At 44.0% G+C, this 144179-nt stretch overlaps 20 non-coding genes across 20 annotated transcripts; 2 read left to right on the top strand and 18 right to left on the bottom strand.

Annotated features, from left to right (window-relative positions):
- Nucleotides 1–1127: 1127 nt before the first annotated feature.
- TRNAS-UGA (transfer RNA serine (anticodon UGA)) lies at nt 1128–1209 on the bottom strand. The gene has a single exon. It is a non-coding gene; the product is annotated as a tRNA-Ser (tRNA).
- Nucleotides 1210–24801: 23592 nt separating this feature from the next.
- Nucleotides 24802–24883, bottom strand: TRNAS-UGA (transfer RNA serine (anticodon UGA)). The gene has a single exon. It is a non-coding gene; the product is annotated as a tRNA-Ser (tRNA).
- A 3475-nt stretch (nt 24884–28358) lies between these two features.
- Nucleotides 28359–28440, bottom strand: TRNAS-UGA (transfer RNA serine (anticodon UGA)). Its single transcript has one exon. It is a non-coding gene; the product is annotated as a tRNA-Ser (tRNA).
- A 17873-nt stretch (nt 28441–46313) lies between these two features.
- On the bottom strand, nt 46314–46395 carry TRNAS-CGA (transfer RNA serine (anticodon CGA)). The gene has a single exon. It is a non-coding gene; the product is annotated as a tRNA-Ser (tRNA).
- Nucleotides 46396–54838: 8443 nt separating this feature from the next.
- TRNAS-UGA (transfer RNA serine (anticodon CGA)) lies at nt 54839–54920 on the top strand. The gene has a single exon. It is a non-coding gene; the product is annotated as a tRNA-Ser (tRNA).
- Nucleotides 54921–55260: 340 nt separating this feature from the next.
- TRNAS-UGA (transfer RNA serine (anticodon UGA)) lies at nt 55261–55342 on the bottom strand. The gene has a single exon. It is a non-coding gene; the product is annotated as a tRNA-Ser (tRNA).
- Nucleotides 55343–57972: 2630 nt separating this feature from the next.
- Nucleotides 57973–58054, bottom strand: TRNAS-CGA (transfer RNA serine (anticodon CGA)). Its single transcript has one exon. It is a non-coding gene; the product is annotated as a tRNA-Ser (tRNA).
- A 75-nt stretch (nt 58055–58129) lies between these two features.
- TRNAS-CGA (transfer RNA serine (anticodon CGA)) lies at nt 58130–58211 on the bottom strand. Its single transcript has one exon. It is a non-coding gene; the product is annotated as a tRNA-Ser (tRNA).
- Nucleotides 58212–64706: 6495 nt separating this feature from the next.
- TRNAS-UGA (transfer RNA serine (anticodon UGA)) lies at nt 64707–64788 on the bottom strand. Its single transcript has one exon. It is a non-coding gene; the product is annotated as a tRNA-Ser (tRNA).
- Nucleotides 64789–69279: 4491 nt separating this feature from the next.
- Nucleotides 69280–69361, bottom strand: TRNAS-CGA (transfer RNA serine (anticodon CGA)). Its single transcript has one exon. It is a non-coding gene; the product is annotated as a tRNA-Ser (tRNA).
- Nucleotides 69362–72873: 3512 nt separating this feature from the next.
- Nucleotides 72874–72955, bottom strand: TRNAS-UGA (transfer RNA serine (anticodon UGA)). Its single transcript has one exon. It is a non-coding gene; the product is annotated as a tRNA-Ser (tRNA).
- A 6461-nt stretch (nt 72956–79416) lies between these two features.
- Nucleotides 79417–79498, bottom strand: TRNAS-CGA (transfer RNA serine (anticodon CGA)). The gene has a single exon. It is a non-coding gene; the product is annotated as a tRNA-Ser (tRNA).
- A 2845-nt stretch (nt 79499–82343) lies between these two features.
- On the bottom strand, nt 82344–82425 carry TRNAS-UGA (transfer RNA serine (anticodon UGA)). Its single transcript has one exon. It is a non-coding gene; the product is annotated as a tRNA-Ser (tRNA).
- A 4566-nt stretch (nt 82426–86991) lies between these two features.
- Nucleotides 86992–87073, bottom strand: TRNAS-UGA (transfer RNA serine (anticodon UGA)). The gene has a single exon. It is a non-coding gene; the product is annotated as a tRNA-Ser (tRNA).
- Nucleotides 87074–89226: 2153 nt separating this feature from the next.
- TRNAS-CGA (transfer RNA serine (anticodon CGA)) lies at nt 89227–89308 on the bottom strand. The gene has a single exon. It is a non-coding gene; the product is annotated as a tRNA-Ser (tRNA).
- Nucleotides 89309–93117: 3809 nt separating this feature from the next.
- Nucleotides 93118–93199, bottom strand: TRNAS-UGA (transfer RNA serine (anticodon CGA)). The gene has a single exon. It is a non-coding gene; the product is annotated as a tRNA-Ser (tRNA).
- A 19536-nt stretch (nt 93200–112735) lies between these two features.
- TRNAS-CGA (transfer RNA serine (anticodon CGA)) lies at nt 112736–112817 on the bottom strand. Its single transcript has one exon. It is a non-coding gene; the product is annotated as a tRNA-Ser (tRNA).
- A 2113-nt stretch (nt 112818–114930) lies between these two features.
- TRNAS-UGA (transfer RNA serine (anticodon UGA)) lies at nt 114931–115012 on the bottom strand. Its single transcript has one exon. It is a non-coding gene; the product is annotated as a tRNA-Ser (tRNA).
- Nucleotides 115013–116010: 998 nt separating this feature from the next.
- On the bottom strand, nt 116011–116092 carry TRNAS-CGA (transfer RNA serine (anticodon CGA)). The gene has a single exon. It is a non-coding gene; the product is annotated as a tRNA-Ser (tRNA).
- A 26341-nt stretch (nt 116093–142433) lies between these two features.
- Nucleotides 142434–142515, top strand: TRNAS-CGA (transfer RNA serine (anticodon CGA)). The gene has a single exon. It is a non-coding gene; the product is annotated as a tRNA-Ser (tRNA).
- Nucleotides 142516–144179: the final 1664 nt, after the last annotated feature.

Here is a 144179-nt window from a genome sequence, read left to right as displayed (position 1 = left end):
GCAGTTTCAAGCAATAACCGGCAAGTTTTCGGGTCATGGCAAGCAAGAACTGCCAAGTACACAGGAGCCAATGAAACTGCTCATCGATCTCACGTGACATAGTTCATAGGTTTCATTTCACAGAGGTTTATCAGGTCGTAAGATCACACACATTTGTTTAAATTACCAAGAAATATATTAATAATATGGAAGATTATTCTGTTAAAACAATTCCGACAGCAGACACCGTAGGTAGGTATTTAAAACAATTATACAAAGTTGAAGTTAGTCTTGTCCGCCTTTGTGGTGCAGTGGTTAGGCCCGGGTTCGATTCCCGGCTCTGCCACGAAATTTGAAACGTGGTACGAGGGCTGGAACGGGGTCCACTCAGCCTCGGGAGGTCAGTTGAGTAGAGGTGGGTTCGATTCCCACCTCAGCCATCCTCGAAGTGGTTTTCCGTGGTTTTCTACTTCCCTTCCAGGCACCTAACTTAAGGCCGCTTCCTTCCCCCTTCCTTGTCTATCCCTTCCAATCTTCCCATCCCGCCGCAAGGCCCCTGTTCAACATAGCAGGTGAGGCAGCCTGGGCGAGGCACTGGTCATCATCCCCAGTTGTATCCCTGACCCAGAGTCTTAAGCTCCAGGACACTGCCCTTGAGGTGGTAGAGGTGGGATCCCTCGCTGAGTCCGAGGGAAAACCGACCCTGGAGGGTAAACAGATAAATAATAATAAGAAGTAAGTTTTACTTTCAACACAAGAGAAAAGCCATTTTGAGAAAGCAAACGTTGTGTTGCACGTTGGGTCGTTTTCCACCACAAGTAAAATTAATAGGTACGGTAACATTTTTCTGAACCGTGTTAATTTGTTGTTATGCACATTTTATTTACTTGAACATCTGGGGGTGAAAATTCATTATACCGAAATTTCCTTCTCTTGCCAACTACGCCTCATTTTCATTTCTGTTCGTGAACACCGATTTAGACTGCAGAACGTATTTCCATTCAGTTTATAAGTTCTGTTTTCTAGTTTTTTTCTTACTGTATTCGCTGAGACCGATATTTACTTGAAAATGTTAAGGGATGCTCCCGACATGTCATGACTAATCATATACAATACATTACAAGCAGAAAGTTAGGAGTAAAAACCTCCGCTGCGGACAGGATTCGAACCTGTGCGGGTAGAACCCATTGGATTTCAAGTCCAACTCCTTAACCACTCGGACACCGCAGCACACATTCATGTGAGGAGAACCATATCGTCATCCATACAGTTGCTGGTGACGCTGGAAGATCATTAAGTAAAAAAGGGGTGAATAGAGGAGTTGCGATGAAAGTGTATAGATCCTTCTGAACTTAAAGGGCGCTTCTCATTTGCGGAATAAGTTGAATGTGAACACACGCGTACAAAACATTTACGTGCTCTCAGGCTCTAATATCTCAGATGCAATCTACTAACCTATAAACGGCTACAAGCACAACGACGTTTTGCGTTTAAGCGATTGACGAGATAAGGCACATGAGGAAAAGATTACCAGTTCTTATGGAAACGGTGTGTTTTGGATTACTAGAAAATTCATTATTATGCTAGTGAGGGGAAGGACCCGGCAGATAACCTAGATAACCTTCTAAGAGTAGGTAGGCCTATGCGATATTTCAATCCATTTGCAATATTGCACAACTTAGTAAGTGACGAATGACATTTGAAAAGTACTGATATAGACTACGGTACTAATAATATTATTGTTCAATTCTCCTTATAACAACTTATTCCACGTTTCTTGACTGCAACTCACATTTACGTCCGATTTTTCACCGACTCTGTTAGGGTTTCCGGATTTTTTGATAGTGACAGGATTTTTTTAAGATAATTTGTGGCTTAGTTTCCCGCTTCCCGCATTCTTCCTCTATATCGTGTCAAATTTTCTACATAGGCTATTAACGTTCTGCAGTTTTAATTGGGCACAACATAATTATACTCGTATATAGCTACTTCCATAGAATAGGCTACTGTAATCGATTTGTACGTGAAAATTTCCTGGACTAGGTCAACACCTCTAGTGTTGACTAGGTACGGGTAATCGAATAGGTTTTCTCTTTCTCTATGATGAATCCACTGCCTGCTCGATCTGCATCCGTTGGCTGCTTATACTGCCTGCTCATTACAACATTTTAACACGGCACAAAATGAAACACTCCGGTTACAAATACCCACAGCAGATGGCAGCACCAACCGGCTCCAGACTTGTCGGAATGAAATAGCGGGAAGTAGGGGAGTACTGTACTTGTTTCCAATGAAAATGGTGTACTGCTGCATGCCTTTCTGCAAATCAAGGAAAGGGAAACCAGAATGCCATGGTATTTCTTTCCAGGACACGGGCCTTTTCAGGAGATCCAGTTGAACCCATGTTTAGTTCTATAAGAATGGGAGGAGGTTGCAATGACATGACTGACTCCAGGGCTGCTCAGAATTCCATAAAGAGAATTCTGAAATCCGTTATTTTAATGTTCACCGATGGTGCTAACGTTATCCACAAAAAAATTCAAAATTTTCTGCCTCAGTATCCTCTCCCGGACTTGACGAAACAAAACTAGTGATGCCGCTGAGTATGTACTTGATTTATTGGAAGATGTTCGTGAGCCCTCTAAGTCAGTATGTGTCACTTTTTGTTTTTTGTTTTTTGCTATTTGCTTTACGTCGCACCGACACAGGTATGTCTTACGGCGACGACGTGATAGGAAAGGCCTAGGAATTGGAAGGAAGCGGCCGTGGCATTTGCCTGGTGTGAAAATGGGAAACCAGGAAAACCATCTTCAGGGCTGCCGACAGTGGAGCTCGAACCAACTATCTCCCGATTACTGGATACTGGCCGCACTTAAGCGACTGCAGCTATCAAGCTCGGTGTGTGTCACTTTAGAAACTGCTTCCCAGGCATTAGTGTGTGGTTATTTAGTGCGTGTAATCGAAGAAAAAACAGAATGCAGCACGCGTTTGAATAACGTTTCCACCTCAGTTAATGCATCCCCATTGATGAACTGCGCTATCACCAGCAACGATTTATTGGCCTAATTATGGGGCTACAGAAATTTGTTGAGGCGGCTCTACCGTACTGCAAGAAATCTCCAAGTCTGCTCCAGACTATAAAAAACTATGTTCTACCCTCTTTGTGCCAGTGTAATATTTTAAAGCGTTTTGGTAACAATAAGCACCAGGAACTTGTGTCAGAAACTGTGGTGGCCAGATTCGTAAACCTCTACTTAGTAATGTAGGGAAGTATCATACAAACAAATTTTCCAGGTTTTCTTGTTCGTCGAAACCTCTTTCTCGAAAAGTCCTGAAGCAACCACTCTCTAGAGCACCACTTTGTGCGTACAATTCTTTAATTTTTATGTTACTTTCAGATTTAAAATTTTGCTTGTATGCTTATCTAGCTGTATTCACGCGATAGGTGGGTATGTCTGGTGCTGCCATCTAACGGCAGATTGTTTGTAAGTCGTGTTACACGTTTGAATATGGAATGAGGAGGCAGTATAAGCAGCCATCGGATGCAGATCGAGCAGGCAGTGGATGAATCACAGACTGTCAGTCATCAGGAACAGGTGATCCACTCCGTCTAATGAAATCAGATTTGCAAGTGTGTGTAATTTCCAAAGTGGACTGCAACGATTTCTTCAGTTTATAGAACGTATGGACCGATGTAAAAGTCCTGAGTCTTCTGAAAAATACGACCATCAATCAACCTAAGGTAAAGGAAACTGCATAATTTGTATCTCTGTGTATTAAGCGCATTTGACACTTTTGTAAATTTTCATTAACTTGGAAAAATTTAGTAGTCTAACATTGAAATTCCGTGGTAAGTGTATATAACTTAGTCTAGTAATTTAATTTTCATAAAAAATTAGCATTGTACCGTATTTTATAACACAACCAACCATCTTTTAGTCCAAGTGTATTAGGTTACGGATGAGGAATTTCAAATATGGTACTACAAAGTGTCTGTTTCTCTAATTCTTGGCAAAAAATTAATGAATTTCCATACCTTTTTAATAAAAAATATCTGGCAGCCCTAGACACAGTAGTCCAGCCACTTGGCTCCCAATTGGAGTATTCCGGGTTCGAATTCCGGCGACTTCCGATGTAATTTTCTGTAGGACCAATATGTAGTGATACCGGTAGTGATTGCCTTTGCTGGCAGGACCTATTGTTTACAGTGCACTATTTCTTCTGGTATGGGCTAGAGTAATTTTGTTACTTTCATTGGTCTGTCTCTGTCTTATACTTGGCTTTGACAATATGAAAGCAACTGAGGTATGAGTGGTGCTAGTAATGCCATTCCTTCTGCAGCCAGTCCCTGCTATGAATGGTGTGAAAATGTTGCTCATAGGGTCGGTTGGTCCATGCATTTCAGTGGGCTTGGCAGACTGATGTGTAATAGCAACTTCTGGCTCGGTGAGGAAAGCAACGGGAAACTACCTCACTCCTCTTCCCTAGTACGCTTCTTCAGTGATGCCTAGCCCATCTATATCAGCTGATGGTGAAGGCGTTGAGGATCTAACCAGCCTTAGGGCTGAAGACTGAACATACATGCACACACCGGTAGTGATTAAAATCCAGCCTAAATTGAGCTCATATAAACATAGCAAAATGGCGCATTAAATAAATAAATAGTCCGCCTCTGTGATGTATTGGTTAGGGTGATTAGGTGCCACCCCCGGAGGCCCGGGTTCGATTCCCGGCTCTGCCACGAAATTTGAAAAGTGGTACGAGGGCTGGAACGAGGTCCACTCAGCCTCGGGAGGTCAACTGTGTAGAGGTGGGTTCGACTCCCACCTCAGGCATCTTCGAAGTGGTTTTCCGTGGTTTCCCACTCCTCCTCCAGGCAAATGCCGGGATGGTACCTCACTTAAGGCCCCTGTTCAGTGTAGCAGGTGAGGCCACCTAGGGAAGGTGCTGGTTCTTCTCCCCAGTTGTATCTCCTCAACCCAAAGTCTCACGCTTCAGGACAGCGCCATTGAGGCGGTAGAGGAGGGATCCTCCGCAGATTAGCTGTCACCCCCGAGGCCAAATTTCGTGGGGTGGCAGCTAACCACTACACCACAGAAGCGGACACATTATTATTATTATTATTATTATTATTATTATTATTATTATTATTATTATTATTATTATTATTATTGATTCCTTATGCCCAACTTATTAGCACTTTTTTGTTTTTCTTCTTCTCTTTCAAAATCTCTTCATCCTTTCGCTCTGGTCTTTTTACGTTGTTCAGTCCATCCTGTGTTTAGTTGGGTGGGCTCTACAGAAAATTACTGTTTGTGAATTAAGGTTCTGGGCCGACCTCTCTGGCACAAGTAAGTGGAAACAATGCCAGGGCTCAGCCAAGCACTTCGTGGATGCCAACCCACGTTCCCAAGTTTAGAGCCCATGGGTCCCCTTTTAGTAGCCTCTTACGACAGGCAGGGAATACCGTGGGTGTTATTCTACCGCCCGCATACACAGGAGGTTGCGGTCTAGAAAGCCAAGAATAACGGCCGAGAGGATTTGTCATGCCGAACTCACGACACTTCGTAATCTGCAGGCCTTCGGGCTGAGCAACGGTCACTTGCAGTTCATGGACCTTCGGGGGCTGTTACGCCATGGGGTATGGTTTGGTTTTGCGCCTACCCCATTTTGGGAAACACTCCCAACCTACCCGGTTGATGATGTCTACAATAATTATAAATTACAGACTCCCTGTTACAGGGTCTGCTTCAATCATTTTATTCATAAAACAACACTGCCTACAAACAATCTTCAGCAACATGACAACATCTGTTCTCTACATCAATGAGTGTCCGGCTCCATGGCTAAATGGTTAACGTGCTGGCCTTTGGCCACAGGGGTCCCGGGTTCGATTCCCGGCAGAGTGGGGAATTTTAACCACCACTGGTTAATTTCTCTGGCACGGGGTCTGGGTGTATGTGTTGTCTTCATCATAATTTCATCCTCATCATGACGCGCAGGTCGCCTACGGGAGTCAAATCGAAAGACCTGCACCTGGCGAGCTGAACATGTTCTCGGACACTCCCGGCACTAAAAGCCATACGTCATTTCATTTCATTTCATCGTGGAGTAAAAATCAAAACAGTTAAGTTAGGTACCAAAGTCACCACACACATTATAAACCGCAAAATGGTGTAAGTCATGGGTGTTCAGCTCGTTGCTCTAGGGAGCAGGCACTACTCGTGACGGCTTGCTATCGAGGCAGAACGGAGTCCCAGACGGGTTTCATGCATACAGTGGTGATACAGTGACCATAAAGTATTCGTTTATGCATATTCATATTCAATCAATCACTACAATCAATCACTACTGATCTGCATTTAGGGCAGTCGCCGCGGTGGCAGATTCCCTATCTGTTGTTTTCCTAGCCTTCCTTTAAATGATCGCAAAGAAATTGGAAAATTATTGAACATTTCCCTTGGTAAGTTATTCCAATCCCTAACTTCCCTTCCTATAAACGAATATTTGCCCCAATTTGTCCTCTTGAATTCCAACTTTATCTTCATATTGTGATCTTTCCTACTTTTAAGACACCACTCAAACTTATTCGTCTACTGATGTCCTCCCATGCCATCTCTCCACTGACACTTAATCGAGCAGCTCGTCTCCTTTCTCCCAAATCTTCCAAGCCCAAACTTTGCAACATTTTTGTCGGAAATCACCCAGAACAAATTGAGCTGCTTTTCTTTGGATTTTTTCCAGTTCATGAATCAAGTAATCCTAGTGAGGGTCCCATACACTGGAACCATACTCCAGTTGGGGTCTTACCAGAGACTTATATGCCCTCTCCTTTACATCCTTACTACAACCCCTAAATACCCTCATAACCATGTGCAGAGATCTGTACCCTTTATTAACAATCATATTTATGTGATTACCCTAGTGAAGGACTTTTCTTATATTAACACCTAGGTACTTACAAAGATCCCCAAAAGGAACTTTCACCCCATCAACGCAGTAATTGAAACTGAGAGGACTTTTCCTATTTGTGAAACTCACAACCTGACTTTTAACCCTGCTTATCATCATTGCCTACCGTCCATTTCACAACACTATTGAGGTCACCCTGCAGCTGCTCACAATCTTGTAACTTATTTATTACTCTGTACAGAATAACATCATCTGCAAACAGCCTTATCTCTGATTCCCATTCTTTACACATATCATTGATATATATAAGAAAACATAAAGGTCCATTAATATTGCCTTGAGGAATTCCCCTCTTAATTATTACAGGGTCAGATAAAGCTTCGCCTACTCTAATTCTCTATTTTCTAGAAATATAGCCACCCATTCAGTCACTCTTTTTTGTAGTCCAATTGCACTCATTTTTGCCAGTAGTCTTCCATGATCTGCCCTATCAAACGCCTTAGATAGGTCAATCGCAATACAGTCCATTTGGCCTCATGAATCCAGGATATCTGCTATAGCTTGCTGAAATCCTACAAGCTGAGCTTCAATCGAATAACCTTTCCTAAACCCAAACTGCCTTCTGTCAAGCCAGTTATTAATTTTGCAAGCATGTCTAATATAATCAGAAAGAATGCCTTCCCAAAGCTTACATACAATGCATGTCAAACTGACTGGCCTGTAATTTTCAGCTTTATGTCTATCACCCTTTCCTTTAAACACAGGGGCTACTATAGCAACTCTCCATTCATTTGGTATAGCTCTTTCAACCAAACAATAATCAAATAAGTATTTCAGATATGGTACTATATCCCAACTCATTGCCTTTAGTATATCCCCAGAAATCTTATCAATTCCAGCTGCTTTTCTAGTTTTCAACTTTTGTATCTTACTGTAAATGTCATTGTTATCATAGGTAAATTTTAATATTTTAGTATTACTCACATCCCCTATCTGGACATTATCCTGGTAAGCAACAATCTTTACATACTGCTGACTGAATACTTCTGCCTTTTGAAGATCCTCATATACACACTCCCCTTGTTCATTAATGATTCCTGGAATGTCCTTCTTTGAACCTGTTTCTGCCTTAAAGTACCTATACATACCCTTCCACTTTTCACTAAAATTTGTATGACCACCAATTATGCTTGCCATCATGTTATCCTTAGCTGACTTCTTTGCTAGATTCAATTTTCTAGAAAGTTCCTTCAATTTCTCCTTACTTCCATAACCACTTCTAACTCTATTTCTTTCCAGTCTGCACCTCCTTCTTAGTCTTTTTACTTTTTTGTTCAAATATAGTGGATCCTTACCATTCCTTACCACCTTTGAAGGAACAAACCTATTTTCACATTCCTCAACAATTGCTTTAAACCCATCCCAGAGTCTGTTTACATTTTTATTTACCATTTTCCAGCGATCATAGTTACTTTTTAAAAACTCCCTCATGCCTGTTTTATCAGCCATATGGTACTGCCTAATAGTCCTAATTTTAATACCTTCCTTTCTTTCACATTTATTTTTAACTACAGCAAAAACAGCTTCGTGATCACTAATATCATGTATTACTTCGGTTTCTCTATAGAGCTCATCTGGTTTTATCTTCTTCTTCTTATTATTTGGAGTATGGCCCATGTGGAACCAGTAGGATAGATATTATGGAGCATACGAGTAGGACAGGAAGAGAACATTATTCGCATTATATATTTCTGGAATAATTGTATTGTCATTGTACTGGGGTACACCCTCTCCGACCAGTTAAACATTGGCGGTATGTACAGGAATCCAGCCTATCAGTAAAGAGTTCTGGAAGCTTCCCCTCAAAATACTGTAAAAGCTGGGCGCTTTAGGGTCCTATTGTCTGAATTGCTCCAGTTATTGTGAGTGCGACGTGTCCATAAGGAGGCAGGTGCGCGGGCGGCGTTCGGAAGGCCATCAACTCAAGGTAATGGCAGAATTTTCATAAATATGTGATAGCTCCCGCGGATAGCTTGAGGGGAAGGTTTCAACCTATTTTAATTATGTAAAGCTCTAAATTTGGTGGTTTAAATGTAGAATTTTCGGCTAGTCTGAGCACTCTATTTTATTCCCTACTGGTAAATATGTAATGTAAGGGGGGCAAAGAGTGATTACCTTCTGTCGGTTTCCATTCAACTTGGCATGGGGTGACTATAGTTTTCAAAACCTCTAAATTCCTTTAATCACATTTGGCTTTAATATTTCTTTTTTAGTCACCCCGCTGTAGAATAGGCTTAGCCTCTGTTCCATTGGGCCATAAGCCTACTTACGGCTTTATTTATTTCTATAAGAAGGGCAAATGTTTCCCCTCCTACCCGTTTGTTGATGGCCAGTTTTAAATTCAACCTTTTCTTTTTACACTAAGGCCACTTAGGATGGGCAATTATGCCCCAATAAATTTATTGCTGTGTGTAAAATTGTTTCTGGTGTGAATTTCCCTTGAGAAACAGAAAGTTATAAACTGTTGAGCAATAGATAAGCCCTCCTCGGGGCTACTTCGTGTAAACACTTTAATTGAGGACAATCGATGGATTGTCAGGTGTAACTTAGTGCGCAATAAGAAATTTCTGCCTCTGCGAGGCTGGACTAAAGTACCTTTTGGAGCTCAGACTCCTGTGTCGTATAAAAGATCAGAGCAAAACATGTTCTTTGTAAAATACTGTTCCTATCAAGAGCAGTGATGCTCTTTTCTATGTAAATCAACCAAGCTGTTAACAACCGTAAATGTTGTACTGATTTTCTCACATTAATCAATCAGTCACTACTGATCTGCATTTAGGGCAGTCGCCCAGGTGGTAGATTACCTATCTGTTGTTTTCCTAGCCTTTTCTTAAATTATTGCAAAGAAATAGGAAATTTATTGAATATTTCCCTTGGTAAATTATTCCAATCCCTAACTTCCCTTCCTATAAACGAATATTTGCCCCAATTTGTCCTCTTGAATTCCAAATTTATCTTCATATTGTGATCTCTCCTACTTTTAAAGACACCACTCAAACTTATTCGTCTACTGATGTCATTCCACGCCCTCTCCACTGACAGCTCGGAACATACCACTTAATCGAACAGCTCGTCTCCTTTCTCCCAAGTCTTCCCAGCCCAAACTTTGCAACATTTCTGTAATGCTACTCTTTTGTCGGAAATCACCCAGAACAAATCCAGCTGCTTTTCTTTGGATTTTTTCCAGTTCTTGAATCAAGTAATGCTGGTGAGGGTCCCATATATTGGAACCATACTCTAGTTGGGGTCTTACCAGAGATTTATATACCCTCTCCTTTACATCCTTACTTGTCATTGTCATTGCTAGAGCTGACGAGCTCATTAATATGCTGTTATTCATTCAGATTTTCCATTTATCAATTTTAAATTAGAGAAAAAAGGAAATAAATAACATTTCAAAATTTGTTGTGTTAAGTTTTTCTCTAGTTAATTCCTTGTGCATCCATTCAAACTAGGTGCTTCTTAATCCTCTGTGAGCCACGGAAACCCCCGTAACAGTCATTAGGTTTACAAACCACAGTATTAGGGCACTTATGTCAAGAAAATACAATTTATGTAATTTGTTTGCATACCGGTATTATTCTAAAGCAGTGGTTTTCAACCTTTGTGGGCCTGCGCCCCCTTTGCAGCTGTAAATTATTTTTCGCCCCCTAATGAATAATTGTTTTACAAAATTTCTACTTTTCTGTTAGGGTTAATATCTCAGAAAAGTTTTATAATGCTTTTATTATTATTAAGAGTACATAATATTAATATTACATATATTAAGTGATAATTATAACGCAGTCACTTTACAAAGAAAGTCATGGATAACTCAAATATTAATACAAGAGAATAAAACCAATGGCAATACAGTATATATATTACGGAAGATTTTACATTCACTGTAATTATTTCAAACTACATCATTTGATTTGATTTTGTAAGAACATATTTAATGGTCAGTGAGAGGGCTGGCACTGTTTTTCTTTCACAACCGTTTTAATGCTTGGTTCTAACTGTGATAGTGCACACTTCAGATCACTTTCAGCATCTGGCCCAGCTCGTTATTTAGATTTGATGTAAGCCAGCGTAGAAAACTCAGATTTACAAAGATATGTTGATTGAAACTTCATAACACAATTTGAAAATATAGTAGAAATGTTAAAATTATGTCCTGTACATTTGTCATACATTCCTATCTATCAGTTAATTTATTACTTTATTTTCATTGTTTGTCATTTTATTACATTACAGTACTTAAACACGTAGAAAAAAGTTTATGTAAAATATTATAAAAATGCAATAATTTTATTAACTTATACTTCATGACAAAAATTCTTGTATTTTTATATTTTTTAATAAATTACATTACATAATTCATAAACACGATTTCCTTGTCTCAACGTTACTATAAAGTACAATAATCTTAGGAAAAACTTTTATCTACGTGTGCGATTTAGTGGTGATGAAGATAAGTTTTTGTAGTAAATTCTTTTCTTTGTCACAACTTTTTACTGTTTAACAAGTTCGTGTGTGCTTTTTATTGCTCACCACGCCTCCCCTGAAAGTCTCCAACGCCTCCCAGGTTGAGAACCGTTGTTCTGAAGGAACATACATTCCAAAATATTTTTTATTGGTGACTATGAAAGCAGTCAATCTTCACCCCCATCTCTACAAGAAGGGAGCACCCACCGATTGCAGCAATTACCGCACTCTGGCCTAGATACCGCACAAGGTCCTTCTTCACATCGTCAAGGAGCGGCTCAAGAATTTCCTGCTTCCACAGATCGCAGAGGAACAGCGAGGCTTTGTCCCAGGGAAGGGCACGAGCGATCAGACCTTGAATATTCTTCAGATGATCGAAACAGCCAGATAATTCAATTTTACGATGTTTCTGTGCTTCGTCGACTTTATGAAAGCCTTCGAGAAAGTGAGATAGATTGAACTCCGAGATATACTGCGAGACATGGGAAATCCAGAATACCTCATCAATCTAGTCAAGGCATTTCACGGCAACAACAGGTCACATGTTTGCGTCAACGATGCTCTCTCAGGACCATTCAGAACCGAGGCTGGAGTCATACAAGGGTGAATCCTATCACCCTCTGCTCTATAACCAGTAGCGTAGCCAGGATCGGCCGACGGGGGAGGGCGGTTATTGTTACAGAATGATGATAGAACACAATTGAAGGTGCTTGTGTGATGCGCGAATTCATGACTTGTCATAATAAAGACACTAGGGGTGCAAATTATAGCTAATTTTGATTATTTTATTTATTAACGATATCTTGGAGGGGCGTGGGGCAAGCAATTGGGCAGTGCCGGTAATTAATGGGGTGGAGGTCCCAGGATTGATTTTTGCTGATGATGTGATTTTGATGACTCTAACCTCAGGAGGGATGCAGAAGGCTTTAAATGCAGTGTCGGATTTTGCGAAGAAATGGGCCTTGAAAATTAATGGGAATAAATCTAAAATGCTAATAGCCCAAACACACAAAGGAAGAAGGGATGACGGGAAATGGGTTGTGCAGGGAGAAAGGTTGGAACTGGTAAGCAAGTTAGAATATCTAGGAGTCATTCTTAATAGTAAAGGCTCCTGGAATGATCATATTAGGAAGGCGAGGAGCAGAGGGTGGGCCGCCCTAGTCTCAGTAAAAACTTGCTAGCGAAATATCCGGGTATCAATTATAAAACCCTGAGGTTAGTTCTAAGATCGGTGATTTTCGGGAGGGTTTTGTATGGCGCGGAAGTATGGGGGTTGGATGACAAAGGAGTTGAATTAAGTCGAATTATTAGTAATTTCGGTAAGATGGTGATGGGGCTCCCGACGTGCACAGCCAATGCAGGGGTGGGATTAATGTGTGGGGAGGATTTGGAATCTGAGTGTGTGAAAAGAATAGTTAGATATTGGATGAATTCGAAAAGACAGGAAGGAGGGAGGGTATAACAGGCTGCGTACGAACAACAACGGAATAGTATGTATAAGGGATGCTGGCTAGATAAAATATATCAATCAATACTGATCTGCATTTAGGGCAGTCGCCCAGGTGGCAGATTCCCTATCTGTTGCTTTCCTAGCCTTATCCGAAATGATTTCAAAGAAATTGGAAATTTATTGAACATCTCCCTTGGTAAGTTATTCCAATCCCTAACTCCCCTTCCTATAAATGAATATTTGCCCCAGTTTGTCCTCTTGAATTCCAACTTTATCTTCATATTGTGATCTTTCCTACTTTTATAGACGCCATTCAAAACTATTCGTCTACTAATGTCATTCCACGCCATCTCTCCGCTGACAGCTCGGAACATACCACTTAGTCGAGCAGCTCTTCTTCTTTCTCTCAATTCTTCCCAACCCAAACATTGCAACATTTTTGTAACGCTACTCTTTTGTCGGAAATCACCCAGAACAAATTAAGGGATACTTGGAGATGATAGGCCTGGGGTACATGTGGGAAGAGGTGTGGACGAAGACAGAAGCTAGAGGGATGAAGGTACTGGTAAGGAGGATTATAGATTTGGGTAGCCAGAAATTATTGGCCGAAAGTAGATTAAGAAGTTCCCTTAGTGTTTTAATAAAGTTGAGGAAGTAACGGGGTAATTATTAGATACGTTGATAGGTTGAGAAGGAGAGGGTTGGTATGGTGGTTGTTGGGACTACATGAAAATAGGGGGTGGCTAAAGGGTAGAGATAAGTTAGTATGTATACTTTGTGGGGCGGAGAACGATGATTTTCATTTATTACGTAAGTGTGAAGAAACAAGTAAGATTAGAAATAGTTTACTGAGTGCCAAACATCGAAAAATTTTAGGTAAAGGGGACGAGCAGGGTATTATAAGATGGATTATTAAGGAATGGGAAACGGAGGAGAACTGAACAGGTATTTATGTGCGGTAAAAAATTCCTGTGTGAAAAAATGGAGGAGGAAGGGGCATATGACGATAAGTCAGGATGAAGGGAGAAGTGGTTAAGAGTATGAGGATATTCAGTCGATGGAGTTTGTTGGAACATTTAGAAGCTAGTGAAGTGTGGGTGATGTGGTTATAGTGAAGTAGTTTGAATTCGAGCCTGGGGGCTAAGTAAGACCAAGTGATAACAAAGGTCGTTGAGGTGGCGAGGTAGTTGAGTGAGTAAATCTTATGGTATCTTGGAAATGCAGATGCCTTAACGTTGCGATACGGAGGATTGTACGCAATTGTTGTCATTTGGTTTACTTGAATCCAAAGGAATTAGGTCATGGAACAAATAATGCGGAGTAAGCAGTAGTGATTACAAGAGCATGAGCCGAATCTGTTGTCACGCACAGTCAGCGGTTCTTGTAGCATAATCTGTTGTGAAGGTCATGTGGAGTGTACAGTCATGTGGTGAATGCAAGGTCAGGGTAGGGATAGATTGGTTGTTTTGAGGTAGATTTTTGTTTATTATTATTATTATTAATATTGGTACTTGGTTGTATACGTTAGGGGATGTGCTTTTTTTCTCACTATTCACGCATGGTAGGAGCTGGTAAGGAATGATGGGCAAGGGGGAGTAGGACATACCCGCAAGAAGACGGGGTGGGACGGGCCACTCCAAATAAGTAAAAGAAGAGAGAAATGTGAGAGGCGGGATATGGGAGGAGAGCGGCTCCAGTTTCACGTGGCAGGCCGCAATGGACTGGTGAGAGAAACGCATTGTCATCTGGTAGGATTGTTGGGGTCTTCCTTAGGGCCCTACAGATAGGGCCGGTCGTGTCATCATCGGGAGGGCGGCCTTCTTCTCACCAGGGGTGATGACACGGCCGGACAGTAGTAGTTACCAATATTATTTCTTGCTTTATTTTATTATCCTTTATTGTTCATTTTATTTTGTGTCTTAATATTAAGTGGAGACGATGGGCGTGGCATGAGGGACTAAGGATGACTGCCGTGGTGATTCTACCTTGGGAGTGTCACGTTTCCGGAGTATCCAATGAACCTCATGGCAGGCCCAGGGAATCCGGTATTTCTTTTCTTTTGATGTGAGTTGTCCATGTGAACATGTATCGGGGCAAATTCGCCTGTTATATTCAATAAATATCTATTGTCCCCATTTTTACCATCAAGGTAACTTGCCCCAGACTAGTCAGGCGATCCCAGGTGTGCTCAGTCCGAAATATGATTATAATAATGCCCTGAAATACATACACCCTGGATCTTGATGGGGAACATATAACTAAATACGGACACGGTGAGGTCAATTAAAACTACAAATAAAGCAAGGCGAATCATGAGGTCAGTTTTGGAGGGAAATCTGTTTATTAAAAATAAAAAAGATAAATATTTTAAAAAATAGAAAAAAGTATCAAATGATCCAGATTTACATGAGTCACATTGTTTTTTTCTTTCCAGCTGGATAAAGTCCATCTTGAGAATAAGAACATGTTACAGATTTATAATGTATGCCGACACACATACTTAATATATCAAATCAAATTTTTAAGTTTTTTAAATTTTGTTTATTAATTTTAACACATGGACTTGCGTGCTCGCACCACGCTCCTGGCTTTACTTTTTGCTAACACCTTTAACTGTAGATGAGTACGTTCCCCATTTCTGCACACTTGACATTGCAGTGGAGTCCCTAACCTTAAGTAAAGACGTGATCTAATGCGCAAAAAGGGGGGGGGGGACAAAACTTACCTAACTGTACAATATATAACACGCTGAGTGTTAAAACATCCTGTGCATAAAATATACATCTCGAGTCATGAGCAATCTCATGAGAACAGCAAACAATGTGGATTGGAACTACACAAAATCAAAATCATATAGATGGCAAAATATACATTCAAAGAAACAAAACATGATATCATATTTTCCAGGGTTCAACAAGGAAAGCATGCGGCATTCACGCAACTCGCATCCATTCAAATCCTCAACGAAAATAAAAGGAAACATAATTAGACGTTATGCAACACTTCCTGTTCAACACAGGTTCCGGAAAAATAATTACCTGATACAAAATCAATTAAAAAGTGACAGAGTAGGCTTTACCTTTCAACACCTATTTCAACGTTGTAACCTGGAAGAGATGACATGTCACAAATATTCCTCAGCGCGGTTATATCATAAAAGAAAATCCGGAACAAACGTCGCAATATAAAAATCTCGTCAACTGCCACAACAGTAGAGACATGGACAGAAACAATAAAATCACGAATAAAACTCTCCTCGGTAGACAAACATATCACCCTCGCCAACACACGGCGGAATGGCTCAAAGTGGAGATCGACGTCTCCCAAAATAAAGCAGCAATAGCAAAATTACAGGGTCCAACCCTTTACACACGCTGCTCAACAGTCTACCCGAGGGAAGTCACGCAATCAAGAAAATGCAGGCCATTCAGATGAGGAACGCGTCCTCTTACTCAAATCACACAAAATAATATCTCATGTCCTAAAGTAGCGTAAAACTGAAGAAATATGAAGGACGTCGTCTAACATTCGCTCGCATGAAAGAAACACGACCGTGTTCGTCACAAATCAAAGCACTCGCGCACAAAGTAAACATGAAAAATGAAGTGGCCAACTCTGTAATAAATATGTTAAACTGAAACTAAGAAATTGCCACATTGACAATCGATCATGTCTGAACATCGGAAAGTTACTGAAATATCTCAATCCCACATCGCGAGAAACTCATATGGATAATAATAATAACAACACATTTTACAGAAATTTTATTCTAATATTCGGAACCCGTGAATCAATTACTAATTTACAACCTAGATATACAAAATAGTCGTGAAAATGACGCTAACAACTTCGTGGATCCACACTCCACCGTCTTACACACTCTCATTCACTCATCATGCAATAAATCCCAAAACGTGACGGCATGTTTCCGTACAATTTGAGCTCCCATTAATAATACATTAATCTGGTCCTTCCTGACTTTAATTTGAATCCTTATTTACAATTACAATTAAGCCTCGAGACGTACACAGCGTATCAAACATCAAAGCAAACAAATAAAAAATATATACGAGGCTAAAATAAGAAACTGACTCGTAAAGAAAAGACGCTAACCACTCAGCTAAATAAATCAGAATAAAATGTAAGACAGCAAGCTGCGACCTCATGCAAATGGTCCACATTTATGTTACAATTTATATTTACATTAAGGAGCTTCCTATCATTTACTTTAAATGGGACGTAGTCCTTCCAAACCAAGCTACATCTACAGAAATTAAATATCAAACTAACCTATCCCCTTTTGCAACATTAAGCACGTTCACACTCACAGAATTACATTAAAAACTCTGTACTCATCTGTTATGTTGGCTCATGGCCGCTCGTCCTCAGGAGACAGCCGATTCCATCTTGCTTTTTACCCCGCCATATCGATGATAATGCTGCCTTCAGAAAAGACTTGGATCAGTCCTTTTGTCTCCATCGAGGGATAGAAAGGTGATGCCGTATTTTCCGTTGCTGCTTCTGCTTCAGGATGTCGTCGTCTAAAACATCCCCTCGTTCACGATGTAGAAATTAGGTCAAGATCAACCGGCCAGTTTCAAGAATACTACTGCCGGGGGTAAATTCCACCGACCGTGAAACCAGTTCCCATTCATTCGCGGAACCGCTTCTCTTATCTACTCCCGTAACTAGGTCAAACATTTCCCATATTATAAACAGCTGAACTGAAAATGGTAAAGTTTATGTCCTCGGAAAACGATTTAAACAGGCAGGCTACTATGCCCTTTGAAATAATTAAATGGAACTGTTCTCTCCCTTTGGTAATAGTAAGTTAAATGCCATTCTCCCAGTATTAGAAAACTTGAGTATATCAAATGTAGACTGAGCGTCTTCCAACCAAATCTTACGAGTCCCCACACGATCGCTCGCGTAAATAAAAAACTTCTTCTTACGATGTTACCTGCACAGAATCTCGCCGAATAATAGGGTAACTAACTGACGTGGTCATCTTTTTTATTAACTCGTCCTCGAAGACGCCGTCGTATCATCGATTGGGGCCATCTTTTCCCTAGACTAATGCCTAGCCATATCGACGGTGGCTCTATCGTTTCATTGGCTCGACGCATCACGTACCTGACGCTTACTTCAAACATTTCTTATAAGCGACCCTAGCCTCACGCCCGGGCATCCGAAATGTTGTCCGTTGGAATTCTATTGTTCCCTTGTTCGGCTTTATGTGCGTCATGTCGAAATTCCACCTTCCAAACTTAGCTGGTGAGCAAACAAATCCGAGCTCCAAGCTCCCTGCAGAAATTGCGACATGTGCTGCTGAATGTAGATGTTTCCTGCCAGTTACTAGCACTTAATAAAATGAAATATTCTCTGTACATTCGAATAAAGGGCTCACTCTCTATCATAATAAAGACACTGTTACAAGTGAATTATATTGATATTCAGATTGCAGTACAATACAAAATCTTACATGAAAATACTGAACAAGAACAATACGTTCAAGGACAACAGTATTATGGAAAGTTCAGTTTACAATCTAACATACAACTTTCGTGGCTTCTTAGAAAATAGATTCAAGAGATCTACAATTATGTTTCTGAATGTTTACTTAGTTTATGATTAGTTTCTGTTTATTTTATTTTTGTAAAATTTCCATGGGGGTGTGTAACCCCCAGTAACACCCCTCTGGCTACCTACTCAAAGCACATTATGAGGGAGGTGCTGGAAGACTGGGAAGGGGGCAATCGAGTAGGAGGAAAGACGATCAGCAACCTGAGGTATTTATGTACGTAGGCTGATGAGCAAAGACTGAGACTGATTTTTTCCTGTAGCTTCCATGATTGTTTCCTATTTGTGACATAAATATTTGAAAAGAGCGGATTTTTATCTATAATGCCCGTAGGCGGCAGCACTCTCGTTTCGCTAGGTTGGTAGTAATGCTCTATTGTGTAGACGCTACGTGCATTTCGCATACCAGACAATGGAGGTGACAGCATGCACTTCCCTCTCATACTACTGTTACTACACGTCAGTATTGCCTACACTGAGGGAGCACATTGCAAATAAACGACCAGAACTTTCTTGGACTGGGTGGCGACTTCATCATGACAATGCATGGCCTCACGTGGGATTCGAACCCACTATCTCCCGGATGTAAGCTCACAGCTGCGCGCTCCTAACCACACGGCCAACTCGCCCGGTACGCGAATTATTACTATAAAGCATGGTGTTCATTACAAGTTAACAACAGTTATCACAATCAAAGATAAAATTCTACCATGTAATGTCATATCGCGATACTCTTAAGTTACAGAATAATCCCGATGCTGAAACATGCATCACCCCAAACAAATGTTCAGAAGGAACCAACAACACTTTGATCCGAGGGATCTTACGTTACGTCCTGAAGGAACACAACCGCGAAATGCAGGAAAACATTAATTCATTATGCATTTAGAAGAAATGCCAAACACTGAAGTCAAAGAAAAGTGATAAGTTACTTGAAAATATTCTTACTAAACCAATTTTCCGGTTATAAACGATCATGTCGTTAAGTTTGTTGAATTACAAGAGCACACTATAACACAAATGAAAGAAATCTTTCCAATTTTCTATAACTACGACTACCATTACAAATCTGTCTACCTACACTTGTCCCATTAAGCTAAACTAAAAGTGATCGGTAGATCAACGTCTCACCTGATATAAAGTGAAATAACGAAAAATGAAAATAAAATATGTATATTAATAGCTGACGAATCGAAACCTCATACGTAGTGTAAATCCTACATAAATGAACTAAGTGTCAGTAATCGGCACTATCATAAGATACCGGATATCCGAACAAATAAATCTAAAAGTAAAGAAAAAAGTGAATAGAAACGAAAGTTCGTCGAACTTGAACACGCGCGGCTAAGCAGTAATGATCAGTCTCCATTAGCTACGCTTTCACGTGGGACAACCCTCATATTCATGCCACTACTGATGCAACGCTGTTATGGGATCACTTTCTGGCTAGTAAGAATTATGCCGAAATATGGCCTGAATAATACCTGCTAACACTCTTCACATACTTATCCACTACTGCAAACATTAACATCGTTCAAGTCGATTCGCAAAAATGACTAACCTATGACTTGACTAATCCTGTCGTTGAGCCTACGTAGTGTCTACACATCCTTAAATTATATAATACACGCCGCATCCTAAACCTATCGTTGAGCCAACGTTAGGTTGTCTACACATCAATAACACTGTCAGGCGAAATCGAAACTTTAATCACAATCCCGAATATTTAAATCTAATCCTCGTTGAAACTCTAACACAATGAAATGAAACTCGCCACAGAATCAATCAATCAATACTGATCTGCATTTAGGGCAGTCGCCCAGGTGGCAGATTCCCTATCTGTTGCTTTCCTAGCCTTTTCCGAAATGATTTCAAAGAAATTGGAAATTTATTGAACATCTCCCTTGGTAAGTTATTCCAATCCCTAACTCCCCTTCCTATAAATGAATATTTGCCCCAGTTTGTCCTCTTGAATTCCAACTTTATCTTCATATTGTGATCTTTCCTATTTTTATAAACGCCACTCAAACTTATTCGTCTACTAATGTCATTCCACGCCATCTCTCCGCTGACAGCTCGAAACATACCACTTAGTCGAGCAGCTTTTCTTCTTTCTCTCAGTTCTCCCCAACCCAAACTTTGCAACATTTTTGTAACGCTACTCTTTTGTCGGAAATCACCCAGAACAAATCGAGCTGCTTTTCTTTGGATTTTTTCCAGTTCTTGAATCAGGTAATCCTGGTGAGGGTCCCATACACTGGAACCATACTCTAGTTGGGGTCTTACCAGAGACTTATATGCACTCTCCTTTACATCCTTACTACAACCCCTAAACACCCTCATAACCATGTGCAGAGATCGGTACCCTTTATTTACAATCCCATTTATGTGATTACCCCAGTGAAGATCTTTCCTTATATTAACACCTAGATACTTACAATGATCCCCAAAAGGAACTTTCACCCCATCAACGCAGTAATGAACTGGAATCTGGAAATATAACTGTGTCCATTTCTTACGATAAAGCGTGAAATAGAAATTTAAACATGTCCGAATAGTTTAATCCATTCTTCAATACAATCTCAGCACATGAAGCGAAGTTCGGTAAATAAAATCAAACTCAACTTTCGTCTGATTTTACGCAATATCGCTGAAAACAGTAATCACCACCATCACGATATTCACGGTATAACTGAAGCGTGAGGCTCCAAACGGCCTATCATCTCAACGTTCCAAACATGTATCAGCGTGAACTGTCCAGTGAAGTAACTTTCTAACAATCTACTCAAGCTAAACTCTCATTCTAAAAAGTCCATTTTTCACACCCGCAATGTTTCTAGTCAGCGATAATCTCGTCTTGTAAAAATACAGAATAGAATTCGATTTACAATAATCAAGTATTACCTTGATCGTGTGTCAGAATGTACTGTGTTCGTGAGGTCGGCTATCAAAAGAATGCACTTTGTTAGTACCACATAGACTCGTCACTGGGACTTAATTGCCAAAACCTATGTTCTCATATAAAATAGTAATCATGGGAGAACATCAACTTGTAATTGAAAATAGGCATTACAAATCATGGGAGAACATCAACTTGTAATTGAAAATAGGGGTTACAACGCACTCACTTGGCTTTGACCACCATTAAATTTGTCAACTGTTCTGGATTGTTTACAGGACATCGTCATCTTACACAGCCTGTCTCAGAAATATTACATCTTAACATACACCCTGTCATACAAATTCTTCTCCGTCGTAAAACAGGGCTTCTTATCCTCAGCCTCCTATTCATCATACATCACTCATAAAATACAGGCTTACTCTGCCTTTAACATTTTCCTAACTATTCTCATATTATTTCATTTCCGTTACAATCCATTTCTTCCTGTTTGAAATTTTTGTCAAATACAAGTAATCCCATGACCAACAACTTAATAAGAATCTCACAGTTAACTTCTTTACGTTTTTCTGACCTCATGAGCAAAATAGCATACCGCGGTTTTCTGTATCACAAATACACGGTGTCACAAAATTTCAGTTTTCAAAAATAACTGCCGACTTTATCAGACTTCACTGGATTTCGGTATAAATCGCAAATCTCGCTTGACGTTACTGCTGTATACCAAATTTTTTCATCTCAAATTTATCCTGACGTTATTATTATTATTATTATTGGATAATTTGATATTTGACTTTATCACGCCCACAACGGCTATTTATCGTTATCATCATCGTAACTTTATCGGTCCGAACGTTATTTCATTGATTTTCATTACAATATTCAAAACTTCACCTATTACATTTTTCTAAATAAATTTAAACGCATTTTTAAGTCTCACACACTGACATGAATAATAGACACTTCGCCTCGACATGGCAATACACTTAGTTGTTACACACAACACATATTAATTTAATGGGAAAAGTATACACATTTCTAACTACAAAATATGATATTCAAATTAGGCAGACCTTGTAACTGCGTCGTAGCCATCGGACTATCCTAGCTACATTTTTGCCAGCTCTCCTCACTTAGCCATTTATGGTCGAGGAAAACATCATTCTCTTGTTATATGACTTATGCTTACACAGATTCTACACTTTAATTGATCTAACACACGTAAATAACAAATTATTCTAGATATATACAATATGTACAACCGTCTCGTTTCGTGCCGAGCACTCAACTGCTTATGGGAGCTTCCAATTCTCCTTTCGCCAGGTGGTTAAAAGATATGAAATCGAAGCTAATCTCGGCCAGTCTACAGCTCTCCTAACGATTACCAAAATACACAGTAATTCACGAAAGCTATCTATGAATTCGCTGTTCCCATTTGAGAAGTTTAGGAATTCTCTAGTGATTCAATTAACACTTTTATTTTGCCATTTTTACCACTTGGTAAAATAGTCTATCTCGAGCCAACTAACTCAATAAATATCCCAAGTCCAGTGAAGGAACAGTTGCTGTTACCCAACGCAGGTTCATCCTCGCGAACGATTACAAAGTGAGTGTGACTACTGTCCGGAGGTGGGGATATTTATAGCTTTTCTAGTGACGCTATACTTGTCATGATGTATTGTGGTGTAATCATACAATTTGATAACCACTGGACCGATTTCTTTGAGACTCACCCTAAAAATTCCACGTAATTTCCAAGTCATGATGGTATTGTTTACTGATTTTTCCCGTGCCTTTAACGGGCGTAATTAATTAATTTTGTGTAGGTGATTTCGCACACAGTTTGATTGCGTGGCTTTGACACGTGTTTCTACTCTGCAGGTATGGATGCCAATTTTTCTCCAGGCCTAATTAAACACATTTCCACCCTGTGGACTTTAGCTTCATTAAATATTTCTTAAAATTCTTAATTATGTATGTCTTGGTTAATGATAATGCCGAAATCTCTCGCAATGAAGGTTTATTATATGGAAGTTAATTATTTATTACCCGAGGTCAGCCGAAGTGTTCCGACCCCGTTCTCATGCCACGAAATTTGGGATAAGCTTGCAATAAAGAATTATGTTTGCACTCATAGTTGCATCCAACGGCCGTAGCCATGTTGAAACACCGGATCCCGTGAGATCTCCGAAGTTAAGCAACATTGGGCGTGTTCGAGAAGTGGATGTGTTGCCACGCGCTGTTGGTGGGGGTAAGGGAATGGAGGAGCGGAAAGGAACTGGCCACCCTACCGTACGTAAACTCCGGCTCAGGTACACCTCTGGGGAGGTTCGGACCTGCCTTCGGACAGAACACACCCTTACCTTACCATTGTTGCATCTTGTAGTTGCAATTTTCTGGTTGCAATATTTAGCAGGGTAATTGTGGGTTCAATACCTCGGCCACTTTCATATTGTCAAAGCCAAGGGGGACATTGTGACAGATCAGTGGTAGTAACAAATTTATTCTAATCCGTACCAGAAGACATAGTGCACTGTAAACACTACATCTCGCCAGCAAAGGCATCATCAACCTGAGGTATGCAAACGATACCCTCATCATAGCATCGAGTGCCAGGGAGGGGGAGATTATCATGGACCGGCTCACAAGGGCCAAAGGGGAGTGTGGAATGGAGATCAACATTGGCTGCGGTTATAATCGTTGACCGGACAATCAACAACTTACCACACCTGAGACAAATAGGAGGCTTTGGGGGTGGTGAGCAGATATGTTTATCTCGGTGTCCGAATAACGAGCAATGGGGGCTGCACGAATGAGGTCAGGAAAGCTATACCTACTCTTTTACTCATCTCTTCCTACTTGTCAAAAAAGTTCAATTTCTTGCTGAACACCAGTGCCAATTGTGAGTCTAGCTACTACTATATAAAGGACTTTGCGCGCAAGTTATTTTCTTGCTTGAGGTTTTACGTCGCACCGACACAGGTAGGTCTTATGGCGACGATTGGATAGGAAAGATCTAGGAGTTGGAAGGAAGTCTCCGTGGCCTTAATTAAGATATAGCCCCAGCATTTACCTGGTGTGAAAATGGGAAACCATCTTCAGGGCTGCCGGCAGTGGAATTCGAACACACTATCTCCCGGATGCAAGCTCACAGTCACGCGCCGCTAACCGCACGGCCAACTCGCCCGGTTCCCGTAAAGTTTAAAGTCATACCTAATTTGATGATGGAAGAAGCGGGCCAGTTTATTTCCGAGGGATCCACTAACTAACTGATTATGTTACATTCTGTCAGCCCAAATCAGAAGAAAACACAAACTAGCACGTGCGTCATATTCATAAACAGACGATCAAGCGCTGCAGTGATTTAGTGATCTGCTCCATAAGCGAATTACTAAATTGATTCATACGCTAAAGTTTGAATGTTCCAACCCACTTGCAAACAATTGAAAATTTCCGCTGCGGACAGGATTCGAACCTGTGCGGGTAGAACCCATTGGATTTCAAGTCCAACTCCTTAACCACTCGGACACCGCAGCACACAGCGTTGTACTTATGCAGTGTGATAGATTAATGCATGTATACATACATTATAGACTGTTATGCCTTTCAGCGTTCAGTCTGCAAGCCTCTGTGAATTTACTAAACGTCACCACAATCCCCTATTTACAACTAGTGCTGTGGCCTCATTTAGTTCTATACCTCTTATCTTTAAATCGTTAGAAACTGATTCTAACCATTGTCGTCTTGGTCTCCCTCTACTTCTCTTACCCTCCATAACAGAGTCCATTATTCTTCTAGGTAACCTATCCTCCTTCATTCGCCTCACATGACCACACCATCGAAGCCGGTTTATGCGTACAGCTTCATCCATCGAGTTCATTCCTACATTAGCCTTTATTTCCTCATTCCGAGTACCCTCCTGCCATTGTTCCCACCGTTTTGTACCAGCAATCATTCTTGCTACTTTCATGTCTGTTACTTCTAACTTATGAATAAGATATCCTTAGTCCACCCAGCATTCGCTCCCGTAAAGGAAAGTTGGTATGAATACAGACCGATGTAAAGATAGTTTCGTCTGGGAGCTGACTTCCTTCTTACAGAATACTGTTGATCGCAACTGCGAGCTCGCTGCATTAGCTTTACTACACCTTGATTCAATCTCACCTACTAGATTACCATCCTGGGAGAACACACAACCTAAATGCTTGAAATTATCGACGTGTTCTAGCTTTGTATCAGCAATCTGACATTCAATTCTGTTGAATTTCTTACCTGCTGAGATCAATTTAGTCTTCGAAAGGCGAATTTTCATACCATACTCATTGCACCTATTTTCAAGTTTCAAGATATTAGACCGCAGGCTTTCGGTACAATCTGCCATTAAGACCAAGTCGTTAGCATAGACCAGACTGCTTACTACATTTCCACCTAACTGAATCCCTCCTTGCCACTTTACTCCTTTCAGCAGATGATCCATGTAAACAACGAACAGCAAAGGTGAAAGATTACAGCCTTGTCTAACCCTTGTAAAACCTGAACTGTCAATTCTCACTGAAGCCCAATTGTCAACATAAGTGCCTTTGATTGATTTTAATAATCTACCGTTAATTCCATAGTTCCGCTTGTATGGCGAACATCTTTTCCCTCGGTACCCTGTCATATGCTTTCTCTAGACCATACTTACTTAATCTGTTTTCCCTCCAGGTTTGGCTTTTTCCTCGGACTCAGCGAGGGATCCCACCTCTACCGTCTCAAGGGCAGTGTCCTGGAGCGTGAGACTTTGGGTTGAGGATACAACTGGGGAGAATGACCAGTACCTCGCCCAGGCGGCCTCACCTGCTATGCTGAACAGGGACCTGGGCGGGGGATGGGGAGCTTGGAAGGGGTAGACAAGGAAGAGGGAAGGAAGCGGCTGTCGCTTTAAGTTAGGTACCATCCCGACATTTGCCTGGAGGAGAAGTGGGAAACCACTTCTAGGATGGCTGAGGTGGGAATCGAACCAACCTCTACTCATTTGACCTCCCGCCTTTGGCCACAGGGGTCCCGGGTTCGATTCACGGCAGGGTAGGGAATTTTGACCATCGTTGTTTAATTTCTCTGGCACGGGGGCAGGGTGTATGCGTCGTCTTCATCATCATTTCACCCTCATTATGACGCGCAGGTCGCCTAAGGGAATCAAATTGAAAGACCTGTACCTGGTGAGCCGAACATGTTCTCGGACACTCGAATAAGAAACTGAATAAGATAGGATAGGGGTCACGCCTAAGGACGCCTGGTTCTGTAAATGCTTTTTTGTTTTTTGTTTTGTTTTGCTATTTGCTTTACGTCGCACCGACACAGATACTGTAGGTCTTATGGCGCCGATGGGATAGGAAAGGTCTAGGAGTGGGAAGGAAAGGGCCGTGGCCTTAATTAATGTACAGCCCCAGCATTTGCCTGGTGTCAAAATTGGGTTCTGTAAATGAACAACTTGTCGAGATCTGAGGAACAGTTTCCTATGTTTGAGAGATGCAATTTTGGGCCAGAAGAAGAAGAAAACTGAGTAGGCCTACGCACAAGAAAATACAGACTATTTTAGGAATCGTTAACATCAAGAGGGTAGACATCCATCGTACCGACTGGAACAGTTATACGCAGCACAAGAAGCCACCTTTGGTAATTTAATTAACACAATGCACACCAAAAATAAATAATACTGTGAGCGCGTGGGTTCAACAGTATAGCATTTCCTTTTCTTCTGATCGCAACATGTTAACGCACTCCATTGTCGAGATCTAACAAGGAGATGAAAGCAGATTTGCGTATCCCAACTGTTCGATCTCAAATAAACAAATGAAATGGCGTATGGCTTTCAGTGCCGGGAGTGTCCGAGAACAAGTTCGGCTCACCAGGTGCAGGTCTTTTGATTTGACACACGTAGGCGGCCTGCGCGTCGTGATGGGGATGAAATGATGAAGACGACACACACCCAGCCCCCGTGCCAGAGAAAATAACCAATGATTGTTAAAATTTCCAACCCTGCCGGAAATCGAACCCGGGACCCCTGTGACCAAAGGCCAGCACGCTAAACATTTAGCCGTGGAGCCGGACTTATCCAAATTAATTAGCGATGGCGGGGTTCACACCCAAAACAGATAATTTTTTCCCCCGACAGTGCAGGTAACAGTGATTTTCCGACTCATCAGTACTCCTTGGAAGAGGATGAGTAAAAGAATATAGTTTTCACTCTGGGCCTCACATCTACTTGTCGATAACACACATACAAAGAAAGTGTCAATTCTTTGCTGAATATCAGCGCCACTTGTGAGTCTAGGTACTACGCGCTCTTACCTTCTTCTTCATCTGTTAACCCTCCAGGGTCGGTTTTTCCCTCGGACACAGCGAGGGATCCCACCTCTACCGCCTCAAGGGCACTGAACAGGGGCCTTGCGGAGGGATGGGAAGATTGGAAGGGACAGGCAAGGAAGAGGGAAGGAAGTGGCCGTGGCATTGAGTTAGGTACCATCCCGGCATTTGCCTGGAGAAGTGGGAAACCACAGAAAACCACTTCCAGGAAGGCTGAGGTGGGAATCAAACCCACCTCTAGTCAGTTGAACTCCCGAGGCTGAATGGACCCCGTTCCAATTCCAACCCTCATACCACTTTTCAAATTTCGTGGCAGAGTCGGGATTCGAACCCGGACCTCCAGGGGTGGCAGCTAATCACGCTAAGCACCACACCGCAGAGGCGGACCGCGCACTTACCACCTACTTTAAAGCTTTCACCGTGAAGTTTAAAGTCATATCTAATTTGATGACGGATGAAGCGGGCCAGTTTATTTCCGAGGGATCCACTAACTGATTATGTTACACCAAATCAGAAGAAAACACTAACTAGCACGTGCGTCACATTCATAAACAGACGACCAAGAGCTGCATTGATTTGCTGATCTGCTCCATCATCTAATTACTGACTTGTTCCATATGCTAATGTGTGAATGTTCCGACCCTCTTTCAAACAAGTTAAAATTTCCGCTGCGGACAGGACTCGAACCTGTGCGGGTAGAACCCATTGGATTTCAAGTCCAACTCCTTAACCACTCGGACACCGCAGCACATAACGTTGTGTATCAAGTCAATCAGTATTGATCTGCATTTAGGGCAGTCGCCCAGGTGGCAGATTCCCTATCTCTTGCTTTCCTAGCCTTTTCCTAAATGATTTCAAAGAAATTGGAAATTTATTGAACGTCTCCCTTGGTAAGTTATTCCAATCCCTAACTCCCCTTCCTATAAATGAATATTTGCCCCAGTTTGTCCTCTTGAATTCCAACTTTATCTTCATATTGTGATCTTTCCTATTTTTATAAACGCCACTCAAACTTATTTGTCTACTAATGTCATTCCACTCCATCTCTCCGCTGACAGCTCGAAACATACCACTTAGTCGAGCAGCTTTTCTTCTTTCTCTCAGTTCTCCCCAACCCAAACTTTGCAACATTTTTGTAACGCTACTCTTTTGTCGGAAATCACCCAGAACAAATCGAGCTGCTTTTCTTTGGATTTTTTCCAGTTCTTGAATCAGGTAATCCTGGTGAGGGTCTCATACACTGGAACCATACTCTAGTTGGGGTCTTACCAGAGACTTATATGCCCTCTCCTTTACATCCTTACTACAACCCCTAAACACCCTCATAACCATGTGCAGAGATCTGTACCCTTTATTTACAATCCCATTTATGTGATTACCCCAATGAAGATCTTTCCTTATATTAACATCTAGATACTTACAATGATCCCCAAAAGGAACTTTCACCCCCATCAACGCAGTAATTAAAACTGAGAGAACTTTTCCTATTTGTGAAACTCACAACCTGACTTTTAACCCCGTTTATCAACATACCATTGCCTGCTGTCCATCTCACAACATTTTCGAGGTCACGTTGCAGTTGCTCACAATCTTGTAACTTATTTATCACTCTATAGAGGATAACATCATCCGCAAAAAGCCTTACCTCCGATTCCACTCCTTTACTCATATCATTTATATATATATAAGAAAACATAAAGGTCCGATAATACTGCCTTGAGGAATTCCCCTCTTAATTATTACAGGGTCCGATAAAGCTTCACCTACTCTAATTCTCTGAGATCTATTTTCTATGCAGTGTGATCGATTATTGCAACATATATTATTACTAGTATTATTGTTAATATTAGATGACGCGTGCTTCTCCGCAACATTCCTTATAAATAGGTCAGAAAACTCGTCTTGTCTTGAAATGTTTGTCGCAAACATATTGTTTTTGCTGCCCTTTTCAATAGTTTTATGAACATTTAATACCGGTAATGTAGTTTATAACACTTCATTCCATGTTATATTCTTTGTGCTTCGACCATTCGTCCGTATCTGGATCTTAATATTTTCAAACGATCTTGCTCGAGATAGTGCAAGAAACAATTGACCGTGAGTGAATACCGGTTCGGGTAGGTAGATTACCCACGTTTTCAAGAGTTAATCCCTGCGCTTTATTAATGGTCATACAGAAGGCTAGTCGCCTAGGTACCTTCCCGTCTGTACGTGCGTAGACTGTTTTGTCTTAACAGCATGTAAGTTATTAGGAAAGTTCTGCCATCTGTTGAGTATTTTCAGAAGCTTGGGAAGGTTAGATAATCAAAGAGTATCTAGTCGAGAATAGTTCCTTCCATTATCAAACGAAGTGCATACTCTCTGGCTTCACAGGTAGCAATCAAACATGGCTGCATGCGATATCTATATATATAAAATAAGAGTTTTGTCTGTACATTGCTCAGAATTTGAAAAGAATGATATTTCTGTATCGGTCATGTCCATAGTAACAAAAAAATGTACTTTTTACTTTTCCGTCATGCTTTCTGTCTGTCTGTCTGTCTGTCTGTCTGTCTGTCTGTCTGTCTGTCTGTCTGTCTGTCTGTCTGTCTGTCTGTCTGTCTGTCTGTCTGTCTGTCTGTCTGTCTGTCTGTCTGTCTGTCTGTCTGTCTGTCTGTCTGTACACGCATCACGAGAAAACGGCTGAAGTTAATTTAATGAAAATCGGTATGTAAAGTCGGGGGATGAGCCGCTACAATCTAGGCTATAAATCATTTTATTCACGCTGAGTGAAATGGTAGTTTAGGGGAAGGCCTTAAATTTAATTATCGAATATTTATATTATGAGTAGTCCTATCGATAAATCTATATAACTAAAGTTATATAGAATTCAATTTCCTATCATTTATGTCTTATACATTTTTACCGTACCGGCTCTGATAACACAGATATTAATGAATTTGTATTTTTGTTGCTAAGTCCATATCAACGCCGAGCCACGAGAAAATGGGTAAACAGAATTTAATGAAAACCGCTATATAGAGTCGGGGAATAAGAAACTACAGTCTAAGCTGTAAATAATTTCATTTTCCCGAGATGAAATGGTAGTTTAGGGGAAGGCGCCTGAAATTTAATTTTTAAATACCGGTACCTATCTTACTGGTGCTATCGAAAAGTACGGTACTTTATAACAAAAGTTATAGACAATACAATTTCCGATCATTTATGTTTCATTCAGTTTTACTATACCGACTATGATAAGAGTGGTATTTCAGAAGGCCTACAATATCCAAAGCGCATAACACTGATCAACAATAACTTTACATTGACCATTGTTTGTTGTGATGTTCTTCGTGCCGCTCAGCTCCGATAGATGGGATTACTACTGCGTACCGAGTATAACAGCCTGACTGAACATTGGCGGGAAATAGCTAGGGAGTTGGAAAACTTTCTCCTTTAGCATGCTATTCCTCTGGTTCATACATTTTCTGATACTGCAGGTACGTAACACACTGGTTCATCATAGCATTCGAGTTATTCAATCCCTACTCTGAGGCACTGATTGGAATGAGTAGTGTGCATATTTAATGGAATAATGCCAGAGGAGTGTTCATGGCAGTCTGCGAGCTGGTTGTTCCAGCTCTGGAACTTTGGACTGTTAGATCGGCACCGTAGTACTGTTCGTTGAAAATGAGAAAGTGTGCGGTTTTTCTTTTGATCGAGTATTTTATATGATAACATTGCTTTCGATCGCTACATTCCTACTGACGTTTTTGCAATCACCTATGTTGAATTCAGTTAGTAAAACCAAATGCTTTAATACACCAATACCGGACAGCTCTATCTCAACAGCATTGAGTCGAGTGCGAACAGCGATGGTGATGACATCTAGCGTGTTGGTGTGAACTGCATACTCGTCTATGCTAAAGTTGAAAGGAATGCACTACACTCAATGGAAATATTTTTGTTAAAATATTTTAATAATCATAATAATTAAGAATGAAATTTTAAAATATGAAATGCCTCTTTCACAAACCTCCAAACGAGCCGTGCCTTTCGCTATGTCTTGAAAATTAAAAGCAGCATTTGTTTGAGGATCCACCCATCCTCTGGGGGAAATATTTAACAACTACCTACTCTCTCCAGTTTTTCTAGCCTGGCGAAGGACTTTGTATGGACTTAGCCTAGTTTTGCGGCCGGATGCATTTCCTACCACCAATCGTATGTGGAGGGATATATATTCACTACCTCGTGTTTCTGTAGTTGTTTCTCGTGTGACATGTTGTATATATTTGAAGATGCGTGTGAATACGAACACAAACCCGTAGCCCCTGATCTACAGGAATTAACAGACGCGAATAAATTCTCCGACTCAGTCGGGAATCGTACCAGGGTCCTCTGAACCGAAGGTCAGTACGCTGACCTTTCCGTGGTGGTGATTATTTTTTAAGAGGAAGTACAACTGGCCAGCCATCCTCTATTAACACTAATCAGAAGGGAAATGGAAGAGATCCAACACTCCGAAAAATGAAGGTATCATAAAAACGGGTGCACGAAGCGCTAACCATTCAGCCAAAGCGCCAGAGCGGGCAGATAACTTAACAATGTCCACGATTTATTACAATTTGGGGAAAGAGAAGCTGTAATTAAGAAACAGGAGTCTGATCCATTATTTTGACTTCTTCTTATTCTTCTACTTCTGCTTCGATACGGCCGATCTTCCCGAATGCTACAGGAGAACTCAGCTCACGCTGCTCTCTCGTTTTCGCTGTACTTTGAATTTTCTGTTGTACCTCTGAAGACAGAAATACATAATATGTTTAACACATTGGGGTTACGGTGAGTGAACTAGGATGTTCTTGACAAAGAAGAAGTGTTCAGAATTTCCTAAAGTCTCTTTCACAAATTTATGCATTAAGAATTACCATACACACGTATTAATTAGTTGGACTGGTGCTCAAGCCTATGCCTGTAATACACTGAAATAATTGTCTTGCCCGCTTCTGTGGTGTAGTGGTTCATGTCATTAGCTAATACCCCCGGAGGCCCGGGTTCGATACCCGGCTCTGCCACGAAAATGAAAAGTGGTACGAGGGCTGGAACAGGGTCCTCTCAGCCTCGGGAGGTCAACAGAATAGAGGGGGGGTTCGATTCCCACCTCAGCCATCCTGGAAGTGGCCATCCTTCTCCAGGCAAATGCCGGGATGGTAGCCAACTTAAGGCCACGGCCGCTTCCTTCCCTCTTCCTTGTCTATCGCTTCCAATCTCCTTATGCCCCCGCAAAGCCCCTGTTCAGCATAGCAGGTGACACCACCTGGGCGAGGTACTGGTCATCCTCCCCAGTTGTATCCCCCGACCCAAAGTCTGAAGCTCCAGGACACTGCCCTTGAGGCGGTAGAGGTGGGATCCATGGCTGAGTCCGAGGGAAAAACCGACCCTGGAGGGTAAAAAGGGTAAAAAGAAGAAGAATTTTCTTACGCCGGGCTGAGTGGCTCAGACGGTTGATGCGATGGCCTTCTGGTCCAAATTTGGCAGGTTCGATCCTGGCTCAGTCCGGTGGTATTTGAAGGTGCTCAAATACGTCAGCCTCGTGCAGGTAGATTTACTGGCATGTAAAAGAATTCCTGCGGGACTATATTCCGGCACCTCTGCGTCTCCAAAAACCGTAAAAGTACTTACCGGGACGTAAAGAAAATTATTATTATTATTTTCCTACAGTAAAAAAAAATGACTGGATTCGAAACTCATGGCCTTCAATTTTCAATTTCAAGACTACCGCGATAACCATTACGCTACAGGCCCACAAGTTTTCGACTGTGAAATTTATAGTACTGTACAATGTGGACCCTCAAGTTTGAGTATACTAGAGTTCCATATATGTTAATATTATTGCCTTTACGTCCCACTAACATTTCAGTAGAGTATTTGATTGATTTTCTTAATATAAGGGTCATAGAATGTAACCTCAACAAAGATGCGAGGTCAATCAATACTCAATCAATACTGATCTGCATTTAGGGCAGTCGCCCAGGTGGCAGATTCCCTATTTGTTGTTTTCCTAGCCTTTTCCGAAATGATTTCAAAGAAATTGGAAATTTATTGAACAACTCCCTTGGTAAGTTATTCCAGTCCCTAACTCCCCTTCCTATAAATGAATATTTGCCCCAGTTTGTCCTCTTGAATTCCAACTTTATCTTCATATTGTGATCTTTCCTACTTTTATAGACGCCATTCAAACCTATTCGTCTACTAATGTCATTCCACGCCATCTCTCCACTGACAGCTTGGAACATACCACTTAGTCGAGCAGCTTTTCTTCTTTCTCTCAATTCTTCCCAACCCAAACATTGCAACATTTTTGTAACGCTACTCTTTTGTCGGAAATCACCCAGAACAAATCGAGCTGCTTTTCTTTGGATTTTTTCCAGTTCTTGAATCAGGTAATCCTGGTGAGGGTCCCATACACTGGAACCATACTCTAGTTGGGGTCTTACCAGAGACTTATATGCACTCTCCTTTACATCCTTACTACAACCCCTAAACACCCTCATAACCATGTGCAGAGATCGGTACCCTTTATTTACAATCCCATTTATGTGATTACCCCAGTGAAGATCTTTCCTTATATTAACACCTAGATACTTACAATGATCCCCGAAAGGAACTTTCACCCCATCAACGCAGTAATTAAAACTGAGAGGACTTTTCCTATTTGTAAAACTCACAACCTGACTTTTAGCCCCGTTTATCAACATACCATTGCCTGCTGTCCATCTCACAATATTTTCGAGGTCACGTTGCAGTTGCTCACAATCTTGTAACTTATTTATCACTCTATAGAGAATTACATCATCCGCAAAAAGCCTTACCTCCGATTCCACTCCTTTACTCATATCATTTATATATATAAGAAAACATAAAGGTCCGATAACACTGCCCTGAGGAACTCCCCTCTCAACTATTACAGGGTCAGACAAATATAGCAACCCATTCAGTCACTCTTTTGTCTAGTCCAATTGCACTCATTTTTGCCAGTAGTCTCCCATGATCCACCCTATCAAATGCTTTAGACATGTCAATCGCGATACAGTCCATTTGACCTCCAGAATCCAAGATATCTGCTATATCTTGCTGGAATCCTACAAGTTGAGCTTCAGTGGAATAACCTTTCCTAAAACCGAATTGCCTTCTATCGAACCAGTTATTAATTTCACAAACATGTCTAATATAATCAGAAAGAATGCCTTCCCAAAGCTTACATACAATGCATGTCAAACTTACTGGCCTGTAATTTTCAGCTTTATGTCTATCACCCTTTCCTTTATACACAGGGGCTACTATAGCAACTCTCCATTCATCTGGTATAGCTCCTTCGGCCAAACAATAATCAAATAAGTACTTCAGATATGGTACTATATCCCAACCCATTGTCTTTAGTATATCCCCAGAAATCTGATCAATTCCAGCCGCTTTTCTAGTTTTCAACTTTTGTATCTTATTGTAAATGTCATTGTTATCATACGCAAATTTTATTACTTCTTTGGCCTTAGTCTCTTCCTCTATCTTGACATTATCCTTGTAACCAACAATCTTTACATACTGCTGACTGAATACTTCTGCCTTTTGAAGATCCTCACATACACACTCCCCTTGTTCATTAATGATTCCTGGAATGTCCTTCTTGGAACCTGTTTCTGCCTTAAAATACCTATACATACCCTTCCATTTTTCACTAAAATTTGTATGACTGCCAATTATGCTTGCCATCATGTTATCCTTAGCTGCCTTCTTTGCTAGATTCAATTTTCTAGTAAGTTCCTTCAATTTCTCCTTACTTCCACAGCCATTTCTAACTCTATTTCTTTCCAGTCTGCACCTCCTTCTTAGTCTCTTTATTTCTCTATTATAATAAGGTGGGTCTTTACCATTCCTTACCACCCTTAAAGGTACAAACCCGTTTTCGCATTCCTCAACAATTTCTTTAAACCCATCCCAGAGTTTGTTTACATTTTTATTTACCGTTTTCCACCGATCATAGTTACTTTTTAGAAACTGCCTCATACCTGCTTTATCAGCCATATGGTACTGCCTAACAGTCCTACTTTTAAGACCTTCCTTTCTATCACATTTATTTTTAACTACCACAAAAACAGCTTCATGATCACTAATACCATCTATTACTTCAGTTTCCCTATAGAGCTCATCTGGTTTTATCAGCACGACATCCAGGATATTTTTCCCTCTGGTTGGTTCCATCACTTTCTGAATCAGCTGTCCTTCCCATATTAACTTATTTGCCATTTGTTGGTCATGCTTCCTGTCGTTCGCATTTCCTTCCCAATTGACATCTGGCAAATTCAGATCTCCCGCTACAATCACATTTCTTTCCATGTCGTTTCCCACATAGCTGACTATCCTATCAAATAATTCCGAATCCGCATCAGTGCTACCCTTTCCCGATCTGTACACTCCAAATATATCAAGTTGCCTGTTATCTTTAGAAATGAGCCTTACACCTAGAATTTCATGTGTCTCATCTTTAACTTTCTCGTAGCTTACAAATTCTTCTTTCACCAGAATGAAAACTCCCCCTCCCACTTTTCCTATCCTATCTCTACGATACACACTCCAGTGCCGTGAGAAAATTTCTGCATCCATTATATCATTTCTCAGCCATGATTCAACTCCTATTACAATATCTGGTAAATATATATCTATTAAATTACTTAATTCTATTCCATTCTTTACAATACTTCTACAGTTCAACACTAACAATTTTATGTCATCCCTACTTGATTTCCAGTTTCCTGCTCCCTTATCACCGCTCCCTAGGCCATCCCGTTTCCCTGAATGTACCTCCCTATTACCCTTCCAAACAAATTTCCTAACTTATACGTACCACTGCGGTTTAAATGAAGGCCATCCGAGCGCAGATCCCTTTCTCCTACCCACCCATTAGGATCTAGAAATTTCACTCCCAGTTTCCCACATACCCACTCCATAGTCTCATTTAAATCCCCAATCACCCTCCAGTCAGTATCCCTCCTACACAGTATTCCACTAATAACAATCTCCGCTTTCTTAAACTTCACCCGTGCTGCATTTACCAGATCCCACACATCTCCAACTATGTTGGTACTTATATCAGCTTGCCTTACGTTGTTGGTACCAACGTGAAACACTACCACCTTCTCCTTCCCCTCCTCCCTCTCTTCTACTTTCCTCAACATCTGCCTCAACCTAATTCCTGGATAACATTCTACCCTGGTTCCCTTTCCTCCACACACTTTCCCCACGTGTCTAACGATGGAATCCCCCATGACCAGAGCCTCAACCCTACCCACCTCATTTGATCCCCTCCCCTCCTGGTCAGCCCTATCTTTCCTGATAGCTGCAGAAGCTACTTCCTCCTCCCTTTTCTCCTTCCCATGACCCTGTTCCACCTGTCTTTTCCTATCCTCTACTCTACATTTCCCTTTCCTACCTTTTCCCTTCCTCATTACTTTTTTAATAGTTGCTGTCCTTATCAGTTCCCAGGCCCATTAGCTTGTGGGTAATTTGTTCAGCGCATAACACTTTTCTTGGAATATAACTGCAATGTAAGATTATTTAATGACAAACACTGATACATTATAAACAACACGGCAGTGCGCCAAGAATCATACAGATGACAATATGTTATTGAAGAGTTGGTCACACCAAGCCATGTAGGTAGCAGCACTATCGAGTTTCTCACTGAAAACAGCAAGCTGTCCGGTATTATCATATTAAAGTATTTGGTAAAACCACCAAGTCAGTCTTTCTGAGAATCCCGTAGCGAAGCACGGGTACATCAGCTAGTCAGAATATTAATGCAAGTGTTAGTTGCGTAACAACCTGCTAAGTACAGAATGTATTGCGGGTTAGGGTAAGTCTTCGCCTGCAATTATTGGAGTAATCATTTAATGATTTGATTTTTAGATTACTCAAAGTTGACTGAACTTAGATACCTCATGATTCACCGCAAGGTAATTCCAGAGAGAATAACACAGTAAAGAAAGTAAAGAAAGTAAAGAAACACGTATTCCTTTGATTTCGTAAAATCCAATGGAGAGGGGGTGAAGGATTTGAAAAATTATTTGAATTAATTGTATGAGGATACATGCATCTAATAAAAATATAAGTTGTGACGGACGTGAAAATTGGTATTTGGATCTCCTTTAAAAACAAAGAAAAACGCATTGGGGGGGGGGGGGGGAAGTCATCTTGGGGGCGGGGGTGGAAAGGGGTTGATTTCCTTTCATGAGGTCACATATCTCAAAAACTGAAGTTGTTACAGTCGTGATAATTGCTAATTAGAAGATCCTTTACTAATAGAGAACGAGTATTTTTCCGGAAATTTCACTTAATGGGGGGGGGGGTGAAAAAAGTTAATTCCATTTTATGGGGTAACTTATATCTCAAAACTGAAGGCAACAGACGTGAACATTGGTGTTTGGAATACCCTATAAGCATAAAGAAACACGCCTTCTTTCTTACTTGGGAAGGGGGGGGGGGGTCGAATCAACTTAACGGCGGAGGGGTGGAAAAAGAGTTGAGACCAATTATTGATTTTACTGTTCATAATGTACAATTTTTAATCTTTCCTGGGTTCGTTTTCAAGAGCCATCTTTTCCTTTGGAGAACTTAAAGTTAGAATACAGTAGATTCTCCTGACACATAAATAAAAATGTAAACACATTTGAAATAAACGATAGGAATGATATTGACCGTGCAATTGTTCACCTCTGTAATAAAATAAATAATGCACGAAAGTACATCATTCGTATCGCCAGAAATCCCGCGCACCTGCCTACGCGCGACAATGGTGCTGATCACATTGTCAGCAATGACAAGGCAGCAGATGTAATTCACCAACAAGTAGCGGTCTTGAATCTTGCTGCGGAATTCAGATCATCAATATTATTATTATTATTATTATTATTATTATTATTATTATTATTATTAATAATAATAATAATAATTTTCAATTTAGTACAACGTTATTCCATAGAAGATAATTGGTTAGACAACTTCAGGATGAGTTTTCCGACATTTAAGTGCATATGTCTGCGACTTGAACCACACAAGTTTTTCGTGTCTGCCGAGGAGAAAAATGCGATAGCTTTGCACAAACTAGCTTCATGTGTTGAATATAGAATTGTTGCAAATCAGTTTCCGTCGAACAGCTTGTGTATTTCCTCTTCATGTATTATTTCCAATAACGTTATACTGTCCTCCGACGTCCACAGATTTCTGCTAATATTACACATGGTAAAATATAAAGAGCAGCAAGCTGAAATCAACTGAACGGGAACGAAATCACAGGAAGGACATGATAAACAAACTACAAAGGCGCATCCGTAGCATTTTCAAATAGATTTCAATACGTTCCTCATTTCCATGATATTATATCCGTATTGAGTACGATTCGATCCCACTTTCTGGTAGGATCGACTTTGAGACTCAATACGAACTGAGTCCCCGTTTCCATGAAGTTTTCGATACGGAAAGCATATTCAAATCGATTTGAATTCCCCATGGAAGTATAGCAGATGCATAGGACTCCACTTTAACAAAAACGTAAAATTAAGCTATTTCACTCAATTGTAACTAAAGTATTGAAGGTACAGAAATTGATTGCGAAGGTGTCAAAACGCGTGTTTTGGAGAGTTCTATCAAATTGAATTTTTCTTGCAGTCAGTTATTATCCGATGTTCATTTTAAATATTCCAGAAACTCATTAATCTCGTTGGTGTTACCTCAAGAACACTAGAGCAAAATTTAAATTCCGAGGAGAGTTGTCTGAATCATTTGAAATACGGACTGGACTTCGACAGGGGGATGGTCTCTCACCAATACTGTTTAACTGTGCATTGGAGAAAGTCGTGCGAGAATGGTCTAAGAAATGTCAGCCAAACATCAAGATTGGCAAAAATATCAAACTAAATTGTCTAGCATTTGCAGATGAGCTTGCGATACTTGCAAGTAGTGTGGAAGAGGCTAAACTCCAAATTGAATAATTAGAACGAATCGAAGAAAAAAATAGTCACAAATCTCCTTTGAAAAGACGGAAATGATGTTATTCTTCAAAGTGGGAACATCATCTATCACACTGACTAATAACAAACAAATTAAGGTTGTTAATAAATTTAAATATCTTGGAGAGATTATAACTTGGAACTTAAAAGAGAAATTATCAGTTGAAAATAAAATTACCAAATTAAAACAAGCACAAAACATTACTTGGCCAACCTACAAGAAAATATCTCTCTCGATAAATGCAAAATGTTAACACTCCAACTCCGTTATTAAGCCTGAAGCAACCTATGCTAGTGAAACCTTACTCAATTTGAATACAAAATCAACTACAGATAAATTACAGAAAATAGATAGATGAATCATTAGAACAATTTTAAACAAAAAACACGAAGTAGATGGACAATGGCGATTACTACCTAATGAAGTTGTATACCAGGAGACTGAGTCTATAATAGATACAATGTGGAAAAGAAACCAAAGAACTTCAGTGAGCAAAGACATCACAGACGACAGTGTTGGACAAACAAAACACTTACGGAAGCGCTGCGACGTAGCAGAAATAGTTGTAAGGCAGTAAAGTATGTATTCTCTAAAATAAGATATTTCGTATTATTTCTTAATCAACCTGGGATTTGAGACTTTATTTGAGTAAAAACAAGTACTCTCTTCAATTTGTGACAAATATTACAGTGATATTTCGTGGATCACCAGCGTTCACGTAACCGCTTTTTTTTCTGTCACATATCACGACTACCAGAGACTAAGAAACTCAAACATGTATTAAACTACTTTTGGAAAAGTAAAACTAAAAATCACTGGTTCAAAGAAGTCCAAGAAGATTTAAATGAATTAGGCTTGACAATTCAACAAATTGAAAACAGAGAAGAGAAGAGGATCCTGAAAAATAACGACGTGAGACTTAAACTGAAGACCTATACACGCAAACAGAACAACATAACTCAAGAAGATCGGACAGCCAGGTCAGAGAGAATGAAACAATTCTGGTAACAAAAGAAGAAACATCAACCAAATTTGTAACCAATTTTTATAAGACTTGACTGTATATAGATTGATTTCAGTGCTCCAATGTGGGCGTAACATAAATAAAAAAATAGATTGATCCTTTGTTAAAACAGCATTGTGTGCCGGATTTTTGAATTTCGCAAAACTAATGTCTCCAATTTGATTTGAAAGGGGTTATGTATGATGTGACAATAGCGTTATTAGTGGTAGAGTTACTGTGTAGAGATGAGAAGAATGCAAGAATGAGGAATGTGGCCTGCAAGCACGAACTTCCTGTTTTGCCCAGACAGATTGGCTCTTATCTGCTCGTATCTGCTACACGAAAACATCGACTCACACTTTGCAGTTTGCTGGATTACAACTGACAAGAGCGAAGAGCTGCCAGTAGAAGATAATATAAAGTCACCTGGATAGTAGCGGAGTTGCTATGGTAACCATTGCGTCACTGGCACTGCTGGTGAAAACCCCTTCGCCCCGTGCCTCAGCGGGCAAGTGCATTCTTCTGATCTCCCAACAATACTGTAGTCAGCCAAAGAGTTTCCTGCTTGAGGTTGCGTTATCAAGCAGTGAATCACGTGAGTATGTCGTGCGCCATTATGCCGCCAGCACGTAAACGTCATTTAGTTGCAAATAATTAGAAAAGTGAAAAACTTTGAGTGGTGAAATATAGTAATGAACCAGGACCGAGTGGTCGTTCGGATGAAGATGTCGTGATAGTAGAGCGATCAACAAAGACGTTCGTCAAATACTTCGATAAACATCATGATGCATCCTTCGCCGTCCAACGGTTTACCTGCATCGTAACTTAGGCACGCAGGGCATTCCCTATTAATTTTTTTTTCTGATCAGATGGACAGAAGAAAATCCCCGCAACCTTTACCATCCACAGATATTCCAAGTGCGCCGCTGCTGTCCACGGACACCATCAATCAGCCCATTCCATCTAATTCTACCCTCTCCACGACAACCACCCCCTCTCCACTCGGACATTCATCCTTTTTTTTTTTTTTTTTTTTTTGCTATTTGCTTTACGTCGCACACCGACACAGATAGATCTTATTGCGACGATGGGATAAGAAAGGCCTTGGAAATGGAAGGAAGTGGCCGTGGCCTTAATTAAGGCACAGTCCCAGCATTTGCCTGGTGTGAAAATGGGAAACCACGGAAAACCATCTTCAGGGTTGCCGACAGTGGGGCTCGAACCCACTATCTCCCGATTACTGGATACTGGCCGCACTTAAGCGACTGCAGCTATCGAGCTCGGTACATTCATCCGTATCCGGCACTAGACGCCCCATCAGACTTTCCCGTTTGGTCCAACCTACTCCGTCAGGAATGCATTAATTTTTGTTCTCCAAACCTACCCCCGAGTTCCAATCCCCCACGCCATTTTCTCCACCCTAGTCAAATTGAATATGCTCCGTGAGTATATAGCGGACAACTGACGAACAACAACTGATGTCGTCATTCAGGTTCATCGGGACACCGCGGCTATTCCACACACCACTGCAATAGGAGCTCAAAAAACTTGGATCAAGTACCCTTTTTCAACTACTCCCACCTCCACCCATCAATCCCCTCCCTCTCCATCACGCTACCACCTTCTCAGCTGTGTAATACGAGGTGTTGATCCCTCTATTACAGAAGAAACATAATCTCCGAACTTCACGCGGGAGGAATTCCAGTCAAGAAGGCATTCAGAATCAAGAACTCCACGGGTCCCACCAGTATGGTGAGAATTCTTCTGCCAACGCCCGAAGATGTCGACCGTGTCTTGGCCAGCGGAGTCTACCCCACATCCACAAGCCAATCGGTGTGAGCGCTGTCTCATCTACAAAAAGCATACCACCATTCAGTCTACTGCCAAGACTCCTAAATGTGGACATTGCAATCAAGATCACTCTACACCCAGGTGTCCCAACACGCATCAACCTCCGTAATGTCATACTCATGGAGGTAATCACACAGGGTATTCTCGCCTCTGCCCTCGCCACCCTGAACCTCCTCAAAGTCAACCAGAACTCATAGCCCCTGTCAGAACCATTGATACACCTACATCACCTAGCCGTTCCCTTTTTCAAACACCTACAGTCGAGGATCTAATTCGTTTTGTCACCATTTCATTCCTAAAGATCAATCCCTACAACAGACCATTAGTTCAAACTCTTTTACAAATCGCAGCAAATCAAACTTTCAATCTTAATTTTCTAACCACCGATTCCGGCCTAAATTCGCACTACAACTTTACACCTTTAGAAAACCTTGTCTGAACACATTCCCACTCCCCCACCTCAAGCAAGTACACCATAGAATCGCATCCTGTGCAGTATTTCTAATCACCGAATGGACTCCCATCCTGTTAAAAGTAGGTTTGTGAGTGCAAGAGGGATATTATGTCACCCGTCACATATTTGCCCACCTGTCTTCTGAAAAGACCACCTTTCCACCAACGGAAAATTTCTAATGAGTACTGTGTTAACTTTTTAGACCTTCATACGTGACTGTAAAAGTGAAACGAGTTTATGTTAATATCCCAAGATCTGTGAAACGGTAAAATATATTTATATATCAAAGTACATGACGTCCGCCTCTGTGGTGTAGTGATTAGTGTGATTAGCTGCCAGCCCCGGAGGGCCGGGTTCGCTTCCCGGCTCTGCCACGAAGTTTGAAAAGTGGTACGAGGGCTGGAAGGGGTCCACTCAGCCTCGAGAGGTCATCTGCGTAGAGGTGGGTTCGATTCCCACCTCAGCCATTCTGGAAGTGGTTTTCCGTGGTTTCCCACTTCTCTTCCAGGCAAATGCCGGGATGGTACCTAACTTAAGGCCACGGCTGCTTTCTTCCCTCTTCCTTGTCTATCCCTTCCAATCTTCCCATCCCCCACCCAGGCCCCTGTTCAGCATAGCAGGTGAAACCGCCTGGGCAAGGTACTAGTCATCCTCCCAGTTGTATCCCCGACCCAGAGTCTGAAGCTCCAGGACACTGCCCTTGAGGCGGTAGAGGTGGGATCCCTCGCAGAGTCCGAGGGAAAACCCGACCCTGGAGGGTAAACAGATTACGATACGATACATATTACCATCAAAGAAAAAAACTTTTTTTGTAAATAATACGGAAATACAATAAAATTACAGACCCCTGATCTAAGAAGCCAAAACCCCCTCCAATCTCCTTCATCTTCACTTCATTTGCCCCCTCCTTCTTCCATCACATCTCCCCAACCCACCCTCACCTCTTGCCCAGACAGAGGGCGTAACCCTCTAGGTCCGCCCCACTCCTTCAGGGTGGGGAATAAAAACTAGAGAGTTGCAGTTATAGGGTTTTATTATACACCCAACATTAGTACAGATCTATTGATGCTCCTGATTGACAAGGCTTTCATTACCTTCTATATTGGTGTTATGGAACTTCATATTAGTGGCAAGGAAGATCTGTATTACTGCCCTTTGATTTTATTTGGAGATTTCAACTTTGAATTCAGGTGTTATCCCGCTGCACACACAGTCATTAATTAGTTACACGAGAAGCATAGTTTAACGTAGCCTAAACTAGTAAACAATTGGGGATCAGTACTCGTAACGGAACAACTCTCGATGTAGTTTTCAGCAAGATGACACCATTCGAAATGATGAACAGGGTTAGGCCTATTCTAAATGATCGTCGGGGTTTCGTGAGGTTTTTTTTTGAAAACGTGGAAAACGTACCATTTTTATTGTTGCATTAACGGTCGGACAAACTCTCAAAGTTTTGTTTTGCATCAACTGTAGTACATAAGTTATCACCAGATGGCAGTAATAGCAGTGTTTAACAAAATGGCAATTAGCGATAAGGAGAAAGCTTTTTGTACTCTTGAATTTCATCAGCAGCGATCCGTTACCAGAGTCCAGCGCCATCTTCGGACAAACTACGGGAAGGAGCCTCCTTCCGACAACTCTATTCGGAGATGGTAGGTACGCACAATTTGTGGATACAAGTTGTTTGTGCAAAGGGAAAAGCAGTGGGCGTCCCGCTGTGTCAGAAACGGATGTGAATCCTAGGGGCGTTTATCTCCGTAGTCCTAAGAAATCAATGAGGAGATGTAGCAGAGAATTGCAAGTTCCTCAAACCACAGTATGGCGTGTTTTACGAATGCGTCTAAAGGTAAAACCATATCGCCTACAATTGCGTCAAGAACTCCCACAACGATGGATGGGACGGAAGGTGATCTGATGCTCTTACCCTTTCCACCATGTTCACCAGATCTTACACCGTGCGATTTCTTCCTGTGGGGATACGTTAACGATCAGGTATTTGTTCCTCCTCTACCGGTGGATATTCAGGAAGTGAAGCAGCGTATCCAAGCCGCCTTCGAAAGCATCACCGCTGCCATGTTGACTCGTGTGTGGGAAGAGATGGACTATCAAGTAGATGTGTGTAGAGTGACACAAGGCGCACATATCGAACATTTGTATTGTACGTCAAAATAACTTTATGAGTTGCAGTACACAATACAGCAAGATTCATATTCCTGCGTCAATTGCACTGTGAGTTATGAATTTTTGTAACCCCGACAAACATTTAGAATAACCCTGCATTATACTTTAGCACTCAATGAAAAGAAAACACATGTTGCGGATGTATCAATCACGAGTACGGCAGCCGGTGCAACCTTTGACGTTTATAGACATCATTAGTGAGAAGTTCGAGAAGCAAGCTAAATTGTTTGAAAATAAAGAAACTCAAACACATCTGACAAAAGATGTATTTATTTTTAACTTAAATCTTTCTTTCTTTCTTTCTTTCTTTCTTTCTTTCTTTCTTTCTTTTTTCTTTCCGTTCACCCTCCAGAATTGGTTTTTCCCTCGGCCTCAGCGAGGGATTCATCTCCACCGCCTCAAGGGCAGTGTCCTGGAGCGTGAGACTTGGGGTTGGGGATACAACTGAGGAGAAGGACCAATACCTTGCTCAGGCGGCTTCACCTGCTATGCCTAACAGGGGCCTTGTGGGGAGGATGGAAAGGTCGGACGGAATAGGCAAGGAAGAGGGAAGAAAGTGGCAGTGACCTTAAGTTAGGTACCATCCCGGCATTTGCCTGGAAGAGAAGTGAGAAACCACGGAAAACCACGTTGAGGTTGGCTGAGGTGGGAATTGACCCACCCCTTCAACTCAGTTGACATCTCGAGGCTAAGTGGACCACTTTGCAAAGCCGGGAATCGAAACCGAGCCTCCGCGGCGTGGCAGCTAATCGCACTATCCACAAACCACAGAGACGGACAAGTCTTATTCTTGCTGGCATAAATTTATCTCATCTGTGCTTGTATGATTATGAACTGCATGGTTCTCTATTTATTCTTGTGTTAAGTTTTTGTTCTTTCATTTGGCAGCCCTAGAGATAATTTTCCGTGGTTTCCCATTTTCACTGCAGGTAAATGCTGGAGATGTTCGTTAATTAATGCCACAGACGCTTCCTTACCACTCCTAGCTCTTTCCTATCCCATCGTCGCCATAAGACCTATCTGTGTCGGTGAGACGTAGGGCAAATTGTAAACGAGATGTAAAGAACTTTTTGAAACAAATTAAAATGTTCGCTACGGACAGGATTCGAACCTGTGCGGGTAGAACCCATTGGATTTCGAGTCCAACTCCTTAACCACTCGGACACCGCAGCACGCAGCAGTTAGTACTGCAATGAGACTTTGTTCTAGCAAATTGTCAAAAGAAGAAAGGCTTTTGCTCATCCTTACTTCGAACATATCGCTATGCACACTTGTAACATTTAAAATGACTGATCACTGAAAGTTGTTTGCTTTTATTAAATCAATCAATCAATCAATCAATCAATCAATCAATCAATCAATCAATCAATCAATCAATCAATCAATCAATCAATCAATCAATCAATCAATCAATCAATCAATCAATCAATCAATCAATCAATCAATCAATCAATCAATCAATCAATCAATCTTCCTTTCTTATAATCTGTTTAATCTCCAGTGTTGGTTTTTCTTCTGACTCGGCGAGTGATCACACCTCTACCGCCTGAAGAGCAGTGTCCTGGAGCGTGATACTATGGGTCGTGGATACAACTGGGGAAGAGGACCAGTACCTCGTCCAGGCGGCCTCACCTGCTGTGCTGAACAGGGGCTTGTGGGGGGATGGGAAGATTGGATGGGATAGACGAGGAAGAGGGAAGGAAGCGGCCGTGGCCTGTAGTTAGGAACCATCCGGCATTTGCTTGGAGGAGGAGTGGGAAACCACTTCGAGGATGGCTGAGGTGGAAATCGAACCCACCTCTACTCAGTTGACCTCCAGACGCTGAGTGGACCTCGTTCCAGCCCTCGTACAACTTTTCAAATTTTTGTGGCAGATCCGGGAATAGAATTCGGGCCTCCAGGGGTAGCAGCTTATCATGCCAACCACTACACCACAGAGACGGACAACGATTCCCTTCCTTCATATTTAATTAAGTTGTTTATGCCTTCGTAACTTTAGACGAATCGAAATTTCCGCTGCGGATAGGACTGAACCTGCTCGGGTAGAACCCATTGGATTTCAAGTTCATCTCCTTAACCACTCGGACACCGCAGTAAACAGATTGCCTTGAATGAAAATCCACAGCCTGTTTCCAGTCGTTCGACCCGGTCAGGGATGGAATGAATTGAAGCCCCCATCTAGCGGCGAGGATAGGAACTTTGCCGGCTGCCGAAGCCTGTCGCACTCTTCTGGGACAACGATTAATGACTGACAGATGAAATGAAATGATATTGGAGAGTGTTGCTGGAATGAAATGGTGACAGGGAAAACCGGAGTACACGGACAAAAACCTGTCCCGCTTCCTCTTTGTCCAGCCCAAATCTCACATGGAGTGACCGGGATTTGAACCACGGAACCCAGCGGTGAGAGGCTGGCGCTCTGGCGCACTGCCACCTGAGCTACGGAGGCTAGATTGTCTAGAGTCAGCCCAATTTTTTAACTTAATTTTTTTTTCTTAGCTCAAACACTATAGCGCTCTACTTCAGCAAAATCAGAAAGTTAAATTATTTCACTCAATTGTGACTAAAGTATAGAAGGTAGAGAAATTGCGAAGGTATCAACATTTTTGGAGACCTCTATCAAATGGACAAATAAAATTTTGGAAATCAGTTATTATCTGACGTTCATTTTGAATAAGTCAATAAATAGATTGATCCTTTGTTAAGAATATTGTGTGCCAGATTTTTGTATTTCGCAAAACTAAGGTCTCCACTTCGATTTGAAGTGGTTATGTATGATGTGACAATAGCGTTACAAGTGGTACAGTTAGTCAACCAACGAGTTTCCGGTTTGAGGTTATGTTGTCTAGAAATGAATCACGCGAGTATGACGCGAACACGTACACGTCCTTTGGTTGCAAATAGTAAGTTCGAAAAGTAGAAAATACTTAACGTGGTGAAATATACTGATGAACCAGAACCGAGTGGTCGTTCGGGTGAAGATGTTGTGATAGTAGAGCGATGGACACAGACGTTCGTCAAATACGTCGATAAACATCACGATGCATCCTTCGGCGACAAACGGTTTTTCTACACCGTAACTCAGGCTCGCAGGGCATTCCCTATTAAAAAAAGTGTTCTGACCGGGTGGGCAGAAGATAATCCGATAATCACCTCAGGGCGAGCCCATCGTCATCAATACCGTATTTACTCAGACTCCCGTAAAATCAATCTCCGTCATGAATCGCTATCCACCTTATTGTCCAGTCACCACTAAACCAACCACCACCACCACCACCACCACCGCCACTGACTTCAAGTCAAACAACCGCAGCAGCTTACCACCCAGCCGTAATGTCTTGTTTTGCAACTCCTGACTTCCAGGCCAGATTTCTTCCCATGTCACCTGCTCCTCTGGAGGACATCACTAAAGTTCAATTCCAATTTAAGAGGTTTTCTACACAGTCTGCTCCGGAGGAAGAACAAGTCCCACGATACTTGCTTCGGACCCGGAACTTGCACCATCGACATATATTACAAGTGCGCCGCCGCCGTCCACGGACGCCATCATTCAGCCCATTCCTGTGATTTCAACACCCCTCCCCACCACCACCCCCTCTCCACATGGACTTTCATCCGTATCCGGCACTAGATGCCCCATCAATCATTCCCGTTTGATCCAACCTACCTCATCAGCAACTCATACATTTCTACTCTCCAACCCTACCCCCGAGTTCCAATCTCCGACTCCACGCGGAAGGCATCCCAGTCAAGAACGCATTCAGAATCAAGAACTCCACGGGTCCCGCCTATATGGTAAGAATTCTTCTGCCATCGCCCGAAGATGTCGACCGTGTCTTGGCCAGCGGAGTCTCCATATATAAACATAACCGTAAAGTGGAACCATCTCGCGCTTCGCCTCCGCAAGCCATCCGGTGTCAGCGCTGCCTAATCTACAAAAATCATACCACCATTCTGTGTACCGCCAAAACTCCAAAATGTAGACATTGCAATCAGGATCACTCTAGACCCAGGTGTCCCAACACGCACCAACCCCCGTAATGCCATACCTGTGGAGGTAATCACACAGTGTATTTTCGTCGCTGCCCTCGGCACGCTGCACCTCCCCAAAATCAACCAGAACCCATAGCCCCTATTAGAAGCATTGATCCACCTATATCACCTAGCCGTTCCCTTTTTCAAACACCTACATTCGAGGAACTTATTCGTTTTTTCACCATTTCATTCCTAAATATCCACCCCTACAACAGACACTTAGTTTTCATGGCTTACACACCGCAGCAAATCAAACATTCAATCTTCATCTTCTAACCACCCATCCCGGCCTAAATTCGCACTTCAACTTCACACCATTAGAAACTCTTGTCTGAACACATTCCTACTCCCACATCTCAAGCAACTACATCATAGAATCGCAACCTCTCCAGTATTTGTAATCACCGAATTGACTTCCAAGCTGTTAAAAGTAGGCTTGTGAGTGTACCAGGGATATTATGTCACTCTTCACATATTTGCCCTCCCCCAACCCCCGTCTTCAGAAGAGACCACCTTGGCGAAGGAACCAACGGAAAATTTCTAATCAGTACTGCGTTAAACGTAAGACCTTTGTGCATGACTGTAAAAATAAAACTCTTTATGTTAATATCCCAAGTACTGTCAAACTGTAGAATGTATTTATGTATCAGAGTACATGTCAATCAAACAAAAAGGAAGGGAAGAAAAAACACTTTTTGTAAATAGTACGGAAATACAATAAAGTTGCAAATCCCTGAGGTATGAAGCCAAACGCCCTCCAATCTCCTCCTTCTTCACTTCCTTTACACCCTCCTTCCTCCATCTCATCTTCATAATCCACATCTCTTGGCCAGAGAGAGGGCGTAACACTCTAGGTGGACTGCTTCACCCCTTCAGGGTGGGGAATAAAATCCTTTGTTAGTCAGTTAAACATGTTGTGGAGCAGAGAGTTGCATTTATACGGTTTTATTGTACACCAACATTAGTACAGATCTATTGATGGTCCTGATGGACAGGACTTTCATTGCCTTCTATTTTGGAGTAATGGAACTTTTTATTAGTTGGAAGGAAGATCTGTATTACTGCGCTTTGATTTTACGTGCAGATTTCATCTTTGAGTTCAGGTGTTATCCCGCTGCACTGTCATTAATTAGCTACACGAGAAGCATCGTTTCACGTAGCCTATACTAGTAAACACTTGGGGATGAGTACTCGTAAAGGAACGACTCTCGATGTATTTTCAGCAAGATGACACTGTTGTATACAAGGAACTTATTACCGGGCGAGTTAGCCGTGCGCGTAGAGGCGCGCCGCTGTGAGCTTGCATCCGGGAGATAGTAGGTTCGAATACCACTATCGGCAGCCCTGAAGATGGTTTTCCGTGGTTTCCCATTTTCACACCAGGCAAATGCTGGGGCTGTACCTTAATTAAGGCCACGGCCGCTTCCTTCCAACTTCTAGGCCTTTCCTATCCTATCGTCGCCATAAGACCTATCTGTGTCGGTACGACGTAAAGCCGCTAGCAAAAAAAAAAAAAAAAAAAAAGGAACTTGGTTTACAGTAACACAACATAAAGTTTATTGCTTCAATAGTTTTATACAGTATTTACAAGAAATATAATGAAACTTGTCTTGAAGCTTATTGATTGCACGCAGTTAATGCTGTTATATGATAGACTGAAGGTCTGTTGCATATGTACATTTATACAAAGTAAGAGTCCTATATACACATTCAATCCTATCTTCAGTCAATACTGATCTGCATTTAGGGCAGTCGCCCAGGTGGCAGATTCCCTATCTGTTGCTTTCCTAGCCTTTTCCGAAATGATGTCAAAGAAATTGGAAATTTATTGAACACCTCCCTTGGTAAGTTATTCAAATCCCTAACTCCCCTTCCTATAAATGAATATTTGCCCCAGTTTGTCCTCTTGAATTCCAACTTTATCTTCATATTGTGATCTTTCCTACTTTTATAGACGCCATTCAAACCTATTCGTCTACTAATGTCATTCCACGCCATCTCTCCGCTGACAGCTCGGAACATACTACTTAGTCGAGCAGCTCTTCTTCTTTCTCTCAATTCTTCCCAACCCAAACATTGCAGCATTTTTGTAACGCTACTCTTTTGTCGGAAATCACCCAGAACAAATCGAGCTGCTTTTCTTTGGATTTTTTCCAGTTCTTGAATCAGGTAATCCTGGTGAGGGTCCCATACACTGGAACCATACTCTAGTTGGGGTCTTACCAGAGACTTATATGCACTCTCCTTTACATCCTTACCACAACCGCTAAACACCCTCATAACCATGTGCAGAGATCGGTACCCTTTATTTACAATCCCATTTATGTGATGACCCCAGTGAAGATCTTTCCTTATATTAACACCTAGATACTTACAATGATCCCCAAAAGGAACTTTCACCCCATCAACGCAGTAATTAAAACTGAGAGGACTTTTCCTATTTGTGAAACTCACAACCTGACTTTTAGCCCCGTTTATCAACATACCATTGCCTGCTGTCCATCTCACAATATTTTCGAGGTCACGTTGCAGTTGCTCACAATCTTGTAACTTGTTTATCACTCTATAGAGAATAACATCATCCGCAAAAAGCCTTACCTCCGATTCCACTCCTTTACTCATATCATTTATATATATAAGAAAACATAAAGGTCCGATAACACTGCTCTGAGGAACTCCCCTCTCAACTATTACAGGGTCAGACAAAGCTTCACCTACTCTAACTCTCTGAGATCTATTTTCTAGAAATATAGCAACCCATTCAGTCACTCTTTTGTCTAGTCCAATTGCACTCATTTTTGCCAGTAGTCTCCCATGATCCACCATATCAAATGCTTTAGACATGTCAATCGCGATACAGTCCATTTGACCTCCAGAATCCAAGATATCTGCTATATCTTGCTGGAATCCTACAAGTTGAGCTTCAGTGGAATAACCTTTCCTAAAACCGAATTGCCTTCTATCGAACCAGTTATTAATTTCACAAACATGTCTAATATAATCAGAAAGAATGCCTTCCCAAAGCTTACATACAATGCATGTCAAACTTACTGGCCTGTAATTTTCAGCTTTATGTCTATCACCCTTTCCTTTATACACAGGGGCTACTATAGCAACTCTCCATTCATCTGGTATAGCTCCTTCGGCCAAACAATAATCAAATAAGTACTTCAGATATGGTACTATATCCCAACCCATTGTCTTTAGTATATCCCCAGAAATCTGATCAATTCCAGCCGCTTTTCTAGTTTTCAACTTTTGTATCTTATTGTAAATGTCATTGTTATCATACGTAAATTTTATTACTTGTTTGGCCTTAGTCTCTTCCTCTATCTCGACATTATTCTTGTAACCAACAATCTTTACATACTGCTGACTGAATACTTCTGCCTTTTGAAGATCCTCACATACACACTCCCCTTGTTCATTAATTATTCCTGGAATGTCCTTCTTGGAACCTGTTTCTGCCTTAAAATACCTATACATACCCTTCCATTTTTCACTAAAATTTGTATGACTGCCAATTATGCTTGCCATCATGTTATCCTTAGCTGCCTTCTTTGTTAGATTCAATTTTCTAGTAAGTTCCTTCAATTTCTCCTTACTGCCACAGCCATTTCTAAATCTATTTCTTTCCAGTCTGCACCTCCTTCTTAGTCTCTTTATTTCTCTATTATAATAAGGTGGGTCTTTACCATTCCTTACCACCCTTAAAGGTACAAACCTGTTTTCGCATTCCTCAACAATTTCTTTAAACCTATCCCAGAGTCTGTTTACATTTTTATTTACCGTTTTCCACCGATCATAGTTACTTTTTAGAAAATGCCTCATACCTGCAAGAGATAGTCTGTTCCACTGGGAAATGTCCTTGGATAGTCGAAAACTATCTGCTGAGTAATAACCAGTGTAACTCGTAGAGAGAGTTCGTATTAACAGGAAGCTAGTATTAGGCTTAGACATGCAAGGAACTTGCATTAATATTCTTAATTAGCAGAATGCTAAGATTGACGTCGGAACACTGGTGAGGACTTGAGGGAGTAGCAGAATGCTTGCCTCGGGGCTCGACGTGGCTACGGGGATCAGGGAAAGTGAGGCAATGTCCAGAGGTGAGACCTCACCGCCAGAAATCAGTCCACCTGTTCAAACATATTTTAAAGAGGATGCCTCCCTGTCTGACTTGCGGTGTGGTCTGGTCGTTGGACACTGGGGTAGTCCTGGAGAGGCGAGGAAAGTTGCTCCTTATATAGCGCTGGCTGACGTCACAGTCGAGCATGCCAGACGCAGTGCAGTCACCTCGTAGGCTCTGGAAACATCGGTGATTCGGCGGGCTGCGGAGCTTGTAGGCGCGGCGCTTCAGGTGCGGAGGTTACACACAACAGAGACCATTCGAAATGATGTATTATTCGTTAATCCTTAGCACTCACAGAGCGACACTTATATCGGTACTCAAACAAAATAAATCTGATGAAACCATCCATGTATAAACATCATTAGTGATGAGTTCGAGAAGCAAGCTAAATCGTTTGAAAAGAAAGAAACACAAATACATCTGATAAAACATGCATTTATTTTTATATCTTTCTTTTTTCTCCTTTCAGTTTACCCTCCAGACTTAGTTTTTCCCTCGGACTCAGCGAGGTATTCCACTTCTACCCCCTCTAGAACAGTGTCCTGGGACGTGAGACTTGGGGTCGGGGGGTTGAAACTTGGAAGGAGGACCAGCCTCACCTGCTATGTTGAACAGGGGCCTTTTGTGGGTTTGAGAAGCGGGTAATATGCCGCAGACTGAGGTAACTATGACAACGCAGCGTACTTCATAGTTACTGCTTTTGCCGCTCAAATGTCAGACTTCAACACTCGTGGACCCAACTATAGGTCCTCGTCCTCTTCGTCCTGCACACCATGGATTCTTCTACTCCCCCTGTGTCCTATTCTTCTTCTTCTTCTTCTTCTTCTTCTTCCTCTTCCTCCTCATCTATCTAATTACTCCTAGATCATGTTTGGATACTCAACTGGTGGTTGAAGTCTGGGCATTATACTCTCTAATTCGATCTGGATGATTAATTCTAATTGGTGTGCCAAAGTGTTACATAAGCTTCACACCTTCTGGACTTGTCTCAATGGACACATCTACATAAGATGGAGCTCCAGACTCTGCGTCTGGGGATACAATTGGGGAGGGTGACCAGTACCTCACCCAGGCGGCCTCACCTGCTATGCTGACCAGAGGCCTTGTGGGGGGGATGGGAAGTTTGGAAAGGATAGACAAGGAAGAGGGAAGGAAACGGCCGTGGCCTTAAGTTAGGTACCATCCCGGCATTTGCGTGGAGAAGAAGTGGGAAACCACGGAAAACAACTTCTAGGATATCTGAGGATGGAATCGAACACCCCTCTACTCAGCTGACCTCCCGAGGCTGTGTGGATCCCGTTCCAGCCCTCGTACCACTTTTCAAATTACGTGGCAAAGCCGGGAATCGAACCCGGGCCTCCGGTGGTACCAGTTTCATCAACGCCCGTTTTTAAATGGAAATAAAGGCTGTTCTGTGCTTGAGTAATGTCTTACTGCTGATAAATGAGCGTGCTGTGGTGTCCGAGTGGTTAAGGAGTTGGACTTGAAATCCAATGGGTTCTACCCGCACAGGTTCGAATCCTGTCCGCAGCGAATATTTTAATTTGTTTAAAATTAGCTTGTAGGGACCTTCACTCCTAACACGAACTGCAAAGGTTAGGCCTACGTGATGTGGTGTCTCAGTGGTTAAAGAGTTAGCCTTGAAATTGAATTGTTTCTACCCGCAGAGGTACTAAATACCTCCAAATTCCGTTCTTCGAGCGTTCTGTAAATGACAGTATCCAACGACAATGGTGCAAACTGAAGAAACTCCAACAGAGTTCTTCAAGCGGAACAAATGCTGGAGTGATTTCCTGGCCCGCTCCTGTAACGAATATCTCACAAGATCCATCCAGTGGGTCCTCCAAGCTTATTTCCAGCAAATTAAAACTTCCGCTGCGGACAGGATTCGAACCTGTGCGGGTAGAACCCATTGGATTTCAAGTCCAACTCCTTAACCACTCGGACACCGCAGCACGCAGAGGTATGATGTGGCGTCTAGTACATCGTACAATGCCAACTTAACCTTCACTTCAGTTGTACTGTTATCAGCTTGCTATTTCACTGACGTGGAGGAACGTCACTGAATGGCTTACGGATGTGGGCACGCCCCCTCTCTCCATCTGCGCTGTTACGAGGACGAACTGGCAGTGTGTTGCAGCTTCAGACAAATTTGATAAGGAATACGGGGTAGAAGTCCGTCTGTTATCCAGGGAAATGAAAGAGAGGTAACATTTGTCTAGACTTGGAAGTGGGGAAACCATGGCGGATCATTACAACGACGGTAGATGGTTCAATTCAGAATCGATGGACTTACACGAGTTATCATTTCAAGTATTAATCTGATTTAAGCCTGTGGAACGTACATTTGTTTGATGAGTAATTTAGGAGCCGCCTGTCTGGTGTAGTTGTTAGTGCGATTATCTACTTCCTGCGTAGGGGCGGGGGGTCGATTCCCGGCTCTGTCACGAAATTTGAAAAGTGGTACGTGGGCTGGAACGGTGTCCACTCAGCCTTGAGATGTCAACTAAATGTTGGGGGTTCGATTCCCACCTCAGTCATCCTCGAAGTGGTTTTCTGTGGTTCCCCATTTCTTCTCCAGGAAAACGCCGGGAGGTACTTAAAACCACGCCACGTCCTTTCTCATTCCAATTTCCCATCCTGCAAAAGCCTACTGTTCAGCATAGGAAGTGAGGCCACATGAGTGAGGTACTGGCCCTCTGTACCAATTGTATCCACGACCAAATATCTTACTCTCCAGGAGTCTGCCCTTGAAGCGGTGGAGGTAGTATCCCTCGCTGAGTCCGGCCGAGAAATCCTGAAGGGTAAGTGACTATGATGATGCTTGTTGTTTAAATGGGCCTAACATCGAAGGTCATCGGCCCTAGGAAGGTAAATTGATTAATTATATAAACATCAACAAGATGATGAGCAAAGTCACTGTAGGAAGTTTTTTCCCCTTGGACTCAGAGAATGATTCAATTCTACCGCCTCAAGGGCAGTGACCTAGAGCGCAAGACTTTGGGTCGGGGTGATGAAACTGGAAGGAGGACCAGTACCTCGCCTAGGTGACCTCGCCTAGGAAACCTCACTTGCTATGCTGAACAGGGGCCTTGGTGCGGGATGGTAAGATTGGAAGGGATAGACAAGGAAGAGGGAAGGAAGCGGCCGTGGCCTTAAGTTAGGTACCATCCCGGCATTTGCCTAGAGGAGAAGTGGAAAACCACGGAAAACCAGTTCTAGGATCGCTGAGGTGAGAATCGAACCCAACTCTACTCAGTTGACCTCCCGAGCTGAGTGGACCCCGTTCCAGCCCTCGCACCACTTTTCAAATTTCGTGGCAGAGCAGGGAATCGAACCCGGACCTCCGTGGGTGGCCGCTAATCATACTAACCACTACACCACAGAGGCGGACTGAATTTAATTTATTGACGATTTAAATAAATGATTTCTTTTCTTAATTGTTTGTTTTACATCGCACCGACGTAGCAGCTCTTATGGTGACGATGGGATAGGAGTGGGAATGAATCTACCGTGTCCTTTATTGAGGTACAACCACAGGATTTGCCTGGTGTGAAAATGGGAAACCACGGGAGACCATCTACAGGTCTGCTGACAGTGGGATTCGAACACACTATCTCGCGGATGCAAGGTCAGTAACCGCACGCCAACTCGCCCGGTGTAATGTACTTCCAATGGACGCTTCATATTCATAATTCTGACGTTGTTTGCTGGTGGCGATTGGATATTGCCTCGTGCGATGATGATAATGCGGTAGGGAGAGGGTTGGCACGTAGCCTGCACCTGTCGAATAACATCAAGAAGACTGCCTAAGCCATCCGACGGACGAGTCACTATCAACAGAGTCGTATGACCTCACCCCATATGAACACCGCGGAAAGGTCTGGAATTGAATCCAGGTCCAAACTCACGGTACTACGGCTCTGATTGGCCTTGGCCTACTGAGGGACAGCTGCCCAGCCCGAAGACCTGCAAATTATGAAGTAAGGTGGGGTAGCACGACGGATCTTCTCGGCGGCCATTCTTCGCTTTCTAGATCGGGGCCGACATCTCACCGCCAAACAGTTCTCCAATTGTTAACACTTCGGCTGAGTACACCTCGAATCACACCCCAGATCTTGGTAAAAACCCTAACCTCAAACAAAGTATTATTACCGCACTTTCTTTGGTGGGCTCTGAATCTTTACCTCTGTCGAAATTCGCTCAGATAGCGTCAAAAACTTCACAATTTTTAGCTATATATTTCCCGCCTGTTCTATCACTCAAACCTGGGTACTTTATGTTTTATATACATTTCTGTGCTCCCCCGACATCCACACACACTTCTAATACTCAATCGCCGCTATCGTTTCCTGGCTTGCTCTGGCAGCGAATATCTCACAAGATCCTTCTAGCAGCTTGTACTAGGGGCGAAGATTCCCTCCAAGCTGATTTCCAACACATTAAAACTTTCGCTGCTGGCAGAATTCGACCTCTGCGGGTAGAAACAATTGGATTTCAAGTGTAACTCCTTAACCACCGAGACGCAAGTGTGAACGTTGCAGCTCGTGCTAGGAGCGAAACTAATTAAACAAATTTAAAACAACGCTGCGGACAGGATTCGAACCTGTGCGGGTACAACCCATTGGATTTCGAGTCCAACTCTTTTACCACTCGGACACCGCAGCACGCTTTAATACTGTTAGCTGCTCGAACTTCGATTTTAAACCCCTCCAAGCTAATTTCCAACAAGTTAAAAAACTCGCTGCGGACAGGATTCGAACCTGTGCGGGTACAACCCATTGGATTTCGAGTCCAACTCCTTAACCACTCGGACACCGCAGCACACAACCACTACCATAGCAGTGAAACATTGTTCTAGCACAGAATAGCATTTATTTCCATTTAAAACGGGTGTTGATGACATTGTTTTCTATCACAGCTTGCTACTGCGCAACTGGTACTAATTCCCCATCGACAACCGGTCGTCTAGTTACGACGATCTACTTTAAAGATCACAACATAGTGTTCGTCGCCACTTCTCCGGCTTGAGTGACTTGTTCAATACCTTTTCATTCTTTCACTCCTATTCATCTCGTCTTCTTCTTCTTCTTCTTCTTCTTAATCTGTTCACCCTCCTGGATTGGTTTTTCCCTGATTCAGCGAGGGATCCCACCTCTACCGCTTCAAGGGCAGTGTCCTGGAGCTTCAGACTCTGGGTCGGGGGATACAACTGGGGAGGTTGACCACTACCTCACCAAGGCGGCCTCACGTGCTATGCTGAACAGGGCCTTGTGGGGGGGGGGATGGGGAGATAGAGAAGGAAGCGGTCATGGGCTACGTTAAGCGGAAAACCACGGAAAACCACTTCAAGGATGGCTGAGTTGGGAATCGAACCCACCTCTACTCAGTTGACCTCCCGATGCTGAGGCCCTCGTACCACGTTTCAAATTTTGTGGCAGAGCCGAGAATCGAACCCGGGACTCTGGCGGTGGCAGCTAATCACACTAACCACTACACCATAGAAGCGGACATGTCGGCTTCTATGATTTCATTATGGAAGGCGGAGAAAAAACTGGGCCACAGCTCTAGTGAAAATTTTTAGGTGGTAGTTAAGGGGGGAGATCTAGCTCAACACGGGAAAAAACAGGCCAATATTAATTCGATTGTTAAATATGCTACAAACGTTGTTGAAAAATTCTGCACATATCCCAGTATTGGCATGCTTCCTAGCAATCAGAAGCAACAGCAATAATGTCAAAATTCTAATTATAACATTTTAAATTAAATTTCCCGCCTTTTAAACATTATATATTACTGTTTCCCTTATAAGTTCCAAGTTTATAAGAATTTTCGTACTTTTCCTCTTTTAAAGAGTACCGGTATATCAAACCCCCACCTACAAAATGAACCTCAATCACTAACATAGATTGTGATTTAGATATTTTTGTCGAGTTTTTATTCCGCACACCTAAAAATACTAAAAATAAATATTTTATATAAAATCTAATATAAATCCCATTGACCTGAATGAGGTACAGATTGTAGTACAACACTATGGGAGGAAACCCTGAAAAAATCGTTATTATCCGTGAAACAGTAAGAGAGTTATAAGGGAAACAGTGATATTTTGTTTAAAAGACAGGAAATTTTATTTTTAAATGTTATAATTAGAATTTTGACATAATTGCAGTTGCTTCTGATTGCTTGGAAGCATGCCAATACTGGGATATGTGCAGAATTTTTCAACAACGTTTGTAGCATATTTAACAATCGAATGAATATTGGCCTGTTTTTTCCCGTGTTGAGCTAGGTCTCCCCCCTTAATTCACTGTCCGCCTCTGTGGTGTAGTGGTTAGCGAGGGAAAAACCACCGTGGAGGGTAAACCGATTAAGAAGAAGAAGTTAATTCAAAGAGATTTGTGGAATGAATGCTGAAAGGCATAATAATCTATAATGAAAAAAAAAAAAAAAAATACAAAATACAAAATAAAAGCAATTAGGCTTCAGTACAGTTACCCGAGAAACATTTTAATTTCTTTCTTCTTTCTCCTTCTCTTCTTTCTCCCTCTCGCGAGCTAAACTCTAATTTCATAACGTAATGTTTAGTTTTGCAGTTGGCACACCTTTTGATCTGTGGATTGTTTCGTTTATGTACTGAAGTTGTCATCACTTCAGTTGGTACCTCATCTATTGTAATCAACCTATCAACAATTTGAAAATATTTTCTCTATCTAATTAAAATCGGGGCTGTCTAAAAGTACCCAGCCTATATGTAAAGAGTTCTGGAAGCTTCCCCTTAAAGTACTATAAGAATAGGCTACTGTAGGGCCGTCTTGTCTGAATTACTCCGGTGTTAGAAGGGTGACTTGATGTGAGCCAGGGGGAAGTGGTGAGGCCTGCTTGAGGAAGGCTCAACGACTCAAGGTAATGGCAGAATTCTCATAGACATGTGATAGCTCCTGCGAATAGTTTGAGGGAAGGTTTCACCTTATTTTATTTTACGTAAATTTCTAAATCTTGTGCTTTAAATGTAGCACTTTAGGGCAAATCTGAGGACTCTGTTCTATTCCCGGCTGAGAAGAAAGTAATAAAGGGAACAAGGAGTGATTACCCTCTGCCAGTTCCCGTTCAACTTTGCATGGGGTGAGTAAAGATTTCCAAACCTCTAAATTTCGTAAACCTTGTTTGGCATTAATGATTCTCATTTAGACTTCCCGGCGTAGTATAGCATTAGTCTCTGTATCTGTGGGCCATAAACCCACTACTCCTGTGGGTGGGGGCGATAGAATAACACCTACGGTATCCCCTGCCCGTCGTAAGAGGCGACTGAAAGGGGCTCTAAACTTTGGAGCGTGGGGTGGTGACCACGAGGCCCTTAGCTGAGTCCTGGCATTGCTTCCACGTACTTGTGCCAGGTTCCTCACTTTCATCCATCCTATCCGACCTCCCTTGGTCAACTCTTGTTCTTTTCTGACTCCGACGGTATTAGGTTTGCGAGGGCTAGGGAGTATTTAATTTTCATGATCTTCGCGACCCTTATCTTCCTTTGGCCGATACCTTCATTTTTCGAAGTGTCGGACTCCTTCCATGTTCTCTCTCTGATTAGCGTTATATAGAGGATGATAGTTGTACTTCATCTTAAAAGAATAATCACCACCACCACCACCATAAACCCACTTAGGTTTTGAACAATTTCTAGAAGGGGTGCAGGTGCTACGCCTCCTTGCACTTTGTTTATGGCCGGTTATGTACAACCACTTCTTTTGTCATTAAGGCCATTTAGTATGGGCAATTATGCCCCCTATATATTTATTTCAGGGTGTAAGTTTTCCTTGTGTTAGCTCCAAATTAGGAACAGTGACTATTGTGCTATGGTTAAGCCCACATTGGGGCAACGGTGAATGAACATTTTACTTTTTAATGCGCCGTAAGGAAATGATGCCTCCGCGCGGCTAGACTATAGTATTGTGGAGCTCAGACTCCTGAGCAATGTAACTTGTGGAAGGAAATCCTGAATTATAGGATATTTATACCTGTCGAGAGCAATAACGCTCTTTTCTACCGAATCAAATAAAGTGTAAATTGTCGAAAGCTTTGTATCTGATTTTCTGGCTTCTAAGTCCCTGTTATTGTTAGAGCTAAGGAGCTCATTAATATTGCTGTACTTCCATCAGATTTTCTAATTCTCAATTTTCAAACTGAAAAAGAAGGAAAGAAGTAAACTTTAAACATTTGTTGCTTTAAGTCTGCTGTAGTTAATTCCTTGTCAGGCCGTTCAACCCCTACGCTTGTTATGCCTCTGTGAATCACGGAAACCCCGGAACACCAACATTCTTGAATTAGAGAAGGAATCAAATTGTGTTGCTGCGATTATCTCTGCATTAGAAGCCCCTGTGGGTGGGGGCGGTAGAATAACACCCACGGTATCCACTGCTTGTCGTAAAAGGCGACTAAAAGGGGCCCCAACGGCTCTGAACTTTGGAGCGTGGGTTGGCGACCACGGGGTCCTCAGCTGAGTCCTGGCATTGCTTCCACTTACTTGTGCCAGGCTCCTCACTTTCATCTATCCTATCCGACCTCTCTTGGTCAACTCTTGTTCTTTTCCGACTCCGACGCTATTAGGTTTGCGAGGGCTAGGGAGTCTTTCATTTTCACGCCCTTCGTGGACCTTGTCTTCCTTTGGCCGATATCTTCATTTTTCGAAGTGTCGGATCCCTTCCATTTTTTCGTCTGATTAGTGTTATATAGAGGATGGTTGCCTAGTTGTACTTCCTCTTAAAACAATAATCACCACCACCACCATCTGCATTAGAATCTACAGTGAAAAACTACAGGAAAGGCATAGTCATGCATTTTTAAGTTTCTTCTTCTTGAAAAGAAGGGGGGGGGGATGTTACAGTGCAGAGTGATATCATTTTGAGAAGGAAGTCGGAACTGCTTATGACTAATAGAGTACCTGAAACAGGGAAGACTTCTTCTTCTTATTATTATTATTTATATGTTTACCCTCCAGGGTTGGTTTTTCCCTCGGACTCGGCGAGGGATCCCACCTCTACCACCTCAAGGACAGTGTCCTGGAGCTTCAGAATCTGGGTCGTGGTATACAACTGGGGAGAATGACCAGTACATCGCCCAGGCAGCCTCACCTGCTATGCTGAACAGGGGCCTTGCGGGGGAATGGGACGATTGGAAGGGATAGACAAGGAAGAGGGAAGGAAGCGGCCGTGGTCTTAAGTCAGGTACCATCCCGGCATTTGCCTGGAGGAGAAGTGGGAAACCACGGAAAACCACTTCCAGGATGGCTGAGGTGGGAAACGAACCCACCTCTACTCGGTTGACCTCCCGAGGCTGAGTGGACCCCGTTGCAGCCCTCGTACCACTTTTCAAATTTCATGGCAGAGCCGGGAATCGAACCCGGGACTCCGGGGGGTGGCAGCTGATCACACTAACCACTACACCACAGAGGCGGACACAGGAAAGACATAGTCATACATTTTAAAGTTTCTTAAAGTGAAAGAGATTCTTGAAAAGAAAGGGGGGGGGGGGTGTTACTGTGCAGACTGAGTTAATTTTGAAAAGGAATTCGGAACTGCTTATGACTAAGAGAGTACCTGAAAAAGTGTCCAACTCGTTGGCTGAACGGTCAGCGTACTGGCCTTCGGTTCAGAGGGTCCCGGGTTCGATTCCCGTCTGGGTCGGGGGTTTGAACCTTAATTGGTTAATTCCAATGGCACGGGGGCTGGGTGCATGTGTTGTCTTCATCATCATTCAACCTCATCATGACGCGCAGGTCGCCTACGGGGTCAAATAGAAAGACTTGCACGTGGCGAGCCGAACCCGTTCTGGGATATCCCGGCACTAAAAGCCATACGACATTTCATTTCATTTCATACCAAAAAACGTGGGTGCCTCCCTATGAACAAATCAGCCATTTAAATAGATGAATGTAGGGAACATTTCAACATGCGAAGATGTAGAAAAAAGCATATTATATTTGCAAAATAATACAGATATCAAAATTGTAGTTTTGTAATTTTCTGACCCTCTGAACCGAAGGCCAGTACGCTGACCGTTCAGCCAACGAGTCGGGACACTTTTTCAGGCACTCTCTTAGTCATAAGCAGTTCCGAATTCCTTTTCAAAATTAAGAATCAACAGGAATCAGCAACTTAATTGCGGTGCATGCCATTCAGAATTCCTAAAGTTAACTGAATTCCAAGTCATAATGTAAACATTCTCTCTTTCTTTCGTAATCTGTTTACCCTCCAGGGTTGGTATTTCCCTCGGACACAGCGAGGGATTCCACCTTTACCCCACAGACGGCAGTGCCCTGGAGCGTGAGACTTTACGTCGGTGGTATACAACAAGGGAGTGTGACCAGTACCTCACCCAGGCGGCCTTACCTGCTATGCTGAACAGGGGCCCAGTACGGGAGTGAGAAGATTGGAATGGGTAGACAAAGGAGAGGGAAGGAAGTGCCCGTGGGCTGAAGTTAGGTAACATCCCGGCATTTACCTGGAGGAGAAGTGCAAAACAACGGAAAAGAACTTCGAGGATGGCTGAGGTAGGAATCAAACCCCCCTCTGATCAAATTATCTCCCGAGGCTGCGTGGACCCCATTCCAGCCTTCGTACCACTTTTTCAAATTTCGTGGCAGTATCTAACAACAAGTCCGCCTCTGTGGTGTAATGGTTAGCGTGATTAGCTGCCACCCCCGGAGGCTCGGGTTCGATTCCCGGCTCTGCCACGAAATCTAAAAAGTGGTACGAGGGCTGGAACGGGGTCCACTCAGCCTCGGGAGTTCAACTGAGTAGGGGTGGGTTCGATTCCCACCTCAGCCATCCTGGAAGTGGTTTTCCGTGGTTTCCCACTTCTCCTCCAGGCGAATGCCGGGATGGTACCTAACTTAAGGCCACGGCCGCTTCCTTCCCTCTTCATTGCCTATCCCTTCCAATCTTCCCATCCCTCCACAAGGCCCCTGTTCAGCATAGCAGGTGAGGCCGCCTGGGCGAGGTACTGGTCATACTCCCCAGTTGTATCCCCCGACCAAGAGTCTGAAGCTCCAGGACACTGCCCTTGAGGCGGTAGAGGTGGGATCCCTCGCTAAGTCCGAGGGAAAAACCGAACCTGGAGGGTAAACAGATGATGATGATGATGATGATGATGATGATGATGATCTAACAACAAAACAACAAATGTGCAGACTGAAGGAACCCGAACAGAGCTCTTCAAGCGGATCAACTGCTGGAGTGAATTTTCTGGCCTGCTCCAGTGACGAATATCTCACAAGATTGTTCTATCGGGTGCTCTAAGGTGATTCCAACAAATTAAAATATTCGCTGCGGACAGGATTCGAACCTGTGCGGGTAGAACCCATTGGATTTCAAGTCCAACTCCTTAACCACTCGGACACCGCAGCACACAATTCTGTGATGTGGAGCCTAGTACATCATACAATGCCAACTTAACCTTCACTTCAGTTGTACTGTTATCAGCTTGCTATTTCACTGACGTAGAGAAACGTCACTGAATTGGATTACGGATGTGGGGCCCCTCTCTCCATCTGCGCTGTTACGAGTACTAACTAACTGGCAGTGTACCGCTGCTGGAGACAAATGTGATAAGGTATACAGGGGAGAGATCCATCTGTTATCAATGGAAATGGAAGAGAGGTAACATTTGTCTAGACTTGGAAGTGGAAAACCAGACTGAACGACGGTGGATGGTGGAATTCAGAGTCAATTGATATATACGAGACATTATTTCAATAATTAGCCAAAGATTAACCTGATTTAAGCATGCGGAACGTACATTTACTTTGATGAGTAATTTAGGCCGCCTTTGTGGTGTAGTGGTTAGTGTGATTAACTGCCACCCGAGGAGGCCCGGGTTCGATTCCCGACTCTGCCATGAAATTTCAAAAGTGCTGGGATCGTACCTAACTTAAGGCCACGGCCTCTTCATTTCCGGTTCCCTGCTCATCGCTTCCAATCTCCCCAATCCCCCAAGGAACCTGTTCACCATACCAGGCTAGGCCACCTGGGCGAGGTACTGGACCTCTTCCCCAGTTCCATCCCCCCCCCCCCCGGTCCGAAAGGCACAGCCCTTGAGAGGGTAAAAGTGGGATTGCTCGCTGAGTCTGAGGGAAAAACCTATCCTGGATGGTAAGAGATTAAGGAAGAAAGATTATTTAATTACACCAAATGTTCAAATATGACAAAGACTAGGTATTGACCTCTTAATCTCGTTATTCTTTGATTGCATTTATTGAGAAAACATGTCCGCCTCTGTGTTGAACTGGTTAGTGTGATTCGATTCCCGGCTCTGCCACGACATTTGAAAAGTGGCACGAGGACTGGAATGGCGTCCACTCAGCCTCGGGAGGTCAACTGAGTAGAGGTGGGTTCGATTCCCACCTCAGCCATCCTGGAAGTGGTTTTCCGTGGTTTCCTACTTCTCCTCCAGGCAAATGCTGGTATGATACCTAACTTAAGTCCACGGAAGCTTCTTTCCCTCTTTCTTGTCTATCCCTTCCAATCTTCCCATCCCCTTGCAACGCCCCTGTTCAGCATGGCAGGAGAGGCCTCCTGGGCGAGGTAGTGGTCATCCTCCCCCGTTGTATCACCGACCCAGAGTCTGAAGCTCCAGGACACTGCCCTTGAGGCGGCAGAGGTGGGATCCCTCGCTGAGTCCGAGGAAAAAACCGACCATGGAGGGTAAACAGATAAAGAAGAAGAAGAAGAAGAAGAAGAAGAAGAAGAAGAAGAAGAAGAAGAAGAAGACATTGGGAAACGTTTCCATTCGGATACCCATGCATTCGTCATTATAAACCCTTACCTGCTGTTCCTACTGTCAGGCGCCCTGAAAATTGCTTTCTGTGGTTTCTCTTCCTCTTCGGGCCATCACCCTGTGGGTGGTGGCGTAGAATAACACCCACGATATCCCCTGCCTGTCATAAGAGGCGACTAAAAGGGGCCTCAGGGGCTCTGAAATTAGGAGCGTGGGTTGGCGACCACGGGGCCCTTAGCTAGTCCTGGCATTGTTTCCACTTACTTGTGCCAGACTCCTCACTTTCATCTATCCCGTCCGACCAGTCTTGGTCAACTCTTGTTCTTTTCCGACCCCGACGTTATTAGGTTTGCGAGGGCTAGGGAGTCTTTCATTTTCATGCCCTTCGTGGCCCTTGTCTTCCTTTGGCCGATACCTTCATTTTTCGAAGTGTCGGGCCCCTTCCATCTTTCCTCTCTGATTAGTGTTATATAGAGGATGGTTGCCTAGTTGTACTTCCTCTTAAAACAATAATCACCACCACCACCACCACCTCCTCAGGCCACGGACGCTTCCTTCCCTCTTCCTTGCCTACCCCTTTCAATCTGACCATCACTCCACAACGCCCCTATTCAGCACAGCAGGTGAGGCCGCCTGGGCGAGGCACAGATCGTCCTCCCAGTTGTAGCCCACCGACCAAACGTCTCACGCTCCAGGACACTGCCCTTGAGGCGGTAGAGGTGAGATCCCTCGCTGAGTCCGAGGGAAAAGCCGAACCTGGAGGGTAAACAGATGATGATGATGTTGACGAACTTTAAATATTGACAAGGCTGATTTCAAATATCTTTCTTTCTATTAATGTGTTTTCCCTCCAGGGTCGGTTTTCCCTCGGACTCAGGGAGGGATGCCACCTCTACCGCCTCAAGGGCAGTGTCCTGAAGCGTGAGATATTGGATCGGGTGATACAACTGGGGAGAATGGCCAGTACCTCGCCCAGGCGGCCCCACCTGCTATTCTGAACAGGGGCCTTGTGGGGGATGGGAAGATTGGAAGGGACAGACAAGGAAGAGGGAAGGAAGCGGCCGTGGCCTTATATTAGGTACCATCCCGGCATTTGCGTGGAGGAGAAGTGGGAAACCACGGAAAACCACTTTCAGGATGGCTGAGATGGAAATCGAACCCACCTCTACTCAGTTGACCTCCCGAGGCTGAGTGGACCCCGTTCCAGCCCTCGTGGCAGAGCCGGGAATCGAACCCGGGCCTCCGGGTGTGGCAGCTAATTACACTAACCACTACACCACAGAGGCTGACTAGAAATATTGTACATGTTATAAGAGGACTTGTTAAAAATGTGATTGGTGTTTAGTTGTATGTCCAAAATATATTTGGTAGTTTGTGTAAACCACTGATGAAGAGGTCAATAAAAGCCTAGAAACATGTACGGTGTATTATGTGATAATACTTAATTATATAAGTAACTTTAAGTATTGACAAGGCTGATTTCAAATATGACAGTGAATTTATTGGAATACAATATCTCATTCATGACAATAATTGATGTCGCTGCTCTGTCCTTAATATATCTAAGAAAGGAGTGTCCCGAAGTCTGAAGCATAATACTTAAGATATTTGCTAGTTGCTTTACGTCGCACCGACACAGATAGGTTTTATGGCGACGATGGGACAGGAAAGGGCTTGGAGTGGGAAGGAAGCGGCCGTGGCCTTAATTAAGGCACAGCCCCAGCATTTGCCTGGTGTGAAAATGGGAAACCATGGAAAATCATTTTCAGGGCTGCCGACAGTGGGGTTCGAACCTACTATCTCCCGAATACTGGATACTGGCCGCACTAAAGCGACTGCAGCTATCGAGCTCGGTACTTAGGTATTTGAAGCCGGTGATTATTCACACGGGCCATCCGATCTTCCGTAATGAGTCATTTCAGTAGCTGCAACTCTTCCTCCTTTCGATGAAATCATATGCATAATTTTGGTCTTATTTACTGAAAAGCTATTTTCTGTCGCCAGTGACATTAATTTGAGGAAAACCATTCGGATTTCCTCATGACTTTTTGAGGTGATAACCATCCCATCAGCCCACTTGTACATTTTTACTTCCTCGCTTTCTTACCTTTGTATTCTTCTACGACATTATGTCAAATTAAAACTCCCTCATTTTTTACTACCCGATCCTGAATTGCTCCACACAGGTTACCAATCAGGGCCCCACAGAGTGCATGCACTGGTGTATTGCGCGGCGCAAGGTTCAAAAGACGACTTGGCTAGGTCGATCACATTGCAGACCCCCACTACTCAATTTTGCGCAATAGCGCTGTCCCTCTCTTTGCTTATTCCTGTCTTGCTCGCTCCGCCTCTCTGCCCCTTCCTCACTTGCTTTACAGCACTCCACCACCCGAGCAGAGTTGAGTAGATCTTAGTCGAACTTAGCCGAGTCACCCCGAGACAAAGCGCTGTTCCGAACTGAGCCGAGTCGGACCGGTGCATTGTGCAAAGAACCTCTGCGCCTCGGTTAGCACGCGTGAGATTTTGGGCGTTTGAGAGACATTGGGTTACATCAATCTTGATAGAAGTGTATTACTACCTGATGACAAATAACTCGCATGAAGCAGAGCTTGGAGGGGTAATAATGGGAAGGAAGTTAGTGAAGGGGATAACTACTGCTGTGTTGCACACTTGAGATCTTAACCCGCAATACAGTTACAATAAATTTCAACGAGCCGGTGTGAACACTTCCGTAGCAACCATGGAAGTGCCTTCTCTCTCACTCACGCTACAGCACATGAGTTATTTTGGGCTCAGCTAAGGTTTTGTACCGTCATAGATTGATCTACCTCTACAATAACTTGATGTTAAGAACACCGAGCAAGAGGCTGCCTGGTTTGGGGGACGTAGTTATCAGCCTGCACTCGGGAGATAGGGGATACGAAACCCACTGTCGGCAGCCCAAAATATGGCTTTCCGTGGTTTATTACTTTCACACCAGGCGAATGCTGGGGCTGTACTTTTAATTAAGGCCACGCTCGCTTCTCTAATTGTCCTTGTCCTTCGCCATAAGACTTGTCAGTGTCAGTGCCTTAGTAAGGCAAACGGTTGAAAAATATGTTAAGAAGTAAATTTAAACGTTCGCTACGGACAGGAGTCGAACCTGTGCGGGTAGAACCCATTGGATTTCGAGTCCAACTCCTTAACCACTCGGACACCGCAGCGCACAGCGTTTGATGAGCTGTGAGAGATTGTTCTAGCATAGAATAGCCGTCATTTCTATTTAGGAAAGGGTGTTGATGAAACTGGTTTCTGTAATTCTGTTTCTGTGCTGCAAACTGGTTCTAATTCCCCATCCACCATCGTTCGTCTAGTTACGACGATCCAGTTTAAAGAGCATAGCATTTTCTCGTCGCCAATTCCCCGTCCTGATAAAACTTAACTTCACCGAAGACAACGAAGAAATATGCACGTGAAAAGTTCATTTTCAGCCAAATATAGCCCCAGGGGCTCTGAACTTTCGGAGCGTGGGTTGGCGACCACTGGGCCTTTAGCTGAGTCCTGGCATTGCTTTCACTTACTTGCGCCAGGCTCCTCACTTTCATCTATCCTATCCGACCTCTCTTGGTCAACTCCTGTTCTTTTCCGACCCCGACGCTATTAGGTTTGCGAGGGCTAGGGAGTCTTTCATTTTCACGCTTTTCGTGGCCCTTGTCTTCCTTTGGCCGATATCTTCATTTTTCGAAGTGTCGGATCCCTTCCTTTTTTCCCATCTGATTAATGTTATTTAGAGGATGGTTGTCTAGTTGTACTTCCTCTTAAAACAATAATCACCACCACCACCAGCCAAATATCTCGTTAGCTCCTTGACAGACTCCGCCTCAGTGGTGTAGTGGTTAGTGTGATTAGCTGCCACTCCCGGAGGCCCGGGTTCGATTCCCTGCTCTGCCACGAAATTTGAAAAGTGGTACGAGGGCTGAAACGGGTTCCACTCTGCCTCTGGAGGTCAACTGAGTAGATTCCTACCTCAGCCATCCTGAAAGTGGTTTTCCGTGGTTTCCCACTTCTTCTCCAGGCAAATGCCGGGATGGTACTTAACTTAAGGCCACGGCCGCTTCCTTCCCTCTTCCTTGTCTATCCCTTCCGATCTTCCCATCCCCCACCAAGGCCCTTGTTTATCATAGCAGGTGACACCAGTTGTGTCTCATGATCCAGGACACTGCCCTTGAGGCGATAGAGGTCGGATCCCTCGCAGAGTCCGAGGGAGAAACCAACCCTGGAGGGCAAACAGGTTAAGAAAGAAAGAAAGAAAGAAAGAAAGCTCCTTGACAGCTATGCCGTAGATTTTATTTCTTCTTGCTCAATCTGTTTACCCTCCAAGGTTGGTTTCTCCCTTGGACTAAGCCTCAAGGGCAGTGTCCTGCAGCGGGAAACTTTGGGTCGGGGATACAACTTGCGAGGAAGACCAGTACCTCTTCCAGGTGGCCTCACCTGCTATGCTGAACAGGGGCCTTGCGGAGGGATGTTTGGATAGACAAGGAAGAATGAAGGAAGCGGCCGCGGCCATAAGTTAGGTACTATCACGGCATTTGCCTGTAGGAGAAGTGGGAAACCACGGAAAACCACTTAAAGGATGGCTGAGGTAGGAATCTACTCAGTTGACCTCCCGAGGCTGAGCGGACCCCGTTCCAGCCTTCGTAACACTTTTGAAATTTCGTCGCAGAGCCGGGAACCGAACCCGTACCTCCGAGGGTAGCAGCTAATCACACTAACCACTACATCACAAAGACGGACTTTCTGCACGCTCTCTTTCATTATTTTTTGTCCCCATTTCAAACTCGGACATCGCAGCAGTAAAAGAAATGGCGTATGGCTTTTAGTGCCGGGAGTGTCCAAGGACAAGTTCGGCTCGCCAGATGCAGGTCTTTTGATTTGACATCCGAAGGCGACCTGCGCGTCGTGATGAGGATGGAATGATGATGAAGACGACACATACACCTACACCCCGAGCCAGCGAAATTAACCAATTAAGGTTAAAACTAGCAGTTTCCCGCTGGCTCCGCCCGCAATGTACAAAGTATGGTGTTGTTCGTTACTATCCTCACGGATGTATTTGCAAAGTTTCGAGTTAATGAAATAAAGCACATAATCTGCTGTGGTAATAGAATGTAATATTATGTCAACAAAACACTTGAAAATACATCACAAAAAGAAATTGAATTAAACGTTCCTTGGAACAACACTACGCGCCAAACTGTTAAAAAGTCCTTCAACGATCTTCTTCATGGAAACAAATATACTCATTACTTTTCTCAGAATCTACCAATTTAAGTAGTTATTACCTTAAAAGAAAGCGCTTGATCCACTCAGTGTTTTTAGACCAAAACAAACTCCGTGTCCGCCTCTGTGGTGTAGTGGTTAGCGTGATTAGCTGCCACCCCCGGAGGTCCGGGTTCGATTCCCGGCTCTGCCACGAAATTTGAAAAGTGGTACGAGGGCTGGAACGGGGTCCACTCAGCCTCGGGAGGTCAACTGAGTAGAGGTGGGTTCGATTCCCACCTCAGCCATCCTGGAAGTGGTTTTCCGTGGTTTCCCACTTCCCCTCCAGGCGAATGCCGGGATGGTACCTAAGTTAAGGCCACGGCCGCTTCCTTCCCTCCTCCTTGCCTATCCCTCCCAATCTTCCCATCCCTCCACAAGGCCCCTGTTCAGCATAGCAGGTGAGGCCGCCTGGGGGAGGTACTGGTCATACTCCCCAGTTGTATCCCCCGACCAAGAGTCTGAAGCTCCAGGACACTGCCCTTGCGGCGGTAGAGGTGGGATCCCTCGCTAAGTCCGGGGGAAAAACCGAACCTGGAGGGTAAACAGACGATGATGATGATGATGAACAAACTCCGTACCTCAAGTAGAACCAAAGATATGATTGCTTCAAAGGGTAAACAGATGATGATGATGATGATGAACAAACTCTGTACCTCAAGTAGAACCAAAGATATGATTGCTTCAAAGATACAAAAAATTGAAAAATCAAGTAATTTGGGGAAGGTGGAAGTTAAGTGATTTATAGTACCTGATAACAAATCTGTGCATGAATACCTTTCAGTTAAAAAAGAATGAAGGAAATCGACCTGATAGAACATGCAAATGCCGGGATGGTACCTAACTTAAGGCCACGGCCGCTTCCTTCCCTCATCCTTGCCTATCCCTTCCAATCTTCCCATCCCTCCACAAGGCCCCTGTTCAGCATAGCAGGTGAGGTCGCCTGGGCGAGGTACTGGTCATACTCCCCAGTTGTATCCCCCGACCAAGAGTCTGAAGCTCCAGGACACTGCCCTTGAGGCGCTAAGTCCGAAGGAAAAACCGAACCTGGACGGCAAACAGATGATGGTGATGATGATGATGATGATGATGAGAATGGCCGGACTGACTGACTTAAGTTTTCATAATTTTTTTAAAATATATAGATTCCCGACCCTGCCGCGAATCGAACCCGGGTCCCCTGTGACCAAAGACCAGCACGCTAACCATGTAGCCGGACATCGTAGCAGTGATCGACAGTGACTGGAGGAACTTCGCCCATCGTCCACGGACTATGATATAGCCTGCCTGCCCACCCACTTACAGTGTGATGTGTACCCACGGGTCGGATTGCCCTGCGTAGGCAACTCTCATCTAGCGGGTCCTCCAAGCCCGGAGTTATGAACCCTCCAGCCAAATTCCAACAAATTAAAAATTACGCTGCGGACAGGATTCGAACCTGTGCGGGTAGAACCCATTGGATTTCAAGTCCAACTCCTTAACCACTCGGACACCGCAGCACACAATGCTTTGATGTGGAGTCTAGTACATCATACAATGCCAACTTAACCTTCACTTCCGTTGTACTGTTATCAGCTTGCTATTTCACTGACGTAGAGAAACGTCACTGAATGGCTTACGGATGTGGGCACGCCCCCTCTCTCCATCTGCGCTGTTACGAGTACGAACTAACTGGCAGTGTACCGCTGCTGGAGACAAATTGATAAGGAATACAGGGGAGAGATCCATCTGTTATGATGATGATGATGCGTGTTGTTTAAAGGGGCCTAACATCGAAGGTCATCGGCCCCATCTGTTATCAATTGAAATGGAAGAGAGGTAACATTTGTCTAGACTTGGAAGTGGAAAACCAGACAGGCTATAACAACGACGGTGGATGGTCGAATTCAGAGTCAATTGATATATACGAGTCATCATTTCAATGATTAGCCAAAGATTAACCTGATTTAAGCATGCGGAACGTACATTTACTTTGATGAGTAATTTAGGCCGCTTTTGTGGTGTAGTGGTTAGTGTGATTAACTGCCACCCGAGGAGGCCCGGGTTCGATTCCCGACTCTGCCGTGACATTTTAAAAGTGCCGGGATGGTACCTAACTTAAGGCCACAGCCTATTCCTTTCCGGTTCCTTGCTCATCCCTTCCAATCTCCCCATCCCCACAAGGACCCTGTTCACCATAGCAGGTTAGGTCACCTGGGCGAGGTACTGGACCTCTTCCCCAGTTCCATACCCCCCCCCCCCCCAGGTCCGAAAGGCACAGCCCTTGAGAGGGTAGAAGTGGGATTGCTCGCTGAGTCTGAGGGAAAAACCTGTCCTGGAGGGTAACAGATTAAGGAAGAAAGATTATTTAATTACACCAAATGTTTAAATATGACAAAGACTAGGTATTGACCTCCTAATCTCGTTATTCTTTGATTGCATTTATTGAGAAGACATGTCCGCCTCTGTGTTGAAGTGGTTAGTGTGATTCGATTCTCGGCTCTGCCACGACATTTGAAAAGTGGCACGAGGACTGGAATGGCGTCCACTCAGCCTCGGGAGGTCAACTGAGTAGAGGTGGGTTCGATTCCCACCTCAGCCATCCTGGAAGTGGTTTTCCGTGGTTTCCTACTTCTCCTCCAGGCAAATGCTGGTATGATACCTAACTTAAGTCCACGGAAGCTTCCTTCCCTCTTTCTTGTCTATCCCTTCCAATCTTCTCATCCACCTGCAATGCCCCTGTTCAGCATGGCAGGAGAGGCCTCCTGGGCGAGGTAGTGGTCATCCTCCCCAGTAGTATCACCGACCCAGAGTCTGAAGCTCCAGGACACTGCCCTTGAGGCGGCAGAGGTGGGATCCCTCGCTGAGTCCGAGGAAAAAACCAACCATGGAGGGTAAACAGATAAAGAAGAAGAAGAAGAAGTAGAAGAAGAAAAGACATTGGGAAACGTTTCCATTCGGATACCCATGCATTCGTCATTATAAACCCTTACCTGCTGTTCCTACTGTCAGGCGCCCTGAAAATTGCTTTCTGTGGTTTCTCTTCCTCTTCGGGCCATCCCCCTGTGGGTGGTGGCGTAGAATAACACCCACGGTATCCCCTGTCTGTCATAAGAGGCGACTAAAAGGGGCCTCAGGGGCTCTGAAATTAGGAGCGTGGGTTGGCGACCACGGGGCCCTTAGCTAGTCCTGGCATTGTTTCCACTTACTTGTGCCAGACTCCTCACTTTCATCTATCCCGTCCGACCAGTCTTGGTCAACTCTTGTTCTTTTCCGACCCCGACGTTATTAGGTTTGCGAGGGCTAGGGAGTCTTTCATTTTCATGCCCTTCGTGGCCCTTGTCTTCCTTTGGCCGATACCTTCATTTTTCGAAGTGTCGGACCCCTTCCATCTTTCCTCTCTGATTAGTGTTATATAGAGGATGGTTGCCTAGCTGTACTTCCTCTTAAAACAATAATCACCACCACCACCACCACCTCCTCAGGCCACGGACGCTTCCTTCCCTCTTCCTTGCCTATCGCTTTCAATCTGCCCATCACTCCACAACGCCCCTATTCAGCACAGCAGGTGAGGCCGCCTGGGCGAGGCACAGATCCTCCTCCCAGTTGTAGCCCACCGACCAAACGTCTCACGCTCCAGGACACTGCCCTTGAGGCGGTAGAGGTGAGATCCCTCGCTGAGTCCGAGGGAAAAGCCGAACCTGGAGGGTAAACAGATGATGATGATGTTGACGAACTTTAAGTATTGACAAGGCTGATTTCAAATATCTTTCTTTCTATTAATCTGTTTTCCCTCCAGGGTCGGTTTTCCCTCGGACTCAGGGAGGGATGCCACCTCTACCGCCTCAAGGGCAGTGTCCTGGAGCGTGAGATATTGGATCGGGTGATACAACTGGGGAGAATGGGCAGTACCTCGCCCAGGCGGCCTCACCTGCTATTCTGAACAGGGGCCTTGTGGGGGATGGGAAGATTGGAAGGGACAGACAAGGAAGAGGGAAGGAAGCGGCCGTGGCCTTATATTAGGTACCATCCCGGCATTTGCGTGGAGGAGAAGTGGGAAACCACGGAAAACCACTTTCAGGATGACTGAGATGGAAATCGAACCCACCTCTACTCAGTTGACCTCCCGAGGCTGAGTGGACCCCGTTCCAGCCCTCGTGGCAGAGCCGGGAATCGAACCCGGGCCTCCGGGTGTGGCAGCTAATTACACTAACCACTACACCACAGAGGCTGTGAGACATTCCTAACTTGGTGCCTAACTTTTGAGACATATAAATCTGAATTTAATATGGAAATTATGAAAATTAACATTCATTAAATAAAATACACACTTGTTGAACCTTGTACTCACACTTACTTGTTACCTGCTTACTTACACATACATTATTTGAAGGGCGCCAGCTGTCACTCAGTACAGCAATAATAGAATGAGACTCTTGACTATCTCTAGGGTGTGGGGTAATAAGCTTACTTTTGACAACATACCATATAAGTTCTGGGAAAAGGAGATTGGCGTTCGGTTTCCCCATTAATTTTGAGGTTAAGATATTTTACTGTCAATGAAATGAAACTATGAATTCGTTTGATAGAACAATATATATTCTTTAAATAATATATCAAAAAATAGTGAGTCTTGTTGCGATAAAACAGATGAAAATATGAAATTATGACATTGCAACTGAAAGAAACTAGGCATGAATTTAAATTCTTCTTGACCGGACATTTAACAATTTATACGAAATATTTCCCTCACTGATTCACTTGACTGTACCTTCAACACTTTGAGTGTAATTACGACGTAATCCAATGATCTGGTGTTTACTGTAGATGTGTCACGCCTAACTTGGTGATACATCCTTGTGACTGCTTCTTCTCCATATCATCTGACTTCTTTGTAAGTCAATATGGTATTACCTCTTGGCAGGTCCAGGGTTGCCCTCTCTGACTCCATGGTAAGCCCTTGGGTCCGTGTCTTCAACTGAGTGAGCGACCAACCTTGTCCTCACTCTCTCAATGACCAATAATTAATGGCTCACTGAGTCTTCTCCATCTCTCGTTCACACTTATTGACTGACCGACTGAGGCATCTTGATCTAGTAGACTTCTTCACTGTACTGCATCCGTATAAGTAATGACTGACGCTACAATGTGCATCCACCTTTTATAGACGTTGGTTGACACAGCTACGTAATCTCCAGAAATAACCATGACATACTCCCACAACGCGGCAAATATTACATACAGTGGTGAAATAGCCCGCAGGCGGCTAACTCCGTGAGCGCATATCTAAATAAATACAATGCCGTAGCCATGGCGCGGCGATGACTTGGCAGAATCGCCACTAATATTGCACAATGCCCCAACGTCACATCCAATCTCTGATATATACAACAATTCTCACTGTACAGGTGTTTAATGATAATCTACACATACGTATATATGCATACATCTAAGTACAATCTTGCAAGCAACAGGCAATTGCAAAATCGAATTGAATAAAACGGATAATTACAATAATAGTAACAATATCACAGATAACATAATAATACGGACATAATAATAATAATAATAATAAGATCATTAGAAAAATTTTAGGCCCGAAACTCGTAGATGAACAGTACCGCCTTAGAGGGAAACAGGAAATCAAACAATTTTCTAACATTCACAGCGACATCAGAAAACGCAGATTAAGATTCTTTGGACATATAAAAAGGATGAACCCAGATAGACTTACCAAGCAAATAGTTGAATTTTATGAAAACCGAAGTAAAGCTAAAACGGACACAATAAAATGGATTGGCGAAATTAAAACAGATCTCAAACTGGCAGGAATTACACCTGAAGACATCCAAAGCCGGGTTATCTTCAGAACCAAAGTTCATAAGTGGCAAGTTGACCAAGAGGGAAAACCAAAGAAGAAGACCGGAACAACATGGTCTCAAGAGAGAAAAGAAGCACACAGCAAACGAATGAAGGAAGTGTGGGCACAAAGAAAGGCAAATGCCTGCCTCTAAGTACTTTGCGTAGTCCTAATGGGCTCATTCGCAATATATATATATACATATATATATATATAATAATAATAATACAGATAAAATAATAAAAATACAGATATCATCTTGTAACGGGATTTGAACCGTTACAGCTGACTAGAAATATTGTACATGTTATAAGAGGACTTGTTAAAAATGTGATTGGTGTTTAGTTGTATGTCCAAAATATATTTGGTAGTTTGTGTAAACCACTGATGAAGAGGTCAATAAAAGCCTAGAAACATGTACGGTGTATTATGTGATAATACTTAATTATATAAGTAACTTTAAGTATTGACAAGGCTGATTTCAAATATGACAGAGAATTTATTGGAATACAATATCTCATTCATGACAATAATTGATGTCGCTGCTCTGTCCTTAATATATCTAAGAAAGGAGTGTCCCGAAGTCTGAAGCATAATACTTAAGATATTTGCTAGTTGCTTTACGTCGCACCGACACAGATAGGTTTTATGGCGACGATGGGACAGGAAAGGGCTTGGAGTGGGAAGGAAGCGGCCGTGGCCTTAATTAAGGCACAGCCCCAGCATTTGCCTGGTGTGAAAATGGGAAACCGTGGAAAATCATTTTCAGGGCTGCCGACAGTGGGGTTCGAACCTACTATCTCCCGAATACTGGATACTGGCCGCACTAAAGCGACTGCAGCTATCGAGCTCGGTACTTAGGTATTTGAAGCCGGTGATTATTCACACGGGCCATCCGATCTTCCGTAATGAGTCATTTCAGTAGCTGCAAATCTTCCTCCTTTCGATGAAATCATATGCATAATTTTGGTCTTATTTACTGAAAAGCTATTTTCTGTCGCCAGTGACATTAATTTGAGGAAAACCATTCGGATTTCCTCATGACTTTTTGAGGTGATAACCATCCCATCAGCCCACTTGTACATTTTTACTTCCTCGCTTTCTTACCTTTGTATTCTTCTACGACATTATGTCAAATTAAAACCCCCTCATTTTTTACTACCCGATCCTGAATTGCTCCACACAGGTTACCAATCAGGGCGCCGCAGAGTGCATGCACTGGTGTATTGCGCGGCGCAAGGTTCAAAAGACGACTTGGCTAGGTCGATCACATTGCAGACCCCCACTACTCAATTTTGCGCAATAGCGCTGTCCCTCTCTTTGCTTATTCCTGTCTTGCTCGCTCCGCCTCTCTGCCCCTTCCTCACTTGCTTTACAGCACTCCACCACCCGAGCAGAGTTGAGTAGATCTTAGTCGAACTTAGCCGAGTCACCCCGAGACAAAGCGCTGTTCCGAACCGAGCCGAGTCGGACCGGTGCATTGTGCACAGAACCTCTGCGCCTCGGTTAGCACGCGTGATATTTTGGGCGTTTGAGAGACATTGGGTTACATCAATCTTGATAGAAGTGTATTACTACCTGATGACAAATAACTCGCATGAAGCAGAGCTTGGAGGGGTAATAATGGGAAGGAAGTTAGTGAAGGGGATAACTACTGCTGTGTTGCACACTTGAGATCTTAACCCGCAATACAGTTACAATAAATTTCAACGAGCCGGTGTGAACACTTCCGTAGCAACCATGGAAGTGCCTTCTCTCTCACTCACGCTACAGCACATGAGTTATTTTGGGCTCAGCTAAGGTTTTGTACCGTCATAGATTGATCTACCTCTAGACTAACTTGATGTTAAGAACACCGAGCAAGAGGCTGCCTGGTTTGGGGGACGTAGTTATCAGCCTGCACTCGGGAGACAGGGGATACGAAACCCACTGTGGGCAGCCCAAAATATGGCTTTCCGTGGTTTATTACTTTCACACCAGGCGAATGCTGGGGCTGTACTTTTAATTAAGGCCACGCTCGCTTCTTTACTTGTCGTTGTCCTTCGCCATAAGACTTGTCAGTGTCAGTGCCTTAGTAAGGCAAACGGTTGAAAAATATGTTAAGAAGTAAATTAAAACGTTCGCTGCGGACAGGATTCGGACCTGTGCGGATAGAACCCATTGGATTTCGAGTCCAACTCCTTAACCACTCGGACACCGCAGCGCACAACGACTGATGAGCCGTCATTTCCATTTAAGAAAGGGTGTTGATGAAACTGGTTTCTATAATAGATTGACACTGTGCAGCAAACTGGTTCTAATTCCCCATCCACCACCGTTCGTCTAGTTACGACGATCCAGTTTAAAGAGCATAGCATTTTCTCGTCGCCACTTCACCGTCATGATAAAAATGAACTTCACCGAAGACAACGAAGAAATATGCACGTGAAAAGTTCATTTTCAGCCAAATATAGCCCCAGGGGCTCTGAACTTTCGGAGCGTGGGTTGGCGACCACTGGGCCTTTAGCTGAGTCCTGGCATTGCTTTCACTTACTTGCGCCAGGCTCCTCACTTTCATCTATCCTATCCGACCTCTCTTGGTCAACTCCTGTTCTTTTCCGACCCCGACGCTATTAGGTTTGCGAGGGCCCTTCGTGGTCCTTGTCGTCCTTTGGCCGATATCTTCATTTTTCGAAGTGTCGGATCTTTTCCTTTTTTCCCCTCTGATTAATGTTATATAGAGGATGGTTGTCTACTTGTACTTCCTCTTAAAACAATAATCACCACCACCACCAGCCAAATATCTCGTTAGCTCCTTGACAGACTCCGTCTCTGTGGTGTAGTGGTTAGTGTGATTAGCTGCCACTCCCGGAGGCCCGGGTTCGATTCCCTGCTCGGCCACGAAATTTGAAAAGTGGTACGAGGGCTGTAACGGGTTCTACTCTGCCTCTGAAGGTCAACTGAGTAGATTCCTACCTCAGCCATCCTGAAAGTGGTTTTCCGTGGTTTCCCACTTCTTCTCCAGGCAAATGCCCGGATTGTACCTAACTTAAGGCCACGGTCGCTTCCTTCCCTCTTCCTTGTCTATCCCTTCCGCTCTTCCCATCCCCCACCAAGGCCCTTGTTTATCATAACAGGTGAGGTCGCCTAGGCGTGGTACTGGTCATCCTCACCAGTTGTGTCTCACGATCCAGGACACTGCCCTTGAGGCGATAGAGGTGGGATCCCTCGCAGAGTCCGAGGGAGAAACCAACCCTGGAGGGCAAACAGGTTAAGAAAGAAAGAAAGAAAGAAAGAAGGAAAGAAAGAAAGCTCCTTGACAGCTATGCCGTAGATTTTATTTCTTCTTGCTCAATCTGTTTACCCTCCAAGGTTGGTTTCTCCCTTGGACTAAGCCTCAAGGGCAGTGTCCTGCAGCGGGAAACTTTGGGTCGGTGATACAACTTGCGAGGAGGACCAGTACCTCGTCCAGGCGGCCTCACCTGCTATGCTGAACAGGGGCCTTGCGGAGGGATGTTTGGATAGACAAGGAAGAATGAAGGAAGCGGCCGCGGCCTTAAGTTAGGTACTATCACGACATTTGCCTGGAGGAGAAGTGGGAAACCACGGAAAACCACTTAAAGGATGGCTGAGGTAGGAATCTACTCAGTTGACCTCCCGAGGCTGAGGTGGACCCCGTTCCAGCCTTCGTACCACTTTTGAAATTTCGTCGCAGAGCCGGGAACCGAACCCGTACCTCCGAGGGTAGCAGCTAATCACACTAACCACTACATCACAAAGACGGACTTTCTGCACGCTCTCTTTCATTATTTTTTGTCCCCATTTCAAACTCGGACATCGCAGCAGTAAAATAAATGGCGTATGGCTTTTAGTGCCGGGAGTGTCCGAGGACAAGTTCGGCTCGCCAGATGCAGGTCTTTTGATTTGACATCCGAAGGCGACCTGCGCGTCGTGATGAGGCTGGAATGATGATGAAGACGACACATACACCCACCCCCCGGGCCAGCGAAATTAACCAATTAAGGTTTAAACTAGCAGTTTCCCGCTGGCTCGGCCCGCAGTTTATACAAAGTATGGTTTTGTTCGTTACTATCCTCACGGATGTATTTGCAAAGTTTCGAGTTAATGAAATAAAGCACATAATCTGCTGTGGTAATAGAATGTAATATTATGTCAACAAAACACTTGAAAATACATCACAAAAAGAAATTGAATTAAACGTTCCTTGGAACAACACTACGCGCCAAACTGTTAAGAAGTCCTTCAAAGATCTTTTTCATGGAAACAAATATACTCATAACTTTTCTCAGAATTTACCAATTTAAGTAGTTATTATCTTAAAAGAAAGAGCCTGATACACCGAGTGTTTTTAGACCAAAACAAACTGCGTACCTCAATTAGAACTAAAGATATGATTGCTGCAATGAGAAAAATGTTGAAGAAATGAGATGTCAAATTGAATGTGCACTCATAACTTTCCTCAGAATGAACCAATTTAAATAGTTAAGGGCTAAAATGAAAGAGCTTGGTCCGTTGAGTGTTCTTAGGCCAAAACGAACTCCGTACCTCAATTAGAACTCAATATATGATTGCTTCAAAGATACAAAAAAATTGAAAAATCAAATAATTTCAGGAAGGTGGAAGTTAAGTGATTTATAGTACCTGATAACAAATCTGTGCATGAATACCTTTCAGTTAAAAAAAAGAATGAAGGAAATCGACCTGATATAATGGCCGGACTGACTGACTTAAGTTTTCATAATTTTGTTTAATATATAGATTTCCGACCCTGCCGCGAATCGAACCCGGGTCCCCTGTGACCAAAGGCCAGCACGCTAACCATGCAGCCGGACATCGTAGCAGTGATCGACAGTGACTGGAAGAACTTCGCCCATCGTCCACGGACTATGCCTGTCTGCCTGCCTGCCTGCCTGCCTGCCTGCCTGCCCACTTACAGTGTGATGTGCACCCACGGGTCGGAATGCCCTGCGTAGGCAACTCTGATCTAGCGGGTCCTCCAAGTCCGGAGTTATGAACCCTCCAGCCAAATTCCAACAAATTAAAAATTACGCTGCGGACAGGATTCGAACCTGTGCGGGTAGAACCCATTGGATTTCAAGTCCAACTCCTTAACCACTCGGACACCGCTGCACACAATGCTGTGATGTGGAGTCTAGTACATCGTACAATGCCAACTTAACATTCACTTCAGTTGTACTGTTATCAGCTTGCTATTTCACTGACGTAGAGAAACGTCACTGAATGGCTTACGGATGTGGGCACGCCCCCTCTCTCCATCTGCGCTGTTACTAGTACGAACTAACTGGCACTGTACCGCTGCTGGAGACAAATTGATAAGGAATACAGGGGAGAGATCCATCTGTTATGATGATGATGATGCTTGTTGTTTAAAGGGGCCTAACATCGAAGGTCATCACCCCCCATCTGTTATCAATGGAAATGGAAGGGAGGTAACATTTGTCTAGACTTGGAAGTGGAAAACCAGACAGACTATAACAACGACGGTGGATAGTCGAATTCAGAGTCAATTGATATATACGAGTCATCATTTCAATGATTAGCCAAAGATTAACCTGATTTAAGCATGCGGAACGTACATTTATTTTGATGAGTAATTTAGGCCGCCTTTGTGGTGTAGTGGTTAGTGTGATTAACTGCCACCCGAGGAGGCCCGGGTTCGATTCCCGACTCTGCCATGACATTTTAAAAGTGCCGGGATGGTACCTAACTTAAGGCCACGGCCTATTCCTTTCCGGTTCCTTGCTCATCGCTTCCAGTCTCCCCATCCCCACAAGGACCCTGTTCACCATAGCAGGTTAGGCCACCTGGGCGAGGTACTGGACCTCTTCACCAGTTCCATCCCCCCCCCCCCCCGGTCCGAAAGGCACAGCCCTTGAGAGGGTAGAAGTGGGATTGCTCGCTGAGTCTGAGGGAAAAACCTATCCTGGAGGGTAACAGATTAAGCAAGAAAGATTATTTAATTACACCAAATGTTTAAATATGACAAAGACTAGGTATTGACCTCTTAATCTCGTTATTCTTTGATTGCATTTATTGAGAAGACATGTCCGCCTCTGTGTTGAAGTGGTTAGTGTGATTCGATTCTCGGCTCTGCCACGACATTTGAAAAGTGGCACGAGGACTGGAATGGCGTCCACTCAGCCTCGGGAGGTCAACTGAGTAGAGGTGGGTTCGATTCCCACCTCAGCCATCCTGGAAGTGGTTTTCCGTGGTTTCCTACTTCTCCTCCAGGCAAATGCTGGTATGATACCTAACTTAAGTCCACGGAAGCTTCTTTCCCTCTTTCTTGTCTATCCCTTCCAATCTTCCCATCCCCTTGCAACGCCCCTGTTCAGCATGGCAGGAGAGGCCTCCTGGGCGAGGTAGTGGTCATCCTCCCCCGTTGTATCACCGACCCAGAGTCTGAAGCTCCAGGACACTGCCCTTGAGGCGACAGAGGTGGGATCCCTCGCTGAGTCCGAGGAAAAAACCGACCATGGAGGGTAAACAGATAAAGAAGAAGAAGAAGAAGAAGAAGAAGACATTGGGAAACGTTTCCATTCGGATACCCATGCATTCGTCATTATAAACCCTTACCTGCTGTTCCTACTGTCAGGCGCCCTGAAAATTGCTTTCTGTGGTTTCTCTTCCTCTTCGGGCCATCCCCCTGTGGGTGGTGGCGTAGAATAACACCCACGGTATCCCCCGTCTGTCATAAGAGGCGACTAAAAGGGGCCTCAGGGGCTCTGAAATTAGGAGCGTGGGTTGGCGACCACGGGGCCCTTAGCTAGTCCTGGCATTGCTTCCACTTACTTGTGCCAGACTCCTCACTTTCATCTATCCCGTCCGACCAGTCTTGGTCAACTCTTGTTCTTTTCCGACCCCGACGTTATTAGGTTTGCGAGGGCTAGGGAGTCTTTCATTTTCATGCCCTTCGTGGCCCTTGTCTTCCTTTGGCCGATACCTTCATTTTTCGAAGTGTCGGACCCCTTCCATCTTTCCTCTCTGATTAGTGTTATATAGAGTATGGTTGCCTAGTTGTACTTCCTCTTAAAACAATAATCACCACCACCACCACCACCTCCTCAGGCCACGGACGCTTCCTTCCCTCTTCCTTGCCTATCCCTTTCAATCTGCCCATCACTCCACAACGCCCCTATTCAGCACAGCAGGTGAGGCCGCCTGGGCGAGGCACAGATCCTCCTCCCAGTTGTAGCCTACCGACCAAACGTCTCACGCTCCAGGACACTGCCCTTGAGGCGGTAGAGGTGAGATCCCTCGCTGAGTCCGAGGGAAAAGCCGAACCTGGAGGGTAAACAGATGATGATGATGTTGACGAACTTTAAATATTGACAAGGCTGATTTCAAATATCTTTCTTTCTATTAATGTGTTTTCCCTCCAGGGTCGGTTTTCCCTCGGACTCAGGGAGGGATGCCACCTCTACCGCCTCAGGGGCAGTGTCCTGAAGCGTGAGATATTGGATCGGGTGATACAACTGGGGAGAATGGCCAGTACCTCGCCCAGGCGGCCTCACCTGCTATTCTGAACAGGGGCCTTGTGGGGGATGGGAAGATTGGAAGGGACAGACAAGGAAGAGGGAAGGAAGCGGCCGTGGCCTTATATTAGGTACCATCCCGGCATTTGCGTGGAGGAGAAGTGGGAAACCACGGAAAACCACTTCCAGGATGGCTGAGGTGGGAAACGAACCCACCTCTACTCGGTTGACCTCCCGAGGCTGAGTGGACCCCGTTGCAGCCCTCGTACCACTTTTCAAATTTCATGGCAGAGCCGGGAATCGAACCCGGGACTCCGGGGGGTGGCAGCTGATCACACTAACCACTACACCACAGAGGCGGACACAGGAAAAACATAGTCATACATTTTAATGTTTCTTAAAGTGAAAGAGATTCTTGAAAAGAAAGGGGTGGGGGTGTTACTGTGCAGACTGAGTCAATTTTGAAAAAGAATTCGGAACTGCTTATGACTAAGAGAGTACCTGAAAAAGTGTCAGACTCGTTGGCTGAACGGTCAGCGTACTGGCCTTCGGTTCAGAGGGTCCCGGGTTCGATTCCCGGCTGGGTCGGGGATTTGAACCTTAATTGGTTAATTCCAATTGCACGGGGGCTGGGTGCATGTGTTGTCTTCATCATCATTCAACCTCATCATGACGCGCAGGTCACCTACGGGGGTCAAATAGAAAGACCTGCACCTGGCGAGCCGAACCCGTTCTGGGATATCCCGGCACTAAAAGCCATACGACATTTCATTTCATTTCATACCTAAAAATGTGGGTGCCTCCGTATGAACAAATTCAGCCATTTAAATAGATGAATGTAGGGAACATTTCAACATGCGAAGATGTAGAAAAAAGCATATTATATTTGCAAAATAATACAGATATCAAAATTGTAGTTTTGTAATTTTCTGACCCTCTGAACCGAAGGCCAGTACGCTGACCGTTCAGCCAACGAGTCGGGACACTTTTTCAGGTACTCTCTTAGTCATAAGCAGTTCCGAATTCCTTTTCAAAATTAAGAATCAACAGGAATCAGCAACTTAATTGCGGTGCATGCCATTCAGAACTCCTAAAGTTAACTGAATTCCAAGTCATAATGTAAACATTCTCTCTTTCTTTCGTAATCTGTTTACCCTCCAGGGTTGGTATTTCTCTCGGACACAGCGAGGGATTCCACCTTTACCCCAAAGATGGCAGTGCCCTGGAGCGTGAGACTTTACGTCGGTGGGATACAACAAGGGAGGAGGACCACTACCTCGCCCAGGCGGCCTCACCTGCTATGCTGAACAGGGGCCCAGTACGGGAGTGAGAAGATTGGAATGGGTAGACAAAGGAGAGGGAAGGAAGTGCCCGTGGGCTGAAGTTAGGTACCATCCCGGCATTTACCTGAAGGAAAAGTGCAAAACGACGGAAAAGAACTTCGAGGATGGCTGAGGTAATCGAACCCCCCTCTGATCAGATTATCTCCCGAGGCTGCGTGGACCCCATTCCAGCCTTCGTACCACTTTTTCAAATTTCGTGGCAGTATCTAACAACAAGTCCGCCTCTGTGGTGTAATGATTAGCGTGATTAGCTGCCACCCCCGGAGGCCCGGGTTCGATTCCCGGCTCTGCCACGAAATTTAAAAAGTGGTACGAGGGCTGGAACGGGGTCCACTCAGCCTCGGGAGTTCAACTGAGTAGGGGTGGGTTCGATTCCCACCTCAGCCATCCTCGAAGTGGTTTTCCGTGGTTTCCCACTTCTCCTCCAGGCGAATGCCGGCATGGTACCTAACTTAAGGCCACGGCCGCTTCCTTCCCTCTTCCTTGCCTATCCCTTCCAATCTTCCCATCCCTCCACAAGGCCCCTGTTCAGCATAGCAGGTGAGGCCGCCTGGGCGAGGTACTGGTCATACTCCCCAGTTGTATCCCCCGACCAAGAGTCTGAAGCTCCAGGACACTGCCCTTGAGGCGGTAGAGGTGGGATCCCTCGCTAAGTACGAGGGAAAAACCGAACCTGGAGGGTAAACAGATGATGATGATGATGATGATCTAACAACAAAACAACAAATGTGCAGACTGAACAGAGCTCTTCAAGCGGATCAACTGCTGGAGTGATTTTCTGGCCTGCTCCAGTGACGAATATCTCACAAGATTGTTCTATCGGGTTCTCTAAGGTGATTCTAACAAATTAAAATTTTCGCTGCGGACAGGATTCGAACCTGTGCGGGTAGAACCCATTGGATTTCAAGTCCAACTCCTTAACCACTCGGACACCGCAGCACGCAGGGCTATGCTGTGGCGTCTAGTACATCGTACATACCAACTTAACCTTCACTTTAGTTGTACTGTTATCAGCTTGCTATTTCACTGACGTAGAGAAACGTCACTGAATTGGATTACGGATGTGGGCACGCCCTCTCTCTCCATCTGCGCTGTTACGAGGACGAACTAACTGGCAGTGTACCGCTGCTGGAGACAAATGTGATAAGGAATACAGGGGGGAGATCCATCTGTTATCAATGGAAATGGAAGAGAGGTAACATTTGTCTAGACTTGGAAGTGGAAAACCAGACAGAACAACGGTGGATGATGGAATTCAGAGTCAATTGATATATACGAGTCATTATTTCAATAATTAGCCAAAGATTAACCTGATCTAAGCATGCGGAACGTACATTTACTTTGATGAGTAATTTAGGCCGCCTTTGTGATGTGGTGGTTAGTGTGATTAACTGCCACCCGAGGAGGCCCGGGTTCGATTCCCGACTCTGCCATGAAATTTCAAAAGTGCTGGGATGGTACCTAACTTAAGGCCACGGCCTCTTCATTTCCGGTTCCCTGCTCATCGCTTCCAATCTCCCCAACCCCCCAAGGACCCTGTTCACCATAGCAGGTTAGGCCACCTGAGCGAGGTACTGGACCTCTTCCCTAATTCCATCCCCACCCCCCCCCCTCCCGAATGGCACTGCACTTGAGGCGGTAGAAGTGGGATTGCTCGCTGAGTTTGAGGGGAAAAAACTATCCTGGAGGGTAACAGATTAAGAAAGAAAGATTATTTAATTACACCAAATGTTTAAATATGACAAAGACTAGGTACTGACCTCCTAGTCTCGTTCTTTTTTTGATTGCATTTATTGTAAAGACATGTCCGCCTCTGTGATGAAGTGGTTAGTGTTATTCGATTCCCGGATCAGCCACGAAATTTGACAAGTGGTACGAGGACTGGAATGGCGTCCACTCAGCCTCGGGAGGTCAACTGAGTAGAGGTAGGTTCAATTCCTACCTCAGCCATCCTGGAAGTGGTTTTCCGTGGTTTCCCACTTCTCCTCCAGGCAAATGCTGGGATGATACCTAACTTAAGTCCACGGAGGCTTCCTTCCCTCTTTCTTGTCTATCCCTTCCAATCTTCCCATCCCCCAGCAAGGCCCCTGTTCACCATGGCAGGTGAGGCCGTCTGGGCGAGGTACTGCTCATCCTCCCCAGTTGTATCCCCCGACCCAGAGTCTGAAGCTCCAGGACACTGCCCTTGAGGCGGCAGAGGTGGGATCCCTCGCTGAGTCCGAGGAAAAAACCGACCCTGGAAGGTAAAAAGATAAAGAAGAAGAAGAAGTAGAAGAAGAAGTAGAAGAAGAAAACACATTGGGAAGGTAGTTAACGTTTCCATTCGGATACCCATGTATTCGTCATTATAAACCCTTACCTGCTGTTCCTACTGTCAGGCGCCCTGAAAATTGTTTTCTGTGCTTTCTCTTCCTTTTCAGGCCATACCCCTGTGGGTGGGGGCGGTAGAATAACACCCACGGTGTCCCCTGCCTGTCGTAAGAGGCGACTAAAAGGGGCCTCAGGGGCTCTGAAATTAGGAGTGTGGGTTGGCGACCAAGGGGACCTCAGCTGAGTCCTGGCATTGTTTCCACTTACTTGTGCCAGACTCTACACTTTCATCTATCCTATCGGACCTCTCTTGGTCAACTCTTGTTCTTTTCCGACCCCGACGCTATTAGGTTTGCGAGGGCTAGGGAGTCTTTCATTTTCACGCCCTTTGTGGCCCTTGCCTTTCTTTGGCCGATACCTTCATTTCTCGAAGTGTCCGACCCCTTACATTTTTTCTCTCTGATTAGTGTTATATAGAGGATGGTTGCCCAGTTGTACTTCCCCTTAAAACAATAACCACGACCACCACCACCTGGTTTGGGTCACGTAGTTATCAGCCTGCATTCGGGAGACAGGGGATACGAAACCCACTGTCGGCAGCCCAAAATATGGCTTTCCGTGGTTTATAATTTTCACATCAGGCGAATGCTGGGGCTATACTTTTAATTAAGGCCACGCTCGCTTCTTTACTGGTCCTTGCCCTTCGCCATAAGACTTGTCAGTGTCAGTGCCTTAGTAAGGCAAACGGTTGAAAAATATCTTAAGAAGTAAATTAAAACGTTCGCTACGGACAGGATTCGAACCTGTGCGGGTAGAACCCATTGGATTTCGAGTCCAACTCCTTAACCACTCGGACACCGCAGCGCACAACGGTTGATTGAGCTGTGAGATGTTGTTCTACCATAGAATAGCCGTCATTTCCATTTAAGAAGGGGTGTTGATGAAACTGGTTTCTATAATAGATTGACACTGTGCTGTAAACTGGTTCTAATTCCCCATCCACCACCGTTCGTCTAGTTACAACGATCCAGTTTAAAGAGCATAGCATTTTCTCGTCGCCACTTCCCCGTCCTGATAAAAATTAACTCCACCGAAGACAACGAAGAAATAAGCACGTGAAAAGTTCATTTTCAGCCAAATATCTCGTTAGCTACTTGACAGAGTCCGCCTCTGTGGTGTATTGGTTAGTGTGATTGGCTGCTCCCCCTGTGGGTGGGGGTAGTAGAATAACACCCACGGTATCCCCTGCCTGTCGTAAGAGGCGACTAAATGGGGCCTCAGAGGCTCTGAACTTTGGAACGTGGGTTGGCGACCATGGGGCCCTCAGCTGAGTCCTGGCATTGCATCCACTTACTTGTGCCATGCTCCTCATTTTTCATCTATCCTATCCGACCTTTCCTGGTCAACTCTTGTTCTTTTCCGACCCCGACGGTATTAGGTTTGCGAGGGCTAGGGAGTCTTTCATTTTCACGCTTTTCGTGGCCCTTGTCTTCCTTTGGCCGATATCTTCATTTTTCGAAGTGTCGGATCCCTTCCTTTTTTCCCCTCTGATTAATGTTATATAGAGGATGGTTGTCTAGTTGTACTTCCTCTTAAAACAATAATCACCACCACCACCAGCCAAATATCTCGTTAGCTCCTTGACCGACTCCACCTCTGTGGTGTAGTGGTTAGTGTGATTAGCTGCCACCCCCGGAGGCCCGGGTTCGATTCCCCGCTCTGCCACGAAATTTGAAAAGTGGTACGAGGGCTGGAACGGGGTCCACTCAGCCTCGGGAGGTCAACTGAGTAGATTCCTACCTCAGCCATCCTGGAAGTGGTTTTCCGTGGTTTCCCACTTCTCCTCCAGGCAAATGCCGGGATGGTACCTAACTTAAGGCCACGGTCGCTTCCTTCCCTCTTCCTTGTCTATCCCTTCCGATCTTCCCATCCCCCATCAAGGCCCTTGTTTATCATAGCAGGTGAGGCCGCCTAGGCGTGGTACTGGTCATCCTCACCAGTTGTGTCTCACGATCCAGGACACTGCCCTTGAGGCGATAGAGGTGGGATCCCTCGCAGAGTCCGAGGGAGAAACCAACCCTGGAGGGTAAACAGGTTAAGAAAGAAAGAAAGAAAGAAAGAAAGAAAGCTCCTTGACAGCTATGCCGTAGATTTTATTTCTTCTTGCTCAATCTGTTTACCCTCCAAGGTTGGTTTCTCCCTTGGACTAAGCCTCAAGGGCAGTGTCCTGCAGCGGGAAACTTTGGGTCGGGGATACAACTTGCGAGGAGGACCAGTCCCTCGTCCAGGCGGCCTCACCTGCTATGCTGAACAGGGGCCTTGCGGAGGGATGTTTGGATAGACAAGGAAGAATGAAGGAAGCGGCCGCGGCCTTAAGTTAGGTACTATCACGGCATTTGCCTGGAGGAGAAGTGGGAAACCACGGAAAACCACTTAAAGGATGGCTGAGGTAGGAATCTACTCAGTTGACCTCCCGAGGCTGAGTGGACCCCGTTCCAGCCTTCGTAACACTTTTGAAATTTCGTCGCAGAGCCGGGAATCGAACCCGCGCCTCCGAAGGTAGCAGCTAATCACACTAACCACTACACCACAAAGACGGACTTTCTGCACGCTCTCTTTCATTATTTTTTGTCCCCATTTCAAACTCGGACATCGCAGCAATAAAAGAAATGGTGTATGGCTTTTAGTGCCGGGAGTGTCCAAGGACAAGTTCGGCTCGCCAGATGCAGGTCTTTTGATTTGACATCCGAAGGCGACCTGCGCGTCGTGATGAGGATGGAATGATGATGAAGACGACACATATACCTACCCCCCCGGGCCAGCGAAATTAACCAATTAAGGTTAAAACTAGCAGTTTCCCGCTGGCTCTGCCCGCAGTTTATACAAAGTATGGTTTTGTTCGTTACTATCCTCACGGATGTATTTGCAAAGTTTCGAGTTAATGAAATAAAGCACATAATCTGCTGCGGTAATAGAATGTAATATTATGTCAACAAAACACTTGAAAATACATCACAAAAAGAAATTGAATTAAACGTTCCTTGGAACAACACTACGCGCCAAACTGTTAAAAAGTCCTTCAAAGATCTTCGTCATGGAGACAAATATACTCATTACTTTTCTCAGAATCTTCCAATTTAAGTAGTTATTACCTTAAAAGTCCGCCTCTGTGGTGTAGTGGTTAGCGTGATTAGCTGCCACCCCCGGAGGCCCGGGTTCGATTCCCGGCTCTGCCACGAAATTTGAAAAGTGGCACGAGGGCTGGAACGGGGTCCACTCAGCCTCGGGAGGTCAACTGAGTAGAGGTGGGTTCGATTCCCACCTCAGCCATCTTGGAAGTGGTTTTCCGTGGTTTCCCACTTCTTCTCCAGGCAAATGCCGGGATGGTACCTAACTTAAGACCACGGCCGCTTCCTTCCCTCTTCCTTGCCTATCCCTTCCAATCTTCCCATCCCTCCACAAGGCCCCTGTTCAGCATAGCAGGTGAGGCCGCCTGGGCGAGGTACTGGTCATACTCCCCAGTTGTATCCCCCGACCAAGAGTCTGAAGCTCCAGGACACTGCCCTTGAGGCGGTAGAGGTGGGATCCCTCGCTAAGTCCGAGGGAAAAACCGAACCTGGAGGGTAAACAGATGATGATGATGATGATGCTTACCTTAAAAGAAAGCGCTTGATCCACTCAGTGTTTTTAGACCAAAGTAGAACCAAAGATATGATTGCTTCAAAGATACAAAAAATTGAAAAATCAAATAATTTGGGGAAGTTGGAAGTTAAGTGATTTATAGTACCTGATAACAAATCTGTGCATGAATACCTTTCAGTTAAGAAAAGAATGAAGGAAATCGATCTGCTAGAATGGCCGGTCTGTGGTGTAGTGGTTAGCGTGATTAGCTGCCACCCCCGGAGGCCCGGGTACGATTCCCGGCTCTGCCACGAAATTTGAAAAGTGGTACGAGGGCTGGAACGGGGTCCACTCAGCTTCGGGAGGTCAACTGAGTAGAGGTGGGTTCGATTCCCACCTCAGCCATCTTGGAAGTGGTTTCCGTGGTTTCCCACTTCTTCTCCAGGCAAATGCCGGGATGGTACCTAACTTAAGGCCACGGCCGCTTCCTTCCCTCTTCCTTGCCTATCCCTTCCAATCTTCCCATCCCTCCACAAGGCCCCTGTTCAGCATAGCAGGTGAGGCCGCCTGGGCGAGGTACTGGTCATACTCCCCAGTTGTATCCCCCGACCAAGAGTCTGAAGCTCCAGGACACTGCCCTTGAGGCGGTAGAGGTGGGATCCCTCGCTAAGTCCGAAGGAAAAACCGAACCTGGAGGGTAAACAGATGATGATGATGATGATGATGTTGATGAGAATGGCCGGACTGACTGACTTAAGTTTTCATATTTTTTTAAAATATATAGATTCCCGACCCTGCCGCGAATCGAACCCGGGTCCCCTGTGACCAAAGACCAGCACGCTAACTATGTAGCCGGACATCGTAGCAGTGATCGACAGTGACTGGAAGAACTTCGCCCATCGTCCACGGACTATGATATAGCCTGCCTGCCCACTTACAGTGTGATGTGTACCCACGGGTCGGAATGCCCTGCGTAGGCAACTCTCATCTAGCGATTCCTCCAAGCCCGGAGTTATGAACCCTCCAGCCAAATTCCAACAAATTAAAAATTCCGCTGCGGACAGGATTCGAACCTGTGCGGGTAGAACCCATTGGATTTCAAGTCCAACTCCTTAACCACTCGGACACCGCAGCACACAGACATGCGCTGCGGATTTTAGTAGATCATGCAATGCCAAATTAACCTTCACTTCAGATGTACTGTTATCAGCTTGCTTCACTGACGTGGAGGAACGTCACTGAATTGGTTTACGGACGTGGGAACGCCCCCTATTTCCATCTGCGCTGTACGAGTATGATCTAGTTGGCAGTGTATTGCAACTTCAGACAAGTTTGGTAAGGAATACGGGGGAAGAGGTCCGACTGTTATCCAAGGAAATGCCAGAGACGTAACATTTGTCTAGACATGGAAGTGGGGAATCCATGACAGAGCGTTACAACAATGGTAGATGGTGGAATTGAGAATCAGTGGACTTACACGAGTTATTCTTCTTCTTCTACTTTATCTTTTTTCCCTCCAGGTTCGGTTATTCCCTCGAAGAAAGCGAGGGATCCCACCTCTACCGCATCAAGGGCAGTGTCCTGGAGCTTCAGACTCTGGGTCGGGGGATACAACTGGTGAGGATGACGAGTACCCAGGCGGCCTCACCTGTTATGCTGCACAGTGGGGGGAGGGGATGGGAAGATTGGAAGGGAAAGGCAGGGAAGAGGGAAGTAAGCGACCGTGGCCTTAACTTAGGTACCATCCCGGCATTTGACTGGAGGAGAAGTGGGAAACTACGGAAAACCACTTCCAGGATGGATGAGGTGGGAGTCAAACCCACCTCTGTTCAGTTGATCTCCCGAGGCTAAATGCATTCCGTTCCAGCCCTCGTACCACTTTTCAAATTTCGTGGCAGAGCCAGGAATCGAACCCGGGCCTCCGGGGGTGGCATCTAATCACACTAACCACTATACCACAGAGGCGGGCCTGTAATATTCTCTACGTGGATGTATTGTTCGTCGTTATGCAGTCTTCTGTACTCCCCATCGTATTTTACGGGACCCAAGACCTTCCTCAAAGTCTACTTTTCTTTGGCCTCAAGTTTCTCCAGTTTTGTTCATTGCAATACATTCTGAAGGGTATAAGAACTCTGGACGTATGTCACTGCAGTAATGCCGCAACATTGCTTTGAAAGTTATGGACCGTTATAGTAGACGCCTTTGGTTAAATGGTGCGCCATTTCCATTTTGTTCATCTCTAACGTAAAAGCTTCTTTCTCTGTCAAATTTATTCTTATCAGTTCAGCCAGATACTTGAACTTATATATTCGTATCATTATGTCTTGTTCCACTGGGTACTCTGGGTGCCAGCTTGATATTAAAAAAAACGAGAGATCTGTAGGCCTGCCTTCCCTGCTTGTGTTTTAAAATGAGAAACCCGTTCCATGGCCGTGTTTAAGGAATTAAAAAAAATGAAAAATCATCTGCAAAGGCTAGGCACTCATCATCAAAATTTTGGCTATTTCACCCCAGCCTGACTCCGATTGGAACTCGTTGATTTTTCAGTTCTTTGCGTCACTCCCGGATGATCTTTTCAAGGACACAGTTGAAGAGTAAAGATGATAGTCCATCTCCTTGCCTAATTCCTGTCTTGATTTCAAAAGTGACCAAAATCGCTCCCCTGAACTTCACATTCGAAATAGTGTTGGGCAGTGTTTGTTGGATGATTATTCTGGTTTTGTTGTTTAGGCCAATTTCCTTTAAAATTCAGTTCAGGGTGGTACAAATTGTACCGGGCGGTACACCTCCACTCCGTTAATTTAAAATGTGCGCCTGTTGGAACTCCTCTGCTGGAGGAGGGCTGAACTTTATCTACGCTGTTAATTCTTTACTTTCTCAAAAGATGTCACCATGTGGAAAAATTTGAGTTTTTGAACTGTGTCATTTTTGATGTGTTTTTGTTTCGCTTGAAGTAAGAAGTGTGAACTTTCTCTTCTAGAGGACACTACTGAAGATCTACAATAGTGCAACCTAGTGCGGAGTCAAAGAACTATTTTGTTGGAGAAAATTTAATTTCAAGAGTTTGTTCTTTGTTAAATTTCTTTCTATCATTGTTTAAGTTGGCAATATTTACCCCTTTCTTCCCCTTGTTATGAATGTATCCAATCCCGAACTTCTTCAATTAATTTCTATCCAATCAGATGTATCTTCCCCCAACTTGAATCTGTTGCGGGGTCCTATCCAATAAAAACGTTGTGGGCGGGTGTTTTCTTTCCCCTAACGCCTAGAACCTTCCACGAGAGGTTATAAACTGCTGATTTTTGGGTCTCCGGGCCACTTCTGTTCCATCTTTCAGTGTGTTAAGTACATAGCAGGGGGCGGGAAGCGCCTCTTTCTTCTCCAGCCGTTCAACACAAGGTAATGGCCGATTAATAACTTCTTTCTTTGCTAGCTCAGCAGTTTAACTTTCGGGGCGGGTTCTAAGCGTTCTACCATGTAACCTTTTCCTAAATGTAACTACTCTTTTATATATTCTCTTTTAAAGCTTCATATTGGGATAGAGAGTGCTAACCCTCTCGAGCTCCCACTCATATTGTTGTGAGGTGAACTTAGTTTTCTCAACCTATTCTTCGATAATGTAAAACAAAGTGTTCTCTTCTTAAGTCACCTCTTTAGTATGGGATTAGCCCTTGTGTTAACGGCCTAGTGCCAAGTAGGTCTTAATCAAAGTGTACTAGGAGTGCAAGTTTGCCTCCTCCCCAAATTGTTATTTTAGAGGTCATTTAATTAACCTTCTTTTTCATTTAATAGACCTCAGTAGGTTGGGTATTTTACCCCTGTGTATATGTCCTTAGAGGACAGCTTGAAGGTGAAGTTTGGTGTGGCCTGTGATTGGCTTACACTTTGAGAGCAGATTGCGCTTTTGGAATTCAATTTTGTATGCCTCGAGGAGGCTTTACTGTGTAATTCGGAGCAAGTGCTCCAGGGTTTGATTGGGGTCTTCTGCCCCTTGGTTAAAATTTGTATATCGGAAAGTTGGGCTAGTTGCTCACGAATTGTGAACTCAGGGCTCGAAGCCCAAATTCTGTAATCTCTGTAATTGTACATTTCAAATTGTGTTTCGACTACTAAGTACCTGTTCTTTGTTATTACTTAATTTTGAAAAGAAAATATAACCTTGTTAAATTTTACAGTAACTTTGATTCCGTAGTTTGAGACTCATTCACGCCCGCACCTTCTTTCACCTCTACCTACCACCAAAACACGGTAACAAGTGGTAGCAGAGCGTGGTTGAATGGGTCTCAATTTAGCCCCTTTTGTCGGCTACACATTGTTTTGATCCGAACTCTAACCATTTTCTCAGTTGCTGGAATTTTTTGACCTTTTCAAAATTGTTTTGTCATCATGCCAGGCCCTCGCGATGTTCCCCATCTTAATTATTTGCGCAAGGAGGAGTTGATATATGAATTGACTATTAGAAATGTACAATCTGGAGGCACGGTTGCAGTAGACACTAACAAGCTTAGAGAGTCCCTAGATTTGCCCATTTCCATCCCCAATTTGGGAGAGAAAGAAATTGATGACTCTCTTTCCACGATCGTCGAGAATATTACTGGGCTAGCTTCTGTAGTTAGTTTTTTTGATGAAAATGATCCGTCTCCTAATCAAATTAAGCGTGTGCAAGGCAGGCTATATCATTTTTCGAATAGGGTTAACGATCTGTTGTCTCTAAAACTGAATGACGTTCAGAGGAAGGAAGCTAGTACGCTCCTGGAAAATATTTCCGAATTATCTAGTAAGGTCACTTTATTGTTGACTGGGGAAGTCCCTCCCAAATCTGATCAACCCTCCATTGTGAATGCAGGTAGTGAGGAAGCGCCTCCCAAGGGAGAAGTTAATAGGATAACCGTTGCTGCTCAAACTATCTCTGCCCCATTGGACAACGAGCCTGAACGCCGTGCATCGTTGAGTAACATTCGTTCGGAATTAACTTCTTTGCCATTGAAACCTTTACCTACTATGTCACCCGGGTTTAGCAGCTTGCCTCATCCATTGGCAATGTTGCTCAGAGGGATCTCTAAGTTTTCCGTTAATACCACCAGTGATGTAATTTCTTTTTTAAGATTTCTAGTTGAATTTCAGGATCATGCCCTTGTGTTTTCTCTTTCTCCATGTCAAATTTTGCAGATTATCTATCCGTATGCTATTGGTATCCTTTCTGATAAAATCGTAAGAGCCATTGCCGAGCAATCATCTATTGAGGATTTCCATGCCCATTTGCTAGCTAACTTCATCCCTGCTAGGGCTAGGTCCTCCCTTATTCAGAAGTACTATTATCGGGTACAGCGCTTGTATGAAAACTTGGCTGATTTCATACAAGACATTAAGTTTTATACCAGGGTGTTTGCTCTTCACTTCCCTGAGGATCAAATTGTACAAGCTATTGTGGAAGGGATTTCACCACCCTACAGGTCATATTTGTGTTTCGCGGCGTGCCCGCAAACTTTTTCTGAACTTGAAGCATTGGCCGTCTCAGCGGAAGGAGTTAGATACGCCGATTCTTTGCGTGTCGCGAAAGAACCCCCTCCTTCGTTTAGTAATACTCGGCCTCCACCTCGCCGACCAGTCACACCCCGTAAATGTTATGCTTGTGGGTCGCCTGACCATCTGCGCAATAAGTGTCCACTGATCAAGTCTAGTAGGGCAAATAATGGAGCTGGTTCAGCACAAGGCTGTTTTAAATGTGGGGCTTTCTCACATATCGCCAAGAATTGTCCAAACTCGAATAGCACCCCCTCCTGCTCAACTTCTGGTGCAAATTCCACCTATGCCAATAATAAAAAGTGACTAGTGGCTTCGGCTGAGTCGACTAATCCATCTTCCCGAGACTCAGCCCCGGGTAAACAGGTTGTAAATTCAGGGAACGTGCAATTTTCAAATTCATCTTTTGAATGCCCCAAAGAGTGTCTTAGGATTGCGGCGGATTCCCCCGCACCTATTCCTTTTCTTAAGATTGAGTTAAATAACGAGCCTATAACAGCTCTCTTAGATTCAGGCAGTGTTTGTTCGATTATTTCGGCTGAATGGTATTCTAAATTGAAAACGGTTTGTAAACTTCCTGACTATGTCTTTTCTCCTGTTCAATACGTTTCGGCTAATTCATCTCCATTAGAAATTCTAGGTTCCTTACTGGTCAAAATTCGTGTTTTTAAGTTTACATGGAAAGTTAAATTGTTTGTGGCCAAGCAATTGTCTAGCCCCATTATATTGGGAGCGGACTTTATTTCTCACACTGGTCTTGTGCTCGATCTCCAGTCTAGGTCGTGCACATTCAAATTTGCTTCCAATTGTAAAATACCACTATTAAAGTGTAATTCTGTGTCATGTTCTTCTATTTCGCCTACCCAGGATGAGATGTTGTTAGACCTTAGACATCTACCTGAGGAGCAGGCTAATAGTATTCGCAAACTGTGTCAGTCGTTTCCCGAGGTGTTCTCTGATACTCTTGGTGTTACTGACCTTATTGAATACAAAATTGAGGTCACGGATTCGATTCCTGTCCGTTTTCCACCTTATAGGCTATCTCCACCTAAAATGAAGGCTCTGAAAGAAATTATCGATCAGATGTTGAAGGATGGTATTATTAGGCCCTCTAAGTCGGCGTATTCATCGCCTATTTTTCTAGTCCCGAAACCCCAAGGAGGCTTCAGGCCTGTCATTGATTACAGGGCTCTCAATCGGAAGGTGGTGTTGCAATCTGTGCCCCTTCCTGACCTTCATTCTTGTTTTTCATGGTTTCGTAAGGCCAAGTTCTTCACCATCTTGGACTTGAATCAGGCCTATAATCAAATTCCCCTTGCCGAAGAGTCTAAACATCTTACAGCGTTTGCTACGGACTGGAATTTATACGAATACAACCGCGTGCCTTTCGGGCTCCCCACCGGAGCAGCTGTGCTCACTAGGCTACTACATAGGGTCTTCTCCGACATCAAATTCGAGTACTTATATCACTACTTGGACGATGTCGTCGTATTTTCAGAAACTTTTGAAGAACATCTAGATCATCTGCGAGAAGTTCTCGATCGCCTTCGTAAGGCTGGGTTAACTGTTAAGTTGTCCAAGGTCGCCTTTTCTAAGCCCTCTATGTCATTCCTAGGGCATATTGTGTCACCTGATGGTGTAGCAGTCGATCATTCTAGAACACAGGCCATCCGTGATTTTAAACCTCCCAAGGACATTAAAGGTATCGCCAGGTTCATTGGTATGGTGAATTTCTTCAGAAAGTTTATTCCTAACTTTGCTAATAGAGCGGCGCCCTTAAACCTTCTTCGTAGGAAAGGCATCAAATTTGAGTGGGGACCTTCTCAACAAGCCGCTTTTGAAGATCTGAAATTAGCTCTCTGTAATGCCCCTGTCCTTGCTATGCCTGATTTCTCAAAGAAATTCATCGTCCAAACGGACGCGTCATCGTCAGCTGTAGCTGCAGTCCTTCTTCAAGAGACTGAACTAGGGAGGCGACCCATCGCCTATGCATCTAGGACTCTATCGGCTCAAGAAGCCAAGTATTCCATCTATGAGCTCGAAGGGTTGGCAGTCTTATTTGCCTTAGAAAAGTTCCGTCTCTATCTGGAACATGTCAAATTCGACCTGGAAACAGATAATCAAGCCCTAAGCTGGGTCTTAGGTAGGCCGCGTCGTACTGGTCGTATAGCCCGTTGGGCCATTCGTATTTCTGCCTTCCAATTTGATGTCAGGCATATTAGAGGTACCGAAAATGTTGTTGCCGATGGACTCAGCCGTATGTTTTCAGACGACGTTGAGAACCATGAACAGGTCGACAGTTCATCACCCCCCGAGTCCATGCTATCTGGTGTTAATGCCATCTTAACAGATGCTCCCATGCTTTTTAGGGACATTGAGAAATACCAACGTGAAGATCCGACGCTGGCTCCGATAATGGAAACCCTTTCTTCTGGGGAACATGTTGTCCCTTATGTTCTGAGGAATGGTGTTTTATGTTGCCCTTCGAGGCATGATAAGATGATGAAAGTTGTCGTTCCAGCTGTTCTTGTGCCTATGATCTTCAAGTATTATCATGAAACCCCATTAGGAGGGCATCTGGGTATCTTTAAAACTCGTGAAAAGATTCGTGAAATGTTCATCTGGAAAGGTATGGACGGTGAAATCCGTGAACTTATAAGCTTGTAAATCTTGTTTGCTCAGTAAACCCACCATGTCCACCAAGGTAGGCCTTTTGTCTTCGCATCAAGCATCGCGCCCCATGGAACGTCTGTATATTGATTATGTAGGACCATTCCCCCAGTCAAAGGGTAATGCCAACAAGTTCATCCTTGTGTGTGAAGATGGCTTTACTAGATTTTCCTGGTTATTTCCGACTAAGCTGGCTACCGCTCAGTCTACCATTACTTGCTTAAATTCTATTTTTGCTTCTTTTGGTCCGTGCCAATATATTGTATCTGATAATGCTAAGGCTTTTACATCTAATTTATTTCGTAAATTCTGTTTTGACTTATCCATCTCTCATGTAACTACTTCGGCGTATTACCCTCAACCATCTCTGGCTGAACGGGTTAATCGTAATCTCAGGTCCGCACTGATTGCCTATCATCATGATGATCATTCCAGGTGGGACACGTCCCTGCATTGGTTAGCTTTTGCTTTGAATTCGGCGGTTCATGAATCTCACAAGTTTACTCCAGCTTCTTTGATGTTCAAGTTTGTTCCCAACTCGCCGCTCTCTAACCTCTGGTCTCTGAGTGACATTCTACCCGAGACAATAGATCCGGATAACATTAAAGATCTTTGGAAGAAGGCTAAAGCCAATCTTAAAGTGTCTCATGAAAAGGTTAGGGAAAGGTATGATCGTGGACGGAGACCCACCCCCTTGAAGGTAGGTGACCAGGTGATGGTCAAGAATTTTGTTCCCGCGGGCAAGCTTGCCCCCAGATTTCATGGGCCTTGTATCATTTTTGATTTTCTTACGCCAGTTACGTTGTTAGTAAGCAATCCAGCCACCGAGAGGATATTTAGGGTTCACCTGTCACAGGTGAAACCAGTGTAAATTTTGTGTCAACTTGCTTCATATAATTTGAAAGGAATATGAAGGTTATATTTTTTTTTGAGTTCAACTTTTAAGGCTTTCTGCCCCTTCTATAATATTTTGGTCTTATATGTAATCCTCTTGTAAAACCTTCCCCGATCCGTTAAACTGCCATTCTGTCCTTGCCTCGGCCATTACCACGCTCCCGTCTCCTGCTTCATACACACTGTGGCGTAATTTGAGTAAATGCCATGGATATCTGCACGCCGCTGACCCCTCAACCTCCTCACCAAGCCTGTGCCCTCAAAGAAACATGATGGTCCAACACAATTCTGCCGCCGAGTTTTTATGTTTCAGTGCCCCCGCAGCCGCGCAGCGCCGTGCAGCAACTGGGGAGGGGGATGGGCCCCCTCCTCTCCAGCGAGGACGACATGTGCACGGCGAGCCGGAGCTCTCCTCCCGGCCAAGGCTGATGTGCGGCGCACAACCTGCTACTTGCCCGCAGCCTGTATATGTTCACCGCGGGCGCGGCGTATTTCAACACCTCTGCTCCCCTCATAGTGCGGGCGAGCGGTATCTCAGGGTACTTGAGGGGTCCGAGCGGCCTCCTTTGGACGCAAGCTGCAACGGCCGGTCTGGCCATTCAACTTAGCCTACATCAACTACATGGACAGTCACTATAAGAGATGACTACACTTGGGAATTCAACAACAAATTTGGTGGACATTGCAAAATTTTTCATCACATTTTAAAAGCTTATCTTCAGAAATTCGCCTTCTACAAACATAAAAACCTTACGTTACCAATTACAACAAAAATTTTGGAACTGAATTAAGAATTTCTCAAATACTTCTGCAATTTATTTTAATATCAACGTCAAAACTTGGACTTTGTTTTCTAACTGACTTCATGTGAAATCCCTGGAGGAACTTTTGGGGGGGGAGGTCTGTACCGGGCGGTACACCTCCACTCCGTTAATTTAAAATGTGCGCCTGTTGGAACTCCTCTGCTGGAGGAGGGCTGAACTTTATCTACGCTGTTAATTCTTTACTTTCTCAAAAGATGTCACCATGTGGAAAAATTTGAGTTTTTGAACTGTGTCATTTTTGATGTGTTTTTGTTTCGCTTGAAGTAAGAAGTGTGAACTTTCTCTTCTAGAGGACACTACTGAAGATCTACAATAGTGCAACCTAGTGCGGAGTCAAAGAACTATTTTGTTGGAGAAAATTTAATTTCAAGAGTTTGTTCTTTGTTAAATTTCTTTCTATCATTGTTTAAGTTGGCAATATTTACCCCTTTCTTCCCCTTGTTATGAATGTATCCAATCCCGAACTTCTTCAATTAATTTCTATCCAATCAGATGTATCTTCCCCCAACTTGAATCTGTTGCGGGGTCCTATCCAATAAAAACGTTGTGGGCGGGTGTTTTCTTTCCCCTAACGCCTAGAACCTTCCACGAGAGGTTATAAACTGCTGATTTTTGGGTCTCCGGGCCACTTCTGTTCCATCTTTCAGTGTGTTAAGTACATAGCAGGGGGCGGGAAGCGCCTCTTTCTTCTCCAGCCGTTCAACACAAGGTAATGGCCGATTAATAACTTCTTTCTTTGCTAGCTCAGCAGTTTAACTTTCGGGGCGGGTTCTAAGCGTTCTACCATGTAACCTTTTCCTAAATGTAACTACTCTTTTATATATTCTCTTTTAAAGCTTCATATTGGGATAGAGAGTGCTAACCCTCTCGAGCTCCCACTCATATTGTTGTGAGGTGAACTTAGTTTTCTCAACCTATTCTTCGATAATGTAAAACAAAGTGTTCTCTTCTTAAGTCACCTCTTTAGTATGGGATTAGCCCTTGTGTTAACGGCCTAGTGCCAAGTAGGTCTTAATCAAAGTGTACTAGGAGTGCAAGTTTGCCTCCTCCCCAAATTGTTATTTTAGAGGTCATTTAATTAACCTTCTTTTTCATTTAATAGACCTCAGTAGGTTGGGTATTTTACCCCTGTGTATATGTCCTTAGAGGACAGCTTGAAGGTGAAGTTTGGTGTGGCCTGTGATTGGCTTACACTTTGAGAGCAGATTGCGCTTTTGGAATTCAATTTTGTATGCCTCGAGGAGGCTTTACTGTGTAATTCGGAGCAAGTGCTCCAGGGTTTGATTGGGGTCTTCTGCCCCTTGGTTAAAATTTGTATATCGGAAAGTTGGGCTAGTTGCTCACGAATTGTGAACTCAGGGCTCGAAGCCCAAATTCTGTAATCTCTGTAATTGTACATTTCAAATTGTGTTTCGGCTACTAAGTACCTGTTCTTTGTTATTACTTAATTTTGAAAAGAAAATATAACCTTGTTAAATTTTACAGTAACTTTGATTCCGTAGTTTGAGACTCATTCACGCCCGCACCTTCTTTCACCTCTACCTACCACCAAAACACGGTAACACAAATAATCGAGTCATATGCCTTTTTAAGTCTATGAATGTCACCACAAATTCTTTCATATATGAAAGGATAGATTTGAGGTTCAAGATTTGTTCGATGCAAGAACGCCCTTTCCTGAAACCTCCTTGATATTAATCGATTTGTGGGCCTAGTTGTTCTGCCGTCATTTGAAGTCTTTTACAGAATCTTGTATGTTATCGGCACGAGAGGGATACCACGGTAGTTATTCACGTCTGTTTCATCGCCTTTCTTATGGAGGGGGTGAATCAAAGCTGAAGTCCAGCCATTCGGAAATGTCTCTGTTTCTCATATCTCGCAGATAATTTCCGTTGGTTCATCCATACTTTTGTCATCGGCCTACTTCCATAGTTCAGCAATAATTATGGAGTCCTCACCTGGTGCCTTGAATAATATCCATGAGCTCTTCTTTTGTTGATGGTAATGAATTGGGATGAATCTGCACGTCTTCAAAAGGAAACGTGGAATTTGGAGCTTCACAATTCAAATGGGATGCAAAAATAATTCTCCAGAATCCGGTAATTGTCCGTATCATTGCGAGCCATTTTACCATTGAGGCTTCTGAATTGTAGGCTTGGAGGATTGTATTTGCTGAGATTAGTCTTAAAAGTTCTATAGAAATTTCTTGTATTGGTTTTCTGGAAGTCTTGTTCAATTTGTGCTAGTTGCATCTTATCAAACATACGTTTGACGCACGAATGGTCTTTGCAGGATGTTTTCTGGCGTTCAGGACGTTTGTCCTGTTAGTGTCATTCGTATTATAGTTCCATCTCTGCTTAGAAAGTTGATTTTGTCCTACTGCCGCAGCACATTCACTGGTCCACCATGTATGTTTCCTTGGCTTTGACAATAAAATAGTATTTTCTGTAGTAGTAATACCATCATGCGGGAATTTATTGGAGCTTATCAAATCTCTTCGTCCCCAAACAAGCATTTTCTTTGTACCATCAACATCAATACACTTCTCAAAACTGACAAATTGAAGAAACTAACGGGCATGTTGGTCAGACTAAATATCCAAATTTTAGCTGTTTAAGAAAACAGGTATACGGATGTGAATCACTACAGAACATACAAATGTAAGGCAGTAATTCCAATCTTTAACACTTCATTGCAAATTGGCACCGGGTTTGCAGTAAGAAAGAATATCATAAATCTGTTATGAGTTTCATATGTCCCTCTGAAAATAAATCAGTGCTAACAATCAACTCAGGAAACAAAGCCTATTCACTAATCAGTGCTCATGTACCTACAAATAATTACAACCAAAAGGACCCAGAAAATGGTTGAAGAAATCTGGGGCCTACTAGAAGAAACAGTAGCCCAAATTCCTGAGCATTATATACACATTTTGATGGGAGATTTCAATGCAGAAATATGCAAAGAAAATAAGTACAAAGCCATCGTAGGAGTCTACGCTGCTCTTAAAATAATCAATAAAAATGGGGAAATATGAATCAACTTCTGTGAGACCTTTGATCTGAAACTAACGTCAACTCAGTTTCTAGCACGCCCGCTGAAGAAAACAACCTGGAGTTCCCCGAACATCCGTTTAGGAGAATTTCAGATAGACCATGGCTATTACAAAGAGAAACCAAAAGGTGATCATGAATGTGAAAGTCAAGAAGGGTATCGTCGACTCCGATCCCCACCTATCTCTAATGAAAGTGAAGTTTCAACCTAGCAGATCGAAATGTAGATCACGGCGAAACCCTCGAATCAACCCAGAGATTCTGAAGCAAAACTCAAGCTCTTTCCTGGCCAGTATCTCCGAGAAAAACGCTACTAGTTGGTCAGAACTTAAGACGAACTTGTAAAAGCAGCCAAGTCCACTAACATGTCACCGAGGAAACGTAAAAATAAGAGGTGGAACGATGTCTGTGATAGGCGTTAGAACTCTGCATGAATGCAGGGTAAGACTGGAATTTGCAGAAAACCAGACAAGTGGCATGGCTTCATTAAAACCCGGAAGGAGACATGAACGATGATAAGATTCCAAAACCTTCACTATGGTCAGATCAGACTGGCAGAAATCGAGCAAGAATTCAAGAAAAACAATACTAGGAACTTTTACAGAACCTTTAAAGAAGAACTAACCAGTTGTAGGGCACCCAATGTCAGTTTAAAAAAACCGGATGGGACTTGAGAGACATACAATAGAGAGAACTGTAAATCTTCGGCAGATCATTTCAAAGACCTTCTAAATTGAGAACCTCCTACTGATCAACTCACTTTTGAAACATCAGAACCAAATCCAGATTCAGAGCCTCCCACAATAGAAGAAATTGTACAAACAATACACGAGTTAAAAAGCAACAAACCTCCAGGGGAAGATGGTTTAATTGCCAAAATGTAGAAACTAGGTGGCAGAAACCTTGTTCAGTAAATCCTTAAAATTCTTATAGATACCTGGACCAGTGAAACAATTCCTGGAAATAGGAAGTTTGCAATAATTCACCCATTAAATAAGAAAGGGGATGACTGACATAAATAACTACGTAGGTGTTTCCCTTCTAGCAGTCTCCTGAAAAATTCTTTCAAATTTCCTACTCAAGAAACTTGAAATGAAAGCGGATCGTTTGATTTGTCGTGCGCAGAACAGATTCTTAATCTCAAGACCATCCTACAAATTCGTAAAAGCAGGCAAACGGTGATTACTTTGATGGGCTTCGAAAAGGCAGACACTTTTCCGTGTATTGGAAGCATTAAAAGTAGACAGGAAAACAAGAGAATTAATCATGCAGATAGTAAGAGGCACCACTTCTAAGGTTCAATTCTTAGGGGAATTGTCTGAACTATATGATATTAAAACAGGAGTCCGACCAGGTATGGATTTCCCCTTTATTGTTTAATATTATTTTGGAAAAAAGTGATTAGGACTTGGGGAAAAAAGTTAAAGGAGTAACCTTTGGCAGATAGCGTGAAAACAAAATTAATTTACAGTGTTTAACCTTCGCTGATGACTTAGCAGTGCTGTCCAATAGTATACAGGAAGTGATTGCATCCATCGAAAAATTCCATGAAATGCACCCAGAACAGGACTCCAGATCTCATACCAGAAAACTCGCTATATGGAATGATCTCTTCGGTACCTAGATAGACAACCAATAAAAACCCAATATGGCAAGATTTTCGAAAAGTCTAAATGCAAATACCTCGGAGAAGTCATCCAATCTTCAGGAACCAATCGTGAAGTAAACAAAGAATGGATCTCTAAGCTAGAGTACAAAGAGCATACAGACTCTCTGGGAACAGATATAATACAAAAATCCATATCCCTATATGCAAAATTAAGGCATTACAACATTGCAATCAAGCCTGAAGCACTATATGCATCCGAAACACTGATCATTGTGGACAGATTATTGATTACAGATGTCGAAAAGCAAGAAAGAAAAATCTTAAGGAAAATTTTAACCAGTCTGTACAGGGGGGTGGGTCTAGATGATAAGGAAATCTTATGACCTGTACCAACACTCAGAGAAAATCTGAGACACATTTAAGAAAACACGTTTGAAACTTCACGGACATATTCTCTGAATGAGTAATCAGAGATTGACCCAAATAATTCTGAACCTCCCCCTATCAATGGAAGTAAAAACAATTGACTGCTCTAAGTTGGAAAAGATCTTCAGGAAATAGGCATCACAGATGACATTTATTAGACAAATATAAGTTCAGAAAATTAGTCGTCAATCCCCGCTTTGCAGACTATCCAAGCACTACCACCACAAAAACCTGGTCAGAAGGTGGCAAGAAAAGTCGCAGCGAGAAGATGAAGATATTTTTGGAGAAGAAAACAGCCAATGACATCAGCTGATTAAGTTCAATGGCTCTTTTTGCCGGGAATAACAAAGACATAATAATAATAATAATAATAGTAATAATACTAATAATCTACCTCAGTGGTGTAGTGGGTAGTCTGATTAGCAGCGACGCCCGGATGCCCGTGTTCGACATTTTGATAATTGAGACAAGGGGTGGAACGGTGTCCACTCGGCCTCGGGAAGTCAAATGTGTAGAGTGGGGGGGCTAGATTCCCATGTCAGCCATCCTCGAAGTGGTTCTCCGCATGTTCCCATTTCTTCTCGAGGAAAATGTCATGAGTCCACCTCTGTGGTGCAGTGGTTAGTGTGATTAGCTGGCACCCCTGGAGGCCCAGATACGATTCCCGTCTCGGCCACGAAATTTGAAACGTTGTATGAGGACTGGAACGGGATCCACTCAGCCTCGGGAAGTCAACTGAGTAGGAGGGGGCGGGTTCGATTCCCACCTCAGCCTTCCTCGAAGTGGTTTTCCGTGTTTTCCCACTTCTCCTCCAGGCAAGTACCGGGATAGTACCTAACTTAAGGCCCTAGCCGCTTCCTTCCCTCTTCAGTAGTTGTTTTTAGGATGGTTTTGCCGCCACCACCACCATCCGTCCCTGGACGAGGCCTGATCTGGTAGGCGACGTCACAGCGCGGTGCGGGCTGCTAGCTAAGAGCGCACTCTTAACCTCACATGATGTTACGCGGGCTACGTGTTGAGGCTTAATCTCACAGACCGCGGGTTCGATCCTAGGCCTAAGGGCGTTAACCTTACAGACCCAAGTTTGATATCAAAACGTGCATGCCAACGTGATTATGGCCAAGAGTACAAGCTTAATCTAACAGGTATGGATTCGATTCCAAGCTTAAACTCACAGGCCCTGGATTCGACCCTAGGCTTAAGGGCGTTAACTTTACGGACCCAAGTTTGATACCTAAGAATTACAGCTTAACCTAACTTGTAACCGTGATTATGGACAAGAATGCTAGCTTAACCTAACATGCATTCTACGCCAGGCTCAACATCACAAGGGCGTTACAGTCTCAAGTTTGAGATTCGATACCAGTCTTAACCTAATTAGACGAGATGAGAAATTGTCCAGGGTAACTTAAAGAGGCTTTGATGCCAAGATTAGTGGAAGCTGAATTTGAAATAAGATGGCGGCTACACATGGGGCTAGGGAAGTGGTGTAAGGCTTAAGGCTTAATAGATATGCTTTATTAACTGGGGCGTACTTTTGGGAAGCATCTTTGAGGCCCGACGCTAAGCGACTGCGGAGTCCAGTACGCTAGCGTGTGAACTGATGCGTAACTTGCTATTGGTTGCTAGTGTTTGGAACACTGAATTTTTGATTTTAATATTTTGTGCTTACAAACTTGAACTCTAGAGACATATAGTAGCATGCAAATCTTTTGACATTACTTAGAGATTAAAACTTTGTGTTCTGAACAAAAAGTATTCGCGCTACATATAACAGGGAATGACACCCAGGGCTCTTCCTTTTGGGCCGTTTTCTATCATGCTAAGTAATGGAAGCGTACGTCAAATTTAAAACACCCAACCTTCGAGCTACAAGAAATTTAAAATATCGCCGACCCGACTAGGAATCGATCCCGTGGCTCCTCTACTTGGGAAGCAAACAAGCATAACTATACGTTACAAGCGTGTGTGTTTAATTGAAACACCTGGCTTAAGCCCTACAAGAAATTAAAAATCAATGACCGAATTGGGATTCGATCCTGGAGCTCACTTGGACACAAGGCTGAAGTGCTATTGTTTAATTCAAAACACCTAACGTTTGAGCTGCGGGAAATTCAAAAACCCCACCCCGACTAAGATTCGAATCTGGAGCTCGCTTGGACTCGGAACTATCGAGCTTAAATGTATAAGAGGAAAAATCGATGACGAGCTTTCCTTTCACTGAAGACCAAGTGTGAGTTGTTAGTTCAAAGTACATTTAACTGAATACAGAGTGAGATTGCTGTTAAAGTGAGGTCGTGGCAGTATGTGCATTTCAGCAAAAAAATTGACTGCACGAGCAAGTTGATTAGACTTGGAAGTATTTGCTGAGACATGAAATACCAAGTTCATTGTTTTAGCATTCAGCCTAGTATGCACATATCAGCAAAAAATTGACTCCATCAGCAATTTGATTAGACTTGGAAGTATTTGCTGAGACATGAAATACCAAGTTCATTGTTTTTGCATTTAGCCTAGTATGCACATATCAACAAAAAAATATACTGCACGAGCAAGTTGATTAAACTTGGAAGTATTTGCTGAGACATGATCTTGAACAAGATAACGACAACACTTTGCACTAACAGGACTAGGGAGAGGGTGTAAGCATTAATAAATATGCTTTATTCATAGCGCGTGACACTGGAAGGCAACCTCAGGGGCTTGGAGCTGTACTTGAAACAAGATGACGGCACGGGACTATGGAGAGGGTGTCCGGTTACCCTTCACTACACCCTACCTAAAAGTGCATGCTTAGCCTTACGCTAGCCAGGCGTTAATCTAACTGGTTGCCTTCTCTTCATCCTGATTATCAATGCAGACATAACCTTAAGCTGAAAAGGCGTTAACCTAACCGGTTGCAGTAACAACATGTATCAAACCAGATCCACAGTATAGCAATATTCCACAATCTAACAATTTCTGAAGAAATATTTCATGCACACAAGTATTAAAATCCCCGTTTTACCATTAAGTGAACATTTTGAAGTAAACAGTGATACAATATTTTAATTATTGAAGTTTTGTTTTAATATTTAAGACTATGTACGTATTCAGCAGGGGCTGCCTGGACGAGGTGGTAAAGGCGGGCACGGTTCGCCCGGAAGGATGTGGGTTCGAATCCCTACCAGGAAGTCGTAAAATTTAAGGAACGAGATTTCCACTTCCGGAAGTACACATGGTCGTGAGGTTAACTCAACCTGCACCAAAAATGAGTACCAGGTTAATTCCTGGGGGCAAAGGTGGCCGTGCGCAGAACTAACCACTTTACCCCATCAAGGGCTTGGAGCTGTACTTGAAACAAGATGACGGCACGGGACTAGGGAGATGGTGTCCGGTTACCCTTCCCTACACCTTACTTAAAAGTGTAGGCTTAGCCTTACGCTAGCCAGGCGTTAACCTAACTTGTTGCCTTCCCTTCACCCTGATTAACAATGCAGACATAGCGTTTACCTTCCCCCCTCCAAGGGCCTTCATGGCCTATACGGAGATGACTTTGCTTTTATGTATGTATTCAGTTGAGTATGGCCCATTAATAAAGCCGAAAGTAGTTCTGTGTAACAATATGAAACGTAATAATTGTATTTTAAAAGACTATTGATTTCATTAGATGGAACATCCATCCTCGAATTTTAAATATAATTAAGGAATCATCAGTACGTTCGTTCGTTCGTAATCTGTTTACCCTCCAGGGTCGGTTTTTCCCTCGGACTCAGCGAGGGATCCCACCTCTACCGCCTCAAGGGCAGTGTCCTGGAGCTTCAGACTCTTGGTCGGGGATACAACTGGGGAGAATGACCAGTACCTCTCCCAGGCGGCCTCACCTGCTATGCTGAACAGGGGCCTTGTAGAGGGATGGGAATATTGGAAGGGATAGGCAAGGAAGAGGCCGTGGCCTTATGTTAGGTACCATCCCGGCATTCGCCTGGAGGAGAAGTGGGAAACCACGGAAAACCACTTCCAGGATGGCTGAGGTGAGAATCGAACCCACCTCTACTCAGTTGACCTCCCGAGGTTGAGTGAACCCCGTTCCAGCCCTCATACCACTTTTCAAATTTCGTGCCAGAGCCGGGAATCGAACCCGGGCCTCCGGGGGTGGCAGCTAATCACGCTAACCCCTACACCACAGAGGCGGACATCATCAGTACGTACAACACGAAATTGATGTCATATGAGATGGACTTGCCAGTCATGGAAGTTATTGCTGCAGCTACTTTATCCTTAATATGTCTCTAAAAGGAGTGTCCCGATGTCTGAAGCGTAATTCCTAGGTATTTGAAGTCGCTGACCATCCGCACCGGTTCTTCGGAGTTTCCGCAATGAGTCATTTCAGTAGCTGCATCCCTTCCTCCTTTGCGGAATATCATTTGGATAGTTTTTTGCCCTTACTTACTTAAAAAACAGTTTTCTCTCGTCAGTGACATTAACTCGCGGAAAACCCTGCGAGTTTTCTCTTGACTTTTTGAGGTGACAACCATATTATCAGCGCACGTGTACATTTTTACTACCTGGCTTTTTACTTTTCAGTTCTTCTAAGATATTATTTCAAGGACTTTTTTTTTTGCTATCCGATCCTGGAATGTTCCACACAGGTTACATCAACCGTGATAGAACTAGATTACTACCTGATGGGAAAAAGCCTACGTGAATATAAGAGCCTGGATAGGAAAGAAGGGGAACGAAGGTAGTGGAGGGGGTAACTACTGCTGTGCTGCTCACTTGAGATCTTAACCCGCAATACAGTGTTACAATAAATTTCGACGAGCCGATGTGAACACTTCCGTAGCAACCACGGAAGTGCCTCCACTGTCACTCACGCTGCAGCAGATGGACTCATTTTGGGCACAGCTGTTGTTTTGTACCATCATACAGTAATCTACCTCTACACTAACTTGATGTTACCAACACCGAGCAAGAGGCTGCCTGGTTCGGATCATGTAGCTATCAGCCTGCATTCGGCAGCCCTGAATATGGCTTTCCGAGGTTTCTTCTTTTCACACCAGGCGAATGCTGGGGCTGTAACTTTAATTAAGGCTACGGTCGCTTCCTTACTGTTCCTTGCCCTTCGCCACAAGACATGTCTGCGTTGATGCCACGCACTGTAAAGCAAACTGTTAAGAGTCCGTCTCTGTGGTAGTGGATAATGTGATTAGCTGCCACCCCTGGAGGCACGGGTTCGATTCCCGGCTCTGCCACGAAATTGAAAAGTGGTACGAGGACTGGAACGGGGTCGACTCAGCCTGGGGAGGTCACCTGAGTAGAGATGGGGTCGATTCCCACCTCAGACATCCTGGAAGTGGTTTTCCGCGGTGTCCCACTTCTCCTCCAGGCAAATGCCGCAATGGTACCTAACTTAAGGCCACGGCCGCTTCCTTCCCTCTTCCTTGCCTATCCTTTCCAACCTTCCCATCCCCCACCAAGGCCCCTGTTCAGCATAGCAGGTGAGACCGCCTGGGCGAGGTACTGGTCATCCTCCCCAGTTGTATCCCCAACCTAGTGTCTGAAGCTCCAGGATACTGCCCTGAGTCCGAGGAAAAAACCAACCCTGGAGGGTAGGCAGATTAAGAAAGAAAGGAAGAAAGAAAACCGTTTAGAAATATGTTAAGAACTTAATGAACTAAATTAAAACATTCGCTGCGGACAGGATTCGAACCTGTGCGGGTAGAACCCATTGGATTTCGAGTCCAACTCCTTAACCACTCGGACACCGCAGCGTGCAGCGAAGTTTGTAACAGATAGATATTGTTCTAGCATAGAACAGCCGTCACTTCCACTTCAGGACGGACGTTGATGAAACTAGTTTCTTTCACATATTACTGCTGTAATGCAAACTACTCCTAATTCCCCATGGACCACCGTTTGACGGTCCGGTTTAAAGTTCCGTCCGGACTAAAATTCACACCACAGAAGACAACCAAGAAATAAGCACGTGATGAGTTCATTTTTAGCCAATTACCTCGTTAGCTCCTTGACAACTTCGTCATAGATTTTTGATTTAATTGTAAAAAGACAAAGGAATAAGTCCGCTTGTGTGGTGTAGTGGTTAGTGTGATTAGCTGCCATCCCTGCAGGCCCGGGTTCGATTCCTCGGGAGGTCAGCTGAGTAGATGGGGTTTCGATTCCCACCTCAGCCATTTTTGATGTGGTTTTCCCTGGTTTCCCACTTCTCCTGCAGGCAAATACCGGCATGGTACCTAACTTAAGGCCTCGGCCACTTCCTTCCCTCTTCCTTGTCTATCCCTTCCGATCTTCCCATCACTCACAAGGCCCCTCTTCAGCATAGCAGGTGAGACCGAGGTACTGGTCCTCCTACCCACTTTTATCCACGACCAAATGTCTCACGCTCCAGGACACCGCCCTGGAGGTGATAGAGGTGGGATTCCTCGCTGAGTCCGGGGAGGAAACCAACCCTGGAGGGTAAAACGGATTATGAAATGAAATGAAATCAGTAAAATTAAAATGAAATGTCGTATGGCTTTTAGTGCCGGGATATCCCAGAACGATTTCGGCTCGCCAGGTGCAGGTCTTTCTATTTGACTCCCGTAGGCGACCTGCGCGTCGTGATTTGGATGAAATGATGAAGACAACACATTGGAAGTAACCAATTAAGGTTAAAATCCCCGACCCGGTCGGAAATCGAAACCGGACCCTCTGAACCAAAGGCCAGTACGCTGACCGTTCAGCCAACGAGTCGGATAGTAAAATTATAATAACCTGAGAGAACGCGAGTTATTAGGGAATCTCTGACATTTTCTTTTTTATACCGGGATGGAATGCTCCCCGGACCTCCGGGGGTGGCAGCTAATAACGCTAACCACTACACCACAGAGGCGGACTTCAGGATAATTAATTGAAAATATTTATTCAAATAGGGGAATGGAAATTACTTATTCCTTACTCCTTATTCGTTCGTTCGTAATCTGTTTACCCTCCAGGGTCGGTTTTTCCCTCGGACTCAGCGAGGGATCCCACCTCTACCGACTCGAGGGCAGTGTCCTGGAGCTTCAGACCCTGGGCTGGGGGATACAACTGGGGAGGATGACCAGTACCTCGCCCAGGCGGCCTCACCTGCTATGCTGAACAAGGACCTTGCGGAGGATTGGAAACTTTGATGGGACAGGCAAGGAAGAGGGAAGGAAGTGGCCGTGGCCTTAAGTTAGTCCGCCTGTGTGGTGTAGTGCTTAGTGTGGTTAGCTGCCACCCCAGGAGGTCCGGGTTCGATTCCCGATTCTGCCACGAAATTTGAAAAGTGGTACGAGGGCTGGAACGGGGTCCACTCAGCCTCGGGAGGTCAACTGAGTAGAGGTAGGTTCGATTCTCACCTCAGCCACCCTGGAAGTGGTTTTCCGTGGTTTCCCACTTCTCCTCCGGCAAATGCCGGGATGATACCACGGCCGCTTCCTTCCCTCTTCCTTGTCTATCCCTTCCAATCTTCCCATCCCCCCGCAAGGTCCTTGTTCAGCATAGCAGGTGAGGCCGCCTGGGCGAGGTACTGGTCATCCTTGTATTCCCCTACCCAGAGTCCGAAGCTCCAGGACACTGCCCTTGAGGCGGTAGAGGTGGGATCCCACGCTGAGTGTGAGGGAAAAACCGACCCTGGAGGGTAAACAGATTAAGAAAATAAATAAATAAATAAATAAATAAATAAATAAATAAATAAATAAATAAATGACAGTATCCAACGACAAAGGTGCAGACTGAAGGAACTCGAACAGAGCTCTTCAAGCGGAACAAATACTGGAGTGATTTCCTGGCCCGCTCCAGTAACGAGTATCTCACAGATACATCCAGCGGGTCCTCCAAGCTTATTTACCTAATTAAAACTTCCGCTGCGGACAGGATTCGAACCTGTGCGGGTAGAACCGATTGGATTTCAAGTCCAACTCCTTAACCACTCGGACACCGCAGCACGCAGAGATACGATGTGGAGTCTAGTACATCATACAACGCCAACTTAACCTTCACTTCAGTTGTACTGTTATCAGCTTGCTATTTCACTGACGTGGAGGAACGTCACTGAATTGGCTTACGGATGTGGGCACGCCCCCTCTCTCCATCTGCACTATTACGAGGACGAACTGGTAATGTATTGCAGCTTCAAAAAAATGTGATAAGGAATAGAGGGGAAGAGGTCCGTCTGTTACCCAGGGAAATGAAAGAGAGGTAATATTTGTCTAAGCATGGAAGCGGAAAACCGTGACAGACCATTACATCGACGGTGGATGGTGGAATTCAGATCAATGGACTTTCCCCAGTTATCATTTCGATCATTAGGCAAGCATTAACATGATATAAGCCTGTGGAACGTACATTTCTTTGATAAGTAATTTATGCCGCCTCTGTGGTGTGATTAGCTCTCAGCTCTTCAAGCCGGCTCTGCCACGAAATTTGAAAAGTCGTACGAGGGCTGGAACGGTGTCCACTCAGCCTTGAGAGGTCACCTGAGTAGAGGTGGGTTCGATTCCAACCTCAGTGATCCTCGAAGTGGTTTTCCGTGGTTTCCCACTTCTCCTCTATGCAAATGCCGGGATGGTACCTCATTTGAGGCCACAGCCACTGCTTCGCTGTCCCTTCCAATCTTTCCATCTCTCCACAAGGCCTCGTTTCAGAATAGCAGGTGAGGTCACCTATGCGAGATACTGGTCATCCTCCCCTGTTGAATCCTCCCGATCCAAGTCTCGCGCTCCAGGATACTGCCCTTGAGGCGGTAGAGTTGGGATTTCTCACTGAGTCCGAGGGAAAAACCAACCCTGGAGAGTAAACAGATTAAGAAAGAAAGAAAGAAAGAAAGAAAGAAAGAAAGAAGAAGAATCGACACGTTTTATACTTATTTTCATTGCCGTTCCATCTCTTCGACTTCTCTATCTGCTTGATGATTTTAGCTTGCTGCAACTAGTGTAAAAATGTCGTTGCGGACAGGATTCGAACCTGTGCGGGTAGAACCCATTGGATTTCGAGTCCAACTCCTTAACCACTCGGACACCGCAACACACGTTGTATAGTGGTAGTGTAAGTCAAATAATATTTAGCCGGAAGAAGGGTAATAATTCGGAGAGTTAATTTAAATGAATTGAAATTCCCCTTTATGTAGCGTCTCATAACAAGATGCTGATATAAGACGCCTCTGTGGAGCAGTGGTTATCGTGATTAGCTGGGTCCCTCGGAGGCCCGGGTTCAATTCCCGGCTTTGCCACGAAATTTGAAAAGTAGTATGAGTAGGCCTACTGGAGTGGGGTCCGTTCGGCCTCGGCTGGTCAACTGAGTGTTCAGGGTTCGATTTCCACCTCAGCTCCTCCTGTGGGTGGGGGCGGTAGAATAATACCCACGGTATCCCCTGCCTGTCGTAAGAGGCGACTAAACGGGGCCTCAGGGGCTCTGAACTTTGGCGCGTGGGTTGGCGATCATGGAGCCCTCAGCTGAGACCCGGCATTGCTTCCACTTACTTGTGCCAGGCTCCTCACTTTCATCTATCCTATCCGACCTCCCTTGGTCGACTCTTGTTCTTTTCAGACCCCGACGGTATTAGGTTTGCGAGGGCTAGGGAGTCTTTCATTTTCACGCCCTTCGTGGCCCTTGTCTTCCTTTGGCCGATATCTTCATTTTTCGAAATGTCGGATCCCTTCAATTTTTTCGACTGATTAGTAATAATAATAATGTTATTTGTTTTACGTCCCACTAACTACTCTTTTACGGTTTTCGGAGACGCCGAGGTGCCGGAATTTAGTCCCGCAGGAGTTCTTTTTACGTGCCAGTAAATCTACCGACACGAGGCTGACGTATTTGAGCACCTTCAAATACCACCGGACTGAGCCAGGATCGAACCTGCCAAGTTGGGGCCAGAAGGCCAGCGCTTAACCGTCTGAGCCACTCAGCCCGGCGACTGATTAGTGTTAATAGAGGATGGTTGCCTAGTTGTACTTCCTCTTAAAACAATAATCACCATCATCACCACCATCCTCCAGGCAAATGCCGGGATGGTACCTGACTTAAGCCACGGCCGCTTCCTGCCCCGTTCCTTGTCCATCCCTTCCAATCTTCCCATCCCCCACAAGGCCCCTGTTCAGCATAGCAGGTGAGGCCGCCGGGCGAAGTGCTGGTCCTCCTTCCCAGGTGTAAACCCGACCCAAAGTGTCACGCTCCAGAACACTGCCCTGAGGCGGTAGAGGTGGGATCCCTCGCTGAGTTGGAGGGGAAAACCAACCCTGGAGGGTAAACAGATTAAGAAAGTAGAAAGGAATACCTTGCGCCGTTGTAATTTTATCAGCTGCTGTAGTTAGCCAATCAGATCGCTTCGCTGGTGAATTTGAGATGGGTTTTGCGAGGCGGTGTTGCTAAATCTGCACATGGCTTATGATCGGCTTGTGCATGCCGGAAGAAGAAATACACCTCTCCAGGGGAGGAACCCTAACAAGGACCTCCCTGCTGATAGGCTCGGCCCACAGCAAGCTCGCTAGGGTGTCATTGGCTGAATCCTGCGGTGTGTTAGTGTTTGATGCCTCAAGCAACTACACCGCCTCCTAAAGCCCATTTCAATTCACCCGTGTAGCGATCTGATTGGCTAACTTCAACAGCTGATAATATGACAACAGCATCAGATATCGATGTAATTGTTTAAAATTACACATCAGTATGACCAACCTTCTAACGCTCATATACCATATTGACGTTGTTTCCGACTAACATGTATATTGTCCCGCTGCAGGTCTTTCTAATGGACTCCCATGGGTGACCTGCGCGGCTGAGAGTGTGAAACCTCGTGTTGGCACGTAGCATATTCTTGTCGAATACTATCAAGAAATGTGCTCAAGGCTTAACTTCGCCATCCGAGGAACGCCTCACTCTCAACAGCATCGCATGTCTTCGCTCTATATGAAGATTGCGCAGAGGTTTGGAATAGAATCCAGGCTCAACCTCATGGCACGACAGCCCACATGAGCCGTGGCCTTCCAAACGGCCACTGCACAGCCCGAAGGCAAATCATGAAGCAACGTATGGTCGACACGACGAATCTTCTCGGCAGCTATTCTTCTCTTTCTAGATCGGGACCGCTATCTCACCGCCAGACAGCTCGCCAGTTGTTATCACTTCGGCTAAGTAGACCTCGATTCAGACCTCAGATCTTGATAGGAGCCCTGATCGGGTTGGGATTCGAACCCGCAGTCTCCGTGTAATAGGGAGGCACACTATTCCTAGACACAGGGCTGGCCTATGACTGTAGATCATTCTTTTCGATACAAATGGGTGAGTAATGGTCAGGTTTTTCCCCCTTAGGGACCAATGTTGGATGACGATGACGATCGGCTGGGGAAACAGGATAAGCCTATCGTAATCGTAGTAGCGATCAGGATGGAGTGAATCAAGGCACCAGTCTGACTACAACATCATCAAAAAACAATAAGATACCTTTCACTCACCCTAAGAGGAGGTGGTGCGGCGCGCATAGAAAGTTACTCCTACCTCTGACCAAGAATGACAATACTACTACTCATAATAGCTTTCATTCCGTACCCTGAAAAGTCAGAGGGTCCTCTTAATGGTTGACGCCCTGTCTTAGGCGGGAAGATGTGGTGATTTGAGATAAAACCACGGCAAAGCCTTGGCCACCATCAGCCGAAGCTACTCCGCTTGGTGTCTAACTAACTAACTTAATGATTTCGTGTGGCTATTTCTAGCAGAGTGCAGCCCTTGTAAGGCAGACCCTCCGATGAGGGTGGGCGGCATCTGCCATGTGTAAGTAACTGCGTGTTATTGTGGTAGAGGATAGTGTTAAGTGTGGTGTGTGAGTTGCAGCGATGTTGGAGACAGCACAAACACCCAGCCCCCGGGCCATTGGAATTAAACAATGAAGTTTAAAATCCCCGACCCCGCCGGGAATCGTACCCGGGACTCTCTGAACTGAAGGCCAGTACGCTGACCATTCAGCCAACGAACTCACTCACTCGAGAGGGTACGGCGGGCCTCTCAGAGCGTAACATTCTCTCTCAGACCAGGGATATTTGTGGTGCGGAGAAGGTGAGGGGGGTTTTGGTAGCCGTTGCCTGTAAAATGAACTGTTTTGGCATTTGCCTTATTGTAGGAGAACAGTAAACCACGGAGAACCATTTCCAGGACAGCCGACGATGGGACCAGTCCCTCTCCGTTTCCCGAATGTAGAGTGTCAATGCCAACCAAGACTAGCTGCAGGCTATGGTAGAGATGAGGGGGTTGGCGGCTGTGGTCTTTACTAGGATCTGTCCTGGCATTTGCTTTAGTGCAGGAGAATGGAAAACCAAGGAAAATCATTCCCAGGACAGTCGACCATGGGAACCAGACCCTCTCCATTTCCGAATGTAGAGTGGCAAGGCTAGCTCCTATACTAGGAACTATCCCGGCATTCGTCTTAGTGCAGGAGAGTGGAAAACCATTCCCAGGACAGTCGGTGATGGGACCAGCCTCTCTCCGTTTCCCGAATGTAGAGTGTCAATGCTAACCAAGGCTAGAAGCAGGCTATGGTAAAGACGAGGGGTTGGCGGCCGTGGCCTATACTAGGATCTGTCCTGGCATTTGCCTTATTGTAGGTGAACGGAAAAACCACTGAAAACCGTGCCAGGACAGCTGGCGGTGAGGACCAGCCCTTCACGTTTCGCGAATACAGAGATGCAGAGCCACAGTAGAGCCGTGGCCACCCTACCTCTCCTCGGTTGGTGGATCACATTGCAGAGCTACCGCCTGTACCGTGGTCACTTGTACTCTGTATCCATCTCTCTGACACCCTGAAGGGGTGGAGCGGGCCACCTACAGATTTACGCCCTCTCTCTGGCCAAGTTGTATAACAATGAAAACAGCAAACCTAATTAAAAATGAAATGCGATGGCATATAGCTCTTAGTACTGGGAGTGTCCGAGGACATGCTCGGCTCGCCAGGTGAAGGTCTTTTGATTTGACTCCCGTAGGCGACCTGCGCGTCGTGATGAGGATGAAATGATGATGGAGACAACACCTACACCCAGCCCCCGTGCCAGCGAAATCAACCAACTATGGTTAAAATTTACGACCGTGCCGGGAATCAAACCCGGGACACATAGGACCATAGGCCAGCACGCTAACCACTTTGCCATGGAGCCGGATACAGCAAGCATGTAAATGTATCTATCAGATAGATGTACAGTACGCCTTCAAACAAATAACCTCACTGGTTTTATTCCCGGTATGCATGATTGGGTCCGCCTCTGTGGTGTAGTGGTTAGTGTGATTAGCTGCCACCCCCGGAGGCCCGGGTTCGATTCCCGGCTCTGCCACGAAATTTGAAAAGTGGTACGAGGGCTGGAACGGGGTTCACTTAGCCTCGGGAGGTCAAATGAGTAGAGGCGAGTTCGATTCCCACCTCAGCCATCCTGGAAGTGGTTTTCCGTGGTTTCTCACTTCTCCTCCACGCAAATGCCGGTATGGTACCTAACTTAAGGCCACGGCCACTTCCTTCCCTCTTCCTTGTCTATCCCTTCCAATCTTCCCATTCCCCCGTGGGTGGGGGCGGTAGAATAACACCCACGGTATCCCCTGCCTGTCGTAAGAGGCGACAAAAAGGGGCCCCAGGGGCTCTGAACATTGGAGCGTGGGTTGGCGACCACGGGGTCCTGAGATGAGTCCTGGCATTGCTTCCACTTACTTGTGCCAGGCTCCTCACTTTAATCTATCCTATCAGACCTCACTTGGTCAACGCTTGTTCTTTTCAGACCCCGACGCTATTAGATTTGCGAGGGCTAGGGAGTCTTTCGTTATCACGCCCTTCGTGGCCCTTGTCTTCCTTTGGCCGATATCTTCATTTTTCGAAATGTCGGATCCCTTCCATTTTCCCCCCTGATTAGTGTTATATAGGGGATGGTTGCCTAGTTGTGCTTCCTCTTAAAACAATAATCACCACCACCACCAAATATAATGCAAGTATCGAATTTAATGAATTGTTGTTTCAGGTGACCCGGAGCTAGGGATGGGAGTATTCTATTCTATTCTATTCTATTCTATTCTATTCTATTCTATTCTATTCTATTCTATTCTATTCTATTCTATTCTATTCTATTGTAGTAGTACTTCCTAATATCTTCTTTTCCTCATTCCTATAGGCGCTTTTATTTTATGGTTTAATAATGAATCTTTTGTATACCCGTGGCTCCTAAAGGCAGCTTTCTTAGTTCACACAACAAGCACGAAGGCGTTCTCAATATAAACACACTCTTTGATCTTGCAGGCAGGAACATCACTCGGAAAGAAGCAAATAACAGTTACTGTTTGTGATCCAGAGTTATTGGAAAGAAGCACATCGTTTGTGCCATCGATCATTTGCCGTATATTTAAAAGAGAAGGTTATATTGAAATTGTACAGGTTGTTTAGGAAATAATGACACAAGATATGCTGTTCACGCTATCAACAGATCACACTTTCGGAGGCCAATATGATGATGATAGGTTTTAACTAACGCAATCGACTGAAGAGCGCAGCACTTACAATTTAAGATGAATAAATCTAGACTTTAGAAGATGTATGTATGTTGGGTAATCAGCCCGAGGCTGGTTTGATCCTCTGCAGCTCCGCCAACAGCTGTCATAAATAGCCTAGGCGTCACTGAAGAGGCGTACTAGGGAAACAAGGAGTGAGGTAGTTTCCCGTTGCTTTCCTCACCGAGCCAGCAGTTGCTCTTACATATCAGTCTGCCAAGCCCACTGAAATGTATGCACCAACCGACCCTATGAGCGATATTTTCACACCATTCATAACAGGGACTGGCTGCATTAGGAATGGTATTACTAGCAGCACTCATACCTCAGTCACTTTCATATTGTCAAAGCCAAGGATGAGACTGAGACAGGTCAATGAAAGTTACAAATTTGATATAGCCCATACCAGAAGACATAGTGCACTGTAAACACTACATCTCGCCAGCAAAGGAAGATAATGAACGGATATTCACTTGATTGTATATCTCATAAGAGAGAGAGAGAGCGTTCGTTTACAGGCATTCATTAAGTTCGATACATGCATAACATTCTCTTTCTTACAAATATTTGACTATTACTACACTAAATACTTTTTAAGACGACTCCCCCTGTGGGTGGGGGCGGTAGAATAACACCCACAGTATTCCCTGCCTGTCGTAAGAGGCGACTAAAAAGGGCCCCAGGGACTCTGAACTTTGGAGCGTGGGTTGGCGACCACGGGGTCCTTAGCTGAGTCCCGGCATTGCTTCCACTTACTTGTGCAAGGCTCCTCACTTTCATCTATCCTATCCGACAGCTCTTGGTCAACTCTTGTTCTTTTCCGACCCCGACGCTATTAGGTTTGCGAGGGCTAGGGAGTCTTTCATTTTCACGCCCTTCGTGGCCCTTGTCTTACTTTGGCCGATATCTTCATTTTTCGAAGTGTCGGATCCCTTCCATTTTTTCCCTCTGATTAGTGTTGTATAGAGGATGGTTGACTAGTTGTACTTCCTCTTAAAACAATAATCACCACCACCACTTTTAAGGCGACACTCCAGAGATAAAAATCGATATTTTGGTCATTTTTGATGAAATTTTTTAATGACTGAAATTGAAAAGATTGAGTTTCTTTTTTCTTGTCACTAAGTTATTCCGCTGCATTAAAACAATTTATCACTGTTATAATGTTTTCTTTGCCAATTGTAATTTTACACTTAAATACCATTTTCCTCCCATAATATTCTGCCAAATGGAACAAAATTTATATGGTATATGTATTAGGCTACAGCTATATTAAGAAACCTGGGTATGGAATTTTTGATTGCAGAATTATTTCAAGTAGTAGGGATTTTTAAGTCCAAATTTTTAGAACGTAAAAATTACACAGTCCGCCAACCTCGGGAGGTCAACTGAGTAGAGGTGGGTTCGATTGCCACCTCAGCCATCCTGGAAGTAGTTTTCCGTGGTTTCCCATTTCTCCTCCAGGTAAATGCCGGGATGATGCCTAACTTAAGGCCACGGCCGCTTCCTTCCCTCTTCCTTGTCTCTCCCTTCCAATCTTCCCATCCCTACGCAAGGCCCCTGTTCAGCATAGCAGGTGAGGCCGCCTGGGCGAGGTAGTGGTCATCCTCCCCAGTTGTATTCGCCGACCCGATGTCTGAAGCTCCAGGACACTTCCCCTTGAGGCGGTAGAGGTGGGATCCTTCGCTCAGTCCGAGGGAAAATCCGACCCTGGAGGGTAAACAGATTAAGAAAGAAAGAAAAATTACAGAAACTTTAGTAGGATAAATCTCCTTATATAAATTATGTACAGAAAAATCGATACGTATTGCACTTAAAAGAAGTATTATCTACCTAATTACGAATTTACATTAACATGTTAATTCAATTTCATGAAAGAATGGAATTAAAATGTTCAAAAAACTATTTTGGAAAACTATTAATTGTATATGAAAGAAATGCTCGTGATATCTCTACTTTTATGTTGGTGACATTCCCACAAAGTTTCGTGAAAATCTATGCATTTGGTAAACATATCTTTTTATCTCCGAAGTATCGTCTTGATTCGGAGCCCTTAGCTGAGTCCCGGCATTGCTTCCACTTACTTGTGCCAGGCTCCTCACTTTCATCTATCCTATCCGACCTCTCTTGGTCAACTCTTGTTCTTTTCCGACCCCCGACGCTATTAGGTTTGCGAGGGCTGGGGAGTCTTTAATTTTCACGCCCTTCGTGGCCCTTGTCTTTCTTTGACCGATATCTTCATTTTTCGAAGTGTCGGATCCCTTCCATTTTCTCCTCTGATTAGTGTTATATAGAGGATGGTTGCCTAGTTGTACTTCCTCTTAAAACAATAATCACCACCACCACCTGTCGTCTTGATTTGTCCTAGACATTAACAATGTGTAGGACAACAAGTATCTTCTTGCCTTCCTTAGCTTATTTAGTGCTTACTCACAAGCAGTAGTGGCGATTGGGAATTAAAAGTGCCAAATCAAACTAAACCCCCCGAAGGGCCAAGGCCTACCAAGCGAGCCGGGCTGCAGATTACGAGGTGTCGTGTGGTCAGCAAGACAGATCCTCTCGGTCGTTATTCTAAGCTTACTAGACCGGGGCCGCTATCTTGTTACTATCTCCGCTACCGCTACGTATACATCCGACCTTCGCATGCTGGTTTTCGCCGATCACGCCGCCACTGCTTCATTCACTCTTCCTGTTGCCTGCCTACTCTGTTCATCACGTGATCCTGACGTCATCTTCTTCTCCACGCACCGCCTCCTCTACCTGTGTGTGTGCTTGCGCTAACCTCTATTGGACACGTGATTATGACGTTTCTGGAATATGTTGGTTTTCAACTTCTCTATTCTTCTCGATGTTTCTGTACGATTATATAATCTCGCTCCACCGCTCAAAATATTGAGTCTGGCTTCGTTACGGAGTGGTGGAAGCAGCCATACTACTACTACGTTTCGATATTGTCATTTACCATCTGGACTGTTATTTTCTTCAGGTTATCCGGTGAGCAAGTTTTATCATAATGTTATTTGGACATTAAATTTTTCATTAGGCCATCTGCCCCACTTGAACTTTACTTTGGCCAGCTTATTACGGCATCAAATATATATATGCAAGACATTATTTCGACTAAAACCTTTCAAACACGAACTGTACTACGGACAATGAAATTTTGAAATCACAATATCTATTTCCTTGGACCATCGTTACCGTTTGGTATAATGTTTATTTAACACATTCTGCAGCGTAACTTCACCCGGCGAAGAGAATCCCTTTCCCCGTTCAATCCCTACTTCATTTTTATCCTTTTTCCTTCTTTTCACTTTTTTTTTCAGGTTGCTTCCTCTATATCGACTTATATTATTCTTCATTGTACCCTTTATACTTATTCATACGGTTTGATGTTTTATATTGTAAATGTGGCACATTTTCCTTGTCTTTCAAGGTTTCCTCTATATATTTCAGTCTAGCAAATTCTTGTCTGCGATTTACTAAACTTGTTGAAAAATGTTTACTATTTTTATTATCTGTTAAATATATATCCTGTTTGCTTTGTTAAATTCGAGATTTTCTTGTTCCTGTCACCTTCTTTTGGTCCTATTCCTTCTCACTGCGCAAATTCTGCTGTAAATTATTATTCTTATTATTATGATTATTATATCGTGCTGCTTTTTCTACCACGTATATGTTTGAGCTATCAACTAATATTGTATACTATTTTATCTCTGGTTCGTATGTACCTACGACGATAGCTGAGTGTATCTGTATTATTCCTGAACACCCTCACTACCACTATATTGATAATCGGGCCCCTCAGAACAGTAAGATAACAGCGCAATCTTACCTCACTATGATAGCAAACTTCTTCTCTCACCTCAATCTCACCGTCAGATAGCTCCTCAATTGTAACCACGTAGGCTGAGTGGACCTTGAACCAGCCCTCAGTTGCAGGTAAAAATCCCTGACCTGGCCGGGAATCGAAGCCGGGGCCCCGCGTAAGAGGCAGGCACGCTACTTCTACACAGCAGGAAATTAAAAGTGCGGGGGGGGGGGGGGTAGGGAGGGATGTACAGACAATGTAACAGTACTTGTGTATGTGGGATATAGCGGACCTTTGGGGCGGGGCTTGGGCGGCGGGGGGCTATATACGATCAAAACTGGAAAGGAGAGCTACAAAATGGTAAGTTTTTATGTTTTGTGAGCGAATTTCGATATAGAGGTAAAGGTTGACAGTTTACCAACTTAAGTGCGTTAATAATAACTTTTTGAAATTTTAATTCAGTACAATTCAATAAAACTTTCACTGCCGGGCTTATTGGCTCAGACTGTTGAGCAGTTGGCCTTCTGACCCCAACTTGGCAGGTAGGATCTTGGCTCAGCCCGGTGGTATTTGAAGGTGCTCAAATACGTCAGCCACGTGTTGGTAGATTTAATGGCACGTTAAAGAAATCCTGCGGAAATAAATTCCGGAACCTCGGCGTCTTCGAAAACCGTAAATATAGTTATTGGGACGTAAAGCCAATAACACTGTTAAAACTTTCACCAAACAAGCAATATTAAAAATTTATTACAACTAAATATAAGTATGGCGTGATTATACAATTTAAATCATTTAGTACTAGACTACACACTAAGAAACTAACAGACAGTAAAGAGACTGCTAGACTGCAAGCGGGTAAATCATACTTCAGTGTCCATGATCTAAAAAAAAAAAAAAAAAAAAAAACCCCTCATAAACCTCCTGCTTTTCATCCTCACAGCAAATGCAAAATCTCCACTACCTACCGCGGTGCTGTACAAATCGGTTTAGACGGGACAAATTACATTTTGTGCGTATTTCCATTAATAATTTTGTTCTTCTTCTTCTTGTAAACTGTTTACACTCCAGGGTCGGATTTTCCCTCGGACTCAGCGAGGGATCCCACCTCTACCGCCTCAAGGGCAGTGTCCTGGAGCTTCAGACTCTGGGTCGGGGGATACAACTGGGGAGGATGACCAGTACCTCGCCCAGGCGGCCTCACCTGCTATGCTGAATAGGGGCCTTGTGGGGGGATGGGAAGAGTGGAAGGGATAGACAAGGAAGTGGAAAACTACGGAAAACCACTTCCAGGATGGCTGAGGTGGGAATCGAACCCACCTCTACTCAGTTCGTGTCCTCCCATTAGTTCCGATTCCCACCAGTTCCGAATTCTTTCGCGAATTGGCTATCTGCCAATTACACTACTTGAGCGAGTCCCGTCAGTTCCGAACACTAACTGAGCGAGTTTCAGCTTAGTTTTCTATAACAAAATTGTATTAATTTGTTTATTACTGAAACAAATATGGTCCATTGTGAGCGCCAGTCGGGAGTGCGCGCCCTCTTTAATGAATTGGCTCCTTTAACAGAGGGGGGGAGGGCAACGCCATGGACCGGTAGTTCCCATAAGCAGCTTTCGCCTCGTCAGTATCTGTATCAGCATGCGGCTTCGTCAAAATAATCAGTTTTAAGTTATGTTTACGAAGTTCTTAAAATAGTATCAGCATGTCGCTTCGTCTTTGAACTGTTTTTTAAATCTTATTTACGAGTCACTTAGTAATCAGCAGGTAGCTTCGTCAAATTGATGTTTTAACTCAATTATTCTTCTCTTTACACTCTAATCAATATGTACAGCAAAAGAAACATTTCTTAAAAATACTGTTAAATCACCGGTCTCTTCAAACTGTTGAGTTGCTCTTTGGATTCTGTCATCCATTGCAACATATTTCCTTTTCCATTTTGTGGCTTGCAAATTCAACTGTACCCGCATAATTTTTTCGTCTGAATTTTGAGACTCCTTCAAATACAACACCAAGTCTCTTACACCGGGATGTGGTTTTCCGCATTTCAAATTCAGCTTATGGTTCCAACTCTGTACAGAGTTATTCGTTCTATGCCTCTTCCCATGGCAATTCCACATTTCAATCGGAATATGCATGTTTTGAAGCCATTGCTCGACAAAGTAATCAAAAAACTCGATTTTTTATTGTCCGGGACCGTGCTATGAATGTGTAGCCAACCCTCTTCTACTTTTTCTGGTTTGAGGAATACAAGTGCAGCACACTGCCTGATGGTGTTTCTGATTTTCTGGCTAGTTGTATACATACCCGAAAGTCCAATTTCTTGCACTTTTCTCCAAATACTTTGGCTTAAGTGGAAAAAACAACCTTGCACTTGGAATCTTGGAAATACTTCTATCTCTTTGATAGCTCCAACCTCAAAATCGATGTTTACTATTTCAGGTGACCATTCAGGTATTACATTACGGATTTTTTTTTTTTTGAAGAGGCGAACATAAGTGGCTTTGCTCTTGTTTGGAAGCAGTGCGAAAACAGCAAGCGTTACATTTATCTCCTCTTTGTTGCTTCCCATGTCTACATGAATGGTGTACACTTTGCTACTGATACTCTTAAATGTCCCGTCCATTAAGACGTGTTTTTGTTTTGTTTTAATATTTCTTTGCCTCTAGAGCTCGCAAATATCAGTAATCTGTCGCCTTCACAGACGTCAGCCAATAAGAAGTTTGTGCCATCAGGCATTGCCTACATAGAGTTTCTTCAGCTAAATATATTTCATCTCGATGCATTGGTTCTTTATGCACTCCTTGTGCTTCACTCCGCTGTCTGTGCAATGAACTCTTTAAACTTTGGAACTGAGGCATTCGAGTCACTAACTCGTATCCTGCTGATGCAAGTGTCCGAATTCTTCGTCGTATATCTGAAAGAAATACATGGCGTTAGAATGGTTCACTTTACCGCTTGTAATTATGTAATTCATTATTACAATATTGTTAATTTACAATAATTGTTAAATAATTAAGCATATCACACGAATCACATTAGATCCCTAAGCATGATGATATTATTCCTAAGCATATTAAATGAAGATAAATATTACATTATTTAATCATTCATGTTTTAATCTTAGCCTTATATTTACTATAATAATTTAAAGTGGCTCAAAAGTCCAAAAACCCTGTGTTCATTTTCTGTATTTGATTAATAAAATAGCTTGTAAAAAATAAATAAAGAGAAGCAATAAGAAAGTTATATGAATCACCCTTACCTGTGAGACTGAAGAGTTATTCTCCTCCCGAGCTCTTTTCCTGGCCATGGAAGCTGCTTTGAACACTTCAACGCTGTCCATATCAGGAACAAAATCATGGTCCACTTCTTTAATCATTTCCCAATTTTTTAAAACCACTTTTCCGGCACATGGTTTTGCAGCACAAATCAACACTTCGCTTGATTTGCTGTCGCGTTTCTTATAAAAATGGTAACCATTAAATATCAAAATTTGGTTTTCTTTAATGCTAGTTTTGAACTCCATGTTTATCTGCTCCACTCAAAGACACAAACACAAATTACTTGAAGATAGCCCTTAGGTACCTGGTGGTAAGGCCATTAACTCCTCAAGGTCGCCTCGTACTATTATCATCAGCCGGTCAAACCTCAGAACTGACAGCTGGGTTTTCCAGATAAATTCGGAACTAGTGGGACTCATTAGCTTATTTACTCAGGCATGAATACGCGATAGGAACTCATGGGACGTTTTTCCTAACCAATTTGTTTTCGGAACTCATGGGAATGGAACTCGTGGGACGGAACCACTCAGTTGACCTCCCGAGGCTGAGTGGATCCCGTTCCAGCCCTCGTACCACTTTTCAAATTTCGTGGCAGAGCCGGGAATCGAACCCGGGCCTCCGGGCGTGGCAGCTAATTACACTAACCACTACACCACAGAGGCGGACAATAATTTTATTAATAATTAAAAACAATAAAGGGAAGTAATGGCTGATAAGGCAATAGGGCATACACAAATTACTTTTTGATAATTCCTATAAGTCCTAGTTTCAGGTGGCTAAAATGGAATAAGGATATAATGTTTTCTCCACAAAGTGAGGGGGGGGGACTGCCCCCCCTCGCTCCCCCTTAATAACCGCTTCTGCTCACAAGTGTTAAGGAGTATCCTATCATTACAACATACATTATGACTGAATTGAATGAGTGGCTGACTGCATGAAATTGATAAATGGATGACTTTATGGTTGAATTGTGGTCGCGCATGAATAAATGAAATACTGACTGCCTAAATGAATTAATGAATTGATGAATGACTGAGTGCATGAATGATTGGATTGGATTCCAAGTCCACTCTCTCGGTCATGCATATGTATGGCCATTACGCCCTCATATTGATATAGGTGACTGAAACAACCTTTCTCTACAAAAACACTGTAAAATAAGTTGTTACTTTTGAAAACTAGGCTCCTAAATAATAATAATAATAATAATAATAATAATAATAATAATAATAATAATGTCCGCCTCTGTGGTAATAATAATAATAATAATTTCATGTGGCTATTTCTAGCCGGGTGCAGCACTTCTCAGGCACACCTCCAATGGAGGTGAACTGATGTACCATTTCAACCACACACCAGCTCTCCTGCCGTTCTTAAATTTCTGGCAGTACCGGTAATCGAACCCGGACCCCCCGACGACGGCCGCTAATGACACTAACCGTTACGCGACGGAGGTGGACGCCTCTGTGGTGTAGTGGTTAGTGTGATTAGCTGCCACACTCGGAGGCCCAGGTTCGATTCTCGACTCTGCCACGAAATTTGAAAAGTGGTACGAGGGCTGGAACGGGGTCCACTCAGCCTCCGGAGGTCAAATGAGTAGAGTGGGGTTCGATTCCCACCTCAGCCACCCTGGAAGTGGTTTTCCGTTGTTTCCCACTTCTCCTCCAGGCAAATGCCGGGATCGTACCTAACTTAAGACCACGGTCGTTTCCTTTCCTCTTCCCTGTATATCCCTTCCAATCTTCCCATCCCCACGCAAGGCCCCTGTTCAGCACAGCAGGTGAGGCCGACTGGGCGAGGTACTGGTCCTCCTTCTCAGTTGTATCCCCGACCCAAAGTCTCAAACTCCAGGACACTTCCATTGAGATGGTAAAGGTGTGATCCCTCGCTGAGTCCGAGGGAAAAACCAACCGTGGAGGGTAAACGGATAAGAAAGAAAGAAAGAAAATATAGAATAATAATCGTAACATGTGTAAGTTGGTATTAGACAACTCCTTAGCCCCAGGGGCTCTGAACTTTGGAGCGTGGGTTGGCGACCACGGGCCCATTAGCTGAGTCCTGGCATTGCTTCCACTTACTTGTGCCAGGCTCCTCACTTTCATCTATCCTATCCGACCTCCCTTGGTCTACTCTTGTTCTTTTCCGACCCAGACGCTGTTAGGTTTGCGAGGGCTAGGGATTCTTTCATTTTCACGCCCTTCGTGGCCCTTGTCTTCCTTTGGCCGATATCTTCATTTTTCGAAGAATCGGATCCCTTCCATTCTTTTCTCTCTGATTAGTGTTATATAGAGGATGGTTGCCTAGTTGTACTTCCTCTTAAAACAATAATTAACGGGCGAGTTGGCCGTGCGCGTAGAGGCGCGCGGTTGTGAGCTTGCATCCGGGAGATCGTGGGTTCGAGCCCCACGGTCGGCAGCCCTGAAGATGGTTTTCCGTGGTTTCCCATTTTCACACCAGGCAAATGCTGGGGTTGTACCTTAATTAAGGCCACGGCCGCTTCCTTCCAACTCCTAGGTCTTTCCTGTCCCATCGTCGCCATAAGACCTCTCTGTGTCGGTGCGACGTAAAGCAACTAGCAAAAAAAAAAAAAAAAAAAACAATAATCACCACCACCACCACCTTACGTACGAAAATACGGTGTTGCAATGATAACTGTCTCACCATGTGAACAGCTGAGATTCAAACTGGCGACTCATGCTTGCCAGGTCGAACAAGTGCAGGCTCCTTGCAAGGTCGAGACTATGCGCGCGCCTCTCACGCTGCAGGTGCTGTAGCGCAACTACAAACACTGTGGTTTTTTTTTTTTTTTTTTTTTTTTTTTTTTTTTTACGGGGGGCCCCCGAAGCCCGCTCCCCCCGCGTGACCAACGACTCAATCTACATGGCCTCCGACATGCTATTATTTCTAAGAAGAAGAAAGAGATAGCAGGGAGGAGTGGGAAGTGATACAAGGAGTATCTGCCGGTTTCCGAGTCAGACTCGCTACCACGGCAAGAGTTTGTGTTAGGTATATGGTGTTGAAGTATGGTATTGAAGGGTCAGGGAAAAACCACATAGGCAGAAAGAAGAAAGAGCCTACATGTAAAACCTGACATCTTTTGATAGCACATGCAAGGATGTGGGCTGGAAAAAGACCAGAGGTTGTGTTAGTTAGGAACAGGTAACATGCACAAAACATAAACCAATTCCTTGCCATTCCATCACCTGGGGATCAGTCCGTCTGGGCACTGCTGTGACTAGCACGGTCCTTGCCGGCTGCGGAGCCATGCGTCGAGTACCACTAGGGCCTGTCGCACGGCTCCACCTCCTTGGGGTACCTCGTACCCAGTCTCCGATCCCGGAGAATGAGGCCAAGCCCGCCGAGGCGGGGGCCTCCTGGAATGGGGTGGGTCATGGTGCCGGGCCTCCCTCCTCTCTGCCCGCGCCATGGCCCTGTAGACTGGGCAACTGCGGTGGGAGGCCGGGTGGCCCCCCGCGCAATTGGCGCACACCGGCGCCTCCTTGAGTGTTGCGCAGGCCGTGTAGTGGTGATCACCACCACAGCGGTTGCACTTCACTTGGAGTCCACAGCTAACTTGACGGTGGCCCCACCTCAGACAGCGGAAACACTGCAGGAGCTGCTGAGGGGGGGGACAAACACTGTGTGTTCGGTCTGGGTTTATATGCGAGACCCTGTATGATAAGTTAACGCACGTAACCTTCCATCCGTCAGTTGTTTCGACCACACTAGCTAGAATATAATGCATTAGAAAAAATGTCTTCTTTAAAAGACTACCAAACGGCTTTAAATAAGCAAGTATTCTACAAATACGCACGCACCTCTTAGACAGGCAATTATAGGCACAATAAAACCAATGGATTATTCTAAAGAAAGATCATAAACGGATTTATATCTTAGAAGCCTACGTTTCTGCACACAGGAATAAAATAGGCAAATTCTCATCCCTAGTCATTAATCATTGCTCCAGAGAAGTGCGATAGACTTCGGCAGACGGCACAATTCCAATCCTCACCGCTAGATGGGGCTTCATTCAATCCATTCCTGACCCAGTCAAATGACTGGAAGTAGGCTGTGGTTTTTCATATTTCATTGTAAAAATGTTTTTCAGAGTATAATGAGTCAGATGGGACAATCTCCAATAGGAGACGCTGTTTAAATAAGAATAAAAATATTGGAAAACGTTTATACTGCATTCGAACCAACTTGTAACAAGAACAAAATTCCCTATATAATGTTGAAAATCTAAAATATTATTATTCTGAATCTGTTTTAAACCCACAACACTGGAGAACAAGAGTCTAGCTACTGAGGGAGCAATAGTTTCGTGTTTTGCCACATAGCGCTGAAAGAAAATAACCGGAGCAGCAGTTCAAACAGTGCCGCTAGATGTCAGGCTATCCCTCAGTTCCTCAGCACGATTCCAGTTGGTATTACGAGAATAACTTACACAAAAGAGCAAATTCTTTTTCAGCTTTATGCAGTGGCGGCTCGTCTGGGAGGCGCTAAGGCGCGCGCCCCCCACGGGGTTCCATTAAAATGGGGAATTTTAATCTTAAATGTTAACAAGGGAAATATTTTACTATAAGATTATTATCAAGGGCGCGAGTTGAACTGTACCGCGGCCCGATACGCTGCTGGCCAAGGATCATGCTGGCCCAGCGCAGGAGGGCGCTCTCTCATAGCGGACCAAAAGCTCCGAGTCTCGCTTGACTGGCCTTGAGGGAGCCAATCAGAGGCACGGAAGAAATGTGCTGTTCTAACGGAGAATCCGGCGCGTTTCTGCCGCGGCCCATCGTTGCAGCCAACCTACCCGAAACATTGGTGATTTGATTTCTATTTAACAGGGGTCAATTTGTGTCATTTCTCTCCTAAAACTAGGAACTATTTTACTGAAGCACTTATCTGAGTTAAATATGCCAGTAAATATTTAAAATAGTCTTGTAATTTTTAGGATTATTAACGAACGAAACGAGTAATGACTGTAACTACTGTCTCTTCGCACTTGACTCATGTTGGCCATACTCACTGGAGAGCGCGATGTTTAGCTTTGTGTTGATGAATGATCTCGTGAGGTGACTGTGACGAGGTGAAATTAGGAGAAAGGTTGTTATTTATATGTAGGCGTAGTGTTATGTTTGCACTTCGTACAGTATGATTACCGTCGAACATATTAAAGAACTTACGTTTTCTTCTCTTTCTATCGAGAAGAAAGTCGAACTGAAGGAGTGTGGTAGGCCGACACCAGACTTCTCGTTGAAAAAATCGGAGACCATGAAAAATGAAAATAGGGCTTTCCAAAGACAAATTAATTCTCCTGACGTATATAACAAGAACCCGTGGATATGTGGAAGTGATATCTCAGAAACCTTTTACTGCTTTCCTTGCCTGCTATTCTCCCGCTCTAGGAAAGGAGATAAATGGATCACCACAGGGGTAAGTGATATCAAGCATATTAATGAGAAAATTAAAAAGCATGAAAGATCCCAAGAACATATCACTAGTACTATGGACTTTGAAATGCTTGGTAAAGTCAATGTCGTGTCTTGTTTAAGTGATCACTACAGTGAAACTATTCGTAAACATAATTCGATCGTGGACAAGAACAGGCAAATATTAAAGAGACTCATCACTTGCGTACGTTTTTGTGCGGAATTTGAATTGCCGCTCCGAGGCCACAATGAAGAAGATAATTCTTTAAATCCAGGTGTATTTAAGGGATTAGCTAACTTCACGGCTGATCTGGATAGCGTAATGAAGCAACACTTAGAAACAGCTAGTGTATTTAAAGGAACGTCAAAGATAATTCAAAATGACATTTTAAGTTGCATGCTGGCAGTGTGTAGGGAGGAAATATCTGAACAGATTAAAGAGGCTGAATTTCTTGGTATACAGTGTGATGAAACAACCGACATCTCGAACCATTGTCAGTTGGTCATTGTTTTAAGATACCTTCACGACGGCTCGGTACATGAAAGATTCTGGGGATTCTTTTATCCTTCTGACAAATCGGCGAATGGAATAACAGAAACCTTACTGGAACAGATTAATCCCCTGGTAGGCCATTCTCGCGATAAGTTGATTGCACAGAGCTATGATGGAGCTCATGTTTTTAGCGGCTCTCTTGGTGGAGTTCAGGCAAAGGTTCGTGAGCACTATCCGTACGCATATTATGTGCATTGCTATGCCCATAAGCTTAATCTTATCATGGAACAATCAACAAATCATATTCCTAAAGTGAGGATTTTCTTTTCAAATTTATCAGCGATACCTGCATTCTTTTCGAATTCGTCTCAGAGATCGGATTTCCTCGAAAATATCGTTAAGAAGAAAATGCCGAAAGTTGTACCCACGCGCTGGAATTATAACATAAGAACTGTGAACGTGGTGTACGAAAACAGAGAAAATCTAATAGATTGCCTTGAAGAAATTGAAGAGAAATGTACAAACAAGATCACATTAAATGAAGCAAGTGGCTTACGACGTATTCTTTGTGATCCTGAATTTGTTTTCTGGCTATATGTGTTCCATAGTCTATTTCCTCACGTTGATCTTCTATATAATCAAATTCAGTCCCGAAACAAAGACAGTGTTCAAATAAGAAATTACATTGATTCTTTCGAAAAACACGTAATGAGAGAAAGAGCACAAGTTGATGTAATTCACAGGGAAATTGAACAAAACTTTCCAGAACCGGATCGAAAGAGGAAAAAGGATGATATTTCTCCACATAGTAGACGAATAGTGTCGGCCAAAGAAATATGCGACGTGGTTTCTATGCAAGTAAGAGAGAGATTTTCATTTACTGGCCATTTGGAAGTTTCTGTTTTATTGAATGATGTTCACTTCGAAGCACATTCTACCAAGTTCCCACAGGAATCTTTTAACCATGTCTGTTCATTTTATCCTATGCTTGAAAGAGAAAAACTCAAAACAGAACTTCAAGTTATGTACCGAAGAGAAGATTTCCGGAGTATTAGAGGAGCAATTAATTTGTTTAATTTTCTGAGGAAAAATAGATTGTCAATTGTTTTTAGTGAAGTTCATAAACTTCTCAAAATTATCATTACCAGCCCCATGACAACGGCTGAATCAGAAAGATGTTTCTCCACGTTGAAACGCATAAAATCGTTTCTTAGGAACACAATGAAAAACGAGAGGTTGAACGCTTTGGCAATGATGTCTATAAGCAAAGATATGATACAATCAACTCCAGACTTTGACAAGAAAGTGTTGGACAAATTTGTGAAATTGAAAGAGCGGCGAATGGATTTTTCCTATAGAAATTAGGGTTAGTTAATTAGGTCTGTGTAAATAAATTAAATATCAAATCATCTGTTCACGTTAATTATGTTAAGAAAAAGTGTCGTGTTTTTATTGTGAAATTGTGAAATAGAAATAACCTCTTCGCGAGACGTTGGAAATTTCTCAGCAAGTATCTTCATACTGAGCGCCAGGAATCGGAACAAGAGACATGCAGAGAACAGGCAGCCTGTGCAGGACTTTATTTGCGGCAGGGTGGTCAGTTCTTCTACGCTCTTCCACCCACAGCATTAGGTGATTTTCTACTTCTTATGTCGAGGATGGGGTAGCAGGAACCAAATGCTATCAATGCTTCATATTTCTCTGGCTGAGTTGGGCATCAAACCCGGGACCTCCTGTAGAGCAACCAAAAACGGTAACCGCTGGACCAGAACGTGATCAGAGGATGAAGGTATACACTATATTGTACTAAATTGCATTAATAATAATAATAATAATAATAATAATAATAATAATAATAATAATAATAATAATAATAATAATAATAATAATAATAATATTGCCTTTGCCAGCAGGACCTAGTGTTTACTGTGCACTATGTGTTCTGGTATGGGCTAGAGTAATTTTGTTACTTTCATTGATCTGTGTCAGTCTTGTCCTTGGATTTGACAATATGAAAGTGACTGAGGTATGAGCGATGCTAGTAATGCCATTCCTTCTGCAGCCAGTCCCTGCTATGAATGGTGTGAAAATGTTGCTCATAGGGTCGGTTAGTGCATGCATTTCAGTGGGCTTGGCAGACTGATATGTAATAGCAACTTCTGGCTCGGTGAGGAAAGCAACGGGAAACTACCTCACTCCTCATTTCCCTAGTACGCCTCTTCAGTGATGCCTAGGCTATCTGTGACAGCTGATGGCGGAGCTCTTGAGGATCAAACCATCCTTAGGGCTGAAGACTGAACATACATACATACAATAATAATAATAATAATAATAATAATAATAATAATAATCATCATCATCATCATCAACATCATCATAATCATCATAATTGCATATGCATTGCACCGTATAGTGTTCGAAGTGTGTATCTTGATAAAATAGTTTGAAGAACTTGAGATATTTGTGGAATTATGAAACTAAGGCGCGCCCCCCACTGCTGATATCCACGAGCCGCCACTGGCTTTATGTCATCATTACCAGCATTTCACTGGATTATTCGAAGATGCAGGCGACTCGGAATGCTAGCCGTTTCATTTCAAGTTCACGGACTCCCCTTAAAAGTACGTTAGAAGGTTTAAAAATTACGTCTTATGTAGAAGAGTGGTATTTCTATGACGTTTTATAAAGATAAATAAATGCATCACACAGTAATTCAAGAATAGTTCATACGCGTGAGATCATTGCGACTGGACAGTTCACGTCCTGGTTGAAATAAAAATACTCCATAGTGTGTGTATATTTACAATTGGCTTTACGTCGCTCCGATAAAAATAGGTCTTATGGCAGCGATGGGATAGGAAAGGGTTGGGAGTGGGAAGGAAGTGGCCGTGGCTTTAATGCAGGTACAGTCCCAGCATGTGTCTGGTGTGGAAATGGGAAACCACGGAAATCCATCCTCAGAGCTGCCGACGGTGGGGTTCGAACTCCCGAATGCAAGCTCACAGATATGCCACCCTAACTGCGTTGCTGCCTAGAAGAATGACTTCTTCTTCTTCTTCTCTTCTTGATCGTTATTGGACTCCGCGTTTTACACAGCCTCCGTCCAGCCACTGACCCTCTTTAATATTTACAATTCTTATATTAAGGATGATTCTGAATATCTTGTTATGCTATTTAAAGTACATATCTATGAAAGTCGATTCTTGTTGATGGGATACATATTAAAACAGCGGGATAAAAATACACAGAGATACAGGGCACTATATCTTCTCACCAGTGTGATTCATCACGACATTTAACTACCAAACATACAAGACCGAATCACATATAAAGGAGGTTGTTAGTTATATTAGTAGAGTTACACTGTTAGTTTACTTTCCTGAAGGAAATGAAGTATTGCCTCTGCCGCTTGAACTGTGGGGTTATATAACAGACAAGATACATTCAATGGCAGTGGATAACCCAACTTCATTAATTCCTGAATATGTTTTTTCCCCGTTGATGACTGAATTTCTCACACTGAAAAAAAAGCATGATTTGTTGTACCGACGAATTTACCACATTGACAGATATTCGATTCGATCACCTTTATTTTAAATAAATGTTCAGGGGTGCAGGCGTAATTGAACCTTAATCTTATTATCATGGTTATCACCACTGTCGTTTTGTGCTCGAAGAATTACATTCAACCAAGACCAACTACCAATTACAATGTCTTGATTCACCTTCCTACTGAGCTACGCGGCGGCAAAGTCACAGAAGTTTTCCGAAATGCTCCGATTATATTCTTGCAGCACTATGCGGCGAAACACGAAACTATTCCTCCCTCAGGAGCTAGACTCTTGTCAGGGGAGATCACCGTAGAACCTCCTAGTATTCATTTGAGCTATGACAAGTGTGTGAATGTATGATAAAGCTCTCTTCCAGATAAATCTATGCCATAATAGTCGGTAGCCTAGTGCATGCAATCTTCAAAAAGGAACAAAAGCAACAGTACTTGTTTCACGTTGAAATAGCACAAATAATGGCTCCATACTCAACAAAGGATATAGAGACAATATAAACTCGATAGGGAATTAATTACTGTAAAGAGATGTGTCATCTTTTGTATCTGTCATTTACTGCACTTCATAAAGCTTCCTCCTTTATAGCTCTTCCGTTTATTATTGTCTGCTTCTTGCCAGTGGTTGATGGAGCCAAGACTTGGCCCAATTAAATATCTGCGACAGTTTATATATGTCGCTTCTGTCACAATTAAACAGAACGGAAGCGAGATATGTCTATAGAATTTTGCCTTCGTTAGCATTATTGATCCGTTTTGAATCAGTAATACATTCTTTCTTCTCCTTTCAGCTACATATTTTTGGAAAAAAAAAATACAGTAGACTTCATTTTGAAGACTAGTAATTAAACAAAAGTCGTAGAAGTAGCCCCCCTGTGGGTGGGGGCGGTAGAATAACACCCACGGTATCCCCTGCCTGTTGTAAGAGGCGACTAAAAGGGTCCCAGGGGCTCTGAGCTTTCGAGCGTGGGTTGGCGAACACGGGGCCCTCAGCTGAGTCCTGGCATTGCTTCCACTTACTTGTGCCAGGCTCCTCGCTTTTATCTATCCTATTCGACCTCTCTTAATCAACTCTTGTTCTTTTCCGACCCCGACGCTATTAGGTTTGCGAGGGCTAGGGAGTCTTTCACTTTCACGCCCTTCGTGGTCCTTGTCTTTCTTTGACCGATATCTTCATTTTTCGAAGTGTCGGACCCCTTCCATTTTTTCTCTCTTATTAGTGTTATATAGAGGATGGTTGCCTAGTTGTACTTCCTCTTAAAACAATAATCACCACCACCACCACCACCACCACCACCACCTGTCAATATAATTTGGCTTCGTTAGCATTATTCCTCCGTTTTGAATCGGTAATACATTACTTCTTTATCTTTCAACTACATATCTTTGGAAAAAATACAGTAGACTTCATTTTAAAGACCAGTAATTAAACAAGGGTCGTAGAAGTTGTGTACGGGCTGCGTATCCGAGGTGGTAAAAGAATGTTCGTTTCAGAATATACCGGTTGGTCCATCAGATCCTTGCGATCTAGTTTTATGCATCCCGTCGCTTTTACATCAATTATGAATCACATCGGTCCCTCTCCCTAAACCAGGATAATATAACTAGGTGTGTGATTACGGGATAGAGAATGAAAATCAACAGCCTGTTTCTAGTCATTTCACCGGGTCGGAATGGAATGTATGAAGCCCCATCTAGCGGTGAGGATAGCAATTGTGCCGACTCCCGAAGCCTGTCGCACACCTCTGGGACAGTGATTAATGACTGACAGATGAAATGAAATGATATTGGAGTGTTGTTGTTGGAATGAAAGGTGTCAAGGAGAACCGAAGTAACCGGAGAAAACCCTGTCCCTCCGCTTTGTCCAGCACAAGTCTGACATGGAGAGACCGGGATTTGAACTACGGAGCCCAGCGGTGAAGAGGCTGGAACGTTACTCTCTGAGCCACGGAGGCTTTGGTTACAGTCTAAAAGACAGTAGGAATCGTGAGCGCAACTATTAATTCATTCAGTTATGCAACCTTACCACATCCCAGGTAATTGGTGAAAAAAAAAAAGAATTGCGTTGGATTCGAAACTTAGAGCACACATGCCATGTGAGCTACTGCGAGGCTTGACGTGCAGTGTGCAGTTCACAGCCTATACAATATATGTTCTTGGTTTGTATGTTCACCTCCTGTTCTTCGTATCTGTGCTTGTTTTACGACTTCATTCCGGGTACTTGTGATGAATTAATAGTGGTGCTCAAAATTCCTGCTGTTTTCCAGCCGTAACCCCACATCTCGTTATATTACCCGGTTTAGTGAGAGGGACCGATGTATTTCAGAACTGTGGGTAAACGCGGCGGGTTACATGAAACGTAATCGCAAGGGGCGGGTGAACCACCCACTATATCACAACCTCTCATTGTATTTATTATTACGTCTATTCTGTGTGATACAATGGCGGAAAATGAAATCCCAAGACTAAGAAGGAGATGCGTTAGATAAACGATATTCGGGAGGCGTGTTTGCACATCTGAAAGAAGACGTTCTTTCAAAATTCTAGCGCTAGTCGACGAAGAGTTTTACTGATAGCACCACTATGTCCTTGGAAAGCAAGTTTGCTTTAAATACGCGCTGAACACTTCGTGAGCGTTAGTTATCGTCCGGTGTTGTGAGGTAGGTGTGAGGCAAACGCGCCCTTAAAGAGACGAAGAAGGACGTCACAGCGGCTTAGAGTTTGAACTTGGCCTTATAACAAGGCTACGAGAAGGTGGATATTCTTTCCGTGATATTGCAGAAAGACTTGGTAGGGATGTATCCACAGTGCATCGGTGTTTGTAATAATCGTCACGGAAAGGCACTGCCTCAGGAAGACCGGACGCACACGGGCCATTACGCAGTGGGAAGACTGCCGTACTCGCCGCATGTCTGCGATGGGTCGTACTGCATCTACGGTACCCATTAGAGCTTCACATAGACACAGGAAACTGCAACAAATCGATTACATGAGAGACAGTTCCGAGTTAGACTTCCTGCAGTGTTCATGCCGCTAACTCTGAATCACTGCCATCTTAGTGGTGTCAAGCTAGAGCTCATTAGAGGGCGGAGTGGAGGTTTGTTGTGTTCTCAGATGAGAGTCGTCTCTGTCTTGCATTAAAAATCGTCCGCCTCTGTGGTGTAGTGGTTAGTGTGATTAGCTGCCACCCCCAGAGGCTCGGCTTCGATTCCTGGCTCTGCCATGAAATTCGAAAAGTGATACGAGGGCTGGAATGGGGTCCACTCAGCCTCGAGAGCTCAAAGGAGTAGAGGTGGGTTCGATTCCCAACTCAGCCATCCTGGAAGTGGTTTTCCTTTGTTTCCCACTTATTCTTCAGGAAAATGCCGGGATGGTACCTTGTTTAAGACCACGGGCGCTTTCTTCCCTTTTCCTTGTCTATCCCTTCCAATCGAACCCGGGCCTCCGGGGGTGGAAGCTAATCACACTAACTACTACACCACAGAGGTGGACCCTGGGAAGTTCAATCAAAGAAATATGTTACCAAGATAAATCATCATCATCATCATCTGTTTACTCTCCAGGTTCGGTTTTTCCCTCGGACTCGGCGAGGGATCCCACCTCTACCGCCTCAAGGGCAGTGTCCTGGAGCTTCAGACTCTTGGTCGTGGGATACAACCGGGGAGAATGACCAGTACCTCGCCCAGGCGGCCTCACCTGCTATGCTGAACAGGGGCCTTGTGGAGGGAGGGGAAGATCGGATGGGATAGGCAAGGAAGAGGGAAGGAAGCGGCCGTGGCCTTAAGTTAGGTACCATCCCGGCATTCGCCTGGAGGAGAAGTGGGAAACCACGGAAAACCACTTCGAGGATGGCTGAGGTGGGAATCGAACCCACCTCTACTCAGTTGACCTCCCGAGGCTGAGTGGACCCCGTTCCAGCCCTCGTACCACTTTTCAAAAAATTTCGTGGTAGAGTCGGGAATCGAACCCGGACCTCCGGGGGTGGCAGCTAATCGTGCTAACCACTACACCACAGAGGCGGACTACCAAGATAAATGCTTAGCCTAAATTACATTCCTCTAAATTGATGCCTTCTTGGTGTTGAAATCTATTTTTAACTTTAATATTTAATTTAATATTGTAATAATTTTGTAAGGGTGGTCTTATCTTCTTATATGAAGATGTTAGATAAAGCGGATTTTCAGCCTCACTGGCAAGTAAACCATCAATCAAATCAATTCAGTTCTCTCCCTCTTATTCCTGTTCTCTCGGCTGTGCTTGATATGGCTCACAGTACCACGCGTGTTGCGGTGTCCGAGTGGTTAAGAAGTTGGACTCGAAATCCAATGGGTGCTACCCGCACAGGTTCGAATCCTGTCCGCAACGACGTTTTTTGCGCTGGTTCCCTTTTAACACGGCTGTAGCGAACTAAAATGCCAACAGAACGCGTACAGTGCAAAATGTGCAGTGACGCAACAGTACCAGGTTCTTTGAGCAGATACAAAGCATAGCAGTGCAGCATCCTCGAAGTGGTTTTCCTTTGTTTCCCCACTTATCCTTCAGGCAAATGCCGGAATGGTACCTTGTTTAAGACCACGGGCGCTTCCTTCCCTTTTCCTAGTCTATCCCTTCCAATCGAACCCGAGCCTCCACGGGTGGCAGCTAATCACACTAACCACAATACCAAAGAGGCGGACATGGATATCATTATTATTATTATTATTATTATTCAGGCCGCCTCTGTGGTGTAGTGGTTAGCGTGATTAGCTGCCACCCCCGGAGGCCCGGGTTCGATTCCCGGCTCTGCCACGAAATTTGAAAAGTGGTACGAGGGCTGGAACGGGGTCCACTCAGCCTCGGGAGGTCAAATGAGTAGAGGTGGGTTCGATTCCCACCTCAGCCATCCTGGAAGTGGTTTTCCGTGGTTTCCCACTTCTCCTCCAGGCGAATGCCGGGATGGTACCTAACTTAAGGCCACGGCCGCTTCCTTCCCTCTTCCTTGCCTATCCCTTCCAATCTTCCCATCCCTCCACATGGCCCCTGTTCAGCATAGCAGGTGAGGCCGCCTGGGCGAGGTACTGGTCACACTCCCCAGTTGTATCCCCCGACCAAGAGTCTGAAGCTCCAGGACACTGCCCTTGAGGCGGTAGAGGTAGGATCCCTCGCTAAGTCCGAGGGAAAAACCGAACCTGGAGGGTAAACAGATGATGATGATGATTATTATTCAGATAGACAGAGGAAACTGCAACAAATCGATTACATGAGAGACAGTTCCGAGTTAGACGTCCTGCAGTGTTCATGCCGCTAACTCTGAATCACTGCCATCTTAGTGGTATGAGGGCTGGAACGGGGTCCACTCAGCCTCGGGAGGTCAACTGAGTAGAGGTGGATTCAATTCCCACCTCAGCCATCCTCGAAGTGGTTTTCCGTGGTTTCCCACTTCACCTCCAGCGAATGCCGGGATGGTACCTAACTTAAGGCCACGGCCGCTTCCTTCCCTCATCCTTTCCTATCCCTTCCAATCTTCCCATCCCCCTACAAGGCCCCTGTTCACCATAGCAGGTGAGGCCGCCTGGGCGAGGTACTGGTCATCCTCCCCAGTTGTATCCCCCGACCAAGAGTCTGAAGCTCCAGGACACTGCCCTTGAGGCGGTAGAGGTGGGATCCCTCGCTGAGTCCGAGGGAAAAGCCGAACCTGGAGGGTAAACAGATGATGATGATCATGATGATGATGATTATTATTATTATAGGAATGCACTGCCGGAAAAGGTATATCTAAACACCAAAGAAAGGATTATGCTAGATTAACGAACGTTGGTAGGCTTGTTTATACATCTGTTAGATGACGTTATTTAAATTTCCTTTAAATCGCATTACGTGGCGCTAGTAGCGGTCCCATGACGTTGTACATCAGGTTTGCTTTAGATACGCGTTGTACTCTGCGAGAGCGATAGTTACCTGTGAGATTGGACGGAATCACTGTGAGTGGGTCGAGAAAACCTTCACGACAACGAAGAGACCTGTATCAACAACTTACTGCGGTTGAACGG

Source organism: Anabrus simplex, chromosome X (genome assembly GCF_040414725.1).
Source record: "Anabrus simplex isolate iqAnaSimp1 chromosome X, ASM4041472v1, whole genome shotgun sequence".
Lineage (NCBI taxonomy): Eukaryota > Metazoa > Arthropoda > Insecta > Orthoptera > Tettigoniidae > Anabrus > Anabrus simplex.
This window is presented reverse-complemented; position numbering and strand designations above follow the sequence as displayed.